This window comes from Chenopodium album, chromosome 20, assembly GCF_948465745.1.
Source record: "Chenopodium album chromosome 20, dcCheAlbu1.1, whole genome shotgun sequence".
Classification (NCBI taxonomy): Eukaryota; Viridiplantae; Streptophyta; class Magnoliopsida; order Caryophyllales; family Amaranthaceae; genus Chenopodium; species Chenopodium album.
In genome coordinates, this window is record NC_137853.1 from 38,137,087 (window position 1) to 38,278,630 (window position 141,544).

The 141,544-nt window shown below is 34.5% G+C and overlaps 18 protein-coding genes across 20 annotated transcripts in view; 10 read left to right on the forward strand and 8 right to left on the reverse strand.

Annotated features, from left to right (window-relative positions):
* Positions 1-6,086: 6,086 nt before the first annotated feature.
* Positions 6,087-12,282, reverse strand: LOC145597543 (DEAD-box ATP-dependent RNA helicase 20-like). Its single transcript, XM_081653734.1, has 10 exons — positions 12,012-12,282; positions 11,224-11,876; positions 10,948-11,127; positions 10,703-10,864; positions 10,446-10,600; positions 8,995-9,087; positions 8,799-8,884; positions 8,481-8,707; positions 7,531-7,764; positions 6,087-6,709 (listed from the first exon to the last, which is right to left on the reverse strand). Exons 1-10 carry the CDS (start codon positions 12,071-12,073, stop codon positions 6,618-6,620), a joined length of 1,944 nt encoding a protein of 647 aa, XP_081509860.1. The 5' UTR covers positions 12,074-12,282; the 3' UTR covers positions 6,087-6,617.
* Positions 12,283-13,748: 1,466 nt separating this feature from the next.
* On the reverse strand, positions 13,749-16,097 carry LOC145598834 (U-box domain-containing protein 33-like). The gene is made up of 4 exons (XM_081655229.1): positions 15,630-16,097; positions 14,956-15,074; positions 14,335-14,452; positions 13,749-14,231 (listed from the first exon to the last, which is right to left on the reverse strand). Exons 1-4 carry the CDS (start codon positions 15,916-15,918, stop codon positions 14,224-14,226), a joined length of 534 nt encoding a protein of 177 aa, XP_081511355.1. The 5' UTR covers positions 15,919-16,097; the 3' UTR covers positions 13,749-14,223.
* A 5,298-nt stretch (positions 16,098-21,395) lies between these two features.
* LOC145598858 (ferric reduction oxidase 8, mitochondrial-like) lies at positions 21,396-24,810 on the forward strand. The gene is made up of 8 exons (XM_081655254.1): positions 21,396-21,576; positions 21,714-21,807; positions 21,895-22,080; positions 22,187-22,424; positions 22,802-23,129; positions 23,237-23,492; positions 23,595-24,289; positions 24,389-24,810. Exons 1-8 carry the CDS (start codon positions 21,420-21,422, stop codon positions 24,583-24,585), a joined length of 2,151 nt encoding a protein of 716 aa, XP_081511380.1. The 5' UTR covers positions 21,396-21,419; the 3' UTR covers positions 24,586-24,810.
* Positions 24,811-31,481: 6,671 nt separating this feature from the next.
* On the forward strand, positions 31,482-32,478 carry LOC145598205 (protein PAL OF QUIRKY-like). The gene is made up of 2 exons (XM_081654526.1): positions 31,482-31,703; positions 31,805-32,478. Exons 1-2 carry the CDS (start codon positions 31,541-31,543, stop codon positions 32,278-32,280), a joined length of 639 nt encoding a protein of 212 aa, XP_081510652.1. The 5' UTR covers positions 31,482-31,540; the 3' UTR covers positions 32,281-32,478.
* A 2,179-nt stretch (positions 32,479-34,657) lies between these two features.
* LOC145599015 (uncharacterized) lies at positions 34,658-38,337 on the reverse strand. The gene is made up of 2 exons (XM_081655425.1): positions 38,122-38,337; positions 34,658-35,243 (listed from the first exon to the last, which is right to left on the reverse strand). Exons 1-2 carry the CDS (start codon positions 38,263-38,265, stop codon positions 35,088-35,090), a joined length of 300 nt encoding a protein of 99 aa, XP_081511551.1. The 5' UTR covers positions 38,266-38,337; the 3' UTR covers positions 34,658-35,087.
* A 1,082-nt stretch (positions 38,338-39,419) lies between these two features.
* Positions 39,420-42,953, forward strand: LOC145598538 (uncharacterized). Its single transcript, XM_081654912.1, has 5 exons — positions 39,420-39,572; positions 39,824-40,004; positions 40,670-40,745; positions 40,824-40,950; positions 42,493-42,953. Exons 2-5 carry the CDS (start codon positions 39,891-39,893, stop codon positions 42,701-42,703), a joined length of 528 nt encoding a protein of 175 aa, XP_081511038.1. The 5' UTR covers positions 39,420-39,572; positions 39,824-39,890; the 3' UTR covers positions 42,704-42,953.
* Positions 42,954-44,781: 1,828 nt separating this feature from the next.
* LOC145597626 (C2 and GRAM domain-containing protein At5g50170-like) lies at positions 44,782-50,698 on the forward strand. The gene is made up of 9 exons (XM_081653837.1): positions 44,782-45,349; positions 46,416-47,627; positions 47,721-47,903; positions 47,990-48,270; positions 48,397-48,513; positions 49,168-49,430; positions 49,539-49,713; positions 49,963-50,235; positions 50,323-50,698. Exons 1-9 carry the CDS (start codon positions 44,992-44,994, stop codon positions 50,527-50,529), a joined length of 3,069 nt encoding a protein of 1,022 aa, XP_081509963.1. The 5' UTR covers positions 44,782-44,991; the 3' UTR covers positions 50,530-50,698.
* A 1,158-nt stretch (positions 50,699-51,856) lies between these two features.
* On the forward strand, positions 51,857-56,463 carry LOC145597650 (plant intracellular Ras-group-related LRR protein 9-like). Its single transcript, XM_081653865.1, has 3 exons — positions 51,857-52,796; positions 55,295-55,461; positions 55,535-56,463. Exons 1-3 carry the CDS (start codon positions 52,077-52,079, stop codon positions 56,166-56,168), a joined length of 1,521 nt encoding a protein of 506 aa, XP_081509991.1. The 5' UTR covers positions 51,857-52,076; the 3' UTR covers positions 56,169-56,463.
* Positions 56,464-58,131: 1,668 nt separating this feature from the next.
* On the forward strand, positions 58,132-62,531 carry LOC145598019 (protein NBR1 homolog). The gene is made up of 6 exons (XM_081654305.1): positions 58,132-58,465; positions 59,599-60,722; positions 60,800-61,184; positions 61,261-61,410; positions 61,515-62,141; positions 62,237-62,531. Exons 1-6 carry the CDS (start codon positions 58,409-58,411, stop codon positions 62,333-62,335), a joined length of 2,442 nt encoding a protein of 813 aa, XP_081510431.1. The 5' UTR covers positions 58,132-58,408; the 3' UTR covers positions 62,336-62,531.
* Positions 62,532-63,234: 703 nt separating this feature from the next.
* LOC145598398 (transcription factor-like protein DPB) lies at positions 63,235-68,499 on the reverse strand. The gene is made up of 10 exons (XM_081654744.1): positions 68,362-68,499; positions 67,427-67,654; positions 67,085-67,164; positions 66,906-66,949; positions 65,850-65,912; positions 65,608-65,754; positions 65,452-65,520; positions 65,216-65,314; positions 64,199-64,269; positions 63,235-63,964 (listed from the first exon to the last, which is right to left on the reverse strand). Exons 2-10 carry the CDS (start codon positions 67,651-67,653, stop codon positions 63,601-63,603), a joined length of 1,164 nt encoding a protein of 387 aa, XP_081510870.1. The 5' UTR covers position 67,654; positions 68,362-68,499; the 3' UTR covers positions 63,235-63,600.
* A 2,754-nt stretch (positions 68,500-71,253) lies between these two features.
* On the forward strand, positions 71,254-76,104 carry LOC145597921 (serine/threonine-protein kinase STY13-like). Its single transcript, XM_081654194.1, has 6 exons — positions 71,254-72,031; positions 72,568-72,700; positions 72,812-73,007; positions 74,159-74,283; positions 74,667-74,825; positions 75,621-76,104. Exons 1-6 carry the CDS (start codon positions 71,901-71,903, stop codon positions 75,936-75,938), a joined length of 1,062 nt encoding a protein of 353 aa, XP_081510320.1. The 5' UTR covers positions 71,254-71,900; the 3' UTR covers positions 75,939-76,104.
* Positions 76,105-81,329: 5,225 nt separating this feature from the next.
* LOC145597183 (uncharacterized) lies at positions 81,330-81,734 on the reverse strand. The gene has a single exon (XM_081653337.1). The coding sequence runs from the start codon at positions 81,732-81,734 to the stop codon at positions 81,330-81,332; it is 405 nt and encodes a 134-aa protein (XP_081509463.1).
* A 2,179-nt stretch (positions 81,735-83,913) lies between these two features.
* Positions 83,914-89,873, forward strand: LOC145598586 (pachytene checkpoint protein 2 homolog). Its single transcript, XM_081654958.1, has 14 exons — positions 83,914-84,244; positions 84,355-84,418; positions 85,547-85,653; positions 85,738-85,805; positions 85,932-86,035; positions 86,107-86,211; positions 87,748-87,837; positions 87,925-88,000; positions 88,187-88,256; positions 88,365-88,435; positions 88,567-88,657; positions 89,070-89,197; positions 89,313-89,438; positions 89,543-89,873. The coding sequence occupies exons 1-14, from the start codon at positions 84,043-84,045 to the stop codon at positions 89,681-89,683; spliced, it is 1,443 nt and encodes a 480-aa protein (XP_081511084.1). The 5' UTR covers positions 83,914-84,042; the 3' UTR covers positions 89,684-89,873.
* A 4,844-nt stretch (positions 89,874-94,717) lies between these two features.
* LOC145598837 (pentatricopeptide repeat-containing protein At3g48250, chloroplastic-like) lies at positions 94,718-97,103 on the reverse strand. The gene has a single exon (XM_081655231.1). The coding sequence runs from the start codon at positions 97,039-97,041 to the stop codon at positions 95,161-95,163; it is 1,881 nt and encodes a 626-aa protein (XP_081511357.1). The 5' UTR covers positions 97,042-97,103; the 3' UTR covers positions 94,718-95,160.
* Positions 97,104-107,526: 10,423 nt separating this feature from the next.
* LOC145598204 (uncharacterized) lies at positions 107,527-115,675 on the forward strand. Of its 2 annotated transcripts, XM_081654525.1 has the most exons (3): positions 107,527-107,667; positions 112,902-112,958; positions 113,891-115,675. In XM_081654525.1, exon 3 carries the CDS (start codon positions 113,891-113,893, stop codon positions 115,487-115,489), a length of 1,599 nt encoding a protein of 532 aa, XP_081510651.1. In that variant the 5' UTR covers positions 107,527-107,667; positions 112,902-112,958; the 3' UTR covers positions 115,490-115,675. The 2 variants fall into 2 exon arrangements, 1 of the variants encoding a protein (XP_081510651.1); XR_014103511.1 differs by lacking the exons at positions 112,902-112,958; positions 113,891-115,675 and adding an exon at positions 109,174-110,092.
* Positions 115,676-120,468: 4,793 nt separating this feature from the next.
* On the forward strand, positions 120,469-123,755 carry LOC145598840 (protein DEHYDRATION-INDUCED 19 homolog 7-like). Of its 2 annotated transcripts, none has more exons than XM_081655236.1 (6): positions 120,469-120,608; positions 120,753-120,833; positions 121,550-121,692; positions 122,298-122,375; positions 122,453-122,673; positions 123,445-123,755. In XM_081655236.1, the coding sequence occupies exons 1-6, from the start codon at positions 120,566-120,568 to the stop codon at positions 123,548-123,550; spliced, it is 672 nt and encodes a 223-aa protein (XP_081511362.1). In that variant the 5' UTR covers positions 120,469-120,565; the 3' UTR covers positions 123,551-123,755. The 2 variants fall into 2 exon arrangements, with proteins under 2 accessions (XP_081511362.1, XP_081511361.1); XM_081655235.1 differs by having other exon boundaries at positions 120,489-120,608; positions 120,750-120,833.
* A 13,806-nt stretch (positions 123,756-137,561) lies between these two features.
* LOC145597567 (elongation factor Tu, chloroplastic-like) lies at positions 137,562-139,351 on the reverse strand. The gene has a single exon (XM_081653762.1). It carries the CDS (start codon positions 139,228-139,230, stop codon positions 137,770-137,772), a length of 1,461 nt encoding a protein of 486 aa, XP_081509888.1. The 5' UTR covers positions 139,231-139,351; the 3' UTR covers positions 137,562-137,769.
* A 1,078-nt stretch (positions 139,352-140,429) lies between these two features.
* Positions 140,430-141,544, reverse strand: part of LOC145596491 (putative serine/threonine-protein kinase WNK3) — a 4,386-nt gene continuing 3,271 nt past the window's right edge. The window contains exon 8 of the mRNA XM_081652659.1: positions 140,430-141,544. This exon is cut by the window's right edge and continues 200 nt beyond it. Coding sequence (XP_081508785.1) covers positions 140,675-141,544 — 870 coding nt within the window. The 3' untranslated portion in view covers positions 140,430-140,674.

The following is a 141,544-nucleotide window of genomic DNA, read 5'->3' on the forward strand; positions in this document are numbered from 1 at the left end:
AGACACTACCTTCACACAATCTCCACAATGCCAAAGCACACTTAATCTTAAGCTTAAGCTTAACCTCAGGCGACTCATTCTCTTTCTCCTTCCTATTATAACTACTCCCCCCAACCCTCGAATCAAACGATGAACACGAATGCACCTTACTATAATTATACGAATTACTCCCATTACCATGACTATGAACACGATTATTATAATTCGGATAATTCTTAGCAGCTAATTCCTTTTGAACAATAGAATGAATGCTATTCTTACCTCCTCCGCTATGATACCGCTTGTACTCCTCCATATCCACGTCCATGATCAAGCAAGAAATCAACTGCTTCAGCAAATTCTCCTTCCCAAACTCCTCCCTCGCAATCGAATCGATTTCCGCCACTTTTGCAACCAATTCCGCCACCGCTATCTGCACATTCATACACGATTCAGCAAACACCTGTACCATTATCGGTATCCCGCCTTCAGCAGCAACAATCCTAGTCCTCTCTACCTCATCCACCAACATAAACAACGCTGTTGCGGCCGCAATTTGACCATCCAGAGAACCTCCACCATCCTTCAACAGCCTCAACAATGGCGAAACCGCTCCTTCCTCCACAATCAACTTCCTGTACCTCTGATTATCCCCTGCTAACGAAGCCAAATGATTCGCCGACTCAATCCGATCCTTCACCTGACGATTAACCTGCAACGACGCAATCGAAGACCAAACCCAAGCAATAATCGGATCATTACTCACAATAGGAGGAATCGCAAGATTCGCACCACCTTCATCATCACTATAAATCGACAACAACCAACCAAAATCCGCAATAGAAGATTGTAGAAGATTCGAAACCTTCTTGAAATCAGCAGCAGAAGAAGTAATAGTCCAAAAAACATGGCGAAGAAGACCAGTATGCTTGCATTTCCGAACTAGGGTTAAAGCTCTTTCTAGATTCTTCGTAACATCAGCAGCGATGCGACGGATAGGGCGGTCGTAAATAGAGGAAGAGGACGACGGAGAAGAGGATAATCGGACGGCAGCACGGAGTTTCTGGGAGAGTTCGTCGGCTTGACGGGCGAGTTCCTGGCAGTCGGAGCGAGAAGACTCGGCTTCGCCAGCGGATTTGATGAGGCGGTCGGTGAGAAGGATGGGAAGAGCGAGTTCGTCTTGGAGGGATTTGTCGCGGTCGAGAGTGGAAGGAGTGGAAGCCGCCATTGTTGTTGAGGAGGAGGAGAGAGAAAGATGGTGGCGTAGATTACGTAAGAGTTTATTTTTTATTTTAATTTTTGGAAGGAATGTTTTTGTGTTTTGCGTATTAATATTTGGAAATATAATCCAATAATGTTTGTTATAGATACTCTTGGTAGTCCACATGACTGCATCAGTGCTGATTTTTCCTTTTTATATTGCTCTCGTATACCATTTTATATTGCTCTCATATGCCTCTATTTTTATACTACGATCACCTTAATTTCATTTCAATTCGGTTTGATTCAGTTTAGCTCAATTCAGTTCTTAATTTCCTTCAATCATAAAATATTCATTTCAGTTCAGCTCCAATCAATTCAGCTCAATTCAGTAAATATAAATAGAAATTATATTTCTCTGTGTTTTAATAAGTATTACAGCTTGACTATTTCCAATATTCACATAATGCCTTTGACTTGATTAATTTAACAATATATAAAATACAAATATTGTTGTATAATACATTATTGGATTCGTTAAAATGTATACTTTTATAATATCAATTTTTTGTATATTAAATTTTTTGTATAAAAAATATATTAAAAAGGGATACAAAAAGTAAATATTAAGGGATGTGGCATGTAAGTAATTTGTGGTGACATGTGGAATGTGAGTAATTGTGGTTTGTGATTTAAAATATTAGATTATAGAGGATAAAATATTACATGTAATTACTAATCAGCATGTCATTTTGTCATAAATTGTACTAGTAATATTAATGATAATGTTGGAAATGTTTTAACAATATATCATACTATATTATCATTAGAGCATCTCCAATCATAAGCTACACGAGGTCCTTGCAGCTTGCTTTGCCACATTAATTTTTAACCTGCAATACTTTTTGGTTACAAAGTGTTCCAATGATTACATACAAGGGCCTTGTGGCTAGCTTGTAAAAAATAAAATATAAAAAAATAAAAAAATAAAAAAAATAAAAAAAACCTAATAGTACAGTTTTACACATATCGTAATATGGGTGGAGTTTATTTTCTTCTAACATGTAGCTTGTTTGGGTTACAGTAACTTGCATGTTGCTCATTTTTTTGTTCTTCAATGGTAAGCATGTAGCTAGATACAGAGTATTTTATTTATATTGCACCAGTCTTTATAATAAAAATAGTGCACTTGCTCTTTACTTTGTTTATGGGATAATGTAAAATGTTAATTTCATTGATTTATTTAGTACGATTTCTATATTACTTTATACGAGTAGTACCTCTCAAAAAAAAAAAAAAAAGGAACGAGTAGTTAATACTTCGTATGCAATTTGCATGTGATTCATTTTTATTACTCCATGTCTCTATTTGTTATTCTTTATTTGCAAACTTTTCAAGGGACAGAAATGTTAAAATAAGAAATACAAATAAAGAAATGCAATTTTGATGAGAATGTTATAAATTGTGGTTATAGATGATTAACGAAGTAAAACAAGTATATTTTTTTTTTATAAATTTAGAAAAGTTGTTTCTTGCAAATTTTCCTTGTATTAATCCATACAATTATACAATAATCATCTCACCAAACTAGTAATAAGCTAGAAGTTTGCTTTAGTATATATTACTGTCACATATTTTCCTAATATCTTGCATTAATTGCATAATTATTGGGAAAATGTTAACCTAAAGCTAGGCTCTTCATTAAGTTATAATCACTTCCAATTTTGAGGTCTATTCTATTACAATTAAACAAGAAGTGGTTTTATTTTTGTGGTCAATAACGTTGGATTGATGACATACAAATTCACAAAAAGTTCATAAACAAATCTATAATAATGAACAATATTTGGCTTTGGACGTAACATCAGTAAATGACAAGAAATTCATAAATTATGTATGTTTTTTCCCATCTAGGGCTATTTCTCGGCAATTTCGGAGTCTCCAAATAGAATATGTCTAAATCATTTTTTTTTTTGAAACAAATGTCTAAATCATTTTGATTACATGCAAAATCATTTTCATGGGTAAAAATATCATTATGCATGAGAGTAAAGGGGGAAAAAAATCTAATGCCAAGATTGCCGACTATGATTTTCGATCCGAAAATAATCTACTCCTTTCATCTTTAAATGATAATTTCTCATGTCCACTTCAATACAGAGCACGTCATATAAGCTTATGTTATTTACTACATTTCGAAAAATAATTCACTATCTCAAGTTAAAAACATTATTGATTACTCAGTACGTCTTCCCGTTCACTTGTTTTTCATAATAATATAAACAATTGTTAATGCGATACAACTCTTATTATGATATCTCACATCAAATTCCAACAAAAATAGAGAAGTAAATGTAAACTCATGATTTAAGTAACACATTGTTACTTAGGGCCTGTTAACATACGATTATTTTCAATTCAGTTTAGTTTAGTTCAGTTCAGCTCTAATAATTTCAGTTCATTTCAGTCAATGAAAACAGGCCCTAATATGAGTATCCGACATAACATAGAATAATTTATTTATTAAATTTATAAAGTTAAAATTTGAAATCTTTCTTATTAATCTTAATAGTTAAAAAATAAATCACTCAATGAAGTACTTCAATAATGTCCAAAATTGTACTATCCTTTGTATGTTTTACTATAAGCCAAAAATTTGGGGATCCCGATCGATCATTCATGATTGAGCTGGCTAATCAATCCTACAAAAAAAGAGTTTGGCATATATTATTTACAGAAGAAAGAAGAACATGATGCATATCCATTTATACACATAATTCTAAAATATTTTGGTCCTACGTTAGTTGCAATAATATTGGATTATTATTGCATGTAATTTTGTTGCACACTTGCAGTGTTGCACCTACCTATACGTGGACTGAGGAGGCACTTCTAAGTAGCAAACTTGGCAATGAAAATTATATTTTAAACATTTCGTTCATTCTAAAGGTGTAACAATTCTAAACAATCACGGTATTGTATTATATTACAATATCAATATATCATAGAATTTTGCATAAGAGGTCAATACTCAGTATATATTTTATATATATACAAAATCTAGGGTGTGATAAATCAATTTGAATTTTAAAATACAAAGTAAACTATAAATTTGTTAGGAAGCTATCTGTTACATATATTTTTCAATATTGATGATATCACACCTCTAACAAATCTAGGGTGGAAAAATGTTGTTGGGAAGCTATCGTTGTCGCTCAAAAGATGAGTGCGAACACGAAAAGAGAGAAAAAAAAAAAAAAAAAAAGAAAAAAAAGAAAAAAAGAAGGGTTGTTCGTTGCTTAAAAATTATTACTACGTATAATACAAACATGGATAGCCAGCAATAAAAGCAACAAAGTAGTGTATTGTTAATACAGCTAATTAGACCCATATATCTTAAATTAGTTAGTTTATGAGAAAATGACAGCTTTAATGAAGAAAAGAAAAAAGGATGACTGTCTTTAAAGTTTTGCAAAATTATGACGAATTCGCGTGGACTTGACTTTGTTACACCATAAATATGACCTTTGACATCACATACATCATGTGCCTTGACTTTTCTTAGTGTTAATTTTACACCTCACAAAAATTAGGTACAGGGTTGAACTCAGCACTAGTTAGAAGAAATATAAGTACATCCATACAAAGTACTTGAATATAATAAGGTCATACATTCAAATAATTGTACGAGTCCGTATAACTTAGCATAAGTTACAACTTATAAGGTCGTAAATTTGAGCTATTGGGCATTTGGGCATATAAGTTTATCTATCTCTCATTGAATGTCCCTAAGACTTGTTACATGTACATCTGTATGATAATAATTTATTCTCGATATTTGTCATGCTAAGTTTGAATTAATGTAACTTTTTTTGTAATATAGATATAGAAGAGAAAGAAGGCATCTTGCATTTTTCATACGGACACTTGGGTAGTTGGGTGACAAAGTGACATAGTTCATGTACTCATTTTAAAGTTAAACTGGAAAATCGATTAAGAAAGTATTCAAAAGAAAGGGACAACAAATAAAATTGTGGCCTCAAAACTCACATGTTAACAGGAAGAATATTCAACTTTGAACAAGTACTGCATTTATTTTCAACAGCGATCACTATTTACTAGATTCCCACTTATTGGACTCACAAGAAGTCAACAAAGTCAATACACATTTTTTTCCACCAAAGTCAACTCATACAACAACAATAATTCAAGTTCGAGATCTGGATAATACATTGCTATCTTCTACGGAGTAGTTTATATTAGTAGCTGAAACTAGCCACCTAAAGCAGAATTAACTTTGATTTTTTTTTTTTAAATTGTTTCTTTTTATTTTTTTAGCGTAGATAGAGCATATACAGATACACAATAAATCATATAAACGAAATTTAATCTCATGTTTTAATTGCCACCCCAAAACTATTATCAACTAATTAATGCAATCGGCATCCATAACAATGTTCAACCATTTTATTTATCATTTACGCATTGCCCACATAGAAACAACCACATATTTACATTCGTTCAGCAGGTTTTCAAAAAAAACATTCGTTCAGCAGAATAAATTTCTACAAAGCCATGCTTCCTTGTCCAAGCGTTAGCAACATTCAGCCTTATGCTTTACTGTATATTGCTTTCAGTTTACATGTATGTTTGTTAAAACATTAACCACAAGTCCACAACATCTTATATCAAGCTCTGTACAGAAACAAAATGAAAGGAGATGAACTAAAAGAGACCAAGGGACAACTCTCAGTACAAAAAATAAATCATGGGCAATCAATGTCTACCTCAAACAGCAACAGACACAGCGTAAAGTTTAAAAAGTATTCGTAGTAGTAGTAGTAGTATAGCTGGAAAAAATGGTGTTGGTGTTTTTTCCGTAGAATTGTTACAAATTGGGCATCAGATACAACATTAAACAGCTATAGCAAATCTCATTACCCCAAGAAACGCACAAGAGTCACCACAGATAGAATAGCTTATGAGTTCAGAAACACATCGGAGCAAGCCTAATTTAGTCAGCAAAAAACCAGTAACTTAGGATAGTGCGAAATAAATTAAGTGTACAGTATTACATTAAGCTCCTACTACGACTTGAAGTATCTAGCTACCCTCTACATCACCGGATGACCCAAAACTTTCTAACCGGAGAACATATATGGAATAGATATCAGTATAACATCAATCACTTTGTGTTTTAACTTGGGTATATGATACACACAGAAGGTGTTGTCCATCATATTGGCATCCACCCAATGGAAAAACGAGTATCAGGGCTCTCATATTGTCTGTAAATTATATATCCTCTTTCCAAGATAATCAAACTTCATCCAGTGCTTCAACCCACCGATGAAAGTTGATCCAAATTTGAGGGAAAGTTGACTTGTGAGGTACGATGATTTAGGCAAAAAATTCTTACTCGTCTTTTACTTGTTCCTCTACCATCTTCTGCCAACAGGAATAGTATTTGATCCAGATATCTGTGACCTGTTACCGAAACCTCCACGACCCCTTGAGCGGAAATTGCCACCTGAAACATGATTTATCACCAGCCATACATTAGCTACATAATACTTTACTAGCTTGTTTATCTTCAATGGTGAATGGACAGCCATATCCTTCACAGTAATGATTCTTTGGATTACTTAGTTAGGCTTATCATTAATAGTATTATAAGGGAGATAAACTTTAACTAACTAAATTTAGTAAGTAGCTTAATATGGTCCGCAATACATTTATTCTGTATGTACTTCATATTAACTTTCCTTCCAGCCACGTCCGTTAAAAAGTCGCAAATTAGAACACCCAACCGGGGCAGTTTTAGCATTTTTCAAGCACATACATTTTGAACAAAAGCACATAACATAATTATAGAAGCACATTGTTAATAAATAAAATCACATAGATAATAATTGAAAACGAATAATAGCATAGTATACATAAACATCATTAAAAAAGCACGTAACGTTTTAAAATCACATTATTGAATAATAAAAGCACAATATACCATGATATAAGTAAAATACATTGTTATTTTACCCGGTTTGCATGTAGATCTACATACAACCCAGGTGTAGCTTCTACCAATTGTCAAAACATGAGTATATAATTCTTCCACAACACTTCCTTTCTTTCCTTAATTCCATTATAATACCAAACTCAGGGAAGTTATTTATTTACTAGGTTCCCTTTCATTTATGCCCACTTCCTACCAAATAAGCTAAAGCTTTATGTATACTTATTGTATCCAGTAATTACTGTATTATTTTTCACATACTTGAAAGGAGAGGTGTATAGCTTAGTGAAGGCCACCTCAAAATATTAGATGAAGATGGAAAGAAATGAAATTACCCCCAAAGTTGGAGCCGCCTGAGTGGGCCATTGCAGACAAAGCTGGAGGGACAGCCTGCCCTGCTTCTCTCAGGATCTTCATGAGCTCCCTGGTAAACTTGGCATTTGATTGAGTGAAAAATGTGTAGGCCATTCCCTTAGCCCCAGCACGACCAGTTCTCCCTATCCTGTGAATGTAATCTTCAAGACTTGTTGGAAAATCATAATTTATCACACATTTTATGTCCTTCACATCTACAAGCAAGGTAAAGAAAGAGCAAATGTTAGATTAAAATATTATGAGAAGGCTAGAAAAATGCCCCTTATCCCTGCACCTACGTGATCTCATGGATCAAATTTAATGACAACACATTCATCATGAAAATGTGCCCACCTTTACCTAACAGGGATAAGGAGCAGCAGCATCAATGATTCAACACTCTCCTCAACTGAATAAGCTTGTCACATAGTACCCGGCTGCCATGACAACCAGCTCCATAACCGTGGATGGGCGGCAATGTCTACAACTAAGCTACTTAGACACTTGGTGAAAGGACCAAAGCCAACTCAGACACATCTATAGAATAAAATCTCCCTAATGTTGGCCTCCTATATAACTTGATTCCAAACTTGAAATACATACTAAAAATATTGGTCTGAATCCAAGACGCATCTGATAATTAACCGGAGACCAACATCACCAACCAAGGGATTCTATTGAGACTGAAGTCTGACAGTGCCTGCCTTTGGAAGCAAAAAAAACTGCACTGCATGTCAAAAGGCAGAAGAGCAACCAAGAATCAAATAACAAGCCCTTGCAAGTAGCAGCATTGCAATCTTACCTCCCACCCAAACCACATATATTTGACAGGAACTGGATAGCAGCCGGCTAACAAGCCTAAGTTTTCAAAATGATAGCTAGAACCTAGAAGAAGGAAACAATCAAGACTCCTAGCACTCAATCATCCTACCAAGACCACGTGCAGCAACATCAGTAGCAGTCATTACAGGACTTCTGCCACTTTTAAACTCTGACAGAACCCAATCCCTTTCAGACTGGTCTTTATCACCATGGATGGCCAAAGCAGGCCACCCATCCATTCTCAACTGTCTTGTGACCTGGTCACATCCTTTTTTTGTTTCCACAAATATAAGGATTTTGCTCCCATCCATTATTTCCTTGAGCAGTGCAATTAACCTGAAATTAAATGTTGGGAGTCAGGGGGGAAAAAGCAGAAAAACCCATAGGATATTAAGTTGATAGGGTTATTTGCAAAAAGCTATTGAACCTGTTGTACTTCTCTAAATCAGTCATGACTTCAATAACTTGTCGTATAGAATGATTAGCCTTCAGATCTTGAGATCCAATAACGACCTGACCACAGTATGAACAAAATGATACACAAAAACATATATTTAGAAACTTACATGCTCAGAGATGAATTCATATTATTTTACAAAATGGGATGTAATTTAAAAACAGACCTTGTAAGCATTACGAAGGAATTGCCTTGCCAGGGTTTCTACCTCCCGCGGCCATGTAGCGCTCCAATATAAAGTCTGTCTATCAGGCCGGATCTACATGTTGCAAAAGCATATAATATTAGGCACCTTACAGCTTGAAAGAATAATCATCCCAAGTATAAAAACTCTTCCGTAAACGCTGAAAGATTAAGCAACTTCAAGGAATACCCAGCAATTGCAACATAAACAGCTGCGTTACAGCTTAAACAACTAAGAAAATCTGGTAATACTAGATTATAAAAATACTAAGCAAGTAAAGCATGGATTTTGCAATAAAACTGTAACAGAGAGCTCACGCAGTAAAGAAATATTAGAACTTCCACAGAGAGTTAAAGTTCTTCGCTTTGAGGCAAACTAAACAGCAGCCTAATCTACTTGTCACGTAATAACTAATAAGTGTAGCATGCCAATGGACAGCATACTCGTGATCAAAAGAAACCATTTAACCAAACTCAAAGACAACGACTCTATGTATGACAATGAAAATGATCTGAAGGAACCAGATTGGTTCAACATTTGCCGTGTCTGAAGGATATAATATATGCCCCCCCCCCCCCCCCCCCCCCCCCAAAAAAAAAAAAAAAAAAAAAAAAGTGGGGATTTGCTTCTCATGGTGTACCTAGCTGGGGATTTGGGGGAGGGCCTTGGTGAGCTAAACTGAATAGGCAGCCTGGCCCATGATGTACCTTTCCATGCTAAGGGGCAGGGGCGGGGCTAGAAAAGCCTACAATTATCGAGGCCCTGTTCAACTTTCAAGTTTTTAATTAGGCCCTCAATTTATAGGTAAAGAACCAAAAAGTAGAAAGTCCGCTTTAGTGAGATTCAAATTGGTGTAGAGAATATAATAAACACAACATAACCATTGATCCACTTATGTAATATGCAATTATTAGTGAAACAAATTAAATCTATGAACTAATTTTGGGGGGCCCTGAACCGCCGCCCACCTTGCACCGGCGAGCCCCGCCACAGCTAAGGGGTGAACTTCTTAAGAAGACATCGGAGTGATAATGGTGTAATCCTAGTAAGCACAATATATGTGTCTAGATTTAGCCACTAAATGAAAAAAAAACAAAAAAAAACCAATATTGCATCTTTCTGTACAATATGAAGTGTCAAGTATGCCTATATTCATGTCAAAGAGTCTGGGTATCAGTCACCAGTAAGGGATGTGAAAGGAAGTAACCAGACATATAGGTAGTAGCACTGTACAAAAAGCCAAAGAATGCATAGCAGAAAGTTTAGTTCAGAGAGCTTTTACTAAACAGATTTTGCCATTCAAGAAGGTTTTTCTTTCAAAAATTACACAGCATAGCTACTGTAAGAGCAGTGTCACAATATTACAACATTGGACAGCAGCACTCACAGGAGGCCAGTAATGGCAAACTGAAAAAGTTTATAAACTACCATACCTGGGAGACAATATTTCTGATCTGAGGTTCAAACCCCATATCTAACATACGATCAGCCTCATCCAAGACCAAATATGTAACTCTTTTCAAGTTTGTGTGTTGAGCTTCCAACATATCTATCAATCGACCAGGTGTAGCAATCACGATCTCAACACCTGACAAAGACGCAATCATATGCATCAACTTTTTGCATCACACTGTTTACTGAAGGGGATTCAAAATGTGACAACAAATATTCTATCAGAAGATAAGTCTACCTCTTTTAAGATCTCTGATTTGTGGTCCTTTGGGAGCCCCTCCATAAATGCAGGTACTCCTAACATTAGCACGAGACCCAAATTTCAGAGCTTCCTCTTGTATTTGCACAGCCAATTCTCGAGTGGGAGCTAATACTAGTACAATTGGACCATCACCATATTCTGGAGAATGCTAAACAAATCAGTAAATCTAAAACAAGCACAAATAGCCTATCTTAGAGCCTGAGTAGACAACACATACTGACCCAGTTTCGGCTGAGCAGTAACGTGAACAAGGGCAGGCAGCAAATAAGCCAAAGTCTTCCCAGAGCCAGTCTCAGCAATGCCAATCAAGTCTCTACCTTTTAGAGCCATAGGCCATCCTTGAGACTGAATTGGTGTAGGCTCAGTAAAACCCAATTTCGCAATGACATCAAGGCAATAACCTACACAGCAAATCAAACACATTTGTGAATTACCCAACAATGACCACAACCCAAACAAGAATTACATATTGTTCGCAACATAGACAGGAATTTTACCAGGGAATCCAGCTTCAGGAAACCACCGAATAGGCCTAGGAACATCGGACCCTTCCACAGTAATATCACGCTTAGCTCGATACACCATCACCTCTTGCTCAGACATAGCTCTCACTGATGGACTCTCAATATAGAAATCCTTCTTAAACGGAACCATATTTCTAAAATCTTGTTTAGGAAGTGAAAGGAAATCCAAACTATCAGTACCCCGGCCTCTCCCCCCGCCTCGCCCACCACCAAACCCTCCTCCTCTACCCCCACTACTAAACCCTCTCCCACCACCTCGATTCCCATCGAAACTTCTCCCTCCTCTACCACCGCCTCTTCGTGAATCAAACCCTCTATCACCACCATTAGAGTGATGATAATCACTTCTCCTACCCCCTAAATCACTACTCCTACTCCCCCCACCAACACTACCTCTACCTCTAGGAGCTGGTCCTCTACTATCACGACCAACATCGAAGTTCCGGCTAGCCGGAGGCTCAAAAGGGGGGTACCCATTCAAACCCCCGGAACTAGAACCACCATAAGGTGGTGCGTAGGGAGCTGGGCCGCTGGACCCAGAACCCACATACGGTGGTGGTGCATAAGGTGGTGGGGCCCCGCCCACCGGGCCACCCACATGGGCCGGTGGAGGCCCAATAAAATCACTGCATTCAATTTCAATTCAAAACAAAAAAGCATAAATTTCACAAAAATTCACAAAAATCAAACACATAATTACAGTACAAACTACAAAGATCTTGATATAATTGAATGAAATTAATAGAGAGATTGAGAGTTACCTGCGGCGTTCGCGGTAAGAAGATGGGTCGGTGTAGCGGTTGTCGTAGTGATTGTAACTCATGTTTCTGGGAATAGAATTAGAATTAGGGTTTATGGAAATTGAAGATGAGATAGAAAGAAGAGGGAAACAGAGTACAGAAATAGATTTGGAGTTGGGTTTTTCGGGAATCAAATGCAGAAAGAGGGTGTTTAACTCTGTAATTACTGTAGAACAAAGGAGAAAGTAGGAAGAAGAAATAGATGCAGAAAATATCAAAAGAGAAGAGAAGAGAAGAGGTTGAAGATATTTTGCGAATTGCGGTTTAGTGTGCGTATGGAAATGGCCCAAAAGGGTCGGTTATATTGGTCCAGGTCGATTAAGGACATGTTTCACATCTATATCTATATCTATATCTAATTATCTATACTTAGTCTATAAAAACACAAACCACAAACCTCCTTTAATATGTATGTTTATGTCTTTAATCATTCTATAATTTTCAAATTCAAGTAAAAAAATGAAGTGTTTCATTTCTACCATTATAAAATAATGTTCAATTGATTAGTACACATTACATTAACATATGAATTATTATAAAAATCGTCTTTTCATCTCCTAGACTTTAAATATATAATACTCCCTCCGTTTCAAAATAATGTTCATGTTTCGTAAATTGATGCAAATTTTTACCCATCTTTGACCGCATATATCTTTAATCTCACGCTAGCAAAAATTATAAAAGTTAGATATTAATAATCTACTCTTCAAGATGAATCAAAATATAACCACATGACTATATTTGTTCTTATAGATTAAGAGAAATTTGGGTTTTTCGGAAATCAAATGCAATTTTGCTGAGAAAAGGGGTGTTTAACTCTGTAATACTGTAGAACAAAGGATAAAGTAGGAAGACGAAATTGATGCAGAAAATATCAAAAGAGAAGAGATGAGAAGAGGTCGCAGATATTTTGCGAATTGCGGTTTAGTGTGTGTATGGAAATGGCCCAAAAGGGTTGGTGTTATTGGTCCGGGTCGATTAAGGACATGTTCGACACTATTTTTTGATTAGTGGTTGATATTTTCTAATAACAGCTTGTTGATGGCTTGACAACAAACATACTTCTGTAGCTAATACCTACTACCATATCTACTGTGTTGAACCAAGATTAATGTGGTAACTAATCTAATTATATCAATTTTCAAGTGGAAGGTGAAGCACGAGATCTTAGTTTCGTGGTAGGATTGGTATGTTGTGTGCATAAAACTCAATTAAGTTCTAGCATTAAGTCATGGATTTTCGATGTTGTTAAACTCAACTCACTTGCACAGGATCATCTTATTTGATATTTGAAGAAAGTTTGTTTTACATTGTGTCATGTTCTTCTTCGTTAAGGTCGTTCACTTAATATAATATTTATGCATGCTTGATAGAAACTTTAATCGTAAATAAAAGCAAAAGTTCTTGAGCTATATTGTGATAAGATTACTTTGTTATACATCGGGTATCAATTCTTTACACACTTTGCTATCCATAATTTGATACTCCGTATTATAAGTTCCCTTATCTATGAGTCTATCAAAAGACTATGAGACAATGTATTTAGTTAATTTAAGTTATTTTAGAAGTCCTGCACCTATTATTATTATTTAAACTGTTACATGTACGATTATGCACAATAATTGGGTTGACAGTTAGGTATAGCCGCTAAGAGTTGTTAATATAGAACATTTCAATATGGATTATGAACATTCAACATACGTTTAAGTATTTACTATTATATAATACATGAAGTATTTTTTTATAGCCAAATGTATTTACAGAAAAAAAGAACTTAGGGTTAGCGAACTTCAAACAAAACAAAGTAAAATAAAATGTCATGTATACCTAATTGCACCTTTTATAAAAAAAGGTATAAAAATTATGGTCATAAAATCCATAACAAGTAAAGTATCACTCAGTTTTAGTGCGTACTAGTGAGCATTATTCATACTTCTGATACTAGAAACTTTTTAGCTGAACTTAACCGGCAAACATGTACATTCCTTGTGGCTCTCTTCATATTTTTGTCGAGATACTTTGGTTTGTTTGTGATTTGAGGCTACGAAGGAAGATGATATGTGATGTATCCTTCCTCGATTATCCACGTTCTTCTTTCCGATATAAACAAGGGAAACTTTACAATAATTTGGGGCGCTTTTTTGGATTAAAGCTCCTTTACTTGACCCTTTGATTAATCGTCTGTAAAGTGTATTCACGTTATGAGAAAGTTTATCAATTGTTCAAATTGTAGTAATAAGGAAAGACAACTAAAAGGAGATTAGTGCTTCAGTGATTAATGTACCTTGCAAGGTTTTGATGTTTCGTGCCCATAAAAGAGAAGTCATGTTGAGAACTGGAATAAGATCCAAAATTGCCTTTGTTGTTTCATTTGACTCGATAAGTATGGTATCTACATTAACCTGAAATATTTTGACATTACAATGTAAAATTCTTATATTTATATAATTTGTATATGTATTTTCCAATAATACACTCATACCCGAGTATTAATTTACATGAGAGGCTAAATAGAACAGTCAATTCTCAATAAAACGAACAAAAATTTATTATCTCCTCTTTGTAACCCTATTTTAGCATTTATTTATCCCATTTATATAAACTTTTTGTTAAACCGAATACTACACTATGTATAACATAGTCGTATAATAATTAATGCAAGTGAAATCATTTCTGTAAGACTTGTAAGATGTAATGTTCGATCCGATTTATCTTTGTACAATATCTATTGCCTATTTACCTTAAATTGCTATATGTGATAACCATGTAGTTAAATTAACTCCCCCACCAAATATTGCTATATAATTATGTTGATGAATTTACCATTCAAAATCAAATCATTTATGCTTTCTTATCACTATTTTTACATATTTTTTTACATAGGAAATTTATTTTCTAAAATTACCTTGTTGTCAAGACAAAGGCGAATGTACTTGTTCAATAAATTCTTCCTCTTGTTGTGCTCTTCAATTGCAAAAATCTTGGTTTGCTCAGGACTCAATTGACCAACCCACAACCTTCCAACTGAAAACGGCATCGTTTCACCAATCAACTAGTTAGCTAGACATAATTCAGCTGTTATTTTTGTCGCAAATTGACATATTCCCACATCTTCTTCGATCATTCAACATGATATATCATTATCCCTCTTTATTTTTTACCTTTTCCTTTCCTCTTTAATCTAAAAATGCCAACAAAATTATTTTTAATCATCTAAAATCATTTTAAGAAATCATAAAGCAATAACATTAGAGTTAGTTTTCTACACACGTTAATGCAAAATTAATAAAGAAGATGTGTAACACATCTATATACCCTTTATTTTAACAAAAGAAACACAAATTCATGTCGCCACATCTTGTTATTAAGCAAACTCATCATACGTAATAAAAGTATGATCCAAACTATTTAAACACTCCTCCACACCAACTCAAAGAAACGGAAGAACAAAAATTAAGATCATCGCCGGATGCACTAATTTGATGACCTATTTATACAACATACTTTGTACAAGCTAGTAGGGGCTAGGATCACATAAAAATATAAGTTAACCTAGTTAAGAATATAAAAAAAACTTACCAGGGGTTGAAATCGACGAAATAGGATGAGACACATGGATGAGATTAACACGAGCTCCAGGCTTAATAGCATGAGCAAGAACCCATTTAAGTACATGTACATCATCTTTACCAACTGCAACATAAACATCTTCATTCTTATCATTTACTTTGATTCCACAATCTACTCCTTTATATTCATCATTTTCCTCTTCAATCTCTATAATCTCAGGCACAACCTTACTCTCCTTGTTACATGAAGGCTGAAATTCTAGTGTTTCAACTTCATCATAATATGTTTCTTTTTCCATTATATATGCTATATATATTCTTCTATATATTTTGTTCCTAGGTATAATTCCACTAGAAATAATATGTAATAAGACTTATATAAAAGAAAATTTATGATGATTGATGAAGAAGGGAGAGGACGTGGTAGAGGAAAGTTGGGGAAAGTTTAATGTGATAGAGGCCACATAATAATTGTTCCTAGGATGTAGACATGCATGTATAAGTCATGCGTTAGACATCAATTAGGAGAGAAATTCTCAAAAAGGGCATGTGCTTCAACTTCTATTTGAGTATAGTTTGTCCATTGTATTTAAATAAGGTAGGTTTTATCTACTAGTTTGGAATATGTCTCATTTTTTAGTTCATAATTTCATGATGATTCAAGTTTAAGATTAAATCAAGAAAAATGAGGACCGTTCATGTCACAATTTTTGTTTGAAAGAGTAAATAGATAGAGTAATTTATTTTAGCAAAAATTGGTCCTGTTCTCATAAGATTATTTTCAGTTCAGTTCAGTTTCAGTTTAGTTCAGTTCAGTTTCAGTTTAGTTCAGTTCCTAATTTCCTTCTCTTATAAAATATTCATTTCAGTTTAGTTCAATTTAGCTCTAATAAGTTCAATTCAGTTGAGTTCAGTCAATGAGAACAAGCCCTAAGAGATTTATTTAATATAATTGGGTTCCACGAAGTGGAGTTATAGATGATGGGGACCATACAAGTCACTACTTACTCGAACTGTATATGAGGCCTGACGCAACTGTTTGTAAGGAAGGAGTAGCTTACCGATTAATCATGATTTTGTCATTCTTTTCTAACCATCCGGTTACACTTACATATGGGATAGTCCACTTTTTCTTGCCTATTTGAGTACTTGGCACAATCAAGTGAGAAAATTCAAGTTTATCTTCACAGGGCAATTTTGTAATTAAATGACATAATTTCCCACTGTTTATTGGTAACACCATTAGCAGTTTTACCCTATAATTGCTTTACTAGCTTTATGCTAAAATATTATAGTTTTGCCTCTTGATTGTTTTTCAAGAAGATAAACCAAGACCCCCTCCAATCAAATTGTAAATACTCGTGAAAAGTTTTTTTTTTTTTTTTTTGACAAATTATAAAACATATTCATGTGACTCAACAATCAGCCTAAACTTTTGGTTAAGTTGATTCTTTAACATGGTATCAAGAATGGTATGTGGATGACCCATGTTGTATCCACATTTCAAACTCAAAAGGCTCTCGTGTGACTATATGAGGGGGCGTGATAAGAATATAAAATATATTTTTAGGCCTTAATCATCAGCCTAGCTTTTAATTGAGCTGATGTTTTAACATTCTTGAAGTACTTTATCAATAGAGGTGGGGTGAATCTGAAAATATGGAAAAATGGAATGACTTTAAGACTATCGTAGAGGATAGAAAGCAGCTTATGTATCGTCCACATACTGTGGTAGATAACAAGTTTATTGTCAGAATTGAATCTTTATGTGATTATCATTTTGATATATTGGTCCTTCAATAGTGGAGGGTGTGGTGGGGTGGATAATGACTTCCATTTGCTAGGATGAGGGCCAAGGTTTTTGTTCTAAGCAAACCGTCTGGATCGTGGCCAAGTACAACTCATGACGTATCTGTAGGTTTTATGCTGTGGCGTCTTGAGTGTGTTTATCATGCAAACTTAGGCTATGTTCTCTTCACCTTATTTAAGGTTTTCAAGTCTGATTTTGTAGCATCTAGTCTGGACTGATTTGAATTTTTCTAATCTGATGTGATCTGATCTGATTGGATTAAACTTTGACTGATTTTAACAAAAATAAGTAATAAATAGTAAGAATAAGGTGAAGAAAACAAATTAAAACCTAAAATTTAAGGAATCTCTTTCCCTAAGCACTCTCTCTTAACAAGATTCAAATGTCAAACCTCTATAATTGAGGTAACAAAGCAAGTCAAGTTTAGATTGATTGTTTTCCTCTTCTAGAATCTTTTAAAGAGTGATTTGTTTTAAGGATGGGTACTCTAGTAATAAAAACTTTAGGAGAAACTGCGGCACATTAATACATTATCCCACAAGACTCTCAAAGTCTTTGCACATCTAAGTCTAACATAGCAATAAACATACTCTTCCAATTTCAAACGACTAGGTTGGGATTTATTACTAAGATTCCCCTACTTTCACGTTGAAGCAAGTTTGTAGAAAATGCTCGATAATTTTCCGGATGTTCCCATTTGATTCCCCTACTTTGACAGTGAAGTATGTCAAATTTTTTTATTTTTTTTATTTTTTTTTTGGGTTTTTCTAAGCTATGCCCCCCAAGTTATTCGATTTCTAAGCTGTACCCATGCTTTTTCAAAGTTATAAGCTGTGCGCCTGTGCCCTCCACCTCACGATATTTTATCAACAATACTCTTTGACAGCCATATTTGTTAATGAAAGTGAAGTTATTTTATCAACAATGGTGTTGTAGTATTATTATTTTGACACGTATCCCGTTCTAATTGGTTTAATACTTTAAAAAAAAAATTAAAAATCATAAAATAAAATAATAAAAAAAAGGTTATTGTTAATAAAAATTAGTGAGATTAAGGGCACAGCTTAGACGTTTGAAAAGGCATGGGCACAACTTAGCAACCGAAGAAATTTGGGGGCATAACTTAGAAAAACCCTTTTTTTTTTCTTCTTCTTTTGAATATTTCTTAGCACTAGCTAAATGCATATTCATTTACAATTATATTATGATTTTTTTTTCAAAAAAAAAAATATTATGATTTTTTTTTTTTTAGAAAGAATTATATTATGATTTTGACTACTTTAGAGTGAATAAAGTATAATTATTTAATGAGACCTATTTTATTGTAGGATATTGTTTTTTTTGGGTGTTTAGAGAGCCACAAAGGCGGGGGTGAGAATCGATCCCAGGATCTCCTAGAACCAGGAGGGAGCTCTAACCAGTTGAGCTATCCCTCACTCTCAACCAGTTGAGCTCAGTTCAGTTCAGCTCCAATCAGTTCAGTTCAGTAAATGTGAATAGGCCCTAAGACTACTCAATTCACCTTATTTTTACTAAACTGAGATTATTTAAACTAATTTTCAAATATATTTCTTTTTTTATTACTCAACTGAACTTATTTTTACTAAAATAAACTTATTACTACTGAATACTTTTTTTGTAAGGTGAAGTAAAGTAGTGAACCAGACTTAATCATAAAAGTTTAACATTAACAGACGTAAAGAGATAAAATATTAAAATGTAAAAATTCGGCAGTGGTTACTGGTTAGTGGTGATAAATCTTTATGAAGTGGTGTAGATAGTTGGGCCCTGTATCCTTGGTTGCAATACTTTTTGGGTGTAAGGCCCATGTTATACAAGGCCTGTAACACCAATCGTTTTAATTGGCAATTGGCCCAAATATCCTTTCAATAAATTTTCATCTTGTCTAACAGAATAGTACTGCCAAATGGAACAAATGTAACCCAATGAGCTGAAACAATATAAAATGAATTTTAAGGGTTGCTTAGTTTGTCGAAAAATATTTTCAATCATTTAGAAACACAAGTTTCCAATGAAACACGTTATTATAAACTTCTTCCCTATTAAAAAATACGAAGTGAAAATGAGATAAAAGTGGATGAATAATTTTATCATTAACATTTTACACCTAAGTAGACACTCTAATCCTATAACTGATAGAGGTTTATAACTATTTTTTTTTTTTTTTTTTTTTTTTGAAGTTTTAGGTGTTATTGTCTCATCTTAAGCGGCTAATAATAATATAGTTTAGTTCAGTTCAACGCTGCTAAAATATAATGAATAATTCTGTGTAAATTCCCATTCATATGAACGACCATGTACAATAATATATAGAGTGAAACTTGAAAGACAAGTCCAAATATTCCCAAGATAAACACAAAATATCCTAAGATATTCACAATATTTCCACAAATGATTGCATATAAGCATGCAAAGCAATTCCCTAATTCTAGATTGAGCAATGACCCATCACTAGTCACAAATTTAAAATTGGTCCACTACCACTTAATCCAGAACTTTATACCACTATTACTATAGATATAGGGGTCGTTTGGTTGACAAGGGAAATAACTTCCCATAGGAATTGACAAATTATGGGAATTAACTTCCCACATTAGAAATCCCATGAATTGTTGAAAGTTGTTTGTTATTCATGGAGGAATTTGCAAATCATGGGAATTTCAAGTTACCAAGGGGGTACTTGGTAATTTAATTCCCATGTTTTGTGGGAATTGGAAATTCCCATGAATTTGAAATTCCCACATTTTTTATGTTTTTTGGTCAACCAAACAAAACCTCAATATCCAAATTCCCATGAATTTCTATTTCCCCCATTTCTTTTGTGCAACCAAACGACCCCATAGTGTTTGGGCTAAGTCCATTGTCCTAAGCCCATTGACCTGGAATTACGAAAATACCCTTTCATTATCCAGCCCATCATTAGTCAGTATCAAGTATGGATTTACCCCTAATCTATCCAACTAAGTACAACTTCTGCCACCTGAAAGTACATCTATAAATAGCTCTCCAATCATTAGCAATGGTAACTTTTTCCTAATTCTCTAATTCTCTCTCTAAAGTACTCTTTCTCTCTTTAATTTCTCTCTCTAAAGTACGGTCGCTGACTTAAGCATCGGAGGGGCTTTCCCGGGTCACACCCCCGGGGCGGCTAACCTTCTCTCTCTTTTGCAGGCGTAGCTCTCGGACAGCAAGGCATAGCGGAGGGAAATTTGGACACTATTAGGATTTTGCCTTAAGACATCTTGATATTATTACCGTAACCCCGAGGAATACTCTAAGACTCCCAGGAGCATCTCTGTTTTCCAGAAACATATAGTATTATTGCTATGATCCAAATATCCAAGCTTATGATTAATTATTTAATTATGTCTATCTTTAATTATTTATATATCAAGTGACTGTTAATAAAAATATCTGACCGAGAGCAACGAGCTTGTATGCCCAAAGCAAAACAGCATTTCCAAGAAGAGGATGTGACATTTTATACAATGTCATCACTACTCATCTCATGTAGTCAACAGTTGATCAGTGGTCCAAAATCATAAAAAGATGAAATTGTAGAGAAAGAAAAAATTGTTTATGAGGATCTCATAATTAATCTCGGGATCATTAAGAAAGTCCAATTTCATATATACGTGGTCATGTGGGATCGTGTTAGATAAGATCATAAGATAAACAACGCAACAAAGCTTTGCCAATTCGACTATATATGCAAGATCCAATTTACATCAAAGAGGAGATAATCAACAAGGTATTTATTTCATTTGCTTACTAATACAATTATTATACAAGATAGACAGATAGTGGGAGTGTAAATTTGCTAATTCCACTTTCAGAAGCTAGCAATGTGCACACGTATAATATCACTCTTTCTAATGTCTATTTGTTAATTTTTTCAGGATTCTATATAAACCAATCTTTTAATCAAGATTATGTGTTGATAAATCTCAAAAAAGTTGGAAGAAAAAAATGGCCAAAACTATACTCTTAGCTCTACTAAGATCACTGTTAATTTTGATATTTTCTGTGTGGATTATTCTTTGGTTTCTCAAACCCACCAAAATTTGGACCAAGAATTGGAAAAAGGTTGAAGATAATATGCAGACAACAATTTTCAAGTATAATGGTATGAAAATTTAGTATATTATATTTATCGGAAATATTCTTCTTGGTTCATGTAGCCGACCCCATCTTTTTGAGGGTAATGCTTCGGCGTTACTGTTGCTACTTCTGTTAAACATAATGTATCTGAATTTGATGCAGGTGTTGATTTTGTGGTATATACATTTCCCATTATATTACTAGCTATGATTGGATTGATATACATGTATATGCAACCAATGAGTTCAATTAAAAGGTAATTAATTATTACTAATTAAATTTATGCTTTAATGGATATAATGGGGTAAAATATTGTTAACTAAGACTTGGGTTTTGAATGCAGAGGAGTAAGAAGATATATAACAGCTCTGTATAATCCAATCATAGTAAAAACTCCTTTTGGTATGTTAACTGGCATTGATGTTATTGCAATGTCTTTAGTTTTAACTCTTTTAGTTTGGACATTCTATGCTAGAATTTCCAATGACTTCAAGAAGTTAGTACCAGCAAAACACATGAAACTAAACATGTGAGTGTTCTTGGCAATGTTATTATGATTATGAACTAGTTAGTAGGACTAGAATTCGACGATTTATGGTTGGAATAACTGACTGAATTGAGAATTGGTGTTTCAGTTGGCAGCTTAAGTTCTTGAGGATTTCGACTAGGTTTGGTCTGTTGGCAGAAATTTGTCTTGGATTTCTCCTCTTCCCTATTCTTAGAGGATTGTCGATATTTAGGTTGGTTGGTATACAATTTGAAGCTTCTGTAAGGTATCATATTTGGCTAGGGACGGCGTTGACATTCTTTGCTATCCTGCATGGAGCAGGCACTCTTTTCATTTGGGGCATCAATCACCAAATACAAAATCAGGTTTACATATGATTCAGTTATATTTAGTTATGGTAAAACTGTTTGTGCAAGTACATGAATTGACAGCTAACAGAAACCTGAGAGTCTGATTCTGTATCTATCAGTACAAGAAAATTGTGTACTTGTGTTTTTGTGCTCTAAACTCACAAGGCCTTGTTCCCTTCACTTGAATTATATTTGATTAAACTGATTTTTACTTTTTGCAACTAAATTTTGATGATTTACGAGTGTCTTGACTTATGCAGTCACCATTCACCAACATTCATCAAATCTGAATTTACAGATTTTAATTTGGTTCATGCAAGTTAAAGAGAATAAGGACTAACATAAAAAGGTAGTGCTTATAAAATGTTTTTCTGTCAACAATGTAACTACAGATATGGAGTTGGCAGAAAGAAGGCAGGATATACTTGGCAGGGGGGATTGCTCTCATTACCTTGCTGGTTATTTGGATATCATCGCTTCCTTTGGTAAGGAGGAGGAAGTTTGATGTATTCTTCTACATGCACCATCTGTATGTAGGCTTTCTTGTGATGTTCTTGTTTCATGCTGGTGATAAGCATTTCTACATGGTATTTGCGGGAGTTTTCCTCTTTGCAATAGACAAGTTGTTTCGAGTAATCCAATCAAGTCCAGAAACTCGCATTCTTTCTGTAAGAATCTTCCCAAGCAAGATCATGGAGCTAACCTTTCCGAAAGACCCAAGTAAGCACCAAAGAAACATTCCTAGTGCGTCAAATAATGAAGAGATGGCAGTAAAAGTAAAATGATTCATTCTATGTACAATGTGTTTGTTTGCCTATATTGTGCAGGATTGAACTACACACCAACCAGTATAGTATTTGTAAAGATACCGATGATTTCCAAATTTCACTGGCACCCATTTAGCATTACTTCGAGCTCTACTGTCAACGATCAGACAATGTCAGTTATGATCAAATCTGAAGGGTGCTGGACAAATTCTTTGTATGACATTTTGTGTCAGGAAGTTGAGTCAAAAAGCCAAACAAAATGCGTGCCTGTTGCAATAGAAGGCCCTTATGGACCGGCTTCATTTGATTTTATCAGGTTTGTATGTAACACTACATTCTTAGTCTCCTACAGCCAACTACATAATATGATTCGTTTGATTATGATCACTTCAGTAAACTCTCTGGATTTCTCATGCAGATATGACAATCTGTTGTTAATCGCGGGTGGAATTGGGATAACACCCATGTTAAGCATACTGCAGGAATTAGCCTCTGCAAAGGGTGATATCAGAAACAGATGCCCCTCACAAATACAACTGATATATGTTGTAAAAAACTCCCAAGACGTTTCACTTTTGAATCCAATTTCTCATCTAGTCTTAAATCAACCCTCTGAATTCTGTCATCTGAAGCTGAAAATTTTTATAACCCGAGAAAATAAGGCTAATTCGAGCCTTAGAGAACTACTGAGTTCAGTGTCAGCAGGGCGGACTATTCTCTTCGACATGAAGAACTCAAATTATTCATTTGGAAGAGGAAATATCAATCCTCTATGGATGAGTGCCATCACTGGTTTTTCCTCTGCTATTTTTCTTCTGTCCCTTTGTTTCTTCAACCAGTTTCTGTTTTCACCCAAATTGAAATCATCCAAGCCAAAAAGTCCCTCATCAGTAGTAGATCTTTTTCTCTTATGCTCTTTCCTGATAGCTGTAGCATGTAGTGCTATAATTGCAATGGTGTTGAAATGGAGAAATTCAAAGACAGAACGCGAAATACTATCAACAACTTGGGACAATGGAGGTGAAATGAAGTTAAGCGCGATGGAAGGAGCAAGTACAAATGCTCTGGAGGAACAACATGAAATCCATTATGGAGCTAGGCCTATCTTCAAAGGTAATTTGTACGTTTGAAAGGCGATTACAATATTCATGTGAATATATAACATTACATTAGAACTAATAGCTTTTATTAATTTGTTTGATGACTTAACAGATGTACTGAAAAAAATGGAAAGTGAATTCAAGGGATCAAATGTAGGTGTGGTGGTGTGTGGACCTGAGTCAATGAAGGATTCCGTGGCATCAGCTTGCCAACAAAAATGTCGTCAAGCCTTTAAGTTCGATTCAAAGCAACAACAGCAACCACAAAAGCCTTTCTTTGTTTTCCATTCTCTCAACTTCAGCCTTTAGGGGTGGAGCAAAGTCGTACATAGTATGATGCTCCTCGATCTGTATGAGCTCAAGTGAACCTGTTTAATTTGTATGTAGTATGATGCTACTCCAAATCCAAGATACTATTTGTCTTGGTCACAGTATAGTACAAGTATAAAACATAAGATCTTGTTGCTGCTTAGTTACATTCCTAACTTTGAACTTGCTTAGTAACACTACTAACTCCACCATTTAGAACTATAACTAGCCTTTACTATTTGATTCTCAATCTCAGCTACTACTAACTTGGTAAACAATGTAGAAGCTGATTAGTTGATTACATGTTTACAATATGGTTTGTATGATCCTAGGCTTCATATATTCACCTAGTAAAAACTACGAAGTAGTTGTGACAAGTAATGTCGTGTAGGACATGTCATATATGATATATCTATTACTCTTTGTACTCGTACAAGCTAACTTTAGAAAACTTGATGTTTTAACTTTAAGGAAACTATATTGCTCGTATCTATCTTATCTTAAATTAAAAAAATTCGATATTAATGTACCTTGTAGTGTACAATGTGTTATACATATTGTTAGAATGTTCATGCACGCATTGGCGGCATTGCATGTTCCCAGACTTCCCACATTATGTGCATATAGATTTAGTTGAATTGTTAGAAATCAATCTCTCTATTGTAAATTTGTAAGGCCAAGAAGGGAAGCAGACATTAAACTCAAAAGCTGGATACTTTGGAAAGAAAACCTATCTTTATATTGTGTCATTTGGACCGCATCATATCAGCAAGCATGGCCCCTAATTAAGCTGCAAACGTAACCTTAATGGCCCTTATGAACATAAATGGGTCAAACCAACCATTTAGGCTACAAGCCTATTGGGTTAGGACTTTTACTCGTTGTGTTAAAACTTATAAATGAACATATTTATTTTATTTCAACTTATTACGAATCATTTACTACCTCCGGTTCATATTACTCGCAAGTCGCAACAAAGGGGTATTATTTGTGAGACATAAAATATTCTTTTGTTGCGAGTAATTTGAACCAGAGGTAGTAGATTGTAATGTTTGAGAAGCCCATTATGTTTTCGTTATTTGATTCATAGGTTGGTTAAACATAATTAGATAAAGGAAAGACAATACAATTCATTATTTCATCCCTAGGCGAAACTGCCTGGGTTGCCGGCTGTTGCTCCACAGCGAGGCAAAACACAAGCCCACGCTAAAGAATTATTTAACACTGACAAATAAATTTTGCCTATGAATCTATGTCAAAGTTTTTGTTGCAAATAATACGAAACCAAGAAGTTATTAAAGATTCTAAAAACACCACAAACTTGTACAAAAACAAAACAACTGATGAGTAGCAAACCTCACCAAGACACCAACGAGCAACATAATAATGGAAAGAAGCAAATGGATCATCAAGAATGATACAATACACCATCACATGCACTTTAATTTAGTCAGCAGATTCAGTCTAATTCAAGTTATATGAATGCAGTAGCAACCACCTGTTTGGTATTGGACCTTTGTGTCAGCTCACCTTCACCTCACAAATAATACATATATATTTAATTAATAATATTTCTTGCCCAAGTTATTTTCGATTTGAATTTTACAATTATTTAGAATCATATAAATAAGTTTTTTCATAGATTATTCTTTTTTAGACTCATAAAACATGGTTGAGACACGTAATTGTAGTCTCTGGCATGACCAAGTCACTATTTATATGGATACATTAATTATAGTCTATAGCATTATTTATTGTGCTAAATATGCCAAATATATACTCTGTTGTTCACTATCATTTATTAATCATAGTCTAATGTGTCGACAATGTATCAAATGTTGGTTTGTGTCGGGTTTATGTCAATTTTTTTGATGTTTATGGAGCCATAATAACGGAGTTGTAATCCAATATTAGTCCTATTATAATTAAGCTTAACAAAAATATTAGCTTAAATTCATGCCAATAACAATATTGCCTTTTTCCCTATTACTAACCGGCTGAAACAAACCAAACCACTAAACAAAAGCTATATTGGCTAGCTATCTTTGGGGTCATCTCCAATTAAACCACTAATTGTTTATTGAAGAATTTGAGTGGAGTTGCTCAATTTAGTTTTGTGGCCAATACTTTGACTTATATTAGTATCAATATTTTTTTTTTTTTGACGAGTATATTAGTTACCAATTTTAAAAGAAAGTCATTGAAATAAGGCTCAATTATTTTCGTTTTGTCATTCTTCAGTTTTCAAAATTTTTTTTTTATTTTTCATTTGCATTTGTAAAAAAAAAAAAAAAAAAAAAAAAAAAAAAAAAAAAAAAAAAAAGTTTTCAATTTTTGTGTTCTACGGAGTATTATATGTTCTTAGCTTAGGAGCTTGCCCCCTCTCTTATATGAAAATTTAATAGTTACGTATTTCTAAAAAAAATACATGTATTAAAAAGAATACATAATATAAATACAATTTTAATACATTATGGGCATAAAAAATAATTCAAAAAGAAAATCAATATACTAAATATGGGCCAATTAAATTTTGCCACGTAAGCAAATTGTGGTGCCTTTTTTAAAGAATGACATTGTAGAATTTTTAATATAAATTATTACTTATAGAAATCAACTTTCTCCTTCTTTTTATTGTTTTGATTGTGTTGACAACCTTAATCATGAAATTTTCATGTACACCGTACTTTACAATTTTCTACAAGTATAATTTAATCAAATTGTAGTCGATCTAGCTCAAGCGTACATACATATGTCCAGTCGAGGCATATATTATGTTTAAGCGGATGTGTATGTATGGTGCACATGTTGATAATACTTCATACTATAACTTTGGCTATATATTGATACAATACACTCATCTAAATTGTCACAATTACATTTTATTGGGAAAATGGTGAAAAAGAGAGAGCCTAGAACATCCTATCCACATAGAATATATGACGTGAAATACACCAGATAATTCAGAGTAATAACATGGAGATAATATAGTACGAGAGCTCTAGAAATATTTGGAGCAAAATAAATAAATGAGAAGTGTAACTTAGTCAAGTACATACGTGTGTGGTTGGTGATGCCTTGGCCACATACATTTGATGCAAACTTTGAACTAACACCCAATCATGTGATTTGTTATGGTTGGATCGAATTTATCAAAATCAATGTCCTTATTTTATTACACAGAATAATTACAGATGATAGCTTAGTAACCTTAACATATATCATGCATGCAATCGCTTTTTTGTCATTTCTTTCAGGGGCAAACTTGTGTCTTCTTGTGAATCAGAGTTTCATAGTGGTTTAGACCAAGATAATCGACCCATGTTGTAGTTATTCATTGTCTCCAACACTTTATAACAGTAGGGAAGTTTATTTTTCCTTGGTCTACAACTTCTGGTAGAATAAGTCATAGTCGAGCTACGTGACTCATACAATAGTATATTTCATACAAATAAAGTTTTGGTGGAGAACTCACCTTATAACTTTGAGGTCACGAGTTCGAGCCCCACCTGCGAAACTGAACTGACTTAACCTATACGACTTATAATTTTCAAGCAAAAGGGTCATAGAATTACAAAAATAATTTATACCACCATATTTAAATTTTTTCAATAATATTTCGATTTAATGAAAATAACTAAAAAAAGGTATTCAAGGCTAACGTACATGTTTGTTTGTGAGAGTGTATCACCCCGTAAGACTTGCTCTAAACAAGATCTTTGATTTGCATTGGGTTTGTCGTTTTTTTTGTTACGTCAACTAATTTTATACGCTGCTTAATTTCAATTTCATGCTTAATTTATTTGAATTGAATGTTCTCTTGTTCATTTATGAGTTCTTTTCAAATCTTTTGACAAAGTACGTAAGTCCAATAAAATGCTGGATTATATAAGAGCTGATTGACTGAACTAAGCTGAGCTGAACTAAATTGAATTGAATATTTTATGAGTTAAGGAAATTAAAAACTGAACTAAATTGAAAATAATCTGAAGAGAACAGACAACAGACCCTAAGGGTCTGTTTATATTTACTTAGTTTCAGTTCAGCTCCAATCAGTTCATTTCAGTTCAATTCTGCTCCTAATTTCCTTCTCTCATAAAATATTTATTTTAGTTCAGTTCAGTTCAGCTCCAATCAGTTCAGTTCAATTCAGTTTCAATCAGTTCAGCTCCAATCAGTTCAGTTCAATTCAGCTCCAATCAGTAAAGTTTAGTTCAGCTCAATTCAGTAAATGTGAACAGGCCCTAAGTGAATACTATAATCCCTACCGTTAAGAAACTAAAAATATAATATAATATCATTTAATTTAATCTATATAGAGAATATATATAGGTGGTTGTAGACGTGTACAACTCAAATATTATAATTTAATGATGTTTTTGGTTCAATTTATCACAAATTTAAAAGGTAAGGAAATAAGTTAAAAAAGAAAAAGGAAGAAAATAAAATGTAACTCCTATATATATATATATATATATATATATATATATATATATATATATATATATATATATATATATCTTCTCAGTTTCTTTTTAGTTGACAAGTTTCTTTAATATCATTTGTCAATACACAAATTCCATTACGTATAAATCACAAAATACGGTTAAATCATTAAAGGAAAGTGTGTGAGTGTTGAAATTAAGACGTGTCAACTAAAAAAACGGAGGTATTTCTGTTAACCAAACTTTACATAATTAATTACAAAATAAAATGTTGTTTATCATTACAAAATGCACGTAAAAAGCTTTGCATGCTTCCTTCAACCATTTTATTTTTATTTTTTTTATTTATAAATCAAATGGCTTATTTTGAGCTACACGGTATTTGTTAATCCTTAATGATATTTATTGGGGGTGTACTAGATTTTTAGCGTTGTTAAGATGATTAAAGATGCTTGATATTGAAATATCAATTCTCTCGTTTGGGACATTTGTAATTGTTGAGCCATTAATTGTCGTGTCTTCACATCATTGTTGCTTGTACGTTGCGGCATTTCCTCACTTAGATGTTTAAACATCTAACTACGGAGAGTAAGGTGTATCTAGGCAAGAATTCAGTATTAGATTATTACTAAAATTTTGCAAAAATTCACCTTTTAAATCTTGTTTTTTGCATTTAACCACCTTTTAAAAAAAATGTTGCAATAAACCACCAATTTTAAAAATTTTGTTGTAATTTACCACCAATTCAATGTAAAACAATTGATAAATTTGGCTTAAAAAGTGGTAATTTGCAACAAAATTTTTGAAATTGGTGGTCTTTTGCAACATTTTTTTTAAAAGGTGGTTATTTGTAAAAAACAAGATTTAAAATGTGGTTTTTTGCAAAATTTCCTTATTACTATATTAGTTGTATCATCTATGTGTTACGTCTAAATGGACCTAGACAACCAATAGTAGTTCTAATAATCAAAATTCATGATTGTGGGATGCTGGAAAAGCCATATGTTAATTGACTGAGGCGAGAGAGAGCAGGACTACCTAGTACTAGGTGTTGACGAGGGGCGTTAGGAAAATAGTGGGCGGCAGCAGCACAGTCATGGTGGACTGTCGAGGTGGTTATTGATGGAGTGGTGTACGTCGTGGTGGTGAAAATTGGTATGTAGGACTTGGAAAGTTGGAAGTCGGGAGAGTGTGATTTGTGTACCCCCTAGCTAAAGTTATTGGACAATATTACTACTGTAATCATTTTGAATTGATTATTATTCCCTTGAATTGGTCTCAAATTAGTGTTTCATACTTTCATTACATTTTGAAATTTTTTTTTTTAAATGTTTGTTAGATTATTAACTATTTTTTACTGTGTCTAATTGAATATACGAAGTACTTGTATAAGAAATAAAATTTTATATACATAGTCATTATAGTTTAACAAGATCTTACAAAGTTAGAAATACACTCTATCATCATATCATCAAACATGCATAAAAGTATAGATTTAAGCTAATCTTAGGGTCTGTTCACATTTACTGAACTGAGCTGAACTAAACTAAACTGAACTGAATTGATTGGAGCTGAGCTGAACTGAACAAAACTGAAATGAATTTTTTATAAGAGAAGGATATTAGGAGCTGAACTTAAGTTAATTGAATTGAACTTATTGGAGCTGAACTGAACTGAATTGAAATTAAGCTGAACTGAACAGACCCTTGAAATTAAGCTGAACTGAACAGACCCTTATTTAGATCAAGAGACAACATTTGTCATTACAATTTCTCCAGTTGTTGTTTTTTATTTCGAATTGCAAGCATAACTGCATAAAAACGTCACATTTAAAGACATGCAAGTAGAGTTTGTTACGTTTTCATCATTAAAAAGCGCGCAATTTACGTGCAATAAATTTAAGATTCTATTTTAATAGGCAATATTACTCCGTAAGTACGTAATTAGCAATATTCGATGATTGTTAAAAAATCTTGATTAGCAAAGTTCGATACCCCGTTAGTTTTAAGAATATCATGTGTAGTAAAGTTATTAGATGCGTTGATGCTCGTTAGGTTTAAGAATATCATGTGTTATGTGTAGTAAACTTCACACACACATACCTCCATAGTTCATACACATTACACACGACTTTTCTTTATTCTTATTCGTTAATTTTTTTTTTTTATTCTCGACCTACTGAACAAAGATCACGGCCCAATTTCCATACTTGGTCCATCTTAAAACAAAGACAGAATATCCGAATATTAATATTTTTCCAACCTCTTTCCTTATTTCTTTTCAAACTTCAAGGAACCGCTCTTTTCTGTCTTTCCATAAATTTAATTAAAACTTAAAAATAAATAAATAAATAAATAAATAAATTTTGTGTGGGCCCCGGCCCACCACATTGTATTAACCTTCGCTATAAATAAACCTTCCATCTTTGAGCCTCAGCGGTTTGAAGCAACCACTTGACTTCAAAACCTCTCATTTTCTCTCTCCTCTCTCTTACCTCTTCTTCTCCATCAATGGCGGTCCAACAGAAAACCCTAATTAATTCTACCTCAAATTCAACCAAATTTCTCTGTAGTTATGGCGGCAAAATCCTCCCTCGACCTTCCGATGGTAGACTCCGTTACGTCGGCGGTCTCACTCGTGTCGTCTCCGTTCATCGCGGCATTTCCTTCTCTGGTGAGCTACTTTTTCGTAATTTTTCCTCATTTTGTGTTGATTCGATTCATTCGAAGCTTCTAGAAGCGGTGAAATTGAGTTTGTTGTTGTTCGAATTTCAGAATTAATGGCGAAACTCGAGAATCTATGTGGTTATTCAGTGAATCTACGATGTCAGCTTCCTAACGAAGATCTCGACGTTCTCATCTCGATCAAATCCGACGACGATCTTACAAATGTAATCGAAGAATACAACAAAGCGTCGTCGATTTCTGGTAAAGAATTGAAGATCAGAGCAATTCTATCTCCTCCGAAATCATCGTTGTTATCATCATCATCTTCGTCATCGCTGTTAGTTTCTCCAGCTTCATCGCCTTCATCGTCGTGTTCCGGCGCTGATTACTCTCCTACAAACAGCGATCGCCGGAGATTTGTCATCTCTAAGCCGCCGATTCCGGCAACTGTTCGATCATCACCGCCGGCGAGAAGAAGTCAATACGGCGTCGTTCGAGATTGTTACTACTACTATCCTTGCCATTTCCTAGCCAATTTTCGGCCTCCTTCATACTTCATCCAACATTCAAATCGCTTGCATTAAATTTTTTTCTAAAAATAAAAAAACAAAATATTTTCGTCCAACTAAACAAATATATAGAAATATAATTTTCGTATACATAGTAAAATTTGGCAAAATCGAACCAAAAAAAAAAATGAAAATCGGCCTTTATAGTTTTTGAATGGGGTCAATGTGAATGTAATTACGAGTAGTTGTATAAAAATACTGGTTGTGTGTGTACTACTGAGAATCCGGAGTTGTTGAAATCTGATTGTTCAAATTCCTATAAATTCCCGGTGATTCTCAGATTCTAATGCCTATTTTTTTGGCCTTGGATTTTTTTGGACCTTCAATTTAGCCGTTTTTTTTTTTTTTTTTTTTTTTTTTTTTAATGGTTGAGCGCATTTAACGCTAATTTAACCAATAACATTAACACGTATAACCTGGATTTTTTTCGTGGAAGGTATACTTTGTTTTTGTCACTTTTTTGTGTGTATGTGTGTTTAATTTCCATTTTTATATTTTGTAATTTAAGTGGTTCAATCATTTCTTTGTCTGTGTTTATTTGTGTCATACAATTTGATTTTACAGAATATTTGATAATACTTTTGTGTGTGTGATGCGTGTATTGTGTATTGTGACTTGTAATTTAATTTATGTTGAATTTGGTTTGTTACGTCATTTGTTTTGTGTTTGTTTTAAAGTTATTATTTTTATATGTATGTAATCATTAAACTGCATACTAATTTCTGGGTTATTGACTTATTTCCATGATTTTTGCAGGTCAAAAAGGGCAGAAGAAATTATTTTATTTTTTAAAAAAGAGACATAATTTTATACAGCTAAAATGTTGGTGGACTACACTAAACTAAATGACGTAACACAAAAATTATATTTAGGTGGACTTGGAAAACTTGATAATAACTTCTCTTAATTAATAGGGAATAATCAACAAATGGACAAATATTTGATAGAAAAAATGAAAAAAAACAGAAAAGCAAATGAAGAAATAAATAATGAAAAGAAAAGGTGGGCAAGTGGTATGGGCCTGGGCTTTGGTGGACCTAATAAGTTGGAGATAAGGATAATATCCGGAATTATGACGTGAACTTTGGGGCCCATTAAGCCTTAAAAATGAATGGAATGGTCGAACATTTTGATGAAAAGACTATTTTATGCGGCTTGAATGTGAACGTGTCAACCATATTGTGGGACCCACTCATTTTATAGTATAGTATACGATTGATTTGAATTGAATACGATAGTATTATTATACTATAAAGATAAGAATGGGGCATAATTATGGGACCATGGCCGGCTTCTGGTGATTGTTAGAGGCAAAGAGAGAGAAAGTACAGTGCCGATTCCTAAATAAAGAGAGGGATTTATGTGTAATGTGTTAGGATTTTGCGTGTCATTTTAGTTAAGAATTTAGTATTACTATTTGTTAGTGTTTAATGATTTTGGACAAGAATAATGTTAAAGAATTTATTCGAATAAAGTCTAAGGTACTAAGGGAAGAGTGTTTACTAAGAATTCACGTCGGCTCCCGCGTATAAGGAGAGGTCCATAGAATAGGAAGGAAAAAGCAATATAATATTTACAAAGATATTTTTTTGAAATGACCTTATGGGTGAGACTTACATATTCAATCACTATGTCTATTACATACTTACGTTTAGGGAGTTGTATTACGCTCTTATACCAGTTTTGTCCTTTAAGCCGTTTTAGGTCGCAAAGATCTTGGATGCGTATATGAAAGAGGAAGTAACTAAAACCTATGAGCAACCAATTTGACGCAAAATAAGTGTCAATCTTTATATGTTTGCTTGGTCGTCAAAAATTAAATAGATCAACACTCTACATTTGCTTGGAAGTAGGGGAATTCTCTTACCTCCCCTCCCTACTCTCAATAAATTTGACCTATGGAGTTTAGCTGACTTAGCCTGTAAGAGGTGCCGATTTAGTAAGATCCCTTTATCTTACCTTAAAATAATGAAAAATAAAATAGATTAACACTCTGCCTTAGTTGATGATTAGAGCTAGAAAAATCTTAATTGATTTTGAACAGATTTGACAATATTGAAAATTTTCAAACAAGATTAATCCAAACTTGACCCAATTTTTATAATGAAATTGACTTGTGACTAAACTAGAATCCTAACTGAATTGCCATTCCCTAACAATGTTCATGATACTTTGATTGCTTACTTGTCTTCCGCTTATTAATTAATAATATATTACATCAAGCTACACGGAAATGAAACTTGTAAGAAATCACCTAATCAAAAGGATAACTAACCTAGTTATTATCACTAAACGCATAAAAATAATGGTAAAATGTGCAAAAATAGCATAACTTGGGGCAAACAATTTGTTGGATGCAACTCATGCAAGTGTTAACACTGAACAGAGTATACTTCTAATGCCTCAACAGAGAGATCATTGCTCATAAAAAGTTAAAAGCATTGAGTAATGTGATGATTGTGATTCTTAGTTTCTTACCACCACATAAGGAACTTGTGATCACAGACAAGTTTCATGAGTTGAATTACCACTAGGAGACTTTAGACAGGTAGCCACAATACATACTCTCACAACTAACGGATACTTGAATATAAACACAAAGTTCACCTATAAACACAGGATTTTGCTACAAGGACACTAAAGAGGACTTTCACCAAACCATTATGTAAGCAGTATGGAATACATCATACTGTACTTCGCATATGGTAATGGAACTCAATCCACAAGTACTTTGCTGTTTCTACTACAAGCTATTCCGAGCTAGAAAATAAAGTGAGACACATTTGCAACATAGAAATTGAATTCAGTACATAAGAGACCGACTAGGCAGTTTCCTGTTCAAACTCGCCTTCTGATTCTTCAGCATTGTCAGCTTCATCATCGTCTTCAGCATCATTGTCAATGTCTTCTTTGTCATTATCCACCTTTGTTTTCCCGATCACAACAACATTGCAATTCAACTTTTTGATTTCATTACACTGCAAAAATCGGAAGTAAAAAGAAACAATATCATCAGCTATATAAACATTTCCATAATTACCGACCTGCTTGGTCGCATTAGAAATGTAAAAAAGAAAGCTTGCCCTACGGAAGACAGATACAACATAATTATGTCCATCTATATCATTTCTCTAATTAGTAAAGCTAAAGCAACCTAACTGAAAACTCAGAGCACAACCTCAGCACAGATTTCCAGAATGAAGGCTGACTCTCAAGTTTAGGCAAAAAAAAGACGAAAATTCATCTATAACAAGATGAATGTCTCCGTTTTTCTTTAATACATTGAAGTGCTGGCTTGCTTTCTTCAAAACAATACTGTAGCTAGCATTTCATCAGAGGGTTCATTTAAGCTAGATCACAAGTATGCACATAGCCAATACATCTAAAAGTATATTTTCATCCATTATCTCAGAGGAGTCAATTAGTTTCTCAAATACTTGTAGAATTCAATAGCCAATTAGTCATGAAAAATGACAATGTGACATGAAATGATGAAAACATTAACAAATCAAGTTTTAGCACATCTATACCAAGCTGTCCATCCATTCCTAGTCAAGAGATAATAAGCAAAATAATGATGTGCCAGTGTGCCACTAGTTTCAAGGAAATGCTAGTGCCTTCAAACTCTCAGCTTTGCAATACAAGTGTACTATCTAATCAAGAAAGCGTCTCCCCTTTCTAAAAAGGAGACCTAGGTTAAGGTCTAAAGTGATATAGAACCTCCAGAATGTTAGTTATGTTGGTGTGAATCTCAAACGTTGGTATTAATAAAAATAGAATGTAGGTTATCTTACTTGAATAAAAAAATTCACCAAAATTATATAGAGTTTATCAGCCTATTTGACACAGGAAAATAGGTACACTAATTAAAAAAAATTCTTAAGCCATATATGCTTTCTATAACTCCCATTACAGTCACAGGCTAAAGTTTTAACAAAAAAAAAAAAAAGATCTTGATAATTCTCAGAGGCACTCTGTAATAAAGATTGCACCTAAACCACACAAGTGAGCTCAACCATCCACAAATACATAATGGTTTATCATCAATCCTGAAAGTGATAACTATGGTCAACCAGTTGATACGAAATCAAGCCTTGATTACATATTTAGGCTAAATGTTAATGAATAACGTAATCCTCATATATAAACCAACTACAATTACAAACCTTAATTTACATCTACTTAAATACAACTCAACAGCTAATCAGTCATGCAAAATGGTATTTGAAATAAAATGATTAAAAATACTACTATTAAAAAATCAAGTTTTGGCACAGCTAGACCAAATCGTCCATTACATTTTGATTCAAGTGATATCAAGCAATCAAGCAACAAATCAAAAAAAGAGAAAACTTTCCAAAGAAATTCTAATGCTTTAATTTCACACTGCAATACAACTGCAATATCTAACCAATAATATACCTTTTCTAAGGTGGCTTAGCTTCAGGTCTATAATTACATGTAACCTCCAGATATGAACTAATTATGTTGGTGTGTATCTCAAATTTTGGTATTACTGAAACAATTAGATTACTTAACTAGAAAGAAAATATAGCTGATCAAGGAAAATAAGTAAAATAAGTATACTAATAAGTGGTCATATAATTTATAAAATTCTTAAACCATAAATGCTGTCTATAACTTTCATTGCACAAGAAAGTTTTACCGATAAAAAAACCTCGAAAATTCTCACAGGCACTCTGTTATAAAGATTGCACCTAATCCACAGAAGGGAGCTCAACCATCTATAAATAGGGAAATGGTTCATCAATCAAGAATATGTAGAATACTGTTGCCAACCATTTCATACTAGACAAAACTTGCTTGTATAATTGGGCTGAGATATTATGAATGATTGTAATCCACAGGTATAAATCAACTCTTAATACAATCCTAATTTACAAGCCATTTGCATGTAGAGCCCATACATCAAATTGTAATCAATGCAAGAGTGGGTGAATGCAAGTTGCACAAATGTTAACACCAACTAACAAAGCAAAATCTAAGCTCGAAGGGATATTTCCAGGGCATCCAACAGCATAAAGAGTTTTGATAGGGGATCAAACACAAAATGGTCACATATTATCGATACCACACTAATCCTTTGATCAGAAGTTAAAACCAATGTAAAAAAAAATCCATAAGATTGATAACGCACATCAATTTTCTTCGTCTTCCAGCTCCATATATGAATTCTTTTGGTTTATGGAAGTAAAACCAAAATTCGAAAAAAAGATAGTTTAGTCTTTCTAGTATAGTGAATTGCTCTCCCTTATTTCTACCAGCCAACCACAACAAAAGTTACACCACCAAGAAGACCCTAAATCAAAATTTGGTTGAAAGAATGCCTCTTATTATGCTACAACTATGGTTGTCATAACTCATAAGTGCCATCTATGTATCAACCAACATTCAGCAAAACGATCCCAATCAACCACGAACAACACAAACTCCGATAAAAGGACTAAAATCTCAGAAAACTCAACACCTTACAAATTTAACAATCTCCAAAACATTTTCCAATGGCTAAAAAGATCATTCCAAAGCAATATATGCAATGTTCAAAGACAATTGTAATTGGACGCAAAAGATTGTTCTTCAATATTTGCCTTAATTGGCAATTGCAAACAATGCCTTGATAACATACCCAACCTTTCAATTTCTTCCTACAAATTCTCAAATTCAACAACTTAGTTCCTAGGGTTTGCTCATGATGGGAGTGATCAAACTTAAATTAGGCGAAACATATTATCCAAATTACTAATATAAAAATCAGAAGAATATATTTAGAGCAAAATTACAGCAATTGTAAACGAAACGAAAATTAAAAAATGAGGAGGTTAGAAATTGAAGGACCTTGTCGAGAAATTCAGATTCTTCCAAAGCTAAGAGTTCGTCTTCGTTTTGAGCATTGGCTAATTGGTGTTGGAGTAGAAGTGACGCCGGAATCATCCGCTCCGACGACGGAAATTGAGTCATAAACGCCGGAAACTGCAGCATTTTCTCCCGCCTTCACTTATGTGTTCTCTGCCAAAGTCCTAAATCAACGATTTGGAAGTTCCTATTTTCAAAATGTACTCAAAGAGTTGGCTTAATAACGCTTAAACAGCTAAAAAAAAAAAATATTTGATTGTAAACAAAATAAATAAAAATAATTTTACTCCGTAGTTTTTTAAAAATGATTCCAAATTAATAAAAACAATTTTAATTTGGTAAAAATAATTTCAATATAAGGTTGAGTGAGCAAAGTACAATTAAAAATTGAAATCTACCGTAATACTAAACATATCTAAAATGATATTTCCACTGTTATTTTATACATGCAACATTTCCCCTTTTACATTTGTCGATACATTATTTCAATCGTTAGTATATTTAATTATAAACATGTAAAAGTAAACATATGGTTTTACTTCGTAAAATATAATTAAATTAATCGAACGAACCTAGCAAGATCCCACCTAACTATATTTTTGCTAAAAGCTTGTAAAATAACAAAGTAATCGTTGTAATACAAATCAAGTAACCCGTGTAACATTGAGCGAGTAACCCTACACTACTGAGTACTGACCGAGTGAACCCTATTGAACTAACGAAGTAATTCTATAATGGTTGGCCACACCGTTAGTCGCCTATAAAAATTTGTGTTTTGCTAATCTATAAATAATTAAATTAGTCAAAATAAAACATATAAATAGTGTAAAAATCAAACCGTTACAAATACGGAATATAAAACTAAAGAAAGTACTTGTTGAAAGTACAATCCTACCCTTATTAAAAAAACCTCTTTGACCCCTTTTCTTCTTCCCCAGTCTACACTTAACAAAAAGAGAAAGACTACGGGCATGTTCTCTTACGTTAAAAGTAAAGTTCAGTTCAGTTCAGCTCAGTTCAGTCCAGTTTAGTTCAGTTCAGTTCAGCTCAGCTCCTAATTTCCTTCTCTTATAAAATATTTATTTCAGTTCAGTTCAATTCAGCTCCTAATTTCCTTCTCTTATAAAATATTCATTTCAGTTCAGTTTAGTTCAGTTCAGTTCAGCTCAGTTCAGCTCAGCTCAGTTCAGTTCAATTCAGTTTAGCTTAGTTCAGTCAATAAGAACGGACCATACGAGTAGAACAAAACTTTAAACTTTAATTATGGAGTAACAAAAAAAAAAAAAAAAAAAGGAAAACAAAAGGAGCCCGTTTCTACATTAGGCAGCCGTTTGGTCGTCTCTGTCCTCAATCGACGACGAAAACCTCCGGTCGGAAAGTGCTTTGTCGATTGGACTCTAATTTGGCTATTATTTTCTCTCCTCAACTCGCCGGTAACTTCTTCTCTTACAATTCCTTAATTTATTCTGCTACTTTACTGCCTTCCCTTTCAAATTTACTGAAGTTAGTCTATTGATTCTGGGAATTTTGTTCCTATATTGTATATGATACCCTAATCCCTTAATTTTTTGATTTGCTAAATCTTGGTGGTTTGAATAATTAGATAGTGTCATTATTCGACTGGAATTAATTGATTGAAATTTGGATTGAATTGGGGTTGCATTGCTTTGTGTCAATTCAATAGGGGATAGGGTTATTGCTGCCGCTCGTGGGTTTATCGGAACCGCGACGTTTTCGGCTTTTCGGGTATAATGGGAAGAGGGAGGAAGAATTTGAAGAGGGAGGTGGAAGAGGATGACTTCACTCTTCAACAAGGTCAAAGTATTATGCAAGTTGTGTCTCTTCGAGGGTCCAATCTTATTGAGGTATTGAGGGAGAATGTTGCTTTCCTAATTATTGAATCAATCTTACATTTTTATAATTATCAATTGTGTTGATTTGAGGAGTGTAATGCTGTGGAGCTTATTAATCTTTGAGAATGCTGATGCTTATTTGTGATTTTGTATTCATCTTTTTAAATGATTGTCTATGTAGAGATGGTGTGGAATTTTCGAAAGTTTTTATTTGAGAAATTTCGTAAAAAATAGTCGTATAGCGTTGCATTAGTGTACACATTTTTCGGGTTTCAGTAAATTTGCAATGGATATGTGGTAGATGACTCGCTAAAGTGTTCCCCTTTACACTTTTTCTTCTGAGGAATTGTTTTTCTCAAATCAGCCGGAAGCATGACCAAGGGTTGTTAATTTTCTATTGTGTAGAAGTTGGGGTGTTTTTCCAATTTTAAGCTTGTTAGAAAGGCGATTGACCCTCCTGACATTGGGTATAGATTAGATCAGAGGTTTAATTGAGAGGAAGTAAAGACTTTATTGTAGCCGCACTGCCTTCACCAGTCTACTCCTTTACAAGGGTGGGTTACGGTCTTACGGATTCAAGGGTTCTGATAGTAGTTGTAGGGTGGAACACATGGACTTGCAAGTTTTGGGTGTGTGGATAATAGCTAACTGAGCATTTGGTTTTGTATGTTTTTCAGGTAACAGATGGAAAAGGTGAGAAGTCGTTGGCTCTTTTTCCTGCCAAATTTCAGAAAAGCATGTGGATAAAGAATGGTTAGTCATCAGAAACATTACGAGCATTATACTGAAACTTCTACTATATTAATGAAATATCATTTTCTCAATGCATAGGGAGCTTTGTTGTTGTCGATGACAGTGGTAAAGAGGAGGCTCTTGAGTCTGGTAGTAAGGTGGGATGCATTGTATCCCAAGTTCTCTTCCATGATAAAGTTAGGCGTCTTCAAAAAAGCTCTGATTGGTAAGCTCTTACCTTACATATTCAGATCTCCTTCTGAATCTGTTTTAGGCTGGTACTTTCTACTGCTGAGAGCATCTTGGTTTGTTTCTCTTTTTTTTCCATTATTTAGTCAGATGAGCTTAATAATATATTTTGTAGTTTGAAGTCCTATGATGTTCTTTATTTAGCTTTTATGAAATCTCTTTTTCTTGATCTTATTTGTTGAAGCTTCATCATGCTTGTGTATTAATAAAGCTTTTAGAAGAGGGAGAATGTAGCACAATGTCAACATATTGAGTAACATCGTTCGCGCCTGACCTAGAGGTCTCCACTTTTCATAATGTTAATTGTCTGACTATCAGGTATCATATAGGCAATGTAAGCTGTATGCATCTTCAGAAGCATTGTCTTTAACCCCTAAAAAGAGGGATTGCTAATATCATGTTAATCTAAGTTATTACTGATTTGTTTTTGGTTACATAACTCATTTCCCTGTTGTGAAATATATGATGTAACCTCTCCTTAATTTGATTGGCTCCTCCTTAGTCCTTATTGCCTTACATGTGATTGGACAAGATTTTGCTAGCAGATTTACAGCATGGGGATTTTAGGCTAGCCTTCATGGAAGGAGATTTACCTCCTATTCTAAGTATGGAAAACAAAAATTTTGACTAGGCCTATTATATGCTGATTTACTGCTTAGGTCCTCAACCTTCTCATCGATCTCTTTACCTGACATGTGGTGAGCCTTGGCCCCTTGTGTAATTGCTTTGATGCTGGCTGTTCAGCTCAAACATGCATGACTTATGATGATGTAGGTTCAAGCATGCTTTCTGGTGTATGTGGCTAGAGTGGATTAAAATTACATTATTTGATTTTCGGCTTTCAAAGTATCATCTGTATAAACAAAATACTTCTTGATTCTTTGGACAATTACTTGTTTCTTTTTTTTTTTTTTTCTTGGGTGGTGGTGGTCGCGGGGGGGGGGGGGGGGGGGTGTGGAGCTACTCTGTCTCCGTAGATATGTATCGTGCACTTTCCTTGCAGTGTTTCACTTTCATTACTGGAGGAATGGGTGGCCTGCCTGAGTAATTATGTTTTCAATGTTCATGGATTTCTGTCCTAATTAGGTAGCACAAGATAACTGTATTATCTTCTTTCTTCGGAGTACATAGAAAATTGAAAGACTTGAAACAACTATATCCTTTCTCAGCAACCTTTAAAAGCCTGAGTGCTTTGGAGTACTGCAATTTAGGCATTTCATAATGTGTTTCCCCATCCTTATCTCTATTTAGAGGACTCTGTCTGATGCTAATGTGGAATAGACTACGTAGTCCTTCACTGGTGTGTGGCAAGGTCATGTTTTGTTACGCTGGAATCAAGAGGCGCATAGGTCATTTTACTATGAATGGACTGCTCTCATTAGTCTTTAATCATTATTATAATTTAATGAGACGAAGCCACTCTGGAATATTTTATATGTAGGTTTCATATGTTACTCTGCTACTCTGCATCATTTACCAGTTACCATTACTCATTGATGATTGCTTCTTACCTTCTCAGGCCAGAAGCCTTCAAGTCACAAATTATCGACAGCTCCACTAAACATTCCCCAAGACCTGTTTCTGAACAGGAAGCAGAAGATTCAGGCTCAAGTGATGATGATGGACTTCCACCACTTGAAACGAACATGAATAGGAGGAGGCCGTATGACTTGCATTCAGGCTCAGCATCAAATTCTGATGCAGATAGTGACACTAATGAAGAGTCTTAGACACAGATTTCTGGTAATTTCGTTGTAGCTTTTAGATATCATAGTCAAATGGCACTTGCTCGAACAATCATCACTATTTTATATTCTCTCTCAAATCGTACACAGAAATGTGTTCTAAGCTATATGTTCTTAGTGTTATGCTGTTATTTATGTAATATTGAATAGATCCAACTGTCCAAGTAGTACCTGTTATTCAGAAAACTGTAAAGTAAATTCAGTGCTACTGATGGTTGGGTTTATTTTGTTGTTAGTATGCTGTTATGATCGCGTCTTGCTCTTCTGTTGGCCTTGCGAGTGTTACGACTAATTCTGAGCTGTATGCACCATTGACCTGCCACATGATGACTTGACTAGATAGTTTTGTATTTCATGAAACCATTTGGTATAGAAAATTATGCAAGTCCATTTCGTTTGAATGATATGTGTTGGCAAATGTCAAAAAATGACAAATATGTCAGCATTTACATAAGCTTTGCGAACATGGCATGTTTGTTCTAAGGTATAAAGTACAGTATAAAGATCGTTATCAGAGAATATTTAGCACTCTCCTAAGTTCTTATCACTCCATCCATGAAGAAATAAAATCCAATTTGGTATGTGTATTTTCATTCCCTTTTCTTCCCAATATACCTAAGTTCATATAATCAAGATAAATCAAATTTCAAGCTCTATTAGAGATGCAACTCTAAACTTTCATCGATGAATTGTAAAAAGTTAAATTGGGAGGATGCTAAAATCTATGTTGTTTCTGCATTGTTATGTTGTGATGAGGACGAACTAACGGAATCTCTAAGGACATGTTTTGTTCAGCTTAATTTCAGTTCAGTTCAATTTAGCTCCAATTAGTTCAGTTCAGTTGCCTTCGATAAATCAGATCAGGCCTTAAGGTGCATAAGATATTAATGATAGAATAATATATCGACATCCCGTCTTTAAAATCCTGCTTTTAACGAAACATTATCACATGATAAGCTGAATGGCATATTATGTACAAATTTTGTATTGTTGGCCCACCATGCAACCAAACTGGTAAAAGCGTGGAGTGCTACACGGATAAGGGAAGTTTCAAGTTTCTCACGTTCTCTCAACTTTGGCAGGGTAGCACTCAGCAAGTCAGCACCAAGTCACCAAATAGCGAATAATTAATTACAGCATCAATTACTTAGCGTTGTATGATATTCTTTTCCCTCTGACAAATTGAAGAAATTAAAGTTGTTAAGTGAACTACTGCATCTAAAACTACTAGTCAATATTTTCCAACACAAGCAAAGTTAACTTTAATCAATTCCATTTTCTCCCTCTTGTTATCATAATGATCAGATTTCGTTTTCCCATTGCTTAGATTCCTTTCCCTTTTTCTTTAAAGTACATTTGCAGAATATTTTATTATTTTACGTACTTCTAACATTTTATTTCTAATGCATTAGAATAAAGTACCGGGCATAGACGAAGTGTTACATGGGCTAACATCTAAAATTAAACGACTAACATTAACAATCCAATAAGCTTTGCATCTTTGCAAACATGTCTGATCTCTTAGTGACCAAACTTTCTTAAAAACAATTAGATGTCTACGATGATCTGAGCAATTTGCTAAGTGGAAGTCTAGATATCGGAAGATGCGTTGATCACTAGCCGATTGTTCACTTCAATGAGAATGTTTTGATTTCTTGTTCAATGGCTAGGAGGATGTCATTATGAAAAGTTGTTGCCTATGCAATGAAGAAATAAGTGATGCCAAGGATGAAAGTGTCTGTATAGTATATAAGAAGTTCGAAAGTAAAAATACAATATGAGAACAGGCCCTTAACAGATTAATAAGCACATTTTATGCAAAGATAAAAGTTGTCATTATTTTATTTGTTTAGACTAGTCTTTTAATTATGATTGGACAATTTATTTTTATAACTTAACATATCATTACGGTATCGTTAAAACTCTCACTTTTAATTCGGGTTAACGGTTCGATTTCGAGGTCACAAAAGTCTATCTTAGACATGGGTGTACAGGAAAAGTCGTTACTTAGAGACAAACTCTAATTTCAATAAGATTTGTTTGAAATAAAATCATTCCATAAACAGAGCATGACATTTCCCTCTTCTTCTCCTGTTTTCCCTTCGTGTCACTTTCTTTCCTATTCCACGTTTTCCATGGCTTCCCCTTCAAATAACTTTCTCTCTCCTCCCTTTCCTTACAATACCCACCTCTCTTTCTCTCTCTAAAACTCAATCCCCCATTTTTTCTCCTCAAAATAAATACCCAAAAATTAGAAAAAGACCGCCATTAAAATGAGATTATATGCTTATGTATTAGAAGCTAAAGATTTACCAGTGAAAAACAGTAGCTATGTGAAGCTTCAAGTGGGTAAATTCAAGTCCAAAACCCGAATTGTTGCCGGGTCTGACCCGGTTTGGAATGAGGAATTTGTATTCCGGGTTCATGATTTGGAAGATGAACTTGTTTTGTCGATTTATCATCATGATGAAGATGATTCTTATGCCCGGTTCTTTAATGTTTCCGGGTTTTTGGTGGGTCGGGTTCGGGTTCCGGTTTGGACCGTCGTCGGCGAAGAGAGTGAATGTTTACCTCCTACTTGGTTTTCCCTTCAGAATCCTAAAACTGGGAAACGCATGAAAAAGAATTGTGGTTTGTATTCTTTTCTTGTTCTTTAATGTTTTGATTTTTAAGTTGTGATTTTGTATTGTTTAACTTGTGTATGGATTTTAATGGGTATGTGTTATATCAATGTGTTTTGGATTTGATTGAGTTTTTGCATTGTGTAGAATTAATTGTTATGTTGATAGTGTAGTTTGAATTGATAATGTGACAACTTAATCTGGTCGGAGAGGTAGTATTTATTTCGGGAGCGTAGAACAATGTGATTATTATTTGTGACTTTATTGTTATGTTGATAGTGTAATTTGAACTAGTAATGTGACAACTCAATCTGGACGAAGGTAGTATATGTTTTGGAAACGTAGAACAATGTGATTATTATTTGTGGCTGTGAGAAGTAGCTTTCTTGTTTTTTTGTTGGAACATCATTGTAAATTTGGGTGTTTCTTTTAATGATGCTATATGTGCCGAGCAATATCAATTATTCATGGTTGTGAGATGTAGTATTCTACTATTCTTCTTCTTGTTTTGTGATGCTACCTATTGCATATCACCATGTCCTGTCATTTGCTGGTGTGGGGATGTATAGACATGTAATATTATGCCTTACTGTTTGCGTAACCAATTTATTTCAGATGATTAATTCCAAAAAACCAAAATGTAGAGTTATAGTCTTTCCTTTTGCTGTGGCAGGCATTGCCCTTGAACGCGGTTAGTGAAGTAGTGGACTGTAAGTTATGACAAAACTAGTAGGTTTTTTATAATGGGGTTGAATTGCGTATCTTGCCTTGAACCTTTAAACAAGAATGTAAAATATTGGAAGATTTGGCCTACTCTTTTTTATATTGTTAGAAGAGGTTATCGTTGGATGTATTCGTATTTTGCTGTCAAGTGAGCAATGAACTAAGCTATGGGAATTGGTTAAATCTTTGACATCAATTCAGTGTAAAAGATTTCAGGGATTTCAGTTCAGTGAGACACAACGATGTTTCCTTTTTTGGGTAACAGATTACTGATGGTCACTGTGGCTTGGCTTTTACAACTAATATATATTTCATTATGCTATGCATCTAAGTAAATCATCCTACATGTGTAGGAAAAATTCTATTGACTCTCACTCTGCACGGAAGAGGAGATGTTGCAAATGCGGATTTCCCGTTGTCTGAAGAATCATGTACCAGAACATCTAATGGTAAAGAAGAGGACATCCTAGATCACGGATCTGTAAATTCTTGTTCTCCTAAAGCTCCTCCTTTGAAGGTTCCACATGGGAAAAAAATGATGAAAGCTGTTACTAAACGTTTGGATAAGCTTCTGCATAAGAATGGGGAACCCTCTAAAAGTGATGAATCTTCCGACTTTAGTGTTAGTCCTTCTGAGTACGAAGCTTGTGCGCAGGACGAATCACTACCATCTAGTAGTTTTGAAGAATCTTTGGAGATGATGCAGTCTAGAGATGAGGACTTAGAAATGCCTGAGAATCTGCAAGGTGGGATTCTTCTTGATCAGACATATGTGGTTACTTCGAAAGATCTTAATGCCTTTCTGTTTGCTCCAGACTCACAGTTTAGGAGTGAACTTTCAGAGTTACAGGGAACAACTGATATACAAGAGAGCCCTTGGACTTGTAAAACAGGTGAATCACCACGTTTATCACGATTGGTCACATACATCAATCCTGCAAGCAAGTTATGTAAGGCTGTTAAAGCCACTGAGGAGCAGACTTATGTCAAAGCTGATGGTGCTGAGTTTGCTGTTTTCGTAAGTATAGCTACACCAGATGTTCCATATGGGAATACATTCAAGGTTGAGTTGCTCTACAAAATCATGCCTGGTCCAGAATTATCTTCAGGCGAGGAATCCTCCCGTCTTTTGATTTCTTGGGGCATAAATTTTTCGCAGAGTACCTTAATGAAAGGTATGATTGAGAATGGAGCAAAGCAAGGGCTGAAGGAGAGCTTTGACCATTTTAGTAGATTGCTAGCTCAGAAGTTCAAATTGTTGGATAGTGAGGATTCATCGGAAAAGGATCATGTCTTGGAAGCTCTTCAAAGGGAACATCAATCAGATTGGGAGTTGGCTACTGAGTATTTTGGGAACCTTACCGTAGTTTCCGCCATCTTTCTTACATTATATGTAGTTGTACATATCCTAATATCCGTGCCCCATGAGCCTCAGGGACTTGAGATTAATGGCCTTATTTTGCCTGACAGTTTTGGACAGCTCATCACTTGTGGGGTTTTAGTACTTCTTTTAGAGCGTGTATATAACATGGTTTCTCTCTTTGTACAAGCCAGACTACGTGTAGGTAATAACCATTTTATATCTACGCCCTAGTGTTTAAGATTTTAAGTCTACTTATACTATGTGCATATCCTTGATGCCTACTCTATATTTGCAGGAAACGATCATGGGATTAAATCTCAGGGTGATGGGTGGAAAGTTACAGTAGCTTTGGTTGAAGCTGTCAACTTACCGTCACTGGACACAGCAGAACCTTCTGATCCCTTTGTGGTCTTTACCTGTAATGGAAAAACTAGGACAAGCTCCGTACAGCTTCAAACTTGTGAGCCACAATGGAATGGTTTGGCCTTTTGCTTACTGTGTACCCTATGCAATTATTACTCCATTTTATTACTTTTTCTTATGTCCATCTATGAATTCACGCAGAGATACTTGAGTTTGATGCTTCAGAGGAGCTACCTTCAGTCCTTGATGTTGAAGTATTTGATTTTGGTGGCCCATTTGACCAGACAGCCTCGCTTGGGCACACAGAGATCAATTTTCTGAAGCACTCTGCAACAGAACTGGCTGATATGTGGGTTCCTCTTGAAGGGAAGGCTGTTTCCTCTCAGGCGAAATTGCATTTAAGAATCTTTGTGGAGAACAAAAAAGGAGTTGAAACAGTCAAAGGGTACCTCAACAAAATGGAAAAAGAAGTTGGAAAGAAGGTAGAGGGCTATTGATTATTATGTTGTTTAGCTAGTCTGTCTAAATATTTCTGTCCTTTTTATGGCATGTAATTGCACATCTTGTATATTGTGAGAAACAGAGGATGTAACATGCTTATTTGACAGCTGAATCTTCGGTCTCCCCACAAGAACTCCTCGTTTCAGAAGCTGTTTGGTTTGCCACCAGAAGAATTTTTGATCAAAGATTACTCGTGCTCTTTGAGGAGAAAGATGCCTTTACAGGTAACTCTATATGGGTAAAGCATATCACTGCGCAATGGTTTTGAAAGAATGGGATTGTCATTAATGATTAGAAGCATTACACAACTCAATATCTGCATTCGTTTGTTTATAATCATTTTTGTAAGTGCTCTTATTTGGAATTAGTACAATACTGATAGACAGTAGTTAGATAGTTATTGATGAAGAAAGCAGTTGGAAATCTCTTGAGATGGAGTGAATGCATTTATGTGGAAAATATGAATTAATCAAGAAGAGCTCATTTGGTTCAGCTGTTAAGGGACCTTCTAAAATTTATGTTTGAATTGATGGGAGATTTACTCAAGTCTACATGAGGGTGGAGCGAGTCTCATTCCACATTTGAGGGCATGCATGGAATGATGGAAATTAACTAGGAGGTATATAGTATTCTGAAACTAACGTGGAAAGTAAACTATTGTTAAGAGTGGTCAGGAGGGTAATTACCCCCCCTCCTCCCTTTTCCTCTTTCCTATCTCCTCCATATCCAAATAACCCAGTGCCCCTTATTGATTTTGAATACCATATAATTCATCCCCTCATTCCAAGCATGATTTGAGTTAGGGAATGGGACGATAGTGCTGACATTACTTGCATGTTTATCAACTTAGTGCTTCCTAAAAATTGTGAATTTTGCAGGGTCGTCTCTTTTTATCAGCAAGAATAGTTGGATTCTACAGTAATTTCTTCGGACACAAAACCAAATTTTTCTTTTTATGGGAGGACATTGAAGATATTGAAGTGCAGGATCCCACCATGTCATCATTTGGTAGTCCTACTCTTATCATAATCTTGCGGAAAGGGAGAGGCATAGATGCAAGGCATGGTGCCAGGACTCAGGATGAAGAGGGCAGGCTTAAGTTCTATTTCCAGTCATTTATTCCATTTGAAGTTGCCAGCAAGTAAATTCTACTACTTAAATGGAGCTTTATTTTCATTATTGCCTGGATTTTATGAGGGGATGCTGTTTGAACTACTTTGAAAACATTCTCTTTTTTTACGAGTGACAGGACAATTACGGCCTTGTGGAGATCAAGGACAGCTGCTCTGGAGAGGAAGGCTCTGGGCACAGAAGAAGACCAGGGGAATCAAGAAAATCTGTTGGTTCCACTTGAAAATGACAATCATTTCCATGTTGAAGAGTCGAATATGTTGAAAATTTATTCCTCTACTCTTCCTGTCGATGTAAGTGGTTGATGAATTTGCACATTCTAGAGTTTAGACTTAATGTCATCAACTCATCATTGACCTCAACTCCTCAAGCTATATATGCTGTTGTGCAACTTAATTGTGGCCCATCACCTTGCTAGTCCATCATTATTCTATAAAGAGGATGTTCAATATTTGGATTCTGAAGGTGTTATTGCCCTTGCGTTCCATCATTATTTTGATCATATTTCTGAGATCTTAAAAAAGATTTTAACTACTTTGCAGATCAAATCCTTAATGAAGATGTTTGGAGGAGGAAATTTAGAGCGTAAAGTGATGGCAAAATCTGGTTGTCTGAACTATGTCACAACAGAGTGGCAATCAGTGAAGCCTGATGTTTATGAAAGGCAACTTTCTTATAAATTTAATCACATTGTCTCCGTTTTTGGAGGGGAAGTGCGATGCAGCCAGAGAAAATCGTTCCTTGGTGATACAGGTGGATGGATCGTGAATGAAGCCATGGCCCTCCATGATATTCCATTTGGTGACCACTTTCGTGTATGTTGATATACTGCTACTTATTAGGCTTCTTATAATTGTGTTTAGTTACTTGGTTTCTTAGTACCATTTTTTATATGAATGCAGGTACATTTGAGCTATCATCTTGAAAGTCTTCCATCAACCAAAGATGCATGTAAATGTGAGGTATATATGGGAATTTTGTGGCTAAAAGACTGCAAATTTCAACAGAGAATCGTTAAAAATATAAATGAAAAGTTCTCCTGCAGATTGAAGTCTATTTTTGAGCTTGTAAAGAAAGAAATTCTATTGGCAAATGACCATTTAGTATAGTTTTTTTTTTTTTTTTTTTTTTTTTGGTAGGGCGTCACTTTTACAATGATAATTTTTTTTTCAAAGGATCCATAGAGTTGGTAATTGTGTGTAATTTTACGGATCCATAGGGTTATAATTGTTTGTATTATATCTTTAATTACGTTGCATAGGCAAAAAATTACCATGATGACCATTCGATATAGAAGTTCTCTATTTTTTTTTTTTTTTGGTAGGATGTATTTTCTATGATGACAACTTTTTTTAATGGATTCATAGAATTAGATATTAAGAGTATATGTATATTGATTGTTCCATAGGATTATAAATTGTTCATATTTATGTATTAACTAGGCGAATCGGCGAAGTACATCAATTCCTAAAACTAGTTTTACAATTACTATTTGCACACAAGTTACTATTAGAGATGGAATGTTGATGTGGTAACTGTTGAGTGGGTACAAGTATAAGTGTATCAACAATAAATTGAGAAAAATAAAACTTAGGCCCTGTTCTTTTCACCTTAAAAAAATAATATTAAGTAAAAATAATTTCAGTTCAGTAAAAATAAGTTCAGTTCAGTAAAATTAATTTCAGTTCAGTAAAATTCAGTTTTCTTAAAGAAGAATTATAATAGAAAATCAGTAAAAATAATTTCAGTTCAGTAAAAATAATTTAATTTCAGTAAAAATAATTTCAGTTCAGTAAAAATAAGTTCAGTTCAGTACAGTAAAAATAATTTCAGTTCAGCAAAATTAAGGTGAATCAAACAGGGCCTTAGTAGCATGTTCTCAAATCTAAGAAAAAAAAATGCATTTTTTTTTTATATTTACTATTTTTTTTTTTTTGAAACCTTATATTTACTAATTGAAAATATTAAATTATTAACAATCAATGTTGTGCATTACCAATTATGAAAAATGAAAGATGTTACTATTTAAATACGTCACATAAGTTTAATATGCAATCTCCGCCAATCATCTTATACGATTTGGGATGATGAAACAATAGTGTAACAAGTAGTCAAGTACTATCTAGGAGTATGTACAAATCATTTATTGTGATTTGGGGGTGATAAAACAATACTATGACAAAACATTATTATAGTCATTCATGACTCTTATTAGAGGCAGAGGTTCAACTAACGAGCAATAGGTGAGATTGGGGATAGCTCAAATGGTTAGAGTTTCTCCTACTTAAATGAGATTCTGGTATCGATTCTCATCTCGCCCTTTTGACTCGTCTCGAGAGTACTAGGTAACACCGTAACAGACCTCCCCAAGTACACCCCTGATGTGCAACAAAAACAATTAGTGAGTTGATGTGTCTCCACTAATTTCGTTACAATCACCATTTCTAAATGGTAATCCACTAATCCCCCCTAAAATTCTCCCCTCTTCTCTAATTAATCCCTTCCATCTCCTCAATCATTTCATACTCACTCTCTCTCTCTTTCTCTCTCAAACACACTTTCTCTCTCCTCTCACCTTGATCATCATCCCACAATCAAACCCACCATTTCCAGATTTCCACCATCTTCATCTTCATCTTCCTGCAATCAATCCGCCATGGATCCAAACCCCACAAACTTCCCAGTCCTCTCCTACGTAATGGCTCGAGTCCCATCACTCTCCTCTCTCCGCCAACCCACCGCACCCTCCCACGACATCGAACAACCCCCTTCTTCTTCTTCTTCCTCCACCCCTTTCCACGACCCCCTCGTCGATTCCATGCCCCACCTCAAAGACCCAAAAGTCATGTCCGCCATGGCCGAAGCCGTCTCCGAAATCTCCCAAACTCGCTCCATCCTCCAAGCCCTCGGCGAACGCCCTGACCACGAATCCATCGACATCGCCAAATCCAAAGTTGCCGAAATCGACTCCCTCCTCTCCTCCCAACTCGAGGAAATCGCCCTCTCCCCTCGCTCCCCCGACGTCGACAGCGACCGTGAGAAGGCCGAGCGGGAGAAGATGATGTATAAGGCTGTTATTCAGCTTGATGAGATGCATGATGCGTATGAGAAGTTGTTAAGGAGTGCTGAGGAGAAGTTGATGAAGATTTATGATTCTGCTGTTAGAGAGAAGGAAGGTGGGGTTCGTGGTGGGGACGCCATTGATGAGGAGGAGGAGGAAGAAGAAGATGAGATGAATGAGGAGGTTGTTGAGGTTTTGAAGGATGAATCTGTTGAGAAAGTTGATTTGACTGGTAGGAAATTGAAGATTCTTCCTGAAGCTTTTGGGAAGCTTCGTCATCTTGTTTTTCTTAATTTGTCTAGCAATCAACTCCAGGTTTTTCATTTTTCTCTTTCTTTCTCGTTTCATTTTGTTGATTGGGATGATAAATGTTTAGTTGAATTATATGTTGTTGTTGACTTGTTGTTGGGTTATTGGATTTCGATTGAATTTTAGCTGATTTTGCATTTGCCTGCTCAGTTTGATGAATATTATGAATTGGGGAGGAAAATGATTAAGGATCATGATTTTGTTTTGTATTTCTATGAATCATCAGATTAGAGAATAGAGATATGAGATATGATGTATGACCACATTAGACTTGGACGTGGTTAGGTGTGTCCTGCATCATCTCTGGATCATACTATTTGTAAAAAATGAGGGATTTAGGATTGATGACATAATGGTGTTGGGTTTAGCAGAGCGGGTCGTTTCGTACTTTCAGATGAAGTTTATTGGATGAGTTGTATGAAGGTATTTGTTTGACTTTTGGAATGCTGTTACGGAGTGTTAAAACTTCGTTTCTTATGGTTGAAATCTGATTTGTGTTTTGAGGATTGACGAACTAATGGTGTGTGAGTTTAGAGGAGCGGATCAATTTTGTGCTTGCAGATGATGTTTATTGGATGAGTTGTATGAAGGATTTCGTTTGATCTTTGGAATGCTATTATGCAGTTTTTTAAATTGACAAACTAATTGTGTGTGGGTTTAGAAGAGCAGATCGATTTTGTGCTTGGAGATGATGTTTGTTAGATACGTTGTATGATGATTAATTACTTTTGGATTACTGTTGCAGAGTATTAAAAAGTCTGTTTCTTCCGGTGGAAACTTGATTTCAACTTTTAACCTAAAATCCAATTTATAATCAAGCCAGACCCAAGTAGCTATTTTCTCAAGCTTTTCGATTTCCTGAGCTGGTTCCGGAGAAAACAGAAGATTTTCATTAGATAGTTAAGATAGAAGGTTTTTATGTAGTACTTGAGTTCCATAAAAACCAGCCTGTGCTTCTGATCTAGGTCTGATCAGCAAAAACTATGTTGAAATGCCTCTCGAGAGGCCCAATTTTTAGTCAAGGTTAGTGGGGTGGCTGTATGCAGCCTACCTCTGTGATAATTGAGAGGTGATTTGTGACATATGTATTTGCCTTCTACTAACTTGCCAAGCCAGATCTTTGTGAAGCACCAAATGATTTGCATTTCAAGATTTGACTCATATAGAATCAATATGGCTTCTAAGCATGTAGGAAAATAGTTAAGCATTGCAAGAATGCTGATATGGTCACATGGATAATACTCCTGTGAACTGTTTGTCTTCGGTTGTGTCAAAAAACTCATTCTAGTCAATAGCTGTCACATGTCTTGACTGCATTCAATACTTTCCTCTTATCTTCCTTATGCATTGCAAGGGATACTTACATTTATTGTGTATCTTTAGACATTTGAGTTTCTGTGTTTTAAGCTACATATAGCAAAATGTTGAATGAACAACTGGTTCTCAAGAGTCTGTATTATGGTTTTACCAAATTTAATTAAGGAAAAGGTGTTAAAATCTGTCAAATTGTTGCCCCTGTACTATTTGCTAATAACACCTTCAGCAATGTTCTTCCTTGATAATAAATTCTCAAACCATCAACTGGGGGGAGGGGGGGATTTGAGATACAAGTCTTGTTTTAGTTATTGTCTAAATGAGGTGACCAGGTGGGACCAAAATGACTCAAAATGGGAACGGTTTCATTTGGGAGAGAGGGGAGAGGGGTAGTGGAACTTTTTGACAAATAAGATATTCCTCCATCTCATAAAGCTGAGTGGTGTGTGTACAGTTTTTGGGAAACAAAATTTTTGTCAATCTGAGTGGGGTGTCTACAATTTGGTGATTAGAGTTTTGTTCATCTGTGAAAAAATATTGGTTCTCACCCTGCTGAAATCTGAAGGTATCTATTGGTATATCTTGGGTCAAATCCACTCTTAAACATATGATACTGATTACAATGTCAGTATGATAGGCGATTTGAAGCATATGTTGTATGTTACCTTTGTGTTTAAATATTTATTGATCATTATCTATGTGTAAAAGACTATAAATAGAGCTATATAAAAATATAATGGTCACTTGCTGCTATACCTGTTAATTACATCTGCATTTCATGGGACTGCTTATTAAAATCTTACAGAACAAGTTTAGGATTTGCCTCTTCATACAAGTTAAAGCTCAATTGGATTTCTGTAGTAGAGTTTAGTTCCAGCTCATATTCTGCAGTAGTTTAACTATTTGGGCTAATTCCTTTGTTCTTTCCTTTGCAATTATCTCCTTTCTCTTGGGGCTGCAGTCCTAAATTTGTTCCTATGGTAAATAATTTTCCTTATTTGTATGAAATTGGAAATGTATCCCTTTGTTTGGGAGCAGGTATGTGGGACCTAGTGTATTTTATTTTTTTGTAGTGTAATTATGCCTTGATGTTTTTATACTGCATACTTTATGGCTTAGCTATGTTGCTAGTGTGTTACCTATAAACTGGTATTTGCTATTCAATAATGCTCGGTGCTTTTGGTTTGTAGTCTATTCCTGACTCTGTAGCCGGGCTGGAAAATCTTGAAGAGTTTAATCTGTCCTCCAACTCTTTGCAATCACTGCCAGATTCTATTGGTCTGCTCCTTAAATTGAAGATCCTCAATGTGTCTGGCAACAAGCTAACTACCCTTCCCGATAGCATCAGCCACTGCAGGTAATGCTCGATTCTTTTCCAAATACTTCAAAAAGTCAATATGGGGTAGTCTGTTGAATTTTGGTCTTTCCAGGTCGCTGGAGGAGTTGGATGCTAGTTTCAATAACCTAGCATACTTGCCAACTAACATAGGTTATGAGCTGGTGAACTTGAAAAAACTTACAGTTCAATACAATAAGATCCGTTCTCTTCCAACATCTGTTGGAGAGATGAAATCTCTTCAACACCTGGACGTGCACTTCAACGAGCTTCATGGCCTTCCTCTCACAATTGGCAAACTACAAAATCTTTTGACAGTAAACCTTAGTGGCAATTTCAGTGATATGAAGGAGTTACCTGAGACATTTGGCGAACTAATTAATCTTGAAGAACTAGACCTGAGCAACAACCAGATTCATTCACTGCCAAATTCATTTGGTAGGCTGGAGAAGCTGTCGAAGCTTAATTTGGAACAGAACCCTATTGTCATTCCTCCCGTTGAGGTTGTGAAAGAAGGGGTCGAGGCCGTGAAGCTTTTCATGGCTAAGAGATGGGCTGATCTCCTATTGGAGGAAGAAGAAAGGAGCAGGCAAGTGACGCAGGAAGGACAGGAGACTGGATGGTTGAAACGAAGTGTTTCTAAGATTAATGAAGTCGTTTCTAAAGCCTCTGAATATCTTGGATCTCCTCGAAGTCCCCAAGACCCTTACCTTGACCAACCTCTATGATCAGTATGCAAACTGACATGCTTTTCTTTCATTTTCCTGATCGTTTTTGTGAGCATTAAGAATTTTGCTCATTTCTGCAACTACGGCGATGGCCCTCTCCCCAATTTTTTGTTGGTTACAGATTTACAGCTTGGTACGGGCAGAAAAGTCTTGATAAAGTTGCTGTTTGCTTTGTGTTGAACACTTTTACCTTATTCACTAAGTTTTGCAGATTAGTGTAGGATAACAGTTTTGTCTGTGTAATAAGTACGAAAATTGCAGTGTGCTATTTTGGGCTGTTGTCCTAATTGTGTTATATGCAGCTAGCATTTCTTGGCTTGTAATGTGGGTACATATTGTCAAAAAATAGTGATTGTAGTATCCACATTGCAGTTTTATAAGCATAGTTTTGTTACTTTTGATTTTCAATGATGCTTTACTTAGATTCAAGTTTTGTTAGTATACACGGCAAATCATTGCGATTATAACCTATAGGGTAAGAGAAATATTATGGGAATATCAACATCTCTTTGAAACATAATAAAGAGAAACACTAGACTGAACTGAACTGAAAATAAGCGGAAGAGAACAGGCCCTAACTACATTATTAAGTTATTTATCATTATTGGATATTGTATAGGGTACCCGATAACCGATCTGAAAATCTGGATACCCGAAGTCCGGGTATCCAAACTTGTTGGTTCGATTATGGATATTAGTAATATTGGTAATTGGTTACCCGAACCGTTAGTACTAATGATACGGGTACTTGTCTCATGCTCACGCCTGTGACATAAACATACACGAAAGTCAAGTTTCATTCCTTAGCCTAGTAGTTTATCTTTTTGAAGAAGAAACACTAGACATAGCCTCAATTAATGCCCAACTACTAGCTAAATTCCACAATAGGAAGGTCGTCATGCCATTATTGGGAAGAAAAGTACTCGCCAAGGTTTTTTTTTTTTTTTTTTTTCTTTTCGTTAAATCTATTTTTCTTCAACTACTTGTCTACTTCCATCACAAACTGCTAACGCAACTACGTAGATGTGAGCTTCTATGAAACCAAAATCTATCTTACCCAAAGAGGCAAAAGCCATGAGTGACCTAATTTATAATTTTTGAGCTTGAGAAACTACTTTAAAAACTTAGTTAAACTGTCAAACACTATTAGGGGTCATGAAAATTCTTGAATTACTTAAAACAATGATTAAATAGGTGAATTTTGATGGAAATAAATACAATGTTTTCAGTATGGTAACTTCAATCTTACTCTGTATTTAAGAATTTATTTAGAATAATGTGTCGTGACAACTTTATACAAGTATGAGTGAACACGTATTGGTAACAAACTTGCCGCAAGAATATAATACTCTGTGTGAGTGAACAAGTATGAGTGGCAACTTTATACAAGTATGAGGATACGAGCGGTAACAAACTGTACGTATCCTCCAAAGGACCGCACCCAATATTTTATGCGGTAACAAACTGTACGTATCCTTCAACAAATAATATATATCCTCAACAAATTGTACGTATCCTCTATCAAATAGTCACATATCCCTCCAACAAATTGTACATATCTTCTATCATATAATATATATCCTCCACTAAATGCTACATTCATATATATATATTTGTCGGATGAGTTCTAGCTAGTTTTCATATTATCATTTGTATTTATGAAGTAATTGATCCAAACTGGTTCAATTCAAATTTAGTTTGATTCCAAGTTAACTTTGAAATAGAGTATTTCAAAAAAAAAAATAAAAAAAATAAAAAAAAAGAGTATTTCAAAGTTACAATAATCTAGTCAATAAAAATGATCAAACACAAATAAATTCCACATGAATAAAATGACTAATTTACCCTTCTCAAAATCTTTCCTTAGCCTAGTACTCTTTCTTTTAGAAGAAGAAACACTCAAACACAATACCAAAATATCTAACCACTTAGCTATAAAAGCAGCAAGGTGCATACATTTCGGATAAACATAAACACAGCTCTGAAATCTCAAGAGTTATAAGATAGAGATAAAAATCGCGGCTAACGGGTACGCGCGTTAATATATAATCTCAATAATAAATACAGTAATTAGGTTTCCAATTTTCATAAATATTTGTTTTTTTTCTTTCCGAAAATCTATCTTCCAAAAAAAAAAAATTGTTCAAAAACCCTTTAAATTCTTGAAATTAGGGTTAGCTAAAATTTCTGCGGCTTACTGGTACGCTTTCTTTTGATTTTTGTCGATTGCTTCTTCTCCAATGTCGATACCTAAGAAGATCGCGGAAGAGATCATGGCTAATTCCATTGTAATTAAGGTTTGGATTTAATCAATTTTATTAATTTTTAACTATTTCAATTTCAATTTTTGTTGATTTTTCTTTTGATATTAATTGCTGCTTGCTAATTTTGGTTTAATTTGTGTATAATTGTGTATGAAAGTGAAATTGCTTGTCAAATTATCTGATCACATTGTTTGATTTTTGGTAATTGTTTGTTCAAATTAGGTTTTGTAATGTGAAATCTGAAATTGCATGTCAAATTTATTTGAATTTTTATTTTAATTTGCGTAATTGTTTGTCCAAATTAGGGCTTATTCTTTCGATTGGGTCTTTGATTTGATGGATCGAATTATTGATTGGTTGTTGATCTCCATGTGGTTTGACAATGGATATTAATGGCGTATTATTCAATTGTAATTGAGGTCTTGTAATTTGACTCTTTTTTTCGGATTTTGTTCTTGTAATTATTTGTCACCATATATTATAATTATGCTATGAATTGAAGTGAACTTGTTTTTTCATGTCATATGAATTGAACTTCTGGTAAATATTAAATGCCTGATCAACATTTACAACAGAAATTACTCCGTATTCGTGATCAATAACAGATGTTATATATAGGCTTTTGTATCATGGCGTGATATGACTTTGATTGTTGTTGATGACGAAGAGTGTACAGAAATCCTCTTAACAGACAAAACAATACATTCATGAGTAATAGTAGGAGTGAGAGGTTTTTAACATTATACAGGGAGAAAAGAAAAGATTTATAAGATAATGTCTGCTAGTAATCTTCGACGGTGTGAAAGATTCTGAATCGTCATTTTTCTTTTGTACTACCTCCGTCCCTTAATACAGTGCCTCTTTTGAGCATTTATTCTTCACATAATAAAGAGAAAGAGGCATTGTATTAAGGGACGGAGGGAATATTACCGTATTACCTGATGGTGCAAGTATTACATTTTGCTCTCTTCATTTAGTCTCTGTATTATATAATCAAGTTAGCTAAGTTGGATATAATGTTGACTTCCATCTTCATGATTTGAGATTTTGGACATTAGGGATTACCGATAGCTGGGGCTATAGGGTTGCAGTGGGTCTTTTAAAGCTTGAACATGTGCTTGTCATGTCATTATATCTGAATATTCTTCTTACGTATTACTTTTTAGGTGAAATATGAGGATACACTCAGGCGTTTCAATGTTCCAGTTAAGGGTCAGAGCTTAGATCTAAACATGGAAGGTCTGAGGCTGAAGATATGCTCTCTCTTCAACTTGCCATCGGGTGCAAATTTTACCTTGACATATCTAGATGAAGACGATGACGTGGTCACCCTTGTTGATGATGAAGATCTGCATGATGTTGTTAGGCAGGATCTGGATCCTGTTAGGATCACTGTTAACCTGAAAACAGAAAAGACTGTTCAACCTTGTGCTACACAAAATGAAAGCTCAATGCCTAGAGGATCATCTTCGTCTTCTACACAACACAATGGAAATCAAAATGTTGCTGAAGTCTTGAAATCTGTTCCGGAGCCTCTCCGTGATGCTTTTACAAAGATATCTACAGAGTTGTCATCAAAAGCTGCATCTACTTCTCCTATACTTGCTGATCTCGTGGATGGTTTTTCGAAAATGGGGCAGCAATACCTGAATGTATCTCCTCCTGATTGTGGTATTACTAATGTCAGCAGTCATGCAAAAAACTGTTATGATCCCAATCGAAACGGTCTAAGTAGAAGCGATGATGCATCTATTGGTGAAAGGGTAAAACTTAATGATTCTCAAACACCTAGTTCTGTGCAGCCGACTCTTAGAAGCACCACTGAAGCTACGGGAGAAGCAGAACCCCCTAGACCTTTCCTACCTTCACAGTTATCCCACAAAGGCAAGAATGCAATCTCTGAACCTTCATCTCTCAGATTGTCAACTAGTGAAGGTAAAAAGAAGAAGGAAGTTGCAGAACACTCTGCTGCAAAGAAAGTTATGAATGTGCACCCCAAGATCAACTGTTCCAAAGTTGGCATGAAAAAGCGTGTTTCCTCTGATAAGGAAACAAGTAGATACGAATCTTATGAGGGCTTAAATATTTGGCATAGCCCCCCTTTCAGGTCCAATTTTTACTCCAGCCCATTTGGACATTCGCTCTGGGGTGAGCCAGGGAATTTCAGTCCTCCTCCAGTTGACGATAATTTTAACAAAATTGGTGCTATGGGCTCCATTTTTCACAAAGGAGTCCGCTGTGATGGCTGTGGGATTCTTCCGATCACTGGACCAAGGTTCAAGTCTAAAGTGTAAGTATGATCTTGTGGTTTAATGTGGATTATTTTCATTGTTCCATTGAAGTAATTGTCTTACTTTCTTGCTGCAGAAAATATGATTATGATTTATGCAGCATCTGCTTTGGACGAATGGGGAATGATCTAGATTACTGTAGACTTGATTTCCCTTTGCCTTACAAGCATCCATCGGCCTTAAAGAATTTTTATGATCCTAAACGTAAATTACCACTGGTTCCTCTAGTGCATCCACCTTGGGCAATTAGGAAACCGATAGGAAAGCATTCTCGCTCTAGACTTGACAGTCGCTTCATTATGGATGTCAATATTATGGATGGGACAGTGATGGCCCCGTCGACGCCTTTTACCAAAATATGGCTGATGCGTAACAGTGGCGAATTTCCATGGCTTAATGGACTACAACTCCTCTGGATCGGGGGAGATCGGTTTAGTGCCTCTGATTCAGTAAAGATTGAGGTATTAGTCTTGTTCTGTAAAAGGTCTTATGCTTGTTTGGGACTTTTTAGTCATTGCTTTTGTTTTATTTTGACAGCTACCTATCAATGGTGTGGATGTTGGCAATGAAATCAACATAGCAGTTGATTTCGTTGCGCCGGAATTGCCTGGCCGATATGTTTCCTATTGGAGAATGGCAGAGCCGTCTGGGCAAAAGTTTGGACAACGTGTGTGGGTTGAAATACAGGTCTGTTCTTGAGAATCTGGTTTCTACTCTGCTTTTCTACGATACATTTGTGATTAATGGGGGTTTTAGTTGTTCTTTAACTTATTTGTGCTGTTCTTCGTCAGGTTGATGCTTCTGTGGACTTGACCTGCGAAGGATCCCCTGGCCCTGATTTAAACTTGAACCTCCCACCTCAGACTACTGGAGCATTGGGCCCACAGGCTCTAGATGTAGACAATAAACCTGCATTGAACTTTGAAGACAAGTCTCCGTCAATGGTTGAGCAGAGACATAATATTGAGATTGAAGACTTGAATTTTCCCATTAATAATGATTTACTGGTCGCTGGTGATGTGCTGTGCCCTACTGCTACTGAAGCTTCATCATCAGAATGGCCTTCTATCGAAACTGCTGATAGTGTGTTTCATGAGGCATTACCTGTTCCAAATCCTGATACAGTAGCCACTGACAACCATGAATCCCCGTCTGCTCCTTCAGCAACTTTATACCCTATCATTGATATGTCTGAGGGGTCTTCTTCTGCCCAGAATGACAAGAGCAACCTTGAGCAAGATCAGGAGGAAAAAGGCGTTGAAGAGACCCTGCTGAGGGAATTGGAGGAGATGGGATTTAAGCAAATTGACTTGAATAAAGAGGTTCTTCGTGTGAATGAGTATGACCTGGAGCGGTCTGTTGATGATCTTTGTGGTGTTTCTGAGTGGGATCCTATGCTCGAGGAGTTGAAAGAGATGGTAAGTCCGGGAGATATTTGATTAGATTAAGCTGGTTTGGGGCTTTGGTCAAAGTTGATTGTTTTTTATTTATTTATTTTAACTTTTGGCTGCAGGGTTTTGAAGATAAAGATACAAACAGGAAGCTGCTGGCTAAGAACAATGGAAGTATTACGCGAGTGGTCATGGATCTGATAGCTGGGGAGGAACAGTAGTATATTTACGTAGCTATCTATCTTTTGGGCCAATTGTTATTAATAATGGCTGTCTGTGAACTTCTTTAATGTTTAAATGTTTATGGCTTTGCCGAGACCGTGCTGTGTTGCTTTGGGATTTTTATGTTTGGAACACTTGCTGTGATATGGCAGTATATATATGATAAATATATGATAAATGATGGTTCTGTTTGGACGCCCTTTTTACTCATCATGTCACATACAAACAGGGTTTTCTTTTACTAGTATGTTTATTATGAGATCTGCACATTCAAATTAAATAATACTGTAAAAAATGCTATTGAACCTACCTGTTTCTAGCATTGAGGTATGTTTTTTTTTTTTTTCTTGGGTTAAAATCTTTGAGGCATGTTCTCTTGTACTGTCTGGGCACATTGCATGAACGAAACTAAAAAATTTGCTGCTTTGCTATTGCTAAGCTAGGCAGGCGCAAGGCACCCCATACTAAAGACAGACCAATCACAGTGTTGAATAAGGTGAATACAACTTGACTTAAATGTGGAGTAGAGTTCTCGTAGTACTTCCTCTGTTTTAAAATGATTGTTTCTTAACTTCAAAATAAAGTGAATACAACTTGGCTTAAGTTTGAGTTCTTTGAAAAAAAAACAAATTCGCTCGCCCTGGAAGTAGCGATTTTTTGTTTTAGTTGGGAGGATACTTTGTCACTGATTTAAACAATATTTTCCAAGCATCCTAAAGTAAAATATATTACTAATTAACCTAAAGTAGAATATGTGACTTTAATTACGGACAGGTAGCATCTGATTTCTACTGTATTAGTTACAGCCTTAAAAGCTTGAAAATCCTGCATCCAAACCCTTTTGGAATTTCTAGACAGAATGGTTTACAATTTATTGGGTTAACTTTGTTCGAAACAATCAATCAACATAGACTATATAGATTTCAGAAATCGCCCTAAAGAATTATCTTCAGTATTGATTCGAGAGCAACATATTGAGTTCTGAATTTATCTTTGTATGACACAACATAGTTAACTGTTGCTACAGAAGAAAAGGAAAGACGAGATATTGCTCAAGAATAATTTTTCTTAGAACAAAATGGTGATACAGCGAACTATAAATCTGCAGTAAAGGGGAAGACTAAGTTTAGTGTCACTCCTATATAGTACCTCACCCTCCAGCTGAAAAGCTATACTGAAAGAGTGATGGCAATGCTGCCAGGTTTAGTAGGAACTTATACACAGACAAAAGGAGATGGTATGGAAAAAGTTCAACATCTCTGGTCTATCTGTCATGCTGCACACGAGCCTTAAGTATACCAGGAAGAGGTGGAGATGTGGGGCTCTTCATTGCTGTATTCGGCCGTGAAGAAGGCAATGTCACTTGAGCTTGCTGTGTGTTTGATGATGTTGGTGATGTACAAGTTTGAGGTTGATATGGCTTGGGCGGTGATGGTAGCTGAGAACTTTCATTGTGATAAGTTTTAGGTGAAGGAGGCTGAGAGATTTGAGGATGGTAAGTGGCAGGCACACTTGGACCTTCACCTGCATTAGCTGGAGTATCGCAAGCCTCGCCATCAAATAAAGATTTGTTGGAGACATTCATTTGCTTCAGGACGTAGTTGTCGTCATGGAGTTCAAAAGGGGTACTGCATTAAATTGGCCATGGAAAGAAACAATAGTCAAAAATTTGCAAACGGCAAGAATGTTGTGCAATCACAAAATCATACAGTTAAGGCTGTTAGTAGTTTTTTGGCTTTTTCTTTATTTTTATTTTTTTGGGGCTAGGACATCCTTAATAAATTTAGTGCAAAGCTACCAATAATTTAACTTCTTTGAAAAAGACCATAGAGCATAACATATACAGTAATGCCTTTACTTACCTATTAAAATCAAAATGCACAAGCTGCATATCTTCTGAAATTTCCACTTCAACAGTAGCATTTGGCCTAGTCTGTAATACAAAATTACAAACCATGCAAGATTAATTGAAATGATCATTATAAAGAACCATCAAAAGGCACCATTTACTCACGAATAAGCTATTGCTTGTACAATTTCTGATGAGCTAATAAATAATCACCTAACATAGTTTCGATACCCCTACAACCTCACATTACAGCACCTAGACAGATGTTCACTGGTTCCTAAGTAATAAGTAACATATACTAAGAGGCACTGGCAGCAGCATATGCTTCCAGTGAGCTGAACCAAGCCAATTTTTGAAATTAGTGACAGATCTACTTCTTTGGCAACAGGGTTGACCCACCCAATAAAATTTCAGTGTTTTTATATCTTTTCCTTGTAAATATTTAAACTTTCCATTTATTCTCAATAATAATAAAAAAAAAAATCATCACTTTTTTTTTACCCCCAGTAAATTGTTACTTGGATCCGACTCTCAAGAACCCACCTTCTCATCACCTCCAACACCCCCCCCCCCGGTTGGCTGGCGCACTATTCAAGCAGAGCTCATACTCAATCAAATTGCAGGAACCCAAAGTTATCATGAGCTTCCAATTCAGCATACAATAGCCACTTCCATCTGATAATGTTCATGTGGCTAACAATGGAACACCATATACGCATAAAAGCTTTATGTAGTTTATTTTTGATGCATGGAAGCATAATTTAGGGCCCAAACTTCGGTTTTTGGAACACCATATACCCATGAGAGAGAGAGAGAGAGAGAGAGAGAGAGAGAGAGAGCTAGTAGGATTAATTATGCAACAAAGTAGATAATTAATCTTTTATCAGAATCCATTGTTTTCTAAAGTATCTCACCACTTAGACTAGTAATCCAGCCTATAATGAATCACACAGACATACAAGTCACAATTGTATAAAATAATGATTTGAATTGAATTAAGCAAGAGGTGTCATTCAGCACTTTGAATTACCTGAACCAGAATAAAAGGTAAAGCTACACCACCAGTAGGAGCATTCCCATCTCCATACAGTTGTTGATTACGTTGTATGAGATTCTGATATCCTACGAACTTCAAGGCAGCAAAAGAATTAGCAAAATAATCACAGAAAACAGGAAGAGAGAATATAAATTACTAACTCTGGCATTTTAAAAGCACATATTAGCTAAGAAGCTAATCAATTAGGATTCATATAAAAGAAACATTACTTGTTCTTCCAGTTCCCGCAAGTATGCAGCTTTCTTTTCTATCCTATTTCTCAGTCCTACCCGCTCTGTCTGCAAGTTATAAAATGATCAGCTTGAGAAGCTTACAAACGAAAATGTTCTAAAAGAAGACCAACTAAAAGCACGTAACTTTCACACCTTCAACTCTTCAATATCATTCAAGCTTGTCCGAGGCAGACCTCTCCATTGTATTTCCTTCTTATCCTTGGAAATTATATCCATTGCCATTAGAACATTTAACGCATCATACACTCGTCGGCGAATGTTTTTCTCATCATATCCTTGCTGAAACAAAGAGGCAGCTCCATTTTATTTTCTCCTGAACTTTCAAGCATACAAGAGAAACAATTATTGAATCTGATTAAAGGAAAAATGCATACATTGTCATTTGTCCCAAGAGCATTACTTGCATCTGCATATTCAGCAACTAGTTCATCTGCTACCTGGAGGTTATTCCAATCATCAGATCTCAAGCACGCACATGTGACAAAATAGCAACAAAAACAACACAACATAAAGAATGCACTATCTCAGGAAGTGCTTAGTAACAACTTGCATCTATACAAAAGCATACAAGATACAACAGACAAGATGGGAACGGTAAAATAAAATCCCAAAACCAACTGTTCTCAAGGGCAAGGGATAGTATACAAAGCATTTTGTAGGTTTCACAGTGTCGAACGGCTTGCAATACCAATCAAAACTGATTATAATACATGCATAAATTTTCCAAATGATATAAGTTTAGAAATACACGACAAAATCCAGTGTTGATCGTGTCATTGATGTTGGGTTCATGCTCAGTATTTCAACTTTCATCTCAGTATTAAAGGGCTGCATTGTCTGCATATATCCTTTCCATTGAAAAAAAAAATACAATAATCTTTGTATTAGACATGAATCCTTCCTTGTCCATCTCTTCTTTCCGTCTCTAGCTCAAACTGTTTAGGCTTCTGTAACTACTTTCAGATCTCTAGAATTTAACAGGATCACTCACTAAGTCACTAAAATTTCTGTTAAATCCTACATCAATTAGTATGTTAACAGGGGCTTTAAGCCCTCATCTAGTATGCAAAGACATTACCTTAGTGCCATGATGTCCTCTTTCCTAGTAGCATATTCGAAACATAAATAAACTATAAGTTCTAAAGTTGTTTGCAGAAAAGCTAAGCCAATTTATAAACAAGATATTCTAAACCGAGCCACCATCTGCTACAGTGCTAACACATATTCACTACTGTACGCATGTAGTAAAATTATGTTAATGTAATGCCTAGGAAAGGTACTTTGTTGTTGAACATAATTTAGGTTTATGGAAAGATAGATATAGAAGGCCCTCCAGAACTAATTGTGAAAAGGAACCATCAGAAATAATCCAGAATAGAAATAAAGCAATATGAAATTGCAAAGATGAGTGGCATCCAACAGTAGCTGACCTCATTGTATGTTGTCCTTCCTTTGCTTTCTACTTTCTCGCAAACTAGTAATTTTGATAGGTAATATAGTCATGTACACAGACAATAGGAACATTCCAAGTCAGGAATTTATACAAAATACATAAGGGAGTATAATATGATTTTCAGGCAACTTTCATCAATGGAGATATGCTATTTACCTTTCATACTAAATTGCCGAAGTCCACGACCACTTTTGTCAGTTCCAGTTGCACGTTGACCTCTTTTTTTCTTCTTACTCCTAATTAGAGGTTAATAGAATGTAATATTTAGAGAAGGAAAAAGATTCTGGTGAATGAAATAAGGCATAGTAGCAGCAGAAATACAGAAACAAAAGCAGCAGAAATGCAGAAACTTCACCAACATATGCAAATTTAGCAATAATACCCAGTCATAACTCAAAAGACTAGAAAGGATACACACAATGAACCAAAAAATAAAAAGGAACCATCTGAGCATCACAAGAGCCTAAAGCAACTTAAAATGGAAGATACAAAACTTACACAACAGCACCCTGAGAGGCGGAATCATCACCATGAATCTCAAGGTGACTTAGTCTAAGAACAGTACTGTCACGAGCTGGTGTTGCCATTCCAGCTTCGCTCCGGCTCGATGGTGAGCCCACACTGCCACTAGTTGATACTGACTGTCCTGAGACAGCAGGACCCCACGACCTGGTAGCTCCTTTAGGGTTCTTCTCTCCGTCTTCCTGAGAATTCCCAGTTACCATCCTGCTGAATATAAAAGGCAGGAATTAGAAAAGTTCAGGCCTGTTCCTGAGCCAACTTATCCTGATATGATCATCTACCGTCTTCCTCACAACTCTGCACACCTAATACTAATTACAATTAGCCGACACAGTTTACAACTATTACTTCTTTGGTAACCAATTGAAATAGCATCATAATCAACTGCATTCTCTCAAACAGGCTCGATCTTGAGCCAATTAGTCCCGATACAATCATCTACCCTCTTCGGTATAATTCAGTGCACTCGATACTAATTATGCCGTTCATTAAGCTAATATAGTCTATAACTCTTCAACTAGTACTAATTGACATAAAATCACAATTAACTAAATCTCTCAAATAGGCCGCCGGGCAGTGGGGGATAATGTCAATTTTCATAGTTCCATCCTAACATTGAAGGGTTATAAACAAAATCTAGAACACATTAGCAATTTTATGACTGAATCATCAAATTAGGCACCTGTAATCATGTAAAATTCTTCTCCCTTTGAGTATATAATCACAAATTGTAAATTGCAAATTAAAAGATTCATACTTTCAGTGATTATAACCAATAATTCAATAACTCAGCTTACAAGAACCCTAATTTGACTACTAACAATTACATTAACAATATTGCGAAATTAAACCCTAGAATGTGAAATTGATATTCCATAATAAAACGGAAAAAGGCAGAACAAACATCTTACCTCAGAAACTGCTTCGATGGAGAAGAGAAAGCTTAGACGCAGATTCAATGAAGAACTCAGAGTACGCTTCAATGAAGAAAAGAGGGAGAAGTGCGCGAAAAAAGTGAAAATCCAAAGGAAAAAATGAAGACATATGAGGAAGATTAATGACACGTATACTTGTATAAAAGTACGTACTCCGTATAATATCAACTGTCAATCGAGTACATAAAATTTTAACAGATAATATCTTAATTATGGAGTATCAATGTTGGACAAGCATTAACCTGTCAAAAAAAAAACGTATCAGGCTTGGTTTAGTGGTAAAATTTATATCTTACAATTAAGACGATAGAAGAAATCGTAAATGGAGGAAAGACTTATAGTAAGACCGAAATATGCTTTAAGTTATGTAAAATGCCTAAAGGTATTGGATTTATGTATCCTATAGGTTGAAAGTTTTGTGCCTAGAATTATAGTTGGTAAAAAACCTTAAAAGGATGGATATAGTACAAGTTAGGTTAAGATTATTTTTAATAGCATTTTAATTTACTTGTTGTTGGAGAATTTAGAGTATTTAGTTGGTTATTATTCATGTTATGTTAAGTTTAAGTCATTTGGTTAAGGTGTCATGACTTAGACAACATATGATTAAGGTAGTAGTATACAACTAATCAAGACAAATGAACAAAGTGGCTAATTCGTCACTATTATTGCAACCGTTACTACTTACGGTTTCAATTTTGATTTCTATTGATCTAGTTGGGCGTTTACATACGTAATGCATTATAACTTAGTGTATTAATGCATTGTTTAATGCATCTTTTAACATTTGGTGTTTGATGCGTTGATTTTGTATGTCTTAATACATTATTCAATGCTTAACTTAAAGCATTGTTTAATGTATGGCTTAATGCATTGTTACGTTTATTACGTTTGAAAATGCAATGACATACTAAGCTACTATCTTATATATATGAGAAACTCCTCATATGATGAATGGAGGTGAAGAGGTGAAATATAATTTCTATCTTATCACTTTGGCATAGAGAGTTATTATCAGTTGTTCATTTTCACAAAATCACAAACACTTTTATACATTGAATTGCTATCATCCTACAAGTGATAGTAATTGTTCTTCGTTGTATCTCCTGAGTAATTTCCGTGATACCCGGTTGTAGTATAGGGTCGGAATTATACTTTTGGGAAAGTGATCCCGTTCACGCCTCGAAGGTTTTTTCCAATAATTTCATTTCCATTCTTTGTGACCCTTGTTTACTAGAAAATCCCCAACACTTGCTCCATGAGAAAATGAGAACACCTTAGATACTTTCAAGTTTTGAAAGAGATGATGGGGGGAAGTAGGTGAACAAAAGTTAATATGCTTTGTTCTAAATTATAATCCAACATAGTACTAGTAATTACCTAAATTTTTAGGTGTAAAAAATAAAATATTAATGTTAAGGTAATTGGAAAAAAAAATATTGTGAAAAAAGAAACTTAGATAAGACATCTAAGAAATGTAATTAATTGAATCAACGAATCACGTAATTGAAGATAAACAAATTTAAATTATTCTAAAGTAAAAATCATGTTGTTCACCTAATTAAGTCATGATCCAAATAAACTTTATATTCTAAGACTTTTTGAGTTAATGTTTTAAAAATATAACTCTTTCTTGTTATTCTGAAAAATACTGCATACAAAATTAGATTTAAATCTTGATGTTAATGCTCTAAAACCAAGTGATGGTTTTACCAAAATTAGATTTTTATTTGGGAGGTGATTTACCTTTGTTATGATTCTTATGAAGGAAAGAAGTATAAAGAATAGTACAAAGACAATTTTTGTCTTTTGGGTGCAATATTAGAAGGAAATACTATCTTATAAGGGCCTGTTCACATTTACTTAATTTCAGTTCAGTTCAGCTCCAATCAGTTCAGTTCAGTTCCAATAAGTTCAGTTCAGTTCTTAATTTCCCTCTCACATAAAATATTCATTTCAGCTCAATTCAGTTCAGTTCAGTTCAGTTCCAATCAGTTCAGTTCAATTCAGCTCAGTTCAGTTCAGTTCAGTTCAGCTCAGTTCAGTAAATATGAACAGGCCCTAAGTGTTATATTTATTACTATGTAATACATAGAAGTATAAAAAGCAACCACAAGTGCATTGTTTGCATTTATGATATAACACAATTATTCATTTTTAGATCTCATTTGAATGGTAAGACAAGTAACCATTGTTTTTTTAAAACAACACAAAGTATCAAAAGATTCAAAACACAATTTCAATAAAAAAATTAACAATAATATGTAGCAATAAGCTACTACCTCTATTTTACTAAGACTTACTTTCCATTTTTCTATATTCTACTCACTTTTACTTAAATTTCTCTTTTAACAACTTTTTATTCATTTTTTATCATCCACAGCCCCACTTTGTGAGACCCAATTTTATTTAATAAATGTCTTACTCTCTATCTCTTTCATCTTTAATACAAAAGTATCCACATGTATGGTCTCCATTTATAATTATTCTTAGTTTGCGTAGCTGTAATAACTGAGTAAGGCTCGGCAAAACAGAGATAGTATGAGCTTATAAGCTCCATATCCATAATAACAATAATAATCCTCCTGTAAACAATATCCACACGAGATTATGTAATATCCATAACGCGCAATAACGTCCTTACACAATTGTACAAACACTTGTACTAGTGTAGTACAAATAGGGTCTAATTAAGAAGTAATGGTAGCAAAAGACCACACAAGATGGGAGGATGATTAGAAGAAGGCAATCGCATTTGTTTGTGTCCAAGCAAAGTCCTTAATATAGCGTGCCTTGCCTACCCCCATGTTGGAAAGATCCGTTTCCATGTGCATCCCTTGATTATTTTATGTAACACTTCGTATATAAAAAACTATAGTATAATATTTTACACTATGCTCAAATTATACACTATTCTCCCATACCTCCCCCCTTTAAATCTTTTTCTCTTTCTTGTCCCCCCTTTAATTTAATCCACTAAAACCTCTCTCTTTCCCATGATTCTGTCCTTAGATCCGTGAGTAAGGTTCTGTAACATCACGTACAACCAAAACCCTTTTTTTTTACTTACATTTTTCTAATCATCTTTCAACCTATTATAATCACTACTCATTAATTAGTACTAGCCTACAAAGTTTGTTTTTTTTTTTTTAGCTGGGTTTTTGCTGAATTGTTTAAAAATCCAATTTTTTTTGAAGTTTAGCTTGTTTGATTGGTTGTTGTTCTCTTTCCTTGTTTATGTCCCCTGAACTGGGGAATTTTTTTGGCAATTTGGGCTCAAATTTCAATGAATTTTGTTGGGTTTTGCAATTTGTAGCTTCTTCTATCCATATCTTATAATTTGAGATGTGGGTGTTGTTGAAGAGCTGCCACCAAGTAGTTGTAGCAGCAGCAGAAATGAGCAGAAAGCTGGGGTTTTAGCAGAACATATCTTTAATTTGATGATTGTTATTCTTATTGATTGATCATTTGGAAGAAATTCTGGGTTTATTCTAGCTGTTTATTTGGGAGAAAAAATGGATTCTGGAGATGGGTTTTACTCACTTGATGAGTTTCATTTAGATTCTAAATGGTTGGTTGATCCAAATCAGCTGTTTGTTGGACCTAAAATTGGTGAAGGAGCTCATGCTAAAGTTTATGAGGGAAAGTAAGTTTACAAATTTCTGTAACTTTTTTGGATCAAAGTAGGTTTTTTTTGTGCTGTTGGATTGCCGGATCATCAACCACCCTCACCGCCGCCATTGGCGGTGGCGTTGGTGGCCTTTGGTGAGGATGGTTGATGAACTAATGTTTATTCTGTAAATAAAAATTGTTAAGATCTGATTTTTCTTTGATTTTAATTTTACTTGTGGTATCTTTACTTTGTAGAAGAATTGCTTATAAACGAAATTACAATATGGTGCAGTAATTTAGGGAATAAGATGTTGTGTTTGTTTCTATTTTATACATTATATTTATTTATATGAATGGTTGATGACTGTATTCTTTGAGTTTAATGATTTATGAAAATGTGAGTATAATTAAATACAGTATTGAATAAGGCTACTATATTTGTTTGCAAATTTTAATACATTGTTAATTTGTTATAAAGTTGATGGGATAAAAGGTTTTAGAGTAATATATTAGATTGAGGGTGTAAATAGTCATGTTTTTCCTTCCTTGATATGGGATAATCTTCTTCAGGTATAAGAATCACAATGTTGCTATCAAGATTGTCCACAGAGGTGATACCCCAGAGGAGATTGTCAAGCGAGAGGGGCGGTTTGCGAGAGAAGTAGCTATGTTATCTAGAGTTCAGCACAAAAATTTGGTGGAGGTACTTTAATTCCACAGCCCTCATTGCTATCATCAAGCTTTGCATCATTTTTAAGATTATTTTTTGGTAAATTCTGCCTATTGACTTCAATTTAGCTATATGTGCTCACAGTTTATCGGTGCCTGCAAAGAACCAGTCATGGTAATTGTTACCGAGCTTTTGTTGGGGGGAACATTGCGTAAATACTTGTTCAATATGCGGCCGAAGTGTTTGGATAGACGAGTTGCTATAGGTTTTGCCATTGATATTGCTCGTGCGATGGAATGTCTTCATGCTCATGGGATCATACACCGGGATTTAAAACCAGGTATCATTTGAGCTAAGAGCCGCATTTATGTTACGTCCATATGATCATCATGTCTAGTAGATACTCTAGATAGCAGCTAAATCATATAGGCTCTTTGCATTGTTCTGCTGATCACTGTGATGTTGCTGATTGTCAGAGTTTTTGTGGACCCTTGCCATGAGTCAATTGGTGTCAGTGATGCATTTAGGCATTTATTCTGAACTGGTAACCATCTATAATATGTATGCCACTAATCATCAAAATCTTATCGTGCCAAACATAGAGACACTTATATGGCATGGGATAAAGCAAAAGAGTGGCATCTGAGTCCAAGGTCCAAACCACATAGACCACAAGATAATCTTGGCTCTTTTGTATAATGTTCACCCATGCTGAGAGCCTGAGATTGTGCGAGCATGTGAAAATAACTGAATTTGCACATATCATTGAAGTGTATCTTTCTTTTTGCTTTTCTTCTACTATTATACTTGGCCAATCTAATGACAATTCTTATAATGTCTGAATTAATGGGTTTATCTTGAATTTGTTTTTGGGAATGGTCAATAAAGGGTGAGGAACTATAAGGACATGGGCTTCCTTAGCCTTAAAATAAGCAAGTGCTTCCCATTTCTGTCTTGTTTCTCTGGCTTGAACTTGGGTAGATTAATTTCATTTTCTTGAATGTCATGGTGTTCACCTCGACATTTTAATTTCTGATGGCAAATTTTGCAAAAATCTTCTAATGAATGTATCTATGTGATGTGATTTCCAAACCTCTCCGGGTAATGACCATTTCCTGCCTGATGATATCAAACTTTGTGCAGCTTCTAGCATTATATTAGAGTTCAACTCATATTGTAGTGCTAGTATGTAGTGTCATGTGATTCCATTGTTCAGGAATTTTGGCAAAGAATCATCAAACAGAATTAATAATAGTGATGGATTTGGACTTCTGGTTAGAACTAAATATTCTGGTTAGAACTAAATACTTTATTGACAAGGTATACTGGACCTGTGGTATTTTCGAGGGTGGGGGAGGGGGGTAATGTTGGCTGTTATTTGCTTAAAGGCTTGAGTAGTGATAGCTGCGGCTTTCAGGACATAATACAGACTTTAAGTGATAGCTTGTGATCATATCAATTATTGATAACAATTCTTGTTATCTTTTGCAGAGAATTTACTATTGACCGCAGATCACAAAACAGTAAAACTTGCAGACTTTGGTTTAGCGAGAGAAGAGACTTTAACAGAGATGATGACCGCTGAAACAGGAACTTATCGATGGATGGCCCCCGAGGTTCCTTACTAAGACAGCTCTTAAAATTTTCTGGATAATAACCTGATTTTATATAGATTACTTCCTCCAGCCTAAAATTATATCTTACATGTCTTAATATTACATCCCCCCAAAACAGGCCACTTTATAAATTTGGTTTGTTAGAACTCATCTTATTGAAATTAGGTCAATTATTTAAACATGACTCCAAGTCAAATATAGTCTATTATACAGGGTCAACAAGGATGGTGGGAGTTTTAGATATTATAAAGACAAAGAAAATTAGGGTGAGTGTAGTGGGAGGGGAGAGGCACAAGAGAGAGAGGTGGGAAGATTGTATAGTGTAGCTAGTTGGCGATGATGAAGATTTCCTAGTGCATAATATCTTCTTTTTTTCATGGCAGTTGTACAGTACTGTTACTCTGAGGCAAGGAGAAAAGAAACATTACAACCACAAAGTTGATGCTTATAGTTTTGCAATTGTCTTGTGGGAGCTGATGCACAACAAGCTGCCCTTTGAAGGCATGTCAAACTTACAGGCAGCATATGCTGCTGCTTTCAAGGTAAAATTTGCTCGACTTACTTAACCTATGCCCATTAGCCTATGTTAAAGTCATGTTCAGACTTAGAATGTAAAGGCAATTTAGCATCTTTTGACCCCAAATTGAAGTGTCAAGAATCAGGGTCTATCTCCGATTCCAGTCTTCTAGAGTGTGGAGTTTGTGAACTAGAGTATTAAACATTTCTGGAGGTCAATTGTGGAATCTAACTATTTAGCGCACTCCATAAGGTAATGTTGTAGAGGAGTGGACAAGAGTAGAGAATCTAAACTCTAAAGCTTTTCTCGTCACCTAAAATTTTAAGTTGCACAGCACTGTCACTTGGTAAGGTGTAAGGTATTATCAAATGAAATCGACAAAGTGTAAGTTGCAGGAGAGGGCAAAATATTTTTAACCTATATATCTCTTAAGTCTTTTCCTGAGAGAGACTTTGGAAGGAAGCTCTCCCTCTTTCTTGTATTGTGTGTTGTATTGAAAGATGATAGATTGATAATTTGATAGGGAAGCATCATGTGATTGTCGTGGCATATTTAAGGTGACCAAGGTTTTTACAAGTATATACAAAGTAGTAACTAAGTCAATAGGGCGGCTCCCAATTTTAGAACCATCACTATCGGATGTCTTCATGTTTTCCTTTCCCTTTTTTGTCTTTTATGCCACGAAGAATAAACTTTTCTGTCAAAGTCTACAATTAGGAGATTTGTAGTGTCGTAGCATTTGGGGATTTGTATTTTTGCATTTGAACTAGTGTTGTCTGTGATGAATTGTTGTTGATTTGGTTTTAATCCTTTTTCCCAGAATGTGAGGCCTAGTGCAGATGACCTCCCTGAAGATGTTGCTCTAATTCTAACCTCATGCTGGAATGAAGATCCAGAAGCCAGACCCAACTTCACTCAAATAATCCAAATGCTCCTTCATTATCTCTCTACCATTGCACCTCTCGGACCAGCAATCCCACCTCGGATATTTACCAGAGAGAATTCTATTCTACCTCCAGAATCTCCAGGCACGAGCTCTTTGATGGCTAAAAAGGACAGCACAGGTGAAACCCCAAGGGAATCCATGGAAGACAAGCCTCGAGGGTTTTTCTTTTGCTTTGGTGGCGAATGTTACTAGCCTAGACTGGTAGAGGAAAACACCTTTCTAAAACCACCGAAAAAGGGGCTGTTCAGAAAGTGCTATGTAGCATAGTTTAGCAATTTAGCAAACGATCTGTTGTAATTTGTAACTTATAATAGACCCATTCTGATGAAATAGTACATGACTAAAATTGCTTTCTCCCTTTCTGCTGTCTAGTGCTGCCTGATATATCACATAATTCAGTTTAAGCATTGAATAAAGAAATTCGAGCAGAAGCTATTCAAGAACTTGCACAAATAAATACAGGTCAAGTACATCTGATGTCTTGAGTTAACACACATACATCTTGCAGAACTTTCTCTTTACCTGTTACTAATTCGCTGTCAGTATGCTAGATCGACTAGATACAAACTTTAAATTTCCAATACAACGCGAGAGAAGTGCACGAGCAACTATCACCTGCTGAAACAGATGCTTCGTTTCTTTGCAAGTAGTGACAGCCAAACCAAAAGAAAAATCCCACTCCACTAATGATATCATATTATCCTTAATCTTAGTAGCTTATGCATAGATTGTACCATAATTAATATGGACCAACTGACAGGAATGACAGCTCCAAATTTTGAAATATTCAAATATAAAGTAGTTTGGTATAAGCTGAACTATTTACACAGTGCAGTCGTGCAGAATAGGAATAGAAGAAGATAAAGATAGATAATGCCATGGTGTTATGTCGACAGGTCTGTCTTAATGATTTGGTGGGTGTACGTTAAACCTCAAAGCTGTTAGATATAGTAATTAATACTCGTGTGATTTGAAGTTGTGACCTTAAGCTCCTAACTCACAAATAGGAATCCGACCAATTATTGTGTTTTGGGATGAATTTTGGCCCTTTTGGATCATTTTTATCTTATTCCTATCTCTAAGGGCTATTTTTATAATAATCGAAATATGATTAACATATGAGAGATACGAGTCCGATAAAGACATAACAGATTAAACACACAAGCCATAAAGCTGATCCTTTGCATTATTATCTGCCAAAATAGTGGTCCACTCTTAATTAATTTTTTGAGTTGAAATTTTTACTCGAATTATTCGTAACGAAAAAGAAGTGTACGTAGTACTGTAGTAATTTTATAACCCTTGAATCGTACGGACTACTAAGTTGCAAACTTGCAAGAGCTTAGAGCACCGACACAAGAAAATAAAATATGACCAACATTTTGTCACTTCTCACAATATTGAATTAAAAAAACAATTATTTTTCCTTGTTCAAAAATGATGAACACATTGTTTTGACTAGGTACTCCGTACTCAATTAAAGGCATGTTCTCATTGATTGAACTCAGCTGAACTGAACTGAACTCAGCTGAACTGAACTGAACTCAGCTGAACTGAACTGAACTGAATATTTTATAAGAGAAGGAAATTAAGAGTTGAACTGAACTGAACTGAATTGAGCTGAACTGAACTGAACTGAACTGAAGTCAGCTGAACTGAATTGAAGTGAACTGAATTTCAACGTAAGAGAACAGGCCCTAAGTCCAAGTAGGGTTTATATTATATTAATAGAGTCAATTACAAATTATGAAGCTAATTGCAAAAGTACAGTTTAGATGAGGTAAAATATTATGTCGAGCTCAAGGAAATCAAAATCAACGGAATTCATTATATCTTCCTTTATCCATTATACATTCGATTGTATCACTTACAAGGGCACATGTGATTCACTATCACTCAATTTTGCTTATAATTGGAGTTTTTCCATATGATAAAAATGATAACTTTTGATATCTGAGTGTTTAGTGAAAATTGCCCTTTTTTCTAAAAATATTTATGTATTCTATACAGCCTATATTGGTCAAATATGTGCTTTGGGCTGTATAATTTTATGCTTAGTACTTAAAGTTATAAAGGATTTAAATATTCTGTTTTTTTTTTTTGGAAAAGTTATAAAATATTATTCCAAATAATTTCCTTTACTTTTTTTTGAAAGAAAATAATTTTCTTTACTTGAGATGTTTTTTAAGATGTCACGTATAGTCGGATCGAATCGTGTTATTTGAATTGAATTGAATGACACCATTAATTAACTTGTCTTTGCAATCGTGTTTCTTACATAAGAATCAGAAATTTTAAACTTGTATGATTTGGCAATTTGGGAATATATATTTTATGGGCATTGCCAAAAGAAAAGATTGGGTCTCTTGTCTTGAAGAATACTTATCGTCCAAGGAAAAAAAAAACCTTGGGAATCTTGCAAATGGTATAACAGTATGGGCATGTTCACTTTTACTAAACTAAACTAATTGGAGTTGAACTGAACTGAACTGAGCTGAAATGAATATTTTATGAGAGAAGGAAATTAAGAGTTGAACTAAACTAAACTACACTGAAGTGGACTGAACTGAACTGAAATTAAGCTGAAGTGAACAGTCCTTATGTACTATGTTCCTCTTTATCTAGATTATTGACTGCATATGAAATTGATGGTAAATATAAATACTTACTATATGACTTTAAATTTGGGTTATAATGTCAAGCTATTAATTATAGGCTTTTTTTATTGAGAAAATTATAGGGTTATGTATAAGCATAGTATGCATTCCTCTAAGTATTGTTCCTACTTTAAATCTTTTTATGAGATAAAATTGGTCAAATAAAGTAGGAAATTCTAATAATATGAAACGGATTGAGTATAAATTTGGAAACTTATAACAACTCAATATATATAATTAATATTGTATTTATATATTTTTAATATGTAGTCCTAAGAGCTAAGCTTATCATTTTATCTTACATAATACTTCGTATGTTTTCAATTTCATGATAGTGTATAAATCTCAAAAAAATAAAATAAAATAAAATAAAAATCATGATAGTGTTTAAATTTTTAACTTTTTATACACTTACTTTGGCATATTGAATTGATCAAGATTAATGGTCAAACTGATGTAGCTTGACACTTTGACCATAAATATCTGGTATGATATATTTTGTTTAGGAGAGACGAAAGGTCATTTGGTGTAGGTGTGTAACATGCTTGCTCTTCTGTGTAATATTCTTGATTGATATCGTTGATGCCTATTTATTTATTGGGTTATTACTTATTAGGGTATAAAAAAAATGGCATAGGGTGCAAAACTTTTTTCACCTTATCACAAAGAATAATAAATTAAAGTGATTATTCTTTCCAATTGCTTACAAAAACCTTGCTTTCCTTGCTTTCATCAATATTTGTCACAATAATAGATAATACACTATTAGGGAAGGTGCTCTAAGCAAAAATGGCCTTCCGATATACACAAAAACAACGTTACATACAACCCTCCTATCGCAAGGACACCACCTATAGTACTAGTGGTGACTACCTTGACTATATATCCAATCTCGAGGACGTCCCTCGTTATCCTAGTGTCAATGATGAGGCATATAGGAATGACATCGGATCGGACTATGAGGACACGGATGGAACTATTCATATTGAGCACCACCACCAAAACCACAACCACGTGCCAGAGAGTCATCACGCTCGTCCCCAAAGGGTCCGTTTTATGGATTCTGTTGAGCCGCCGGTGGATGGTGAGAGAAGGGGGATCAAGCCACCTAAGGAGAAGGGGGGTGCAATAATGAGTGTTGATGATGAAGCTGATAACTTCATTAAGGCCAATCATAGGGGCTTTGAGATTCGCCGGTGGAACACTTTTACTATGTGACCAAGATAAAATTATCTATGTTATTATGTATTATTACTGCATCATCTAAGGTTGTACGCATAATTATTGCTTTATAATTTATATACTAGTATATACTACTAAGTCTACTATATTATTGTTGTCTAAATGGCTTAGTACAATGTATGCATATTGCATAATGCATGTGAGATGTGACAATATAGGTGAATTGTGTGTGTACTTGTAGCTAGCAGTCCAAAACTCCAAATAAATGATTTGATGTCTATCTATTTGCTTCTAATGGACTGAAGTAGTAGTAAATATATTAGTTCGTGTTGCAATTTTTCATGCTTATTTATAAGTATAAAAGCATATACATGTATGTTCGTAGGCCATAGCAATATGGTTATTAGGACGAATCAATCGACACACATATATAGGAGATGGCACGCACCTGGTTATCACATACCCTCATCAAAGATGTGGTTGTGTACTGTGTGGTTGTCCAATTAAGTAATTAACAACATGTACGGATCGGAGTATCTCTTTATTTGTAGGTTTCCATCAACAAGACGTGATGCGTGAAGGAGAAAAAGTAATTCAAAGCATTTTTTATGTGCTTTTAGAAGAATTTGTTCTATGCGAGACTTTTGGCTTTATATACATGTTATTAGTTATACATACCTTTCCAACATTGGCGTAAAAGAAAAACGCTAGTAATACAATATGCATGGTATAGTAAAAAGCATCAAATGACGACATTTGCCCTATAATTTGGTGAAGTGCATACTTTCACTTTTGTTAGTTTCCTCAATTACGCCTAATTATGTACCTTTGTGTACGTGTGCTAGGAAGAGAACTCGCATATGAGCTAGTTAATATAAGCTTAATACATGGGAAACGCCTTATTAATTTGTTATCAAATGTTTTAGGATGAAGCCTTATTGTTATTTAATTAAATTTCTTTCCTTAGCTAATAAGATTTTTTTTTTTTTTTTTTTTTTTTTGAGGCATCCTTAGCTAATAAGATGATGTAACTTGTATATATGATATGCTATGGTCCAACACTCAAGTTGATACTAAAAGCCAAATCAAAAGATCAAAGATTTCTCTCAACTTATCTTCAAGAATCATGTATGTATGTAGGCCTCTTTCCAACTCTTAGTGCTCTCTTAAAATCATACTGTAAGTTATGTAATCCATATCTCTTATAACAATATTAACAAATTTCATGGAATTTTTTTAATCATAAGAAACTTGTACTACTCAATGTTTTCATTGATATTGATAATCTCAAATTTTAGTGTATAATGGTAGATATCGACTACCTCAAAATCAATAATTAAGTGTTAGGTGTGGTACCAAGCCTATACGCATTGTTACCGGGCCTAAAAAATATAGAAAAATTTACCCCAATAATCGCAAGTGATCTGCTCATACAATTCACACTTATTATCATTATCAATTTAACATAGTATTACAAATCTTTTAGAGGATCAAACTGTACACTATAGTTTTTAAATGGGCCGAATTTAAATTGTTGTGTTTCAAAGGTGGCAAAGGTACACAGAAGCTAAATTTAGTTTGGAGTTACTTTGATCCTATGATTCATACCATAACATCACAAGAACCAAAAATACTTGAGATTTTGATCATCAATAACTTTAACTATAATCATTGAGTATCATAAAAGTATTAATTTGGAGTACATATTAAGAAACTCCGAAATTAACTACTTGAAAGTTTTTGATTAATCTGAAATTTGAGCTTGATCACTAAATCTCCTAGAAGACATTACATTGAACAAATTCCTAAGGCTATTCTTACTCTCTTTTCTTTTCTTAAACACCCTTAATTGCTCATTTAACTTTTGCAAATCATCAAAATCATAATTCAAAACTAACCCGGTTTCCAACTTTTTCGATACAGCCACAATTTCAAAGGGATCCCAAAGAGATTGATTAAAATTCCATATCCCCTTACTAGCCTCTTCATCCACCTTCAACTTGTTCGAAGCTTCGACCTCGAGTTTAAACCTCGAAGGCGTGTTACGAAAGTTACGCCTTCGAGCATCAAACTCGCATGTTGCTTCCCTAGCATTGTTGAAGTGACTATGCCAAGCTTGAGCTACAGCTTTGATGATTTCAAGTTCCATTTGTTCAGTCTTATTCTTGACATTTTTATCACCTTTTTTAATACTTTGTTTCATGATGTTTGGATTTTGGGCCTTGTTGTTTCACTAGGAAAGGGTAAGTGTAAGGGGACCATGATATAATCTTTGGGCCAATAATAGCCTCTCATTTTAGTTATCTAAAAAAGGGATGAGTGTATGACATTTGACATGGGTATTTGATGGAGAAATTTAATGAATTATTCTCATTTATTCTACGTATTTGATTTGAAGTTTGGAAGTTGGAGCCATTGAATGAATTAGGGAAATTAAATAATGGTGGTGGTTTTGTTTAATTTGGCAACTAGACTACATGTAAGGTTTGAGCGGTATAAGGTGAATGAGAAATGTGAGATGCCGGTGCTTCAACCTTCAAGATGTGTTAGGTGTACTAATTAGGACTTCGTGTAAAAAGAGTGATTGTCATTGAGGGTGGACCACCTTCAATTTCTTCTCGTAGCTTAGGTAAGGAGAGGTGCCTAATTGGTTTATTACTTTAAAAGGTCAACTACTTAAATTTAGCAGACAAGATCCATTGACAGTGTAGGAGAAGGAAAAAAGAAGCCACGGAGGTGAAAATTCTCGCTCACAAAGTGTGTCTTGAAGAATTTAGTCTTTGAAAAATGTGAAATATAAATCTTAACACTAACGGTGTGTTTAAATAGAAGGAAATGGAAGGAAAAGAAGGGGAGAGAAATGGAGAGATGTGATATCTTTCATTTGGATAACAAATGAGAAAGTAAGGGGATTGGAGGGGAGAGAAATTGAGGGATTAAATCGTAGGAAAATGATCCCTCCAACAATGGAGAGATTTGGAAGGAAAACTCACCATTCTTCTCTCCCCTCCCTTTCCCTCCCCTCCTCTTCTCCTCCCTCCCCTTCTTTTCCTTCCTCTAATGTTATCCAAACACACTATAAATCAAGTATAATTAACATGGTACATATTTGATTATATAATGTTTGTGTGTGTAATATTAAAATCAATTTTTAAATAAGGAACTTTGGAATGATAACTTCCTTACCTATGTTCACAAGAGGTTTTACTATATGTTGTTGCTCAATAAATTGTTGATACGTTAGTTTTACAATTACGGTATTTTATTTCATTATCGCATATATAATAACATGGTAGAGTTTTAGGTAGGTTTTAATTTTGAATGAGTGTAAAGGATAAACTGTAGATAAAAGATGAGTCTTATGATATTAAACAAATATGAGTACTTGAAATTAATGGAAAACTACTGTGACATAGTATAAGTACTTCTTGTGTTTTCTTTTTATTGCAATTTATACCTTTCTGGAAAGTTAAAAATTAATACTTTATTTGGCCAATTATGCTCTGTAACTTTATCCTTATCATATAGGTTAAGAGCTTCTTGGAGAGCACTTAGCTTATTGAAGCCTAGTTAGTTTGGGTGTTTAAGTAAACATTTTGAAGTTAGCTTATTATATGTTTAGCCTCTTGGTTATCTATACTACATACTAAAGTAATCACCGGAGGAGACACTTGGCATGATTTTGTATAAAAATTTCCCTCCAAAATGCTTTACTTTTTTTTTTTTTAATAAAATTCTATTAAAAAGTTTAAAGGATAGACATTAGTAACTTCAATTTATTTTTTATTTTTTTTTTATAAAAAAAATGTTACATAAGTTATTTAATTTCAATTAATTTTATTTCAACTTTTTCAAAAAAAGAAAATTTAATTCTATTTCAACTGACTATAATTGTATTATACTTTAAAAATCCATGCATTGCATGGGGCTAAACCTAGTTACATATAAAGGGTGTTTGGTGGAAGATTAATCAAGAGCTAATTTGACCACTACGTACATTAATCAAAACACTTTTATACAGTCAGTTATTTTACAACCTTAATCAAATCCACTAATACAATCAATTAATCAAATTTGTTAGTCAAACCAATTAATACTATCAACTAACTAGCGGAGAAATTACCAAACAAGGCCTATCGATTTTTTCCTCTTAAAATATCGTACTTTCCCTCTATGATACAATAAAAAGAAAATAAAGTGTAAAGTTGAATATGATGTATAAACTCAATTAACACACCCTAATGAATTCCCGCTCAAATTCAAAAGCAAAGAATCCCCTAAAATGTCGTTCTAGGGCTTCATCCAAAAATCATCAATTTCCAATCAATTGTTCATCCCTTTTCATTCGATTTCACTCATTTCTCTCTCTTCTATACTCTGCATCATCACGTAGAATTCAATTTCGTCGTGTTCATCAATCGAAATCAATTCGTTGCAGAAACCCTAATTTCAAGAAAATGAGCTCTCCAATGGAGATTTCAATTCCAAAACCCGAATCTACTGAACCTGAAGCAGAAACCATCACAATCGAAAATGGCGTCGTTTTGGAGCCAATTGTTACTTCTCCGATGATTCCAGAACAATCTACTCCAACTCCTCCCGTTGGTTCAGAATCAGCTGCTTCTCCTGCAATCGCTGACGACAAATTCCTCGTTTCAGGTCCCTCTTTATCTCTCATATGTTAATTTATGCTAATTTTATGTTTTTCGAAGCTCCAATTTTGATTTCTAAAAATTTGGAATTTGCCCCAATTTTTGCCCTAATTTCAGTTGAAGTATGTTTGAAACCCTCCAGTACAGCTCGATTGGATGATGTCCGCACTTGCGTTGAAAGGTAATTTTAGATGTGTTTAGTAGTTCAATCAGTTTTTAAGTGGTCATACTCGTATAAATGATTGTGCTTGTCAGAAGTAGCATTTTTCGCCGGTTGATTGAATATTTGTTTCTAGCTGATCATTAGTTGTTCTTAGCTTGTTGCCAGTCTTGTGTATCGAGTGATTGCGAATTTGCGATGTTTTTGGTGCATTGTGCTATTTTACCTATTTATACTATGTGCTTAAAAGGGACTTGGTTTTGCCTATAGCTGATTGCCTATGTTGCCTTGAGATAGACAATGGTACAAGTATGAATATGATACCAACACAAAACACTTCTATACTGAAATTTGTAGGCGCATAATGTGTTTCCATGGGCCAGACTTGTGTCGTGGTTGAGTAGCAGGTTCAAGACACACCACCTTCCAGGATTATATGTGCGGTTGTTTACATATTCGACAATAACTTGAAAATACAATATGTGGCTTTGGCTTTTCATTTATGCATGTATGGATTGATGTGAATATGTATCTAGTTTCTTTTTGACACAAATATTTGAGTGAAAGGGAGGGACTAGGGAGGCTATGAAAGGAAACAACTATACTTGGTAAACATTTTCCAACTTCTGGTTTGGTATCCCATAATGTGATTCTTTTACTGGTAAAAAACCCCCAAGGACATTTACCTATTTGATTATTGTTGTAGACAATACACTGGTAACAGACAAAATAGACTTTCTCCCTTTATCTAGGATTAAGAGTCACATTATCCCTACATGCCAACATCTCATCATCAGATACATCATACATGTATCAATATTACTACAAGACCTGAAATAAATAGTTGGACCATATTTTCCAAAATGCTTGTTGTTGTTTAGGGCTTAATTGTAAAGTCAATTGCGAACCATGAGTTGTTTGACAACTTTTTTCAAACATGCTGAAATAGTATGCTATGTTGCTATCATTTTTAGACGTATGGAGAAGTTTTCATCTAATAGTATTAGACATTTTTGTTTCCGAATTTGTGAAAAGATCATAGAAAACTCTATGTTGAATAGCTGACCTATTCATGTTTTAAAATTTCCAAATTCTTGGGAGGGGTTTTCCTAAGCTTGTTCTTGATATTTTAATTCTGTTTATTTTCAGAATGCTAGAGACAAGAAGTTTGAGTTATAGCAATGGTCCTGTTCCTATACCTAACAATGACCAATATTTATTAGAAAATGTGCAGAGTATATGTGTATGCGATACAGGTAAGCTTCCTTTAAATTATATCAGGTGTAGCCTCAACTTAGTGGATAATTTTGATAAATTTGATGTTTTTCCTTGTCTTGTAGATGAATGGGTGAAGAATGGTGAAGTTCTTTTATTCTGGCAGGTCAAGCCACTTGTGCATGTGTATCAGGTACTTGCTTTATAGTCATACTTGGATGACCTAGTCTTACATGTTTATATGCTTCTATTCTAACTGATTCTAGTACATTGATGAATGATGATTCTGTTTTGATTTGTGACCTTGTGTTTTTACTAGCTTAGTGAGGAAGGGCCTTGTGAGGAATTAGGAGGAGATGGTCAACATTCCAGTTTTAATGAATGGGCTCTTCCAGCTAAGGAGTTTGATGGAATGTGGGAAAGGTGTGTATGTCTTTTCCCCCTTTTTTTTTTTTTTTGAATGAATTATAACAATATGATTGTCGCATCTGCAGCTTGATCTTCGAATCTGGACTAAAGGAAAGATTGTTGCGGTATGCAGCGAGTGCATTGCTTTTTAGTGAAAAGGGTGTAAATCCATTCCTTGTGTCTTGGAACCGGTAATGTAGCATAAACCCATCATGATATTCATTTTTATACATGGTCTGCAATCTACTATCCCTGCTGAATGTGTTGAATTGTTGATGACTTGATGGGCTTTTTATTTTCTGTTTCACACTACTTCCAGACACTCTTTTTATTAGTTCACCAAAAAAAGAGATACTCTTTTTACCAGTATTTTTTTTTTTTTTTTTTTTTTGTTTTCCCAATCATTATTTTGGATTTTTGAGAGTTGTTTAACCTTTTTTATGGAAGAATTCTACACTTTGTTCCTCCTGAAGTTCTTTTGTTAAATTTTTATTTTCCCTTTTGGATGTAAGTGGGTTCCTCTTGAAAGCAGTGATGTATAGTCCCTGATATAGGTTAATAAATTATCATCAGAAACAGTTAAAAATTCTCTCTTTCTAAAAGAGAAGACGATAGGTTCTCTAGTTGTAGTTACTCTCCTGGATCAGTTGCCCCCAAAACTGACAACAGCAACTTGCTTAAGCTTGCATAAATTTTCAGTCGTTTCAGCAGCCGGGAGGCACTATAGTTAAATGCTGCTCTGCCTTCTTACTGCTAATTTGCTTAAGTTTTAAGCATGTAATAACTGCCGATAAGTGAGCTCATTTGCTAACACTGGTCACTGGAGTTATGGAGTTCTGTGTTCATGACTCGATACTTAAGCTGGTAGATATTGATCACAGAGCTAATTTGGCAATTATACAGGCTTGCAAAGTGCAATGAACTAAATGAGTGTCAAATATTGAAAAGTTCATAATTAAGATTGGTTATACAACACTTACAAAGTATTACATAGTCTTAGACAATCTACAAGAGAAAGTTCTCTGTATGTTATAAAAAGTAGGCCCAATATGCTTGAACTTGTTTCACCTTTCCTTTATTTTATCGGTTTATCATAAGCTTTGAAAATTAGGCATGGTCTAGAGAAAATGCACTTATGCTTCAGAAGCCACTCATTCTGTTTAAACCTATAATGCCAACTTCTGCTTGTATTGATGTCTATTGTCCTGAAACAATACTTTTAAACTACATTCACCTCATCTTTTTTTTGAACTGGAATTACATTTCTGTACAATACTTTGATAATAGCAACATGGATGTCGTATATCATTACTAGCACAATAGTCCTGTGAATGGCTTGACCATGATTTAAAATTTAAAGCTCCATTGTGGTTAGAGGCCAAATTTTAATTTTTGCAGCTTACGCTTTATTTGGATAGGAATTGGAGAAGGAAAAAGGAAGGAGAGAGAAAAGAATGTTTTCTTTCCAACATTGAAAGAATTTGTTTCATAAAGGAGAAGGAAAATGGATCCCTCCAATTCCCTTGCCTTCCCTCCATCCCTTAATTCATTCAAATTAAGGGAAGATGATTACCTCAATTTCACTTCCAACCCCCCCCCCCCCCCCCTTTTTTTTCCATATTATTCTATCCTAACGCACTATAAGAGATATCTGGGATAGCTAGGTGAACCAGCTCTAGTTGATTTCCCTTTTTTTTCTTCTGTTGAGTCTATTGTTTTCTATGCAGAATCATTCTTCTACATGGACCCCCAGGTACTGGTAAAACATCATTATGTAAAGCATTGGCTCAGAAACTATCAATACGATTCAGCTCCAGGTTTGGATGTGTGTTATTCTAACTATATTGCATTGAGACTTAGCACCTAGTTCCTTTGCCTAATAATTTCTCTTCATACAAAATCAGATACCCACAGTCCCAGTTGATTGAAGTTAATGCTCATTCTTTGTTCAGCAAATGGTTTTCAGAAAGTGGTAAATTGGTATGTGCTTTCAGCATGTTACTTATTTTTTTGTTTTCCATTCTATCTGATTGACATGTACTGATTCAGCTTCCATTATTGTGACAGTTTTACTTGGGTTTTTATTTTGTATGCTGTGTTAATAGAGTAAATAGACTGATTTATTTTTTGGCATAGAATACTGACTGAGATGTCTACTTATTATAGGTTGCTAAGCTGTTCCAAAGTATTCAAGAAATGGTTGAGGATGAAAACAATCTAGTGTTTGTTTTAATTGGTGAGTGTTGGTTTTCCACTAACGAAATAAATAAAGAAGGCAAAAGGAGAGAAACTTTCTTCTTTGATCTCAAATCAGTTTATATTGATTTGTTTTCATGATCTGCAGATGAAGTTGAAAGTCTTGCAGCTGCTAGAAATGCTGCCTTGTCTGGTTCTGAGCCCTCTGATTCTATTAGGGTATCTGGCATTTGCTGCTTAATTATTTTTCTTTTTTATTTATTTCATTTAATTTGGAACTTTATCTTGGAATGATTTAAATTGTCTAATTGTCTGCCCTGGAAAACTATTAATTCATAATGGCATCTCAGGTTGTGAATGCTCTACTTACTCAGTTGGACAAATTGAAAAGCTCGCCAAATGTTATAATTATGACAACATCCAATATTACAGCAGCTATAGGTACGCATATACTGTAGTTCAGAGTCTGTGTCTTGTATTTATTTTTGGGGATGGCTTCTAGAATTCAGACATTTCATATTCCAGTACTTAAATCAGATACTAGCATTATCTGCCTGCCTGTTATGATGTTTGTACAAGTATTCTGATCAAGTTTCCTAACGAACAACTGAGCATACCAGTTTGGCCCATGCATGTAGGAAGAAACAATCTGTTTGCACACAATCTATGTATTTCAGAAGCTGTTGCAACTGAATCTTTTAACTTTCTTCTTTCTTGGTCTAAGGCTCACCATACTTATTTGTTTGATTGTGTACTAGACTACTAGGTGTACCGTGTGTAAATTGTACTCTCTTTACCCTCATTCAAGTTCTTAGAACATCCAGTTCAGTGTATTTGCTTTCTGGCTTTGCAGATATTGCTTTTGTTGACAGGGCAGATATCAAAGCCTATGTGGGTCCTCCAACCCTGCAAGCACGTTATGAAATACTAAGATCCTGCGTTCAAGAGCTTCTAAGAAGTGGAATACTAAAAAAAATTCAGGTGTTTGTTCTCTGTCTTCTACTTTCATCCTTATTCCCTTTGCGTTTCATCCTCCATACTATATTATGAACTAGTTATATCTTACTTTTGTGTTCTGACTATTATGTAAATGTAGGAAAAACCCCTCGATATACTGACTTTTCCTAGTCTCAAGGAAAAGTTGCCGTCAAGTGAAATGCAAGAGGCTGGGGCTTCATTGACATTGTCTAGGCAATTGCTTGAAGTTGCAGAAGCATGTGATGTAAGTACACGTACTGTTATGTATATTATCTACTCGTATGTTTTGTATGGTTTGATTTGATATACTTTCTTCTAAAGGTATAACTTAGTTATCCTGCTGTACAGGGATTGAGTGGAAGATCGTTACGAAAGCTTCCATTTTTGACGCATGCTGCTACGGCCCATACATTCAACTGTGATCCTAGCAAGTTTTTGTGCACAATGATTGATACAGCCAAAAGAGAGCGTTCTGAGAGACCAGACTGAATTTTGAAGTTTTAAACTATTAATTGTATCAGAATCTTATGTTGTACCAAGGTGAAAAAAAATGGAGGGATTGGAGGTGTAGGGGTCTTATTACTGTATTATCAAATTCATTGTAGTTACTCACCTACCTTATTCTTTGAAAATGTGAGGTAGTGGTCAGATAGAATTGTACAGAATTGGATCATGCATATGAAAATTAGGAGTTTAGGTAGTTTGGTGCCCATGATCCTCTATTGATAACTTGAATCTCTGATTTGGTTGACTGCCATATGAGAGTTGACTTTATTTATTATTTCGTTGACTGCCTTAAGGAAGTTGACTTTATTATTATTTCTAAAGGAGAATGATCCTGACTAGGCTTTAACACATTGTATTTTCGGTCAAGTATTTGTGGGCCGAGTACTTGGAAGTAGGAGAGGTAAGGAGTCAGGAGATCCTTAATCCAAAACACTCAATTGGTAAAATTAGAATCCAAGACCTCAAGATTGAAAGTAAAACTATTATCCATGCTTTTTGCGCAATTTTTGATGTTACGAGGCTCAATATCGAAAAGTGTTGAGATCCTAAGGGATACATCTTAATGTCATATAATGACGTTTGGAACCATATATAACCACTATATGTTGTCAAAGTTGTCCGTGGTAGGCTTGAGTTCACGAAATCGGTGCAAATACGAAAATGGGTAAATTGACCGTTTTATGGAATATTGGATAGTTCCACCCACCTAATTGGACTCCCAGAGAATATTAGGGACCATGGTTAACATATCGGCAATTTTTTATTTCCGGGCGAAAAAAGGTCAAAAAATTCCAGAATTGAAAACTATTATCCACGCTATTTGAGAAATTTTTGATGTTACGGGGCTCAGTGCCGAATGAAGGATTTATGTCTTCGATAAGTGCAATTACTAGATATATCAAGGATCACTATTATGGAGATAATAAGTTCATTCTATAGGGTCGTCAATATCTGGTGCTAGATATGATAATTGATCTTTGGGTTAGTTAAATAGCCCAAAGCCTTATAGAATGGATCCTATGAGGTCACACAACAAGGGTATTGGGTTAAGCAAGTAAGAGGCCCATTAATGGGCCTCATGAGCAATTAACTAATCATGAATTGGATTGAGCTAGCATAGTTGGATTGGAATTAGGTTTTGGGCTTTTGACATGGGCTCTTATTTAGAGATGAGATCTATAAATAAGATCCATGCCTAGGGTTTGTAGCAAGTAGTCATAATTCACACACAGTGAATTTTGACATCAAGGCAACCAATCCCAAAACCCTAATTCTCTCTCTAACTCACGGCTCTCTCTCTCCCCTCACGTATGTACGGCCGCCGCCCATAGGTGGTGGTTCGTGGTGGTTATCGTGGTGGTTATTGGTTAGTTTGTCGCTCTTCTCCGTAGAAGGTCAATTGAAGGTTTCAATTGCAACTAGCTAGCATTAGTGGAGGTCTTGAGATCCGAGGGGATACACCGAAATAATGACGTTTGGGTAGTACCTATAAATCCCTACACCGAAAAGTCTTGAGATCCGAGGGGATACATCTTGGGGTGATATAATGACGTTTGGGTACACATATGACCATTTTCTGTTGTCAATAATGTCCGTGGTAGGCTTCAGTTCACGAAATCGGTGCAAGTACGAAAACGGGTAAATTGATCGTTTTAAGGCAAATTGGATGGTTCCACCTACCCAATTGGACTCCCGGAGAGTATTAGGGACCATGGTTAACATATCGGCAATTTTTATTTCCGGGCAAAAAAGGTCAAAAAATTCCAAAATTAAAGGCTATTATCCACGTTTTTTGAGGAATTTTTGATGTTACGGGGCTCGGTGGCGAAAAGTCTTGAGATCCTAGGGGATACATTTTAGGGTCATATAATGACGTTTGGAACCATATATGACCATTATATGTTGTCAAAAATGTCCGTGGTAGCCTTGAGTTCACGAAATCGGTGCAAGTACGAAAATAGGTAATTTGACCGTTTTAAGGCAAATTGAATGGTTCAACCTAGGGCTGGCAATCCCTGACTCGACCCGATAACCCGAACGAACCCGACCCGAAGTTACTGAGAGAAACCCAAACTCGACCCGATCCGAACCCGAATAACGCGAATTCGACCCGATTTGACCAAAATTTCATATTTCGTAATAATATTAAGTTTTACACTATTTTTGATTGTTTCTAAACATAACCCGAAATCTGACCCGAACCCGACCCACCGACCCGAATTGCCACCCCTAGTTCAACTTCAACCCACCCAAATGGGCTCCCAGAGGATATTGGGGACCATGGTTAATATATCGGCAATTTTTATTTTCGGGTGAAAAAAGGTCAAAAATTTCCAAAATTGAAGGCTATTATCCACGCTTTTTGAGGAATTTTTGATATTACGGTGGTCAGTGGTGAAAACTCTTGAGATCCTAGATTTTAGGGTCATATAATGACGTTTGGAACCATATATGACCACTATATGTTGTCAAAATTGTCCGTGGTAAGCTTGAATTCACGAAATCGGTGCAAATACGAAAACGGGTTAATTGATCGTTTTATGGAATATTGGATAGTTCCACCCACCTAATTGGACTCCCAGAGAATATTAGGGACCATGGTTAACATATCAGCAATAATTTTTATTTCCGGGCGAAAAAAGGTCAAAAAATTTAAGGATTGAAAGCTAATATCCACGCCTTTTGAGGAATTTTTGATATTACGGGGCTTGGTGGCGAAAAGTCTTGAGATCCGAGGGGATACATCTTGGGGTGATATAATGACGTTTGGGTACATATATGACCATTTTCTGTTGTCAAAAATGTCCGTGGTAGGCTTCAGTTCACGAAATCGGTGCAAGTACGAAAACGGGTAAATTGATCGTTTTAAGGCAAATTGGATGGTTCCACCTACCCAATTGGACTCCCGGAGAGTATTAGAAACCATGGTTAACATATCGGCAATTTTTATTTCCGGGCGAAAAGGTCAAAAAAATTCCAAAATTGAAGGCGGCTATTATCCACGTTTTTTGAGGAATTTTTGATGTTACAGGGCTCGGTGGCGAAAAGTCTTGAGATCGTGGGGGATACATCTTAGGGTCATATAATGACGTTTGGAACCATATATGACCATTATATGTTGTCAAAAATGTCCGTGGTAGGCTTGAGTTCACGAAATCGGTGTAACTACGAAAACGGGTTAATTGACCGTTTTATGGAATATTGGATAGTTCCACCCACCCAATTGGACTCCTAGAGAATATTAGGGACCATGGTTAACATCTCGGCAATTTTTATTTCCGGGCGAAAAAAGGCCAAAAAATTCCAAAATTGAAGGTTATTATTATCCACGCTTTTTGAGGAATTTTTGATATTACGGGGCTCGGTGGCGAAAAGTCTTGAGATCCTAGGAGATACATTTTAGGGTCATATAATGACGTTTGGAACCATACATGACCATTATATGTTGTCAAAATGTCTGTGGTAGGCTTCAGTTTACAAAATCGGTAAAAAAAAAAGAAAACGAGTAAATTGACCGTTTTAAGGCAAATTGGATGGTTCCACCTACCCAATTGGACTCCCGGAGAGTATTAGAAACCATGGTTAACATATCAGCAATTTTTATTTCCGGGCGAAAAAGGTCAAAAAATTCCAAAATTGAAGGCTATTATCCACATTTTTTGAGGAATTTTTGATGTTACGGGGCTCGGTGGCGAAAAGTATTGAGATCCTAGGGGATACATATAAGGGTCGTTTGGAACCATATATGACCATTATATGTTGTCAAATATTTCCTTGGTTGGCTTGAGTTCACGAAATCGGTGCAAGTACGAAAACGGGTAAATTGATCGTTTAAAGGCAAATTGGATGGTTCCACCCACCCAATTGGACTCTCGGAGGGTATTAGGGACCATGGTTAACTTCTCGGCAATTTTTATTTTCGGCGAAAAAAGGTAAAAAATATCCAAAATTGAAGGCTATTATCCATGTTATTTGAGGAATTTTTGATGTTACGGGGCTCGGTGGCGAAAAGTTTTGAGATCCTAGGGGATACATCTTAGGGTCATATAATGACGTTTGGAACCATATATGACCATTACATGTTGTCAAAAATTTCCGTGGTAGGCTTGAGTTCACAAAATCGGTGCAAGTATGAAAACGGGTAAATTAACCGTTTTAAGGCAAATTGGATGGTTCCACCCACCCAATTGGACTCCCGGAGGATATTAGAGACCATGGTTAACATCTCTGCAATTTTTATTTCCGGGGAAAAAAAGGTCATAATATTCAAAAATTGAAGGCTATTATCCACGATTTTTGAGAAATTTTTGATGTTATGGGGCTCGGTGGCGAAAAATCTTGTGATTCTAAGGGATACATCTTAGGGTCATATAATAACGTTTGGAACCATATATGACCATTATATGTTGTAAAAAATGTCCGTGGTAGGCTTGAGTTCACGAAATCAGTGCAAGTACGAAAACGGGTAAATTAACCTTTTAAGGCAAATTGGATAGTTCCACCCACCCAATTGGAGTCCTAGAGAATATTAGGGATCATGGGTAACATCTCGGCAATTTTAATTTCCGGGCGAAAAAAGGTCAAAAAATTCTAAAATTGAAGGCTATTACCAAAATACCAAGTGAGCCAAGCCTTGGTTGAATTTCGACAAAAACAAATGTGGCACTGCTATGAATGAATTTGCTGATGTAAAAGACATTGAAATCGAATGAAAGGAACCTACATCAGCAATTTTAATTCTCCAGAACTTTTTATTGCTCTTAAATGAAGCCCTTGAGAAATTTTACTCCTGTTCCCATTAATGTACGGTTATGAATACAGATTGAGTATTGTGTTTTAATCCAAAACTGGTACCGCGGCTGGGATCCTTCAATGTCAAGTATCTGTTTAAACTTGATTGTGGCAGATTGTATAGAATAAGGAACAAAGGAACCTCAGGTGGAATGTTTATAATACACAGTAGTAGCATACTAGAAATCTAACATTACTATTAATCAGTACTTGATACTCCTATAACTTTTATTAACTTGTCAACTTATACTCATCACAGAAAAAGCGCTCATTGCGCACAAAAACCCATCATCTGTTAAATTCTTCGGTACAAACATGAAACATGTAAACATTCATTGACAAGTCTTCCTGCTATAAACCTATAATGGGAGAAGGAAATGTTTGTCCACAACATACAATATAAAAGGACAACCTGAAATCCAAAATGACATTAAAAGGTAACCAATCTAGGCCACGCGAATCCTGGAGCATTTTATTGAATTCCAGATATGTAATATAAAACCATCAATTTCCAGCTTGACAGTATACAGCATGATGCTGAAGGGAAAAATATCTCTCTCCAAACCCAGCCACTAGAGATTTCCAAGAAGGCTCATTTATAACTACTAGTGGTTGAAGACGTACATTCTACACAAAGAACAGTTGTTTTAGTTCCGAAACCAACTGCCTTAACTAGGAGAGCTAATTGAAGGCTTGGAGCCAAACAATTTTTGAATTTTCCTTTGTCTGCGAACATGAGCAGGGCTACCGTAAAGCAGATCCTTGGCCTCAGAATGTCTACCTTTGTTAAAGAAAGATGTGATAATATTTACATAAGCTTCAGTGGATGGAAGACCATTCATAGGCACTGCTTCTAAGAGCATCTTAGCATCCTCCACAGTTCCAGATTTGGAGATATACTCAGCAAATGGTTCAGGATAAGGAGGATATTCTTGCTGCTTCATCATACTAAGCAGGTTGAATGCTTCGTTAAGTTTACCATCTTGTACTAGCTTCTCAATCATTAGTTTGTATGTAGCCTGCCAAGGTTTTATGCAAGCCTTATTGACCATCTCAACAAGAAACTTATAAGCACCAAGCAACTTATCTTGAGAGAGGAATCCTTCTATCAACACCTCTAACAAATCAGCATCAGGATCAAGGTTTCTTTCGGGCATCTGTGCAAAGCATGACAATGCCTCATCCAATTGACCTGCTATACAATAACCTTGGATTAATATGGTCCAAGTTTTTATGTCGGGAACACATCCCTCAGCTTCCATTTGGTTTAGCACCTTAACAGCATCTTCAAACCTTTTCAATCTACAGAGGCCAAATACTTCTTGGCTATAAGTAATATTGTCAGGCTTGTAACCAGCATTCCTCATGTCTTCCACGACCTTCTTTGCTTCATCAAATCGCCCAGCTTTACATAAAGATCTATGCAAACCGTCATATAAAGCCTTAGTATGGGTGTTTCCAGCTCCCACATACTTGTTAACAACCCTATTTACCAATTCAATATCTGGATCAAGTGCATGGGCAAGCATCTTCAAAAGCCAATTACACTCGGTCTCTGTTGGCTTGTATGGACCATCCATCATGAGCTCAAACAGCTTAACAGCATCTTCCTTACCAAGACACCTTGCAAGCTTTACATAATTATCTATCTCGTACCCCTTACTTCTCATTTTTGTCACCAGGTTCCAAAACTCATCCTTTAATCCACCAAGAGCTAAAACCCTTGCCATCCTGCTGTATGTTACACTATTATGCTCAAATTTCCTGCTACTCGCAATCCACTCAAAGAACTTTAAAGCCTTCAATGGTTCTTCCTTCAAGTTCCATACCACTCTAAACACAACATTCTCCGCTAACGGAAAACCAAGCTTCATTAACTTACTCTCCACCCCCTCATTCCACTCAGATCCCATCACCACCTCAACAACACCCTTAACAGCATCATTCTCACCATTATCCTCGCGCATCTTTTCGTAAAACTCGGTCCATTCTCTTGCCTCACTAACCAAATTTTCTCGTTCTAAAGCCCCATTAACAGCACCATAAATATGTTTATCAATGCAAAACCCCTTTTCCTTCATTTCCTTAGCTACATCCCAGAAATCCTTCAAAAACTCTCTACTAGCCAAAGTCTTAAGCAATATAGTACTAGGAACATAACGGGGCTCAAACCCTTTTTTATCACGCACCCATTTGTAAAAATCTAAAGATTTTTTAGGGTTTCGGTTCAATTTCTTCAAAACATAAACTACAGATTCATGATTCACTCTAGGGTTTAACTTCCCCAATTCAATCTCAAATTCTTCTGACCAATCTTTGGACAAAATTAGCTTAATCAAAGAATCTGGGGTTGTAGAAAAGTATAAACTTTGATGGGAATTGGGGAAAACAGAGCTAAAATGTGGATTTCTAGAGAAAGTAGGAGATTGAGTGAGGTGAGAAAAGTGAGTTACCTGATTCAATCTGAGCGAGTGAAGTCCTGATTGCCGAGTTGAAGAAAGCGAGTTGGCGAGTATGGAAGATAAACGGAGTAAATTAGCTCTGTTCATGGCTGGGATAAATTGGGAAAGAGAGAAAATGGAGGTTTTAGCAGGGTTTATAAGTTGGTGTTTTTCTGAGTTGAATCGCTGGAATTTTTAGAAATGCACATTAGGTTGTTGTTTGGGCTGCAATTAGTTGGATTCTTAGGTTAAGGCCTAGTTCAGTTCAGTTCATTTGATCTATTTTCACGTTTGATCAAAACTGTCATTAATTAATTCGTATATATGAAAATATATTCAATTTCTTATATCACATTATCTTAATTTTCTATCATAACGAATTCAAAGATAATTAGCGTAGATAAAACAAAATAAGATTTGATCTGACCTATTATGGTTTGAACTGACTTAAAGCGTGTTGAAGTCACGACGATGGCATTATCTGATTGTATTAAGAAAATTGATAACTTTTGTGTACTTGTAAAATTTTTCTCCAACAAAACAATCTCACAACAATCCATTGACACGAAAAGGAAAGAGATCAAGGTGCTTTTTCATGCACTCCATGACACAACGAGAGGTCGCTAAGGTAGTTAGTTAGAATCGTTCACTTTGCTTTAAACAATCAAAGAAGCCGTTTACCTAGCCTACTACACACGCCTCCCTTCATTGACCCAAAGCCGTAATGAGCCTTATGTGATAAGTTAGAGGCCATATACGATTAAAAAAAACTATATAGTCCCGAGATGCGGTTCCTACATTTTAAAAGTTTTCGACTCCGAGTCCTAAAACCTCTAAAATTGATTCAATTTCATGTATTATAGCCTTCAAATTTGGCTTCTTGATAATTTATTGGACCTAGAAAAATTATGCATCGAGGTGATTTTTTGGGTTCACAAAGGGCCCCAGGAGGCGTACTTGGTGCCCAGAACCATCTCATTCATGCCTTGGCTCACCATTCAATATCATGTCTATCTTAAGAAGTCTTAGCTTGACATGGCCTTATGTACGTTGTCTTTCCCTCTTCAACCTTGCATTGTTTTATTATGGTTTAAGCTAAGACAACTAATTAAACGCTATCATCAAGTGCCAATTCAATAATATAGTCACAAAAAGAAAAACACGATATTATAAACATATAAAAACATATAAGCAAAGAATCTCTAAAGAAAGAATGCTCGAGCTTTCTACCAATAAAAACAAAGCCCTTTCACAACTTACATGTAAATAGTAGTTAGTTTATCAAGCTTTACAGAATATGTATAAATTTCTGATTTATATTGAAATTCCACTTAATAGCCTTTCAATCTCATGATTTTTTTTTTCTCTTGTATTTCTATTTTTTTTTCCCCATTATTATTATTTTTTTTAGGTCAAGTTCTTTTCCCATCTTTCTTGTAATCATATTGTATGGACCTCTTTACTCTTAACCCTTAACAACCACTAGATTGCATGTAATTAAAGAGTCGATAAAGTCAACACGTCTTATATAACATTAACATGAAATTGAAATATAGAGGAAGTAATACAGTAATTAGTTTAGTTATGTCAAACGGAGTTCCAATAGAAACTCCAAACTCATATATATATTGATCATAATCTTTTTTAGACTAATCATATTAATTTGGAGGCAAACAATTATCATTGTTCAATTTGCTTCTACTTTAAACGGCAATCATCTTTTATGGCCTATATTAACGTAGTCAATTTTTGTAATTTACTCAAAAATCATGAGATTTAAACTTTTAGCTAATTGTCGTCAACTGAAGGCATGATATGCTAATAATTATATTTGCCCTTTGCTTTAGCTGACAAAAAGGCTAGATTAATATCTTTGGTACTTAATAAATGGACCGTTAAATAATTTCTTTTTTAAAAATGAGATTAAAGTTGCTTTAATACTAATATTTGCTCATTTGCTGTAAGTCATAATGTCAAATTTTGACCCTAATAAACGAATAAAGCTACTTTACTCTCTTTAGTTAGAGCAATTGACTTAAGTTTAGTATGTGACGGGTACTAGTGCAACACATGCATGATTTAATTTTTGTCACGATAATCTACCCTACAACCCTACTACATCGTCAATCAATTAATTAGCAAGTTTAAGATGGGATTAAAAAGTAATGGTGCATCTTAAAATGTATGGAAAAATTAGGAAGTTTCAATAAATTATATTGTAATTTAATTTAAGTCCATTTCTTTTTTTTTTTAGTAGATATTTTGCTCATGTTAAGTTTTATGTTATGATGGAATAATTATTATTATTATTATTATTTTTAACAAATTCAAATTAAAGTGAAATTTTTTACAAAGACAAAATCATACCCCGTAATATATAATTATACATGTAAAATGATGAAAGTACATTTGATCATAATCATTAGGAAGTAGAATTTTATGTTTTAAATCAAATATAATTTTTGGTTTATTTTAAATAAAGGAATTTGTTATTTGTTTTGTTGCTTTTATATACTAGTCGAGTGGAATCCAGAATATCTCACTTCGTATTAAGCTCATCATAAGTTGCAAAATAAACATTATTCAAATACTTTTATCAGCATATCCTTCACAATTTTGTACCAAAACTCAAGACACATTTGTTTGATTTTAATTTTTTTTTTTTTTTTTTTGAAAAAATAAAATATGGTCCAAGAAATCAAACATTAACATGAAAAAAGTAAAACAAATTTGTATAATTCTATAAAAATGAACCGACCAAAAGCAAAGTTATGCAAGAATCAAAAGATTTATAACCCCAATTGATATAAAGTCCCTTTATTTTTAAAAAGAGTTCCAGCTTTAGGGCACCACCATGTAAACAAAAGGCCAAAAAAATTTATAAAATTTCCCCTAAATCTCCACTATTGTATACATTATCTATCACTTTCAGATTAATTTCCAACCCTTTTTTTTAACCCAAAGTTTTAAAAAAAGTGAAATTTTTTTGCATGCGGAGAATATAAAGATTTGTGGGGAGGTCTCTTTGTTTGTTGGAAAAGTCTCGATCTATTATATCTTCATGTCTTACTATGCGTGCTTCTCAATTTTTCTTTTTTACTGCATGCTTAACTTCCATTATAATATTACATTAAATTAATTAACCATTTTCTTCACCCTTTCATTTTCTATATATATATATAGTTATATACCCCTCATTTTATTGCATTGTCATTATATTATATGTTCTATATATATTACATTCTTTACATACACTACCTTATTGTAAAAATGTTTGTCTTGACCTTATTGCTCCATGATGAACAAATGGATAGAAGTCTTCATCGTCGTCGTCATCATCATCATCAGAAGCTTCTTTCATGATCAATCACGAGTCGATGATCGAGGTAATTGTAATGGATGATGAATCTATATGATATGCAAGGGGAATTAAGCACTCCTGGTCCGAATTCTGAATCTAATCATCAACTACTAGCTACTAATATATGTGCTACTCATCATTATAAATTTATAATTACTTATTTTGGGTTGTTCTTTTTTCTAATATTGTTTAAATTTTGGTTATAATTTCTTGATTTAATTTAATGAGTTGGGATTGTACTATTAGCTAAATACATATATAAGCTCAATTCAATTAACCTCCGATCCTCTGATCTTTTATGGGTTTCAATTATTTCTGGCTTTGATCTCTTAATATATTATACTGATTGCTAATTTTGTTCAAGCTAACTATTTTTTCCAGGTATGCTACAAAATATGTGGTTTCATAAAATAGTTTTGTACGTAATTAATGGAATTGTTAGCATTTAACCTAGCTCTAGCTAGCTAGGTTAGTTAGTTATTTTATATGAAAATGTTTAAGGGAATATATATTTTGCAGATATGTCTATATATAATGGTTACATTTGAATTTTATTATACTACCCCATTTCATATTATTTACAACTTTAAAATATTTTATATCTTACAAATAATACACACCCCAAAACTACAAATAACATATGAAACGAAGGTAGTACTTTTTTTACCCTAGCTTTAATTTATTAGATATTAAAATTATAACCATTTTGAGCGGCACCTAGAAATTACACACTATATTTTTGTTTATTGATGTACAAAAGACCAAAACAAATTCACACGGAAATAGTTGTGTAATTTTTTGACCATTTTTCACACGGAAAAAAACATTGTCGTAATGTTTACCATGGTCCCTAATACCCTCCAGGAGTCTAATGGGGTCGGTGGAACCCTCCAATATGCCCTTAAACGGTCATCTTACCCGTTCACAACTTGTAGTGATTTCATAAACTCAAACCTACCACGGACATTTATGACAATATATAATGATCATATATGGTTTCAAACGACATTATATGACCCCGAGATGTATCCCTTAGGGTTTCAAGCCTTTTCACCACCGGGCCCCGAAACCTCAAAATTTCATCAAAAATCAAATTATAGCCTTCAATTTTGTAATTTTTTTTTAACCTTTTTTCGCCGGAAATAAAAATTGCCAAGATGTTGAACATGGTCCCTAATACCCTTCGAGAATCCAATTAGGTCGGTGAACCATCCAATATGCCCTTAAACGGTCATTTTACCCGTTCACAATTTCTAGTGATTTCGTAAACTCAAGCCAACCACAGACGTTTATGACAACATATAATGATCGTATGTGGTTTCAAACGGCATTATATGACACCGAGATATATCCCCTAGGGTCTCAACACTTTTCGCCACAAGCCCCGAAACCTCAAAATTTCCACAAAAAGCGTGGATTACAACCTTCAATTTTGTAATTTTTTGACCTTTTTTCTCCCGAAAATAAAAATTGTCAAGATTTTTACCATGGTCTCTAATACCCTTCGGGAGTCCAATTGGGTCGGTGGAACCATCCAATATGTCTTGAAACGGTCATTTGTTCGCAACTTACACCGATTTCGTAAAGAACCTACCACGAACGTTTATGACAACATATAATGATCATATATGGTTTCAAACGGAATTATATGACTCCGAGATGTATCCTTTAGGGTCTCAAGGGTTTTCGCCATCGGGCTCCAAAACCTCAAAAATTTTTCAAAAAGCATGGATTATAACCTTCAATTTTAAAATTTTTTTACCTCTTTTCGCACGGAAATAAAAATTGTTGAGATGTTTACCATGGTTCCTAATACCCTCCAGGAGTCCAATGGGGTCGGTGGAACCGTCCAATATGCCCTTTAGCGATCATCTTACCTGTTCACAACTTGTAGTGATTTCGTAAACTCAAACCTACCACAGACGTTTATGACAACATATAATGATCATATATAGTTTCAAACGATATTATATAACCTGAGATGTATCCCTTAGGGTCTCAAGGCTTTTCGCCACCGGGCCCCAAAACCTCAAATTTAATCAAAAAGTTTGGATTATAGCCTTCAATTTTGTAATTTTTTTTTATCTTTTTTTGCCCGGAAATAAAAATTGCCGAGATGTTTACCATGGTCTCTAATACCTTCCGGGAGTCCAATTGGGTCGGTGGAACCATCCAATATGCATTTAAACGGTCATTTTACCTGTTCACAACTACTAGTGATTTCGTAAACTCAAGCCTTCCACAGACGTTTATGACAACATATAATGATCATATGTGGTTTCAATCGGCATTATATGACGCCGAGATATATCCCCTATGGTCTCAACACTTTTCGCCACCGGGTCCTGAAACCTCAAAATTTCCTCTAAAAGCGTGGATTATAGCCTTCAATTTTGTAATTTTTTTGACCTTTTTTCGCCCAGAAATAAAAATTATAAAGATGTTTACCATGGTACCTAATACCCTCCGAAAGTCTAATTGGGTCGGTGGAACCATCCAATATGTTCTGAAACGATCATTTTACCCGTTTGCAACTTGCACCGATTTCGTAAACTCGAGCCTACCACGGACGTTTATGACAACATATAATGATCATATATGGTTTCAAACGGAATAATACGACCTCTAGATGTATCCCTTAAGGTCTCAAGGCTTTTCGCCACTGGGTTCCAAAACCTCAAAAATTCTTCAAAAAGCGTGGATTATAGCCTTCAATTTTTTTTTTAATTTTTTGACCTTTTTTCGCCCAGAAATAAAAATTACAGACATGTTTACCATGGTACCTAATATCCTCCGGGAGTCCAATTGGGTCGGTGGAACCATCCAATATGCCCTTAAACGGTCATTTTACCCGTTCACAATTTGCAGTTATTTCGTAAACTCGATCCTACCATGTACGTTTATGACATATAATGATCATATATGGTTTTATACGGCATTATAGGACTTGGAGATATATCCCCTAGGGTCTCAAGACTTTTCGCCACCGGGCCCTGAAACCTTAAAATTTCCTCAAAAAGTATGGATTGTAGCCTTCAATTTTATAATTTTTTAACCTTTTTTCGCCCGGAAATAAAAATTGCCGATATGTTTGACATGGTCCCTAATATCATTCGGGAGTCTAATTGGGTCGGTGGAACCATCCAATATGCCCTTAAACGGTCATTTTACTCATTCACAACTTCTAGTGATTTCGTAAACTCAAGCCTACCACGGAAGTTTATGACAACATATTATGTTCATATGTGATTTCAAACGGAATTATATGACACTGAGATATATCCCCTAGGTTCTCAACACTTTTCGCCACTGGATCCCGAAACCTCAAAATTTCCTCTAAAAGCGTGGATTATAGCCTTCAATTTTGTAATTTTTTGACCTTTTTTCGCCCGGAAATAAAAATTGCCGAGATGTTTACCATGGTCCCTAATACCCTCCAGGAGTCCAATTGGGTTGTTAAAACCATCCAATATGTTCTGAAACGATCATTTTACCCGTTTGCAACTTGCACCAATTTCGTAAACTCAAGCCTACCACGGACGTTTATGACAACATATAATGATCATGTATGGTTTCAAACGGAATTATATGACCCCGAGATGTATCTCTTAGGGTCTCAAGGCTTTTCTCCATTGGGCTCCAAAACCTCAAAATTTCCTCAAAAAATGATGATTATAGTTTTTAATTTTATACTTCCTCCGTTTTCTTTTACTTGCAACACACTATAAAAGGAAAGTTAATTTAGGGAAAAACTATACTATATCCCTTATTTAAAGTACATGGCCCACTAAATTACACTCCTAACAATCACTCATCCTATTTTAAAGTTTATTATATCATGTAAAGTGTAAACCCCACATTTCTTAATTGCTGCGCTAAAGGGTGTGTTGCATCTAAAAGAAAACGGAGGAAGTATTTTTTGACTTTTTTTCACCTAGAAATAAAAATTGCTGAGATGTTTATCATGGTCTGTAATACCCTTTGGGTGTCCAATTGGGTCGGTGGAACCATCCAATATGCCCTTAAACGGTCATTTTACCCGTTCACAACTTGTAGTGATTTCGTAAACTCAAGTCTACCACGTACGTTTATGACAACATATACTGATCATATATGGTTTTAAACGACATTATATGACCCTGAGATATATCCCCTAGGGTCTCAACACTTTTTGCCACCGAGCTTCGAAACCTCAAATTTCTTCAAAAAGTGTGGATTATAGCTAGAGCTGTCAAAAACTGACCCGACCCGAGAACCCGACCTTAACCGAAAATTATCTGAACTCAGCCTGTACTCGAACAAATGGAGTGAAACTAGTGACCTGTAACCCGAACTTAACCTGACTTGATTTTAACCGAAAACTAATTTGATCCAATACTTTATGACCTGAACCCGAACCTGCACCCGACCTGATAGTAACCGTCAATTGATTTAACCCGACTCGAAAACAATCCGAACCTGAACTAGTACCCTACCCAATTAAAACATGAAACTGAGTCATGGAAGGTTTAATAAAATTTTATATACCTTTTATTTAGCTTATATACTGGTATAATTATGTAAACCCTCAATCCGATTTAATAAAATGTTTTGTTCAGCTATGTACCTTTTTGTTCTCTATTACTCGTATATAGATCTAATAAAATCTTGATGATGCTAGATCAAATTATGGAAGGCGTAATTATATAGTTCAACTTGGCCACATCGATATTAGAATTGAACTTGAACCAAAACCCGACTCAACACTAACCCGAACCCGAATGTACCATCTTGTTAACCTATCCAAATTCGACTCAACACAACCCGAACCTGAAATTGAACCCGGTCTGATTTTAACTCAAATTGAATCCAACCTATATCTGAAAAGATGAACGAGCCGTTATAACTTGAACTAAAATTGACTCGACCTTAACCTAAACCTGATCTGAAGCTAGATTGACCCGACATAACCTGATCCCGATTTAACCTGAGACCTAATTTGACCCGACCCAAACCCGACTTGAATACCCGAATTGACAGCTCTACTTTAATCACACAATTGAGAGTAATTATGCAGCGCCCTTGTTGGATGAACAATGATGGATCGCGAAGTAATTGGCATGAAATTTTCTTTCAAAGTTACTTATGAAATCATTATCATTACCATTTACCAATATTTATTAGCACTAATCACACAAACAAGCCTTTGAATAACAACACATTTAGGGCATGTTCTATTCTGATTATTTTCAGTTCAATTCAGTTCAGTTCCTAATATCCTCCTATCATAAAATATTCAGTTCAGTTCATTTCAATTCAATTCAACTCAGTTCAGTCAATGAGAACAAGCCTTAACATATTATTCAATTTACAACATAACTAGTTTATTAGCTCGGGTGATGTCTCAGCTCATCATATATTGTAAATTAAGAAATGTTAATGTTGAACAATATTAATAAGTGAATAAAAATATAATAATCAATACCACCTTTTATTAATTAATATATGCGATGTATAAAATATATCAAATTTAACAGCTCGTCTTGTGTGTGGCTAATAACGTGTGACCACTTATTAAAGAACAAAATAGTCCCTATAACATTGACCAAGTAAGAAATAACTCTTTTAACACTTAACAACGATTACTGACAAAGTAACCCTTATTACACTAAAGGAATAATCCCTATGATGGCCGACCACATATAAATATTTGTGAAAATTTAAATAGAGAGGTTAGACATATAAAAAGTTTTTCAAGTAAATTAAACATTCCCTTAAGAATAAAAAAACCATTTAAAAAAGAGCGATTTTAAAGCATATTCTTGAGCATCAACCATTAACTTAAGATTTTGGTTGAGATGAACCTTTAATATGGTATTAGAGCAAGTGTAACGCAAAGGTCACAAGTGTTTTAACATGATACGAGGACTTGAGGAAGGTAAATGTTGCATCCACAATTCAATGTCTTTTTGCCTCACCTTGTTCCAATGCTTTGAAAACTAACACGAAAATTCCAACAAGCTAAACGGTTTTGTACTATGTGAGAAGAATATATAGTTAGCTGTAACAATAAATTTTTAATTGACTTGAGTCTAAAAGCTAGAATTAATATTCAGCAATGAAACCTAATACTTTTAATCTTTACTAAAATAATTATAAGTGACCTTGGTGATTTAAAACATGCAGTATTTCAAATTTCAATCAATAAATATGCATGCATCCAAGCAATAGATTTTTTTATATAAAAGAAAAAAATCATACTTGAAAAACCTTCTATCAAAACTATAATAAGATTAGCAAGAATTTGTGACTTGTGAGAAGAGATATTTAACGATTATTTAAAGTGGCTCCCAACACCTTTGATATATATAGGTGATCGATAAAGTGTGTACAAGGCTATATACACATGCTCTATAAATTATGCATCTAGAAGCATTCGGAGAATTCATGGTTTCTAGTGTCCTCCACATTTTTTCATTAACAACATGCTAGAAGACTTATGTAAAAACCATTAATTAAAGACATAATTAGGGCATGTTCTCATTGACTGAATTCAGCCGAATTGAACTGAACTGAACTTATAAGAGTTGAACCGAACTGAATATTTTATAAGAGAAGGAAATTAGGAGCTGAACTGAACTGAACTGAACTTATAAGAGTTGAACTGAACTGAATATTTTATAAGAGAAGGAAATTAGGAGCTGAACTGAACTGAAAATAAACGTATGAGAACATGCTTTTAGTTGGGCTTATGAAGTTTGGGCCACATTAAGCCAACAGATAGATATAGGAAAAAGAGTAAAGTATAATTAAATTATACCTAAAACTGTTTATATGATGTTACTGTGTTATAGATGAGTATTAAATGTTGAAATTATAACTAAAATATATCCAGAAGCATTAAGATATACTCGTACATTAACATTTAACTGTTACAAAGAATGATAACATAATTTTCACGGGATCAGTTCTGAATGGTTCGGTTCCAATCCCTTTTCCATCGTTGTTAACTACTCATAAAATATATCCAAAATCATTAAGATATACTTAACAGTTACATAGAATGATAACACAATTTTCAAATAATAGTAATACATGATATCATATTAATCAAGATATGAAGAGATATGTAAATACAACGTATTTGATCATGTCGTGCCTTATTGTGTTTTTTTTTTTTTTTTCAAATAATACAACGTATGTTTGTGTCTCCACCCCAAACCCAAACTTATAAAACCATTCTTAGTCTCACACTCTCTCACCCTTCAACTTTCCATTTATAGGCTACTTGCGCTCGTTTTGAAATCCAGGCCTCGTCAACGACGCTCGGACGGAGAAGTGTAATTTCCGGCGACGCAGCAGTAAAATCTGAAGACCAACCTGGGTATTCACAGGTAAGCTTAATTTCCCCTTTTCAATCTATCTCATTCTTTTGCAATTTACTATTTTATTGCAAATTTTTGCTATGATTTTTATTTATTTATTTTTATTATAGTACATGTTCTTATAATTTGGTCATTTTATGATTGTATGATTTGATTGTTTCAAATGGGATTTTTTTTTTTTTTTTTTTTTTTTTTTTTTTTTTTTTTTTGGAATTCAGTTGTTGGGATTTAGGTTTTATTGTTTTAATGGTGGATTGATATGATAAATGGATGATTGTTGCATTTGATTTTTAATTTGAGGATTGAAGTTTCTCAATTTTGCAAGTTCAGAGATGAAAGATGCTAGTCCAAATTTCAGATTGTATAAGGCTCTAACCGAATTGATCAAATAAAATTGTGTTTAGGAGAATTTGTGTATATATTAGGTTCTAATTGAATTTATTGAATAGAATTGAGAGAACCAAAAGGATTTTTCAAATTTATCTTCAAGAGGGATATGTAAGGAAAATGGAAAGTCCAAATATCCTCTTTCTAGAATCCTGAGCTATTGCTCAAACACAAGATGCTGAAAGCTGGAGACAGCTCAAATATTAGGTTTTAAGATGTAATTAACCATGAGATTAAGTAATTGGTATGTTCTATATCTTCTTCAAGGAAAACCTTGTCAAATACTATACCTATGACTTTCCTCAAAGACCTCTTGGGAAAGCAATGCGCCGAATTAGCTTTAAATGGTGTGGAAAGTACAGAATTTAGCTTGATTTTAGTGTTATGAAGATGCAATTTTGAAAGCTTTGTTTGCTATCTATTGTAGAATGAGACTGCTTGTGTTAATGGAGGATCATTGAACAATATGAGCAAGCTGTTAGGCATTATTGAAAGAAATTAGATGCTTTAGTTTGATGTTTGAGGTGGCTTTTACTACAGGGGGTGCTAGCTTGTGGTTAGTATGAATAAGAGCCTTATTTGTTAAAATGGGTAATTTTCTTGGATTTTGGAAATATGAAAATGGGTAATTTTCCTGATGTTCAAAAAGTTGGATTTCAAATGGTAGCTTCATCAATTCTATAGGATATCATGAATGTTTGTGCAAAAGAGTCAACTTCCTTATTAATGAGTGTGCTTATCTACCGATACATACCAAGTGACTCTCTGTTTGCTGTATGTTAATACTAGAGTAAAAATAACAGAGCGTTTTCTTGTTGGTATTGTGCATTTTTTTTTATAATACATATTTGACATTTGGAATCTTCAATCGAGTCCTTACTTAAGTAGTGTTCTCTAAGTCTTTCTAGAGTCCGAATTAATGTTATAGTGGTGCTAGCAAAATGCAAGATGCAAAAGATGACCTTAAAACTTTAATCATGAAGCAATCTTCATCAGCATTTCATGTTCATTGTGTTGCGCACAAACTTTAATTGACACTAGCTGCTGTTGCCGAAAATAATGCTGATTGTATTTGATTATTTGTCAATATGCTTGCAAGACTATTGACTCTTTTGGCTGGTTCACCAGAAGGGAAAGAGTTTCTTCGAAAGAGGCAAGCTAAATGTGTTATAGAGGCAGTGTTTTAAATAAGGTTGAGGGACTTGGCTTGAGAAGGCTTGGTTATTATAACTAAGGAGCATACAACAATTAAGAGATGATGGATGACATTCTCACAAGAATAAGGTCACTTCATTTACGGTTAAGCATGGCATTGATTTTTCTAATATGGGGGAACACATGTTCCAGGGAGAATGAAAGTTCGTATTTATAAGTCATGAGTAACTATTTTTCACCATTTTCGAGCTGAAGCTTTTCAAAGTGTCATTGATCAACACTTACAAGACTTGAAAAGCAGTTTGATGAGGTAAAAAAAAGATTTTTTTTTTTAAATTTTTTTTTATTATTTTTTTTTATATAAAAAAATGTTTGCTTTAATCTAACTAATCATTTTTCTTCCTTTGTCATAAGAAAATTTCTTTGACTTTCCAAATTTTCCAATGAATAATCATTTTTTGATGTTTAAATTATTAATTTTTGAACATTTTCTTATGGATTTCATATTTTATTGATGACATTCAAAATGATGAGAGATTTGAAAGGTGAAGAATCTGAATGAGCTTTCATGAAACTTGTTGAGACAAGGATGCGTGTAGCTCATTCGAAGGTCTACATGTTTTGAAGCTGGTTTTGCTTCTCCTCGTGGCAGTGGCCACTGTAGGACGAGCATGTTTTGAATATCTTACGTAAAAATTTAAAAATTTGTTATTGTGCTAATCAATTATTCAATGATTATTTGCTATTACTTTAGAGAGCTTTATTTGCAGTATTGATGCTAATGTATATTAGTTCGTAAATACTAGAATTCAACATGAACAATTGTAAATTTATTTGTAAGTACTATAAGGTTGTAGCTTGCAAGTTTTTGACTTTTAATGTAAATTTTCATAAATTATCCATCTTTTTCCCCCTCTTGAATATTTTTTGTATTGATTGTTGTTAAAGTCAAATCACCATTGGTTCATTGTTTAGCATTAGCAGCAATTGCATGCCAAGAAGAAAGGGCATTTCATCCTAACTTATTGTGGTACATTCTGAAAGATCATGGAACTTGATTTCACTGTTGATGATTGGGAGACTAATTTGTTGGGTTGTGTTAAGGGAGTATACTATTGCAAATTTTAGGGAGCTTAATGGAGTATAATTTGAACCCCTGTGTTAGGAAATCTTAGTTGTTTGCCCTTTCCTAAATCCAATCATGGTGGTATATATTACCATCAAGAGGAGGGTCGTTTAGAACTATTATATAGTTGGGATTAGCCTTTTGGAATTTGGCTAGGGATTTGGCATTTTACTATGTGATCTGCTGCACTGCCTTTGACCCCTTTGTTGGAATTAGTTACTTCCTATTTTCCGTTTTCAAACTACATTTTAAGTACAATATGTTGCTGCCAGGCCTAGTTCATTTAAAATCTACTCAAGGAGGATGAGCTCTTTGACGAAAATAAATGTTTGTCCTTCGAGTTGGTGGAATTGTGATCCACATGCTTCTGTCTACTGTGTTTTAAATTAAATTGGTGTGAGCAACAGAGAAATCTAGGGAGCTTAACCATAGGAGGTGAGTAGGTGACAGTAGAGGAGTTGGAGAAATATCAGACATAGTACCAGTGATTGGGAACAAATCATTCACTCTATTCATTAGGTACTCCAACAATGAATACATAGTCTATGTGATGAAAGAGTATGCTGTCCTGGGTGTTAGGAGTTATAGATACTGATTAAATTTTGTTGATGTATACATAGTCTGGGTGATTAAAGAGTATGCTGTCCTGGGTGTTAGGAGTTATAGATACTGATTAAATTTTGTTGATGTATACATAGTCTGGGTGATTAAAGAGTATGCTGTCCTGGGTGGTGCACGATTTTGGTGGTCATAGCCCAAGGTACATCTTGCTGTTAAAGGTGGAGGGGTAAAAGTTGTATGATTTGATAAGGAAGTTGACCAAGGATCTTGCGAAAAGGAGCAGTATACTCTTTGCTTATAAAGTCCACTTGCTAGGAGATCTTAGTGCTCTATGGGGTTGAAGCCTTGTAGGTAACAAGATGAGAATGTTGCATGCATTGAAGGATGAGCTCACTTGCTACATTTTTCAAGCAAAATTGATGGAACCTGACTGGTGTTATCAGCATCTCTGTTTTCGTTCCTGCTGTAAATTATGAAGCAGAGTCTCATATCTGAGTTGTTCTTACACTCTGGTTCTCTTATCAAAGCTGAAGCTGGAGCATTCTCTTGCTTTTGTCAACCTTAGACTTCTACATATCAATGGTTACTTTACTTTTTGTATAAGTGCAAGGAGTATCATGTCGTAATGGTGGTGGTGGTGGTGGGGGGTGGGGGGGGGGGGGGGGTGGGGGAATTGTTAATTAAATTAGAGCAATTTAATTATTGACAAGTCCACAACTCAATGTGCTTGCAGAAATAGTGCTCATAGGAAGAGAAAACTTCTAAAGATTGCATTCCATACTCTAAAGGGCTATGACCACCGAACTCTGTGTCTGCATACTGCCATCTTCTATTAGTTGAAAGAGGTGAAGGAACTTGGCATAAATTGGGATAAACTCTGTAGGCTTTGAGTGATTCAGTCTGGTGATGGCATTTGTGATTCCATTAAACTCCTGAGTTTCAGGTTAGCAATCAATCAGATTGGTTAAAGTAGGCATCCAAAAAATTGATTCAATGTTGAACATTTCTTTGCTATAGGATGAATGCCCATTAAAACTACTAGTAAAAAGCAAGCCTAGTTAGCAGTTCTTAGCACTTGTTAGTCAGAACAATTAAGTTTGCACCTAATGAAATAATAATTGGCTATTTTGTGATTCATATGCATTGTTGGTTATCATCATGTTTTCGTATCCATGAAGATCTAGATTCTCTCTGTCAATCCCCGGCCATTCTAAGTTTCTAACTGATGTTTCTGTACGCCAGACTGATGTACTATATATGTAGGTGATGTCTCATATACATGATCCCTTCTATTTTTTTATTTTTTTATTTTTATTTTTTTGATTTTTTTACTCTGGGTTTTGGACTTTTGGATGTTACTTCTGAATAGATTGTGACAGTAATGTGTAATGCGGAGTACACAATAGTTCCCGTGCATACCACACTCAAATCTCTTATTGGTCTTTTAGAGTAAACCAAACTCATATCCAAAGGAGCAAAATCATGCTCCCGGCAGGGGGAAAATATTTGTAAAGTATCCCAAGATCTAACCTGCTCTTGATACCATGACAAATTAGAGAGAATTAGAAAATAATTAGAGTAGAATTGCTTGCCTTCTCATTAATCATAGCCCCAAATATATAATCATTACAAACTTTCCCTAACCTAGAATTCTAAGATCTCGTAGAATATTAAGGAATACACAAGATAATTTAGGGAATAAATAACTTCCTAAAATACAATATATGATGTATCTCAATACCATTACTTACTGGTAGGATGTTACAATTATTAGGAAAACTGCTTATATTTGGTTGTAAACATGTATTGTTCTACTCAATATGAAAAACATTTATACAAATTTACATCATCTAGAAAATGTTCTAATCATTCTCTACAGTTTTGCACAAAGGCAAGATTATATTTGTCTTGTGCCCTGTGTTGTTTTAATAAAGTAATTTGCTACACAACTTAAGCGGTTACAACTTAACGAATTCGAAACGACTTGGTTAGATTAATCTCATGGTAATTTCAGTTGCAGGTCACATGTTAATCTTGAACTAGAAGGAAGAGGAACCTCCCCACTTATCAGGTAACCTCAGCTTCTTTTTACCTTACAGTTTACCTTCATAACATTATGTATTACTCATATCTTTCTTTGTCAGTCCTGAAAGACTTATAAGCTATTATGCTTGATAGTTGATTGAATAATGATAGGTAGTGTAGTAGATTAAATTTTGTATTTCAATAAATTGAATTAAACTAAGTTGATATTGATTATTTCATCAACCAAAAATGAAACAATCCAAACCAACTAAATCAGAATAACTTGTTTTTCACGTCATAATGTCATATTGATAATGATAATATATGCAACTAGAGAGTAGAGAATGGTATGGGCAAGGCATACACTTTACAACTTCAAAGGTCTCTTCTATTCTTGCTTAGGAGTTAAGATAGTTGCTTCTGACTCGGTAAAGGGGGAAAGAGTACTCCGGTTCGAGTATTCGGGTTGTATTAAACAAAAATGGCTCTTCTCCTTCTCGAATATATACTTTTCTTGTTTGTGAGAAAGGCATAGGCTTGAGGGTTGACGTCAATGTCTCGAAAGGAATTTCTTTATTGCAAATAGATTAAGCTAGAAAATTCTAGTAATTTCATACAATATGCTATAGGAATATAAAATATGATCAAGGAAGGTACTTGGAAATCACATCAAAAGTGTATATAATAAGAAAAATACATGAAACTTACATAAAACAATAGTCAAAGATAACATCTACTCACCTCTAACTTTCTGACATTTCACTTGTTTAGCCAATCAATACTCATCCAACCCCCATTATCCTTAATCATGCTTTAATTAAATTCCACTCACCTCTTTCTTTCCCTAGCTATTTCAACCCTTAAAGGTTCTTTGATTAATCAAGAAATTCGATCAAGCTTTGAAATTCTCTGCCCCTAAATAACCTGAAAAGAATGATCGTTTTATGTTGATTCCTCATTCATTTTCATTTGTTGTAGATGTCGAATCCTCGCACGGTGGAAGATGTTATTCAGGATTTTAAAGGTAGAAGAGCAGGGATGATCAAAGCTTTGACCAAGGATGTCGATGAATTCTATCGTTTGTGTGATCCTAATAATCTGAATCTATGTTTGTATGCCTTCCCTAACCAACAATGGGAGGTCAACTTACCTCCTCCTTCTTCAGACCTCCCTGAGCCAAGATTAGGGATCAACTTTGTTAGGGACAGCATGACACAACACGACTGGTTGTCTATGGTTGCGTTGCACAGCGATGCATGGTTATATGCGATAGCATCTTATTATGCTGCCAAGTTCAAATTCGACAGGGCTGATAGGAAACGTCTTTTTAATAAGATCACTGATGTTTCTTCTATATGTGAGTTAGTTGTGGGTGGGAAGACAGCTAGGAAAAGGCCTAAGACCGAAGCTGATGGTTTGCCTGAAGACATACTTGTTGAAGAAGTACTTGCAAGGCTGCCAGTACGCGACCTCCTCAAGTACAGGTCCGTATCCAAGCTGTGGCGGTCTTTGATTGATGGTCCGGAGTTTGTTTCTACCCATCTTCAAAATTACAAGAACAATTTCGAGGTATGTCACTTGCTGGTTTTGTATCGCCCTGCTAGGAGTTGGCTAAGAGATGAACGAATCTTGGTACGCCGTAGTGATACCTTTAGAAAGGTCACGGAACTTCAATGCTTATATGATCATTTTGAAGGAGCTTATGAAATGATCAGTTACATAAATGGGATACTTTCGGTAAAGAAGGGAAAATCGAGGGGATTTCGTGAAATTATATTGTGGAATCCTTCCATAAATAGCACGCTTAGTCTTCCTAATTCGATGTTTGAAGCTATGAAAGAGGCTACTTATTTTGAGCTTGGTTTTGGGTATGATGCCTCTCGCAATGATTACAAGGTCATAGCAATAATTTATCCTCATGCCGAGATCAAGTACTATTTTGGGGAGCGCTATCGTGCTACTATCCCGGGCTTAGTACAAGTGTATACACTTGGTACCAATTCTTGGAGTAGCAACCTTGGTGTTAGTCCTCCACCTTATTGGAGTGCTGGGCAACAAGTTTTTCTAAATGGCGCGATACATTGGATAAACTTTGGACCAAGTGTTAAAAATGATGCTGATTCGTGGTTCAAGGATAAAGATTCACATATAGTTTCATTTGATGTTGAAAATGAAGTGTTTAAGTATTTTGAGCTACCTAAGGCCTTAAAAACTGATGATGAACCAAAGGAGAAGTTTCCAACGGTGTTGGGACGATCACTTGCTGTATTTTGTGCTCATTGTTCACTCCGGAATGATGTATGGGTGATGGGAGAGTACGGTGTGTCGAAATCATGGAGTAAATGTTACACATTTACGTTGCAATTCGATAAGCTCTTGCATTTCAAGACCAACGGTGAATTATTGTTTGCCGTAGATGGGAAAGGCATAAAATCATATGATGTTAGAAGAGAAAGGGTAAGAGATCTTGCAAAAACTTACTCAAGGTCTTCAAGTTATATAGTTTTTAGTTATGTGGAAAGTTTGGTGTTATTTAAACAGGTTAATAACCGGCCATTAGAGTCAACTAAGCCATAGAAGCTGATATACTACAACTTTTATTTCATTTGATGTTTAACTGTTTATGTATGCTTTGGCTAGGAATTTCAGATTTTGATTTTGGTCTTACAATTCCATAGTGATTTTGTTTTTGAACATAATAAGTAGACGGAGTATTATATTTGGTTGTTACTCAACATTTTAGGTTTCTTACCTAACTTTTCCAATTTTAGGTCTATTTTGCTTTGTATATTGGATTTAATGGGATTGAATCATCAATAAACAAGATGTTTACTATGATTTCGTAGCAAAGTTCTTGCTTTGTTTTGTTTCCTTGTTTTTGCAACGTGGAAACTTTGGTCCTTCTCTTTGTTTGCACTCTATTTTGACATACCTAAATTGAGGAAAATTAGCCATTAAAATGTCATATACTCCATAAGTCCATATTTACTTACGTGTCGCCTCAGCTAATTAGATTTCAATTTTCAATTACTAATTTTCGAAGTCATACTATTTAAGGTTGCACATAACACAAAAGGCCTTAATGTGGTGCAACCATGATATTGAAACCAATTTGGTCATGTACATTGTACATTTAAGTGGGGTTTCCATTGCAATGTCTTCATGCATTTTGGTCCTTTATGTACAACTTCAATCAGATTTTGGTGTTTTGGAAGTTTATAATCATGAAATCTCTTGCTATTACTAGTATGTTTCTGTACTAACACTTTTACACCTCGTTTGACACATTTATGTGCAATCGAATTTTTCCTCATTTCTCTACCACATATGGCAAAAATGATCTCATATTCTCAAGGTTTTTGTTTTTTCCAAAATCATGTGATTTAATTTAATTCTTGTTCTGATTGTGATTATTTTGTTGTGAAGGGTATTATTTTTACATAGAGATGATATTACATTAGAAGATAAATTGTTTAAATTGACAATAGAATGATACGGAGTAATTGTTACAAAGAAATGATATTTTGGCAACACTATCAACAACATTAAATTTAGCCTGAGTACAATACTCGTTAAATTTTTAAAAATAATACTAATAGGAGTAATAAAAATTAATAAATAAAACCTTTTTTTTTTTTTTTTGAAAAGGTATGAGATGAGTTTATGATGTCTATTGCTTAGGGTAGGTAAGGACAATTTGTATAGAGAAAGTCTTTAGTATAATTTATGCTAATTTTGCGTGGCAACTACTACTCGTATCACACACAGTATTTAAATCTTGTTACTATATATTATAGGGTTCATTATTTCAAGGGGTTCTTTTGAACATAATAAAAGTGTATTCTACAGGAAAAAAAAGGAAAAAAAAAAAAACAATTAGCATGCCTAATCTATATTTTTACGTAATTGCTAATACGTCTATTATAAAGTTTCATGATTGATTATTAATTTATGATTGGTACCATTCATATACAAATATTGACCATATATTATGATAAATTGTGGATTCATTCAACGGCGAAGTGGCCTCCATTTCCCATTATTTTATAATTAAGAATAGGTTATGTCTTTTGCCTATCAACTTATCATTTTGTTGGCCGCTATTGCATGCTGTAGTATTATTTTATAAGGACAAAGACATGACATCGTTTCATTAGGTTGGGCTAAATATAGTATTAATTGATGACTAAACTTTCGGTCACAAATCAGCAAGTACTCCATATTATTTACGAAGTATACGGTTATCCGAAGTAATAATTTTTAGTGAGAAATTACAAGTTTATATTCATGATAAACAAAAAAGTGTTTATCAAGTGATATTTTTGTAAATAAGTCAACAACCTTTATTAAACGAGAGTTTCACAAATGTCAGGTTAATTGAGATAATTTGTTGAGTTAGGTCCTGTTCACATTTACTGAATTGAGCTGAACTGAACTGAACTGAACTGATTGGAGTTGAATTGAACTGAACTGAACTGAGTTGAAATGAATACTTTATGAGAGAGGGAAATTAGGAGCTGAACTGAACTGAACTGAACTGAACTGATTGGAGCTGAACTGAACTAAACTGAACTGATTGGAGCTGAACTGAACTGATTGGAGCTGAACTGAACTGAATTGAGCTGAACTGAAATTAAGTAAATGTGAACAGGCCCTTAATTACAAAAATGTCACTAGTAAACGATTTTTGTTTATCATGAAGATAAACTAGGATTTCATTTTTTTAGTTGGGGTTGATAGAGGGTTGTAAAACGAATTTTATTGCAGAAGCTAGGAATTAAATATTTGTGTATGTAGTGATATTTTACTATCTAATTAGTTACTACTCCATCTAATTACAAAATTTTTATGACAATTATCTTCATAAATTCTTGTATCTATAACAGTTTTTACGGTTCAACCATTTTTTTTTTTTATTTCTATGTATAAAAATGGATTTTTGATTATTCAACTAGTGTTTAAGCCCGGGTGATACCCCGGGTAATTTCATTGGATTATTAATATACATTTTGAATTATGACTCAATTTTTTTGTAATTAAAGTTTTAATTCATATTATCATTCGCTATATTAATATTTTGTAATATAAATATAACATCAAAGTATTGTATAGATTGGTGGTAAAACATAAGGTTGCGGGAATATAAGGTTGTGTGTTCGAATCTTGGATAGAACATTTTTTTAATTATAAGTGTATGGTTGTGGCAAGTGGGTAATGTGGCATAATGAGAATGTGATTAGCTGACATGGCGTTGATGTGGCATATTGAGAATTTGATTGGATGACGTGGCGTAATATAGAAGTATAGATGTATAGATGTTGTTTGCTGTCTATAAAGTGAGTCAACCATTGCGAACTAAAATATTGCGAGTCATTGAATTACAAACCTGTGGTGGACAATTAGCATATGCACCTGTCTTAATTTGTCTTGATTTATTTCTTGAATGGTATAAAAAGTTAATAGTATTAGACATAAAATATTCAAAACCCTTTTTTGTTTAGTTGAAATTAAATATTGAAATTTCTTTTCTTAGGTGAACACGATTCAACTTTAATCAAGATTAATTAGGTACTAACAGACTATTTAAGTACAATCAATGAAGACGCAAAAAGTGTGAACTCCATCTTGTCTTTGAGTTTCCATTCAGAAAAGAAATACAGTACTAAGATTCTCTTTTTCCCTTGAACGTGCATGACAAGCAAAATGTCCCAATCTTATTAAAGCAACTTTTAATGTTGAAGAATTATACCCATAAACTTTTTTTCTCTATGTATCCTTCATTAGTGATTATAGTACTAGTATATGAATTATTTAGTATAAAATGAAGTATTACCTCTACAAGTATTTTTTTCTAAAGAGTATGCTATGTTCATTCTACACTTCTACTCATTTGTGATAGATATGTGCAATTATAAAAATTTAATCTTAGTGTTAGTATAATGCATCTTAACTTAACTAATGAATCTTTTTAATTTTAAGGGTGATCAATAATAACTTAACTTGACCTGATCTTATAAAAGTGTAGTTTAGATATCCTAAAAGCACAATTGTAGTTCAAAACCCGAGTCCGGTCCAAAAAAAGGTTGGCGAGCCCGATACTAATTTGTGTATTTGGGCATGGACTTTAATGTTTTGGCCTGATTAAATTTTGACTACTGTCTATGTACAACAAACAAATAAGAAATGAGTAAGCCAAATACATTATAACAATATAACTCATGTTGTTTCAGAATTATTAACACGTATTTTTACACTAGTCGTATATTAATTTAACCATAGTTTGTTAGTAGTGTATTAATTTTGACAATATTCGTCAAACTAATGCGTATATCAAATTTAACTGTGTTAATTACTGTGGAATAGTGCCTAGTGGGATTAATTATTGTCTAACTCAAATGGGAAGAACAACTTTCCAAGTTGAAGAAGTATGGAAAGTAGGAGAAGAAATAGTGAAAAAGGATGAAAGAAACGTGACAAAAGCACAGGAGTGAGTGACATGGACTCCTTGAGTTCTGATTGGACGCCTGCAATTAATATAAGCCAATTACATCATATCACTTCTTTATTTATTTTTTCTCTCTCTCCTTTCCTCCAATTTAATTAAATAATTCCACGTGTCACTTATCCATAGGAAACTTTTCACCATTTTGTTTGTTTTCCAGGGAAAGCTAAAAGTAATAGCTTTCCACATACTACTCTATTTTTTAAGGGGTTGTTTGGTTGACATAGAAAATTATGGGAAGTGAGACTTTCTAAGAATTGCAATTTTAGTGTGTTGTTTGGTTGACAAAAAATTGATGAAATGGGAGAAGTTGAACTTTCTAGGAATTTTGAGTTCCCACAAAATGTAGAAACTTATTTACCTAACCCCCCTAGGTAAGTAGAAATTCTCATGGAAGTTACTTCCCTCATTGTTAACCAAACAATTTTATAAAATTCCCATGAATTTGATTGTAGGAATTTAATTCCCATAAATTTACAACTCATGGGAAGTTCTAATTCCCAAGTGAACCAAACAACACCTAAATACAACTACTGTGTATTCGACATGTTTATTTAAGCATATGAGTATTTGTTGATGTAAGTTGTACAAGTATGTTTTAAACTTCAATAATTTAGTACTCTATATTTTTAATTATCAATAAACAAAATTCCAGAGCATAAAAATGATATAGCTTACTTCTTATTTGAATAATGTCTAAATTAAAACATATAACTCCGTAACTTAAAAAGGGAGAAAACATTGAATTTTCTAAATTTAAGATTGCGACTAATTAACTTTTTAACTTTGCATTATATCTACAGTTTACTTTAATTGTATTGTACAGTACTACTCCGTATTAAAATTTTCAACTTCGTATTTATCAAGAATTTCGAATAATATGGATTACTCCGTACTAATTAAAATTATGCTTTGGTAATTCGTAAGTGTGACAATTTAAGTGTTGCGAGTATGAAAGACTGTATTAAGAAACGGACCAAGTACGTGTCACAACTTTTTATTTTATTTTAATTTTAATATTGTTATTATAAGAGGCAAAAGGAGAATGAAAAAGAAAGCAATTGAAAAAGAGATCAAGAACCAAGAGTGAGTGACTCAGAACAACAGCAGCAGCAGCAGTTGAAGAAAGGAGAGAGAAAGAGGACTTACTTATGCATCATCATCATCTGCTTAAAGACTTAACTAAAATACAAGGTTTTTTTTCTCTCTTTCTCTTTCTAATTTCTCTACTCAGTTTTTATTTTTCCTTCTAAATTCTCTCCTAAAAAATCCCAAATTGTTGAAGTTTTTACTGTTTTTTTTATTGATAAATGCTGACACATTTTCCTGGTGAAGTAGAAGCAGAAGCAGCAATGGATATGGATTCATGGGCATCAAAAGTTCATTCTTCTAGGCATTTCTCTTCCCATCTCAGCTCAGGTTCTTCTTCTTCTTTTTTTTTGTTAAATTTTGGGATTATGATTTGTTAATCTTGTTTGTTAGTAGAGTAATTAGTGGGTTTTTGTTGATTTTTTTTTACAAAATTGGGATTATAATTTGTAAAATTTGCTTTCTTTGTAGTTATGATTAGCTAATTTAGAAATTCTATCAAATTTTTGGGTTTGAGAGTAATTTATTGGGTCTAGGAATTATATTGTTTTATTGCATAACTTGGGATTGCAATTTGTTAGATTTTGCTTGTAAATTGTGTATAATTAATGTGGCTTTTATTTTACTGTAGTTATTTTGGCTAATAATTGAGTCTGTTTTAGAAATTCTATGAAGATGTACTTTATCATTTATCAAATTTTGTAAATTGTGATTGTCAATGTTAACCATATTCTTTAATGCTTCATTTTTATTCTTCCCCTATTTTGAAAGGATTTTGTTTTATCCTTGATTCCTAATGATTTTTGGATTATGTTAAATCTCATAATTTAGGAGGTGTAATGTAAGTGAAATTGTGTTATTTGTACTTAAACTACACAAAGAACTGATCTTTAAGCAGCCAACAACATGGAGTTGGGGTCAGATGTTTAAAAACAACCTTTTTGGGTGGTTTTTTTATGGCCCTACTTGTAAAGTTTGGTTGTCCCTTTGCCAAAAAAATATCATACTAAGTATAAGAAATGATTCATAGTGTTTCCAATTTACAGGAAATAGATTAGTGCTGGATGATTCAGAAGTAAAGGATGATGCGAGGGCTTATTTCACTTGTCCATTCTGTTATATCGATATCGAACTCACTGCACTTTGTGATCATCTACAAGGAGAACACTGCTTTGATGTCAAGAATGCGGTATGTGTATGTTTATTCTTGTCTGTTACTCGTATCTTTTTTACTTGATGATGAATGAAGATTTATATTGGCAGACAATGTTTGTGTTGTGATGTCATTTTGAAATTTGGAAATGCTCAGCTTTCAGCTAGAATCATTATAATGTAATTTTGAAGTACATTGCTTATATGACTTCTTTGTGAATGTCTCGTTGCTCATATTATCTAGTAAGGTTTTGAGTTCCAATGTTCACTTTCATTTGTCATACGGTTCAAGGTACCATTGAACTCTATTGTTCACTTAAAGTTCTTGTGCCTAAAACATGCAATATGTCCTTGATTTTTTTAAAAAAAATGAATTATAGACTCCATTGAATTGAATTAGGTCCATGGATCTTAAAAAATATTCCTAGCACCATCAACGTATTTATTAAAGTTTTTTTATTAAATTGAGCATAGCTTGTGGCACTTCAGCTAATTATACTCTATCTTAGATATAATTACTGGACATATGCGATCTGCTATGGGGCACTATGTCTTGAATATGTAGTTGGTGTGCAATACTACAAAGTAAGTCAATTATACCACTTCATTACCTTGTTATTTATCCCATACCTATGATTTCAGGTTTGCCCTGTGTGTGCACTGAATCTGGGAAAAGATGTTGTCGGGCATTTTAAAACGCATCATATGAGTTCTATCAAGGTATTAAAAGAGTTTTCCTTATTTCGATCATATTTCTTCAGCATTAGTTCTGTTTTCTAATGTATTTTGGTTGACAGACTCGGAGAAGGTCTCATAAGTCAGGATTCTGGAACTTCTATGCTGGAAGAATGGCTGGTGGCTTGAGTGCAAAAGGTGGCACAGAAAATGTGAATGCTTTAACATCCGATCCTCTTCTGTCTCCATTTTTGTTTAATGTACCATATTCGGAACCTAAGGCTGATCAATCTCAAGATATGTGTTCTATTGATGATCTCCCATCCATTCCAGAGAAAGAAAGGTACATACTAAACTCTAGCTTATATACTCGGGCCAAAGAGGGTGTCTATGAGTGTTCACTTGCTTGATTAATATGCTGCCATTATGTTATCATGTGATAAGACTACTTTACTGCTCAATCAAGTTTCCAAAATGTTTTGCCATTTATTCACTCTTATTGTTCATATAGTCAAAATAGGTTAAAGTGAGGCCATCCGAGAGTGTATTTCATTGCTTACGAGTCCGGTTCTGATCCTCTATTGTCTCTCAGGTTGTGGTAGTTTGTCTTTGGGCATGTTTCTTGTTGAAATAGTTATGCCTTGAAGAAGCCATTCTATTAGCAATCAGACCTAGAAAGTACTCGTAGAATTTAATGCAAGACGAATACTACACTGTCAAACTAGGAACTAATGTAGATCAAAAGAATAAAGAAACAACAAAGAAAAATGATGGTTGTCATCTTATATCGTGATGACATGATCATTAATGCTCTGCAAGTTTACAACTGTAGTGTGTATGCATATATGATTCTAGATACATCGGTCTTGAAAAGATACATCTCTGCTGTGGCAAATAGCAAGATATAATACATTTGGTCTATTTACCTACATGAAGCAAACATTTTCTGAGTCTGAATTGCTATCCCTTGGATCAGCGGTTTGTATATTGCATCCATTTGTATCAGTGTATCACTCGATTTTGAGTCTTTGATAATGTGAGCACTAATATTGATACAAGTCACATTCGGCACAGCTAACTGTAGTGATATTACTGTTTTCTTGTGGCAATGCAGCTCAAAGTCATCAAAGTTGAAACAAAGTGAAGAAAAGGAAGACTCAGAAGAGTTGAGGCAGAGAGCAGCGTTCTGTCAGCAGTTATTTTTTTCAACTATAGTCTAAAATCCCTCCCATAAATGAATAGTGCTTAAATATGAGATTAGTTTCCTGTCAAGTTAAGGTAAGAGATGTGGCACATGTTTTCGGGTGCACAATTATCTTCCATATTCATTCCCAGGCTCTAGTAATTTCCACATAAATTAAGAATATGTAATATTGATGTTTATTAAAGGCAATTAGTTATGGAAATTTATTAATTGCATAGAAAGCTTACATGAACCAGGCTGCCAATCTAGCACCTAATATGTTTCATTAATGGTAGGGGAATGTATACAATGCCCCTATCACCAATGCAAACACCCTTTCTTCCCAAAATCTTTGTGAAGGACTCGATTTCGTGTATAGTCTTGGAACTTTAACATTTAGAGAACATTTTTCAACCTAGCCAAATTATGCATCGAGGTGTTTCTTGGGGCTCCAAAGGACCTCAAGATGCCTACTTGGTGCATAGAATTATCTCATACATTGACCTATCTTTCGTTATCATGTTTTAAAGTGTGTTGGCTTGGCTCGGCCTTGCCTTGGCCCTAAGTGAAGGTGAGTCATTACCCTCAGTTGTCAAAATAAGATGTTTTGTACGGATGAAATGTTTTAATGCCTTGTCGTGTGGTTGTGCCCATTCCTTGTACACTGCCTCATGTCTAGGTACTGGTATGCCTTCACACTTTGGCAATAGCATCACCGCCCCACACTTAAGTGATGTCCCTTGGCCCTCACTCATACTTGGCCTTTTTTTTAGCACCAAAGGCGCAATGTTATCTACGTTTAGCCAAACATAAGCGTTTTTGTCCAGGCCTAAGAGAATTTTCTTGGATACTTAGATTTGTCTAGGAATGAATAACCTAAGTGGCCTGATCCGCACCTGCATTGGACCTCAGCTTGGTGCTACTTTGCAAGTTCTAAATACGCATAGTTTGGCAATCATTTTCAAGAAACCATCAATCAGCTGAATGGTCTAATTTCACATAATACGGGGTATTATTACTACCTCCGTTTCATATTATACGGAACAATTTCCAAATCAGGCCACAAATTATGTGTAATAGCCCAAAAGTTTTCTTGTTTGTATTATTTATAGTACAGAACATTATAGGTCCAACTCGAAAAATCAGGAATAGTGGTAAATAATTGAGAATTAAAAACTGTACGGTCTTACCAAGGAGTTAAGATTCTCTAGATCAAAATTTAATCAATATACATTGTAAATATTATGTATCTTTTTCTGTATGACAAAACTCATAGTTACATATAGAGCATAGTTATCCTAAAATCTCCAAATTTACTCTATTTTTTTTTTTTCCTGTTAATAGCTAGTAAAATATTTAGATTCTGCTTGTTACTTGAGCCATGGCCAAAAGACTTACAACGGCAGCACATATAACTGTAAGAAATTGGCGTTCCTTAAACATGACTTTGATCAAGTTCATTGCAACATCAGTAGTGATCTTCCTTCCATCATGTACCAAAACACGTCGACGCTTCCCCGAGAAGGCTAATAACACAAGGACAGTGATCCAAGCAACCATTGTGGTACGCGCTACCACGATCAAGCATATCGACACAAGGGAGAGCCCGGTGAGGGCGAGTATGACGGTCCGTAGAGCCGAGGGTGATCCAGCCTCGGTAGAGTAGGAGGAAAAGAAGAATGTTACTAGGCAAAGGGAGAAAATAAGTGTAGTAGTTGATGAACTACTACTACAACAACTTGTTGTGATCATTTGGGTTAGAAAAAAGTGATTTGAGGAAATAAAAGAAATTAGGAGAAAATTTGAGGGGAAGAAATTAAGTAGATTTGAGGCTAATATATAGTGTAAAATTCAATGGAATTATGGAAAGTAGAGAGAATTTGGAGAGAATTTTGGGAATCATGTGGTGCACATGGTCAGGTTGGAAATTAGGGGGTGACACCTTATTATTATAAGTTAATGTCTGATTTTATGTAAGATTAATTAATTTATGTTAACTAGTTTAAGGTCCCGTGCAATGCACGGTTTTACTTAATCAAATTATGAATTACAATGTTAATATAACATAAACATATTTATATATATATATATATATATATATATATATATATATATATATATATACAAAAAAAAAAAAAAAATTTAAAACAAATACTTGAATTTCTTTTCAAAAAAAAAAAAATTAACTTGATTTAATATTATATTGTTATCAAAAGTTATTGATTATTAAACATTAAAAAAAAAAACACTCAAATTTAATGGTTATACTGTTTTATATGAGAATAAAATTTATGTTAATTATAACCCGAGCAATGTAATTATATACCCCATATTTCCCAATTTTGTTGGCATGTTTTGACGGGCACAATATTTTATAGCATACTATAACTGGAAAAATGTTTAATATAAATTTAATTGACTTAACTTTTATGACAATTAATAATTAGGGTTCGTTTGGCATCATTGTGGTTTTCTGTTTTTTGGTTTTTTGTTTTTTACAATCATATAATATAAGTCATAAAATGAATAAAAATTAGTCAAATTTATTAAAATTATGATAATTTTGAAAACTGACAACAGAAAAGTGGAAACACCTTTTTCTTGTTTCCTGTTTTTGGTTTTTTGTTTTCAAAAAAACTGAAAACTGAAAACAAAAAACAATGCCAAACAATCCCTAAGGTTTTTTAATTTTTGTTTTATATTTATGTTTATAGTTATTGAATTGTAGTGTTATTATTATTAATAAATCAAAAAATTTATAGTAAAAGCTAAAGTGTCTAATCCTGGTTGGAGCAAAAAAAAAAAAAAAAAAAAAAAACTTTCAAAGAAAAAATACATTGTAGAATAATACGAAGTACGGGATTAGTACATTATTCTAATTTAATATATTACCTTATATGTTTGTTTATTATAGAAAAATACCAATTATAAATAATTATAAAAAATATGCATATAGAATATATTTCAAATATAATTGCCAAATTGAAGATTAAATATTATAGGTTATATAAATTGATATTAATGAAGATTTTGTACAAAAAGGGAAAAAAAAGGAAAGAAAAAAGTGGCGGGAAAATTTTTAAGCAGAACATGACAAGTGTCATGTCAGATTCGCTTTTAGTATTATGTAATTGATTAACTCTTTGTTAATTGAACAGACAATCACATTATAACTCTAAAAATGAGTACTCGTATTGTGTAATGTAATGTATCTTTTTATTGAATCTTGAAAATTACGGAGTACTTGTAAATTTTGTGATGTGTGATCTTGAATACTACGATTACGAGTACTAATTTGACATAATATGTGTACAGAATACAGATTGAAAATTATTTACCAAATGTTATGTTCCAACTTGTAGAAGATATGGTAAGATACAATTACTAGTAAGATTTTAGAATTTTTTTACTATGTTACAATCATGATTATTGATTAATGACGTATTATGTTTAAAAAATATGGTATCCAGTAAGATACAATTATATTTTAGAATTTCTGATATTAATGATCTATTATGGGTACAAAATATGGTAAGATATAATCACAAATGGAAATCATTAACAATATATCAAGGATTTTATTTATTTATTTATTTTAGGTGATTATTGAGAAGTGATTATTTATTCTCAATAATGAAAAATTATATACCCAGTCAATACAATATTTTTTTGTTCCATAAGTAATCTGTAGAATCTTTGCATTGATACAGACATAACTTATAAATTTATAATATCAATACTATCATGAAAATTACAGAGAAATTAGGGATTATTAAATACTACTACAATTTTTGGAAAAATTACAAATGGTGTGCGCGTAGAGTTAGAATGGGCCAGTGACCACAATTTTCACCGCACATGAGACATCCAAAAGACCAAAAGGCTTAAATTTCGGCCTTTTTCTTCAATTGTTCAATGTACAGCCTTTTCTACTCGTTTCCCAATCAACTTTTTCCAAATTAAGATAATCTTCTAATTAGTACTCTATCAAATCTTCACTATTATGTTTCAATGTACATCTTCAAGGTTTTCAAATTTCTTAGAATTTAGACGTGGGAAGGTAACTCTAACTACTTGAGCTATCCCTCACTCTTATTGGGGAGAGTTTAATTATTACACAATAATACAAATCACTATACTTTCCTTACATTTAATTAAACTAGTTACGACTCCCAAGGCACTTAAGATATGATGATTAAGGATGAATCAGATGGTATCGGGCACTATGTATGACTCCCAAAGCCTTTTGAGAACCCAGGGATAAACTTGAATGCATAATCTCGCAGGGTGAAAAAATTATATAGAGAAGCCAAATATGAAGCCTATATACACGAGATCGGAGCAATTAAGGAGGTGTCCGGACCTGTGTCGGAAATTCACGGAACACTACGGGATGCATCACGGGATTATATAATATTGTTTCGACCCATATATGACCATTATTCGGCTATGTAAAGGCCCCGTGGAAGCTTATAGCCAGCACAAGAGACGTGTACGAAAATGATTAACTTGGATGTCTAAAGACAAATAAGATGGTTCCACCCACCCAAATGGACTACCGGAGGATATTAGGGTCCATGGTAATCATCTCGCAGGTTTTATTTCCGGCCCGAAAAAAAGTCAAAACATGTCAAAATTGAAGGCTATGATCCACGTTTTTTGAGAAATTTTGGAGGTTTTGGAAGCCGGTATCAGAAATGCTTGAGATGCTAGGGGATACATCTCGGGGTCATATAATGACGTTTGGAACCATATATGAACATTATATATTGTCATAAATGTCCGTGGTGTAACTTGATTTTATGAAATCAGTGCACATTGTAATCGGGTAAATTGACTGATTAAAGACATATTGGATGGTTTTACCGACCAAAATGGACTCCCGGAGTGTATTAGGGTCCATGGTAATCATCTCGGCAATTTTTATTTTCGGCCCAAAAAAAAAGTCAAAATTTGTCAAAATTAAAGGCTATTATCAACGTTTTTTGAGGAATTTTGAAGGTTTCGGGACCCGATACCGGAAAGTCTTGAGATGTTAGGGGATACATCTCGGGGCCAAATAATGACGTTTGGAACCATATATGACCATTATATGTTGTCATAAATGTCCGTGGTGTAGCTTGATTTTATGATGTCAGTGCAAGTTGTAATCGGGTAAATTTACGGTTTGAAGGCATATTGGATGGTTTTATCCACCCAAATGGACTCCGGGAGAGTATTAGAGTTCATGGTAATCATCTCGGAAATTTTTATTTCCGGCCCAAAAAAAGTCAAAATTATCAAAATTGAAGGCTAATATCAACGGTTTTTGAGGAATTTTGGAGGTTTCAGGACCCGACATCGGAAAGTCTTGAGATGCTAGGGGTTAGATCTCGGGATCATATAATGATGTTTGGAACAATATATGACCATTATATGTTGTCATAAATGTTCGTGGTGTAGCTTGATTTTATGAAATTAGTACAAGTTTTTATCGGGTAAACTGACTGTTTAAAGGCATATTGAATGGTTTTACCCTCCCAAATGGACTCCCGGAGGAAATTTGGGTCCATGTTAATTATCTCGGCAATTTTTATTTCCGACAAAAAAATAAGTCAAAAATTGTCAAAATTGAAGGTTATTATCCACGTTTTTTGAGTAATTTTATAGGTTTCGGGACCCGGTGTCGGAAAGTCTTGAGATGGTAGGGGGGAGGGGTCGTATAATGAATTTTGAAACCACATATGACCATTATATGTTGTCCTAAATGTCCGTGGTGTAGCTTGATTTTATGAAATCAGTGGTAGTTGTAATCGGGTAAATTGACTGATTAAAGGCATATTGGATGGTTTTACCCACCCAAATGGACTCCTGGAGGTTATTAAGATCCATGTTAATCATCTTAGAAATTTTTATTTTTGTCCCAAAATAAGTAAAAATTGTCGAAATTGAAGGCTATTATCCACGTTTTTTGAGGAATTTTGAAGGTTTCGGGACCCGGTATCAAAAAGTCTTGAGATGCTAGGGGATACATCTCGGGGTCATATAATGACGTTTGGAACCATATATGACCATTATATGTTGCAATGAATGTCCGTGGTGTAGCTTGATTTTATGAAATCAGTGCAAGTTGCAATTAGGTAAATTGACTTTTTAAAGGTATATTGGATGGTTTTACCCTCCCAAATGGACTCTTGGAGGGTATGAGGGTCCATGTTAATCATCTCGGCAATTTTCAATTCCGACCCAAAAAAAAGTAAAAAATTGTCAAAATTGAAGGCTATTATCCACGTTTTTTGAGGAATTTTGAAGGTTACGGGACCCGGTATCGAAAAGTCTTGAGATGCTAGGGGATACATCTCGGGGTCATATAATGACGTTTGGAACCATATATGACCTTTATATGTTGTCATAAATGTTCGTGGTGTAGCTTGATTTTATGAAATCATTGCAAGTTGTAATCGGGTAAATTGACTGTTTAAAGGCATATTGGATGGTTTTACCCACGGCCTTCCGGAGGGTATTAGGGTCCTTGGTAATCATCTCGACAATTTTTATTTTCGGCCCAAAAAAAAGTCAACAATTATCAAAATAGAAAGCTATAATGCACGCTTTTTGAAGAATTTTTGAGGTTTCGGGACCCGGTATCGGAAAGTGTTGAGATGTTAGGGTATACATCCTGGGGTCATATAATGACGTTTGGAACCATTTATGACCATTATATGTTGTAATAAATGTCCGTGGTGTAGCTTGATTTTATGAAATTAGTGGAAGTTGTAATCGTGTAAATTGACAGTTTAAAGGCATATTGGTTGGTTTTTCCCACCTAAATGGACTCCCGGAGGGTATTAGGGCCCTTGATAATCATCTCAAAAAAAAAAATTTGTCGCAAAAAGAAGTAAAAAATTGTCAAAATTAAAGACTATTATCCACGTTTTTTGAGGAATTTTGAAGGTTTCGGGACCCGGTATAGGAAAGTCTTGAGATGCTAGAGGATACATCTCGGGGTCATATAATGACGTTTGGAACCATATATGACCATTATATGTTGTCATAAATGTCCGTGGTGTAGCTTGATTTTATGAAATCATTGCAAGTTGTAATCGGGTAAATTGACTGTTTAAAGGTATATTGGATGGTTGAACCCACACAAATAGACTCTCGGGTTTTATTAGGGTCCATGGTAAGCATCTCGCTAATTTTTATTTGTGGGTCAAAATAAGTGAAAAATTGGCCAAAATTAAAGGCTATAATACACGATTTCGGGTCAATTTTTGAATTTTTTTCAAAAAATGAACTGAATGCGTTGGATGACTTATGGGGTCATATCAGGTGGTGTGAAACCATTAGACACCGATAAAGATGTCCATATCTATATTTAAAATTCATGAAATATAGTGATGTCATATATTTGTAATTAATAATGTAATGTGACTTAACTATAATGTTGTCATATATTTATAATGATGTCATATATATATATATATATATATATATATATATATATATATATATATATATATATATATATATAATGATGTCATATTATATTGAAGTGATGTGACTTAACTATAATGATGTTATGAAAGTATAATGTGAAGTGGTGCCGGTCCCAAACCTCGAAAAAAGCACAATAAGGGAAACATGGGATGTAAAAAGTGTTAAACACCCTTCCCCTCTTACTCCCAACCTTTTCCCCCATCTTTTGGACTATTTCAGCAATTTTCATATTTTTCCAGTTACCGCCTTTTTTTCCGGAATTTTCCCTTTTTGGGGCCCACAAAATATATTTTTTGGAAAATAAAAGTGTCAAAATGTAGATTAATACCTATTCTTTGGATTCCACAAAAAAAGGGGGTGTTATGATCACATTTTCACAAGTTTTGACCCATTATTGTGTTATTGTCAGTCGGGTGTTCACTAAGATTTTACAAGAGTTACAATATAAAGCTCTATAGGTGAAGGTGGGCAACTCAATGTTGAATAGCTATTATTTAGTTATTCAATGTTGATTCCTTCTCCGGACTTGAGGTAGGTTGTATGCATTGCCAGACGCTAGGAAGAATGCACACAAAAAATCTCACCGAGGGCAAGGCGGAAAATATGACGGTGTCATAGCTTCGGGGCCGGGAATGTTGACCCGGCCATATGCTTGGAACGATGCAGACGCGACCTCGAATCTATGAAGCCAGTATTGTTCGTCTTATCTTCGACTAATTGTCTCACCGTTGACGTTGTACTTTATGTTAGTTTAGGGTGTTTTCAACTTTCTCATAATAATAAAAGAGAGTCAAAGAATAGTATATAAATCCCTACCTTATAATAATCCCTACCTTATAATCCTTATCGTATAAAAAATACTCCGTAGAAGATTACTCTCTATATATAGTGTGTTACCAATTATACCCTTCAAAATGTGAATTTACATGCTAGCCCTCATTAATATGTAGTACAAGTTTTAATTTTGGCTTCATTAATCTTAATTTCTTCTTCTTTTTTTTTTCTTTTTTTTTTGTTTATTTTTTTTACGGTTTAGAATAGTGCGCATACTTATACCCCTAAAATATTTGTTTTACATATTTTCCCTCATTAATAATGTAACCAACAGCTAAAAAATTTTCCAAACATGACTAGCTACGACGCGCTCATTAGGTCACCCTAGTAATATAAAAATCTAAATTATGCAACTAAATAAGAATGAAATTGACAATAATGCGCGTTAATCAACCTAGTAGTAATATAAAAGTCTAAATGATGCAATTAAATAGGAGTGAAATTGACAAAATATGTTTGATAAAGTACTTTTCTGACTCAATTTAGTTAGTTTTGCTCTAGGAACAAGGTATATTGGGAATTTGGGAGGAAAATAATTTGTTGGGTGAAATGAACTATGGGTGACACTTGCCCATTAAAAAAGATAAACTTTCTCAAAAAAAGGTATACTTGTTGGATTAGTCGTACTTGTTTAGGTGGCGTACTTGCACGCTTTGGCGAAGTGGCCAAGTTTGTGTATGTTAATCGACGACAAAAACCATGAATTATACTTCGTATTGTATATTGAATCTTATGATAATAGTAACTAGAGAGACTGAATACATTTCATCGTGTACATTAACAAAGGTAAGTACATGAAACTATTGTCACAATGTCACGGATGTAACATGGGATAATAGGATAGCTGGATAGGGTATTACTCATTTTAGTGGCCGAAGAAATATAACGTATGTAAACACATTAATTACGGTAATTAAAAAAGATTTGAGATATAACAAAATAACGATCATAATTTTTTAATTATTAATCTTAATTGTTCAAATATACAAAATTTCAAGGCATAAAATTCTCCAGAATGTCAATAACAATTAACCAATCGGTGGTGACAGTGCGTATGTCATTTGACACAATGACTGGCACTGCAATTCCCTTTGATTGAAAAAGTATAGTGCAAGTACCTATTTGATCTACGATCCCATTACAAAGATTTCGTGCAAGACTAAAATCTTTGCCTTTCACTACATTTGAAAGATGATTAACATTGGCCTTGGCACTCTCAAATTGATCCAAGCAGTCGTTAAGGGTTTGTTTAATCGTCGAATCAGTGGTATTACCTTGATACCTAAATGTGTCTTGGAATAACAAGTCGATGGCATTTGTAGCACATAACATGGAATTTTCTATTAAGACAACATCAGTTGCATTTTCGCTACTTGAGCCGCTTGATCTTAGACAATCAGTGCAAGCTTTTGGGTCTATAGTTTTGGAGCATACTTGCGCAATTTGTCCATCATCTGTTTTGATGATCAAAGCTTGGAAGGAGAAGATGCAAAGAATTGCAAAATGAACTACAATTGAGGATTTGGTAGACATATTGGTGTTTGGTTGTTCTTTTAGGGGCTGGGAGGACTGGAGGAGGGTTTGGAAAGGGCTAGGCATTTGCTTTGTGAAATGTGTAGGTTATATATAGCATAACATTTATTGGTTGGTTGTTTATTTTCAAATGGAGATCATGACTCATGAGTATCATCCAACATGATTTTTGTGATTAAAATAGTTGACATCAGCATAACTTAATTAAAAACGTCTAGAGGGTTGTTTCACAAAATATCATGTGATAAATCATACTCTCTTTTAGTAAGACGGAAAAAAAAAATAAAAAATTTTAAAAAAAGGGTCACTTCAACAACAACAACAAAATATTAGTTCCAAAATGATTTATAAACGCATAACATAAATAGTTATAAACTAGGATGCACTTGAGAAAATTGAAACAAAGTGAACGGGTCAGAAAAGAGAAAACATGAAACCATGTTAAGAATTTGTTTTATATTATTCCTATGATTTTGTACCATTATTATCAATAATTTTCTTATAACTAATTCATATCATTGAAGATTTTTTCCTTAAAAGTTTATTACACATTGATACTTTCCATAGTCATAGGATTATGTTCATATATTAAAGTAAATGCAAATAATAGAGTAATTTCTATTCCCTCATCTCAATCCTTTAGGGCCTGTTTACATTTACTGAACTGAACTGGACTGATTGGAGCTGAATTGAATTGAGCTAAAATGAATATTTTATGTGAGAGAGAAATTAAGAGCTGAACTGAACTGAACTGATTGGAGCTGAACTGAACTGAAATTAAGTAAATGTGAACAGGCCCTTAATTTTTGCTCCATTTGCTTTTTACGCGGTCTTCTAGGTGCACCTTTGACCACATTTATCTTTAATTACGTATTAGTAAAAATTTTATATATATATATATATATATATATATATATATATATATATATATATATATATATATATATATATATATATATTACAGTATGAAACTATACATTACGACAAATCTAATAAGATCCTATATGATAATGTTTTGTGGTATAAATTAATGAGAATTGATGGTCAAAGTTTTTAAAATTTGACCCCCAAAAGCAAATGGAGCAAAAATAAAGGGACGGATGGAGTATCTATAATTTAATTGAACTTATATTAAGAAATAAATGGAAAAAAAAAGGTTCAGTCACCACTCTCAATTATGTACCCGTAGACCATAGTCAACATTTATTGATTTTTAACCTCTATATCAACTTGTGTCATGGTTAGGTGACATTGTAACTACAAAAGGTTCCTTACTAACTTGAGTTTCAAATCCTGAGAACGAATCCCCTCACTGGCACTTGTGGATAGAGGTGTCAAAAGCACACCCAACCCGACCCGATCCGAAACCGATCCGAAAAATATCCGATTTAGATTTGGACTCGCGTGGACATAATAACTTAGTATAACTCAACTTTAAAATTTATCCGACCTGACCCGACCATATCAGACCCGATTCGATTATCCGAACTGACACCCTATTTGTGGGGTCGAAGTCAAAGTTACTTTCCTTCCTAGGCGTGTTAACCAGCCGAGTCAAGAGCAAGCCTCTCTAGGCTCGGGTCAAGCTTGAAACTAGTGAGCTTGGGCAGGGCTTGAACTCAAAGCTCATCGATCTTGAGAAGTTAAGCTTAGTTTGACATCAAAACCCTTAAGACATGAGTTTGGCTCGATTCAAGGCTCAATTAATACCTATCCGATCTAGTCTCAAATTTACCTGTTTTTACTTTTTTTTATATTATTTTTAATTGATGAGAATGATGATCCCTCAAATAAGGATCCCAAATACGACAATAACCCCAAGACCAGTGGCCAATAGATAATTTTAGGTTACAAATTATTATTCAGTATAAAAAATGATATTGATATTAAAATTCAAGCTTGTTCATAAGCTTTCAAGTCGAGCTAAGATAGGTAGACTAGGCCTAATTAATTGCCAAAATAAAATTAATCAGATGGATAACTCTCTACCGTACTTAGGCCCTGTTTGATTCACCTTAATTTTGCTGAACTGAAATTATTTTTACTGAACTGAACTTATTTTTACTGAGCTGAACTTAATTTTACTGAAATTAAATTATTTTTACTGAACTGAAATTATTTTTACTGATTTTCTATTATAATTATTCTTTAAGAAAACTGAATTTTACTGAACTGAACTTATTTTTACTGAACTGAAATTAATTTTACTGAACTGAAATTATTTTTACTTAATATTATTTTTTTAAGGTGAAAAGAACAGGGCATTAGTTAATGTAATTAAGTTAATCTCTATGCATGAATATTCTGGCTTAGCCTGTTTTTCGTGTTTCAGGGCTGTATATATTAATGGTGTGCAGACTTGAACAAAGGCAACGCAACTACACACACTGGAGAAGAGGATCCACTAGCTGTTTTATGAATGGATGTCTGACTAAACGATTTTTGTAAGTGTTGCTGATTACAATACCAAGATACTCTAATTTGATACTGTTATTCAAAGGCTTCGTTGTGGAAAATTAAAATCGTCTATGCAATTTTCAAAATCTCAACATCATCCTGAAGTTTTTTTTACCAGACAATCATGAATTTAGACAAAGCTACAGGATGAAGTGCAAAACTAGGGGATTGTATGGGTTGAGAACTTGCAATGCTGGGTAATGAGGCTTTACTAGGTTGGAGGGCGTGGAACCATGGAGGATTTGAAAAAATTAAGAATACGGATATTGCCCAGTGTGAGTGGTTGCAAATGGGAAGACAGGCCAAGATGTCTATTCAGGCTTCGTAGGGATGCTTATGAGCACAATAACTGAAACAAGAAATGGTGAAACATAGCGGTCCACTGTAAAGATTTCAGCAATACTGTAATGACAAGGGAAAGCGATGTATGCAATTTGCCAACTTGGTTAGGATTATCAAACCTACAAATCTAGCCGATCCTTGCTAAATTGCTAGCAGACCCTTTATGTTTCTTACATCCAGAAAGATAAGTCACTCAGTAACTGAAAGATAGCTAACAGCACAAACAGAACAAAATATGCAGTGTAAAACAAGCATTCATCTAGACCATCAAGGCAACAATGAAGGTTTATATGATGCTGCAAAGCGCTCATTAAGATCCTATACATAGCAGGAAATATGTTAAAACAGAGCAGTGGACAGTTAGCAATGGCTAGGGCAATCACCTTTTGACAACAAAAGCGAAAGAGAATCAGCTTTACTGAAAAATAAAATGGGTACTAAAATGCTATAATGATCCATCATGTTGATAAAAGACATCAACAACCATGTCAATATGTCATACCTTCGTACTTGAGAACTCAAAAGTCAAAACCTGCTAATTATACTAAAATGATGCATCTCTCAAACAAGCAATACACAAAACAGAATTCTACACACTGTTTTTATTTCTATTTAAAGGGCAGACATTGGAACCCTCCTCACAAGGGAAACATGTAGAGTAGATACTTGTATATAAGTGCAGATATAGAGCTACTTTCAGATAATGTTTATTTTTGCAAGTGCAACAAGAATTAACATCCACAACTAAACTCAGGTCAAAAATAGTGCAGCTTCGAGCTACATTAAGGCACTGTCAGGTTTTGCAAACAAAAAAAATGGAGAATTTTACAATCCTTAAAGGTACCAATATTCCCAAGTATGATTTTGCAAGTTGGCTGCAACAATGTTCAATTCTTCGGGATGAAAGACAAGGTCCATCATTGTAAGAAATGTAATCGCACTCTAAACCTCATGAGTAATGACAATGCTAAACCAAGGCATTTATCATTGATGCAAATTCTAACTACTTGCACACACATGTAACCTTTTTCAGCTACTGCTCAGTAACCCAAATTCACACAATGTTATTGTTCAATGCAAGCTGTCAGATAGAAAGTATATTGATGAACATGTACCACTTTGCCAAGCTGATCAATCAAGTAAGCATGAGACTCCTAGAATTAAAACTTAGCTACCATGTTGATAACTTGAGATATGAATATGACTAACAATCTTTGTAATCAAATAGAAAACAATTGCACAACATACAACCACCAGCATAAGATCGATTGCAAATAGAAAATAAAATAAAAAATACATTCCAAGTATGCAACTTGAAGTAATGCAACAATTACAAGCACAAATTCATATTGGTAAATTGAATAAACACTAGAGAAGACTGAAATCAGCAAGGTTATTCTGTAAAAAGGTGTAAATTAAATTGCACAATTATGAGAATATCTCAAATGTTCAACCCTACTCCCCAAAAAAACATGTAAAAAGACGGAAATTATACAGCTTAGGCCCAATCTCATTACATTCCTGAAGCGCCTAACCAAATGAGGGAACCCCTCCTACCTCTTCCCCGCAAGAAAACATACAAAGACACACACTACTACTACCATTACCAAACTACTCAATGATAGTCTGGATAACACCAGCACCAACAGTCTTTCCACCTTCCCTAATAGCGAACCTCATACCCTCCTCACAAGCAACAGGGTGAATAAGCTCGACCTCCATCTTAACTCGGTCACCAGGCATAACCATCTTCGACTCCTCATCCTTGTCATTCATAATCTTTGACACCTTCCCTGTGACATCAGTAGTCCTCATGTAGAACTGAGGCCTGTAGTTAACAAAGAAAGGCGAATGCCTACCGCCTTCTTCCTTCTTCAACACATACACAATAGCCGAAAACTTAGTGTGAGGGGTAATAGTCCCTGGCTTAGCAAGCACCATACCCCTCTGAATATCAATCTTCTGAATTCCTCTCAACAACAACCCAACATTATCACCAGCCATAGCCTCATCCAAAATCTTTTGAAACATCTCAACCCCAGTAACAGTAGTATTCCTAGTGTCCACCATTCCCACAATATCCACAGTCTCCCCAACCTTGACAGTCCCCCTCTCAACCCTCCCGGTCGCCACGGTCCCACGACCGGTGATCGAAAACACATCCTCAATAGCCATCAAGAAAGGTAAATCAGTCTGTCTAGTTGGAATAGGAATGTACTCATCAACAGCATCCATAAGTTGGTAAATTTTATCTACCCATGTATTATCCCCCCTCTTAAGACTAGGGTTCTTAACCAATTCCTCTAAAGCTAACAAAGCAGACCCAGAAATAATTGGGATTTCATCACCAGGAAAATCATAATTAGACAATAATTCTCTCACCTCAAGCTCAACCAATTGCAACAGCTCTTCATCATCAACTTGATCTTGCTTATTCAAGAACACAACCATGTTAGGTACACCCACCTGCTTCGCCAACAAAATATGCTCCTTAGTCTGCGGCATAGGACCATCAGCACCAGACACAACAAGAATAGCACCATCCATCTGAGCAGCACCAGTAATCATGTTCTTGACATAATCAGCGTGTCCGGGGCAATCGACATGAGCGTAATGTCGATTTTCTGTTTCATACTCAACGGTGGCCGTGTTAATTGTAATCCCACGAGCACGCTCTTCAGGGGCAGCATCGATTTCGTCGTATTTCTTTGGGGCAGAGTTACCCATAGAAGCAAGCGCCATAGTAAGGGCGGCAGTAAGAGTGGTCTTACCATGGTCGACATGACCAATAGTGCCGATATTGACATGGGGTTTGTTCCTTTCGAATTTCCCTCTTGCCGCACGGACGGTGAAGGTGCGGCGGGAGGGTGCGGCGGTTGTAGATGTGGTGGTGGTGGAAGAAGAGGTGGTGAATGAAGGGGTGAATGAAGAAGAAAGGATTAGTTTAGAAGGGGTTTTGGATTTAGGGTGGAAAGTGAGATTTGGGAGATGAGAAAGAGATTGTTGATTGTGGGGAGGTTGGTAAGCTAAAGCAATGGCGGCTCTAGCAGGGGAAGTAGCTGATAACGCCATTGAAATTGGAGAGAATAGAGGATAGAGGAGAGAGAAAATGAGGAGAGGAAGAAGAAGAATGGAGGAGAGTGAAGTAGTGAAGTTGGGGGTTTGTGTTATCTAGAAGAGGAAAAGAGGAGATTTTGGGGGTAGAGATGAAAAGAAAGGAGGGCCTCTCAATTGTTTGTTGTGTGTGATTCTATCTCTTTGAGAGTGTTGTGGATATGGGCTTTTTCAACTCTACCCTAGTTAAGATTGTTAACTATGGGTTGTGTTTGAATAGCTTCGGTAACTTCTGTTACTCCGTATGCGTTAGGTCGTATTCACTTCATCTTAAAATAGTAATATAAGTATTGGTCAAATTAAGTTGTTTTGATTGGTATAAATTGCTAATGTTAAACTTTCTTAAAAGAGAGCAACATCTTAATTTACACGAAAAAAACATGAAATACATTGGTTTAAACTACTATTAAAATTATTTCAATGTAATCAAACTTAGATAGTGTTTGACTGTTTAATTGTTTCAATTTCTCCTAATTTGGACTAATCTAATTTAAATTGAACTTTCTTGAACATTTTTTTAGGGAATTTTTTCTTGAAACATAAACATATAAAAGTATTAACAAATGTTAATTTATAAGATATTTTTAGATTAATCTTAGTGTATATTTTTGGTTTATTGTATATTTTTTATAATTATAATTAAGAATTAAGAGATATTAACAAGTGTGCTTATCAAATCATTGCATTTTAACATTTAAAAAGAGGTTGGGAGTATTTTGTTGAAAAACAAGTGAAAATAAGCAACAACTTCAAAAGAAGGCTTAGGATGAAAAAAGATTGGATAATAAGACAAGTTTTGGGCTGATGATAGTGACTTGTAGTATTATACAACTTATTTATGGTGGAGGAAAAAGCAAAATCTAGTCCCCTCTTATGCCGCGTATCCACCCAAATCACCTCTTCTTCTACAAATATGATTTTCATACTAAGAAATACTTCTTAGTAATGATGTTTAATTCTTACGTTCTCTTTAACTAATCCTATTCATGCAATTATTAACCAAGCAACAACAAACGATTAGCGATTAGTTTATGCATTCAATTCTATACCTCCTCAAACATCACAAGTACTTGTATTTCGCACATAAATTGAGAAATGCACACCAATTACATATACTATTATATAGTTTTGCATAACTATTTTGCAATAAATTGAAATATGGAAACTAAACTTTTTTCATTGGTGAGAAATCATGGCAAAATTGTTGCTTACAGGACATCCTAAGTATAAGTAAATTGTACATAGATATATATCATTAAAGAAAACAAACATATTTGAATAAGAAAACATCAATGATAATATCATCTACATAAACTAACATCTACGGATATATCAAAAGCAATCTCAATTCACAATTGCTGAATACCATTTGATCAATGTATTAAACCGGCTATTTCCAAATTCATGGTTTTTCTAAATCATTCTTTAAAATAACAGCAATCCCAGATGTTGATTCCTGCTTAATGTTTGTTCTTGTCATAGAAAGATCAAGGGTACTTAACGAACGTGTAAATATTCTTTTTACTGGTACTTGAATACTATCATCAAGGCCATTATACCCACGAACATTAGGCATATAAGATACCATCTTCGTGTTGCACATGTTAAACACTTTTACATGCATTTTAGGTGGAAGATCTTTTAAGGTATGAGAGATAGCCAACTTATGCTTCGACTTCAAATCATCTACTTCTTTTTGCTGCTGAGCAAGCAACTGATCAAGTGTATCAGCAATAGCCTTCAACTCTGATTCAGTGTAGGACTTGACATCGTAGTTTTCCACAGTATCTAATTTACCAACATCCTTGTAATTACCTTCTTCATTTTGAGTGAGTGAAATCGTAATATCATCATTCTTGTTATAACAATCGTCTTCTTGCCTTGATTTATGAAACACATCATCACCCTCACTTCCAATACGAAAAACTGTAGGACTTTTTGGCGGTAACCCACCACATTCATGTTCGTGCTTTGAAAGCTTATTTGACACTAATTCGGTGTATGGCTCATCAACATTCTCAATAGGTTCTCCATGTTCATGACCAACCTTATCGCTCTCAAATTCTTGCCAACTAGTATTCTTAATTGGTGACATTCCATCACCAATTTTTGGAGAGTCTTTTGGAGAATCTGACCAAAACTTACGACCAGAAGGTAGTTGGTCTGGAAAAACATTGCTTGTAGAAAACGGTGATGCATTTGACAATGGAGAAGTATCATCCTTATTTTCACATACGTTATGTGGAGATGAATCCTCCTTAGGGTCAGTTTT

Coding starts and splice junctions, on each gene's coding strand:
- LOC145598586 (XM_081654958.1), top strand. CDS start 84,043: ATGAGCTCTCCAATGGAGATTTCAATTCCAAAACCCGAATCTACTGAA. Junction 88,001..88,186: donor TTTCAGAAAGTGGTAAATTG/GTATGTGCTTTC, acceptor TACTTATTATAG/GTTGCTAAGCTGTTCCAAAG. Junction 89,198..89,312: donor GAATACTAAAAAAAATTCAG/GTGTTTGTTCTC, acceptor ATGTAAATGTAG/GAAAAACCCCTCGATATACT.
- LOC145597543 (XM_081653734.1), bottom strand. CDS start 12,073: ATGAGTTACAATCACTACGACAACCGCTACACCGACCCATCTTCTTAC. Junction 11,877..12,011: donor TCTTACCGCGAACGCCGCAG/GTAACTCTCAAT, acceptor AATTGAATGCAG/TGATTTTATTGGGCCTCCAC. Junction 11,128..11,223: donor TCCTGAAGCTGGATTCCCTG/GTAAAATTCCTG, acceptor TTTGCTGTGTAG/GTTATTGCCTTGATGTCATT.
- LOC145597183 (XM_081653337.1), bottom strand. CDS start 81,734: ATGGAACTTGAAATCATCAAAGCTGTAGCTCAAGCTTGGCATAGTCAC.
- LOC145598834 (XM_081655229.1), bottom strand. CDS start 15,918: ATGGAAAAAGAAACATATTATGATGAAGTTGAAACACTAGAATTTCAG. Junction 15,075..15,629: donor TTCGTCGATTTCAACCCCTG/GTAAGTTTTTTT, acceptor TGCCGTTTTCAG/TTGGAAGGTTGTGGGTTGGT. Junction 14,453..14,955: donor GCCTTTGTCTTGACAACAAG/GTAATTTTAGAA, acceptor AAAATATTTCAG/GTTAATGTAGATACCATACT.
- LOC145598204 (XM_081654525.1), top strand. CDS start 113,891: ATGTCGAATCCTCGCACGGTGGAAGATGTTATTCAGGATTTTAAAGGT.
- LOC145598205 (XM_081654526.1), top strand. CDS start 31,541: ATGGCGGTCCAACAGAAAACCCTAATTAATTCTACCTCAAATTCAACC. Junction 31,704..31,804: donor TCGCGGCATTTCCTTCTCTG/GTGAGCTACTTT, acceptor TTCGAATTTCAG/AATTAATGGCGAAACTCGAG.
- LOC145597650 (XM_081653865.1), top strand. CDS start 52,077: ATGGATCCAAACCCCACAAACTTCCCAGTCCTCTCCTACGTAATGGCT. Junction 52,797..55,294: donor TGTCTAGCAATCAACTCCAG/GTTTTTCATTTT, acceptor TTTGGTTTGTAG/TCTATTCCTGACTCTGTAGC. Junction 55,462..55,534: donor GATAGCATCAGCCACTGCAG/GTAATGCTCGAT, acceptor TGGTCTTTCCAG/GTCGCTGGAGGAGTTGGATG.
- LOC145597921 (XM_081654194.1), top strand. CDS start 71,901: ATGGATTCTGGAGATGGGTTTTACTCACTTGATGAGTTTCATTTAGAT. Junction 73,008..74,158: donor ACACCGGGATTTAAAACCAG/GTATCATTTGAG, acceptor TATCTTTTGCAG/AGAATTTACTATTGACCGCA. Junction 74,284..74,666: donor ATCGATGGATGGCCCCCGAG/GTTCCTTACTAA, acceptor TTTTCATGGCAG/TTGTACAGTACTGTTACTCT.
- LOC145598837 (XM_081655231.1), bottom strand. CDS start 97,041: ATGAACAGAGCTAATTTACTCCGTTTATCTTCCATACTCGCCAACTCG.
- LOC145598840 (XM_081655235.1), top strand. CDS start 120,566: ATGCATCATCATCATCTGCTTAAAGACTTAACTAAAATACAAG. Junction 120,834..121,549: donor CTCTTCCCATCTCAGCTCAG/GTTCTTCTTCTT, acceptor TCCAATTTACAG/GAAATAGATTAGTGCTGGAT. Junction 121,693..122,297: donor GCTTTGATGTCAAGAATGCG/GTATGTGTATGT, acceptor CTATGATTTCAG/GTTTGCCCTGTGTGTGCACT.
- LOC145598398 (XM_081654744.1), bottom strand. CDS start 67,653: ATGGTAACTGGGAATTCTCAGGAAGACGGAGAGAAGAACCCTAAAGGA. Junction 65,755..65,849: donor CTCTTGGGACAAATGACAAT/GTATGCATTTTT, acceptor TCTTTGTTTCAG/CAAGGATATGATGAGAAAAA. Junction 65,521..65,607: donor ATGATATTGAAGAGTTGAAG/GTGTGAAAGTTA, acceptor TATAACTTGCAG/ACAGAGCGGGTAGGACTGAG.
- LOC145598858 (XM_081655254.1), top strand. CDS start 21,420: ATGGCCAAAACTATACTCTTAGCTCTACTAAGATCACTGTTAATTTTG. Junction 22,081..22,186: donor AAACACATGAAACTAAACAT/GTGAGTGTTCTT, acceptor TTGGTGTTTCAG/TTGGCAGCTTAAGTTCTTGA. Junction 23,130..23,236: donor AACCTTTCCGAAAGACCCAA/GTAAGCACCAAA, acceptor TATATTGTGCAG/GATTGAACTACACACCAACC.
- LOC145599015 (XM_081655425.1), bottom strand. CDS start 38,265: ATGCTGCAGTTTCCGGCGTTTATGACTCAATTTCCGTCGTCGGAGCGG. Junction 35,244..38,121: donor AATCTGAATTTCTCGACAAG/GTCCTTCAATTT, acceptor CGATTTTTGCAG/TGTAATGAAATCAAAAAGTT.
- LOC145598019 (XM_081654305.1), top strand. CDS start 58,409: ATGTCGATACCTAAGAAGATCGCGGAAGAGATCATGGCTAATTCCATT. Junction 61,185..61,260: donor CTGATTCAGTAAAGATTGAG/GTATTAGTCTTG, acceptor TTATTTTGACAG/CTACCTATCAATGGTGTGGA. Junction 61,411..61,514: donor GTGTGTGGGTTGAAATACAG/GTCTGTTCTTGA, acceptor GTTCTTCGTCAG/GTTGATGCTTCTGTGGACTT.
- LOC145597567 (XM_081653762.1), bottom strand. CDS start 139,230: ATGGCGTTATCAGCTACTTCCCCTGCTAGAGCCGCCATTGCTTTAGCT.
- LOC145597626 (XM_081653837.1), top strand. CDS start 44,992: ATGAGATTATATGCTTATGTATTAGAAGCTAAAGATTTACCAGTGAAA. Junction 45,350..46,415: donor ACGCATGAAAAAGAATTGTG/GTTTGTATTCTT, acceptor CTACATGTGTAG/GAAAAATTCTATTGACTCTC. Junction 47,904..47,989: donor TTGTGAGCCACAATGGAATG/GTTTGGCCTTTT, acceptor GAATTCACGCAG/AGATACTTGAGTTTGATGCT.
- LOC145598538 (XM_081654912.1), top strand. CDS start 39,891: ATGGGAAGAGGGAGGAAGAATTTGAAGAGGGAGGTGGAAGAGGATGAC. Junction 40,005..40,669: donor GAGGGTCCAATCTTATTGAG/GTATTGAGGGAG, acceptor TATGTTTTTCAG/GTAACAGATGGAAAAGGTGA. Junction 40,951..42,492: donor CTTCAAAAAAGCTCTGATTG/GTAAGCTCTTAC, acceptor TTACCTTCTCAG/GCCAGAAGCCTTCAAGTCAC.